Source organism: Caretta caretta, chromosome 22, assembly GCF_965140235.1.
Source record: "Caretta caretta isolate rCarCar2 chromosome 22, rCarCar1.hap1, whole genome shotgun sequence".
Classification (NCBI taxonomy): Eukaryota; Metazoa; Chordata; order Testudines; family Cheloniidae; genus Caretta; species Caretta caretta.
The window spans coordinates 1804618-1948796 of record NC_134227.1 but is presented as its reverse complement, the minus strand read 5'-3'; positions in this window follow the sequence as shown (position 1 = coordinate 1948796).

Genomic DNA, 144179 nt, shown 5'->3' with positions numbered 1-144179 from the left:
AGTTTGCGAAAATTAATCAAAATGAGAACGTCATTCGTAATCATGTATCCTGAATTCTTCCTCATGGAACCATCCACCAAAAAGCAAGTCTATTCTCTCTTCGGCATTTGGCCGAGATTTATCGTGAAAATTGCTAAAAAAGAGAACGTTATAACTGATCAATGCTAATAATCAATGACAAATGGAATCATCCTCCAAAAGCCTGTCAGATTGGCTCCCTGTGATGAGGTAGATATCAGTTGACGATTTGGTAGAAATTACTAAAAAGGAGGCAGTTCTTTCTGATCAAAGATAGCAATTAATTACACATGGAATCATCCTCCGGACTATAGTCATAATTAGCTCCTGGAGATTTGGACTAAAATCGGTTCGTGAAAATGACTAGGCATGAGACAAGTCATTCCTCATCCGTCTTCTGATAAATTTCCCACGGAATCATCCAGCAGAAAAGCAAAGGCATTCCTCCTTGGTGCGTTGGAACAGATCGGTTCGTCCAAATCACTCAAGGTAGAAAATCATTCTTTACAAATCCCTAGTGGTAAAGACTCCAGCAATCCAGCTTCTCTCCTGGTGAGTTCGTAGCGATTGGTTCAAGAAAATTACTCTGAAGGAGACTTACATTATTGACAAGTACTAGTGCTAAAGCTCTCCTGGAATGATTAACCAAAATGCTTTTCGATACGATGACACAGAAGGGCACAGAACACGACACCCAAAAATAACACACGACAAAGACACACACACACCGCGACACGGAAAGCATCACCCACAAAACATCACACACACGACCCACAACATCTCACAAACACACACTCACTCAACACAAGACGACCCACAACATGTCGAGCGCTGTGGAGCGAGGGCTCCGGCTCGGCTTTCGCAGCGGCTCTGGCGAGGAATGGTGCCGGAGCTCTCACCGGAGGGGAAGACGGCAGGAGGGGGCCTGAGCCGCTTGGGCCTCTTTCCAAGGAGGCGGAACCAGGCCTCCGCTCTCTGCCCTCTGCAGACCTGGCTGCCAGGTCAGTGCTTCCAGTTCCTCGTCCGCACTCGCTGTCGTCCTCCTCAGCGGCCGTGGGCGTCCTCGCTGGGGACGGGGCTCGTAGGGATGAAGGTGGGGAGGGGCCAGAGTCTCTTGAGCAGAGTGACTCTGTGGGGTGCCGTTAGAAAAGGAGATTTTGGTTGGGATGCTCCAGGTGGAATGGGAGGAGAGTGGAGGGCGGATCCCCGCCGTGTGGGAGAGGCAAAGAGAGGAGCCTCCGAGACGTTGCCGACTGAGAATGGTAACTTACTTGTTTTTTTCCCCCTTGGGCTGGGTTTAGTAGCAAGGAAAAAGAAGTCAAGCCTCAGAGTCTACTGCCCTCATGCGACGGAATGTGAGTGAGAGCAGCGAGCCTGTGACCGTTGGGGATACCAGGCAAGAGCCCTCCATCTGGGAGCCGAGCTCTCGCCAGTCTCGGTGAGAGAAGTATCTGGTTTGGTGAGGACTCTGCTCACGCCCCACCTGAGCCCGGGTCGGGAAGCCCCGTCCATTAGGGTTCGGTTTGTAAGAAAAAGTTCCTGATCTGCTGTGGTTACGAGGGAGAAAAGGTCCCATTTTCAGCGCCTGCTCATTTCTCTGGTCAGGAACAGTGTCTTCTCCACAACTGAAGCTCGGATCCAAGAGGATGACTCCAGGTGGTGAGTTCCTCGCCTTGCTCTCATGTTTCTCTGTTTTCTCTCCTGTGTTCGCCAACTCGCTCTTTCTCTTCTCTGCTCTTCTCTCCTGGTGCCGTGTCCCTTCACAGGACACGGGTAGGTGTGCATTCCCACAAGGGAGGTCTCGGGAGCCATGGAAAAGTCGGAGCGGACGAAAATCACGCAGGGCAGTAGAAAGGCTGCTGAAAGTACCTGAAGTGACAAAGAAAATGAGAAGGGGAAGTCCAGCCTAAAACAGGAGTGTAGTCTGTAAAGAGAAACAAGGGGAAGTCTAAGCTACAGAAACTCTTCAAGTTGCTGAAAGACATGTAGGATGGGAAATTACTTCTTGAATCCAGTCTCTTGAAGATCTTAGGCTCAGTATGCGTGTGTATTTGTAGTAGCTTAGCAATCTGCCTTTTTCTGTTTGCTATCCCTTCTAATCACTGAAAATCTACCGATCTAGTTTTTGTTTAGTTTTATTATTATTATTATTATTATTATTATTATTATTATTATTATGAAAGTCAGTTTGTGCAACTGCTGCTCCGTGAGGAAATGATTTGTGTGTTAGTCCAAAGGGCTGCCCGGTGTCACTGTTGGTCCAGGAGGGAAATGATTTGAGCACTACCTGAATTGGCCACGCAGTGTCACCATTGCTCCGTGAGGGAAAGGCTTTCTGCATTACTCCAAGTGGCCACCCAGTGTCACAGTTGGTCCAGGAGGGAAATGCTTCGTGCATGACCTGAATTGGCCACACACATCACTGTTGCTCCGGGGTGGGAGGTGGGGGGGGGAGGCGGGGGATTGATTGTGTGTTACTGCTGAGTGGCCACGTCGTGTCACTCTGCCTCCAGCAGGGGAATGCTTTGTGCATTACCCTGTGTGGCCACCCAAGACAACACACACAGCACGACACCGACGCACACACACAAAACACGTCACACATACAGATGGGTAGTGCAAATTGATAAAAATGAGACATTCATTCCTAATCAGATGTAGCCGTTGATGTCTCATGCACTCTTCCTCGAAAAGCCATACGTAATCTCGCGTGATCATTTGGTAGAGATCTGTTCAAGAAAATTACTCCTAATGAGACATACCTTACTGACAAGTACTAGTCATCAATTTCTCCTGGAATGATTCACCAAAACGCTTTTCGATTCCCTGCCGGTGATTTGGAAGAAATCGTTTCTTGAAATAACTAATATAGAGAAATTCATCTTTGACCTGTGCGATAGATAAATTTGAGAGGGAATCTTCCTGAAAGCCCCGAGGGTTCACTTCTCGTCAGACGGTACAGAGCAGTTTGCGAAAATTAATCAAAATGAGAACGTCATTCGTAATCATGTATCCGGAATTCTTCCTCATGGAACCATCCACCAAAAAGCAAGTCTATTCTCTCTTCGGCATTTGGCCGAGATTTATCGTGAAAATTGCTAAAAAAGAGAACGTTATAACTGATCAATGCTAATAATCAATGACAAATGGAATCATCCTCCAAAAGCCTGCCAGATTGGCTCCCTGTGATGAGGTAGATATCAGTTGACGATTTGGTAGAAATTACTAAAAAGGAGGCAGTTCTTTCTGATCAAAGATAGCAATTAATTACACATGGAATCATCCTCCGGACTATAGTCATAATTAGCTCCTGGAGATTTGGACTAAAATCGGTTCGTGAAAATGACTAGGCATGAGACAAGTCATTCCTCATCCGTCTTCTGATAAATTTCCCACGGAATCATCCAGCAGAAAAGCAAAGGCATTCCTCCTTGGTGCGTTGGAACAGATCGGTTCGTCCAAATCACTCAAGGTAGAAAATCATTCTTTACAAATCCCTAGTGGTAAAGACTCCAGCAATCCAGCTTCTCTCCTGGTGAGTTCGTAGCGATTGGTTCAAGAAAATTACTCTGAAGGAGACTTACATTATTGACAAGTACTAGTGCTAAAGCTCTCCTCGAATGATTAACCAAAATGCTTTTCGATACGATGACACAGAAGGGCACAGAACACGACACCCAAAAATAACACACGACAAAGACACACACACACCGCGACACGGAAAGCATCACCCACAAAACATCACACACACGACCCACAACATCTCACAAACACACACTCACTCAACACAAGACGACCCACAACATGTCGAGCGCTGTGGAGCGAGGGCTCCGGCTCGGCTTTCGCAGCGGCTCTGGCGAGGAATGGTGCCGGAGCTCTCACCGGAGGGGAAGACGGCAGGAGGGGGCCTGAGCCGCTTGGGCCTCTTTCCAAGGAGGCGGAACCAGGCCTCCGCTCTCTGCCCTCTGCAGACCTGGCTGCCAGGTCAGTGCTTCCAGTTCCTCGTCCGCACTCGCTGTCGTCCTCCTCAGCGGCCGTGGGCGTCCTCGCTGGGGACGGGGCTCGTAGGGATGAAGGTGGGGAGGGGCCAGAGTCTCTTGAGCAGAGTGACTCTGTGGGGTGCCGTTAGAAAAGGAGATTTTGGTTGGGATGCTCCAGGTGGAATGGGAGGAGAGTGGAGGGCGGATCCCCGCCGTGTGGGAGAGGCAAAGAGAGGAGCCTCCGAGACGTTGCCGACTGAGAATGGTAACTTACTTGTTTTTTTTCCCCTTGGGCTGGGTTTAGTAGCAAGGAAAAAGAAGTCAAGCCTCAGAGTCTACTGCCCTCATGCGACGGAATGTGAGTGAGAGCAGCGAGCCTGTGACCGTTGGGGATACCAGGCAAGAGCCCTCCATCTGGGAGCCGAGCTCTCGCCAGTCTCGGTGAGAGAAGTATCTGGTTTGGTGAGGACTCTGCTCACGCCCCACCTGAGCCCGGGTCGGGAAGCCCCGTCCATTAGGGTTCGGTTTGTAAGAAAAAGTTCCTGATCTGCTGTGGTTACGAGGGAGAAAAGGTCCCATTTTCAGCGCCTGCTCATTTCTCTGGTCAGGAACAGTGTCTTCTCCACAACTGAAGCTCGGATCCAAGAGGATGACTCCAGGTGGTGAGTTCCTCGCCTTGCTCTCATGTTTCTCTGTTTTCTCTCCTGTGTTCACCAACTCGCTCTTTCTCTTCTCTGCTCTTCTCTCCTCGTGCCGTGTCCCTTCACAGGACACGGGTAGGTGTGCATTCCCACAAGGGAGGTCTCGGGAGCCATGGAAAAGTCGGAGCGGACGAAAATCACGCAGGGCAGTAGAAAGTCTGCTGAAAGTACCTGAAGTGACAAAGAAAATGAGAAGGGGAAGTCCAGCCTAAAACAGGAGTGTAGTCTGTAAAGAGAAACAAGGGGAAGTCTAAGCTACAGAAACTCTTCAAGTTGCCGAAAGACATGTAGGATGGGAAATTACTTCTTGAATCCAGTCTCTTGAAGATCTTAGGCTCAGTATGCGTGTGTATTTGTAGTAGCTTAGCAATCTGCCTTTTTCTGTTTGCTATCCCTTCTAATCACTGAAAATCTACCGATCTAGTTTTTGTTTAGTTTTATTATTATTAATATTATGAAAGTCAGTTTGTGCAACTGCTGCTCCGTGAGGAAATGATTTGTGTGTTAGTCCAAAGGGCTGCCCGGTGTCACTGTTGGTCCAGGAGGGAAATGATTTGAGCACTACCTGAATTGGCCACGCAGTGTCACCATTGCTCCGTGAGGGAAAGGCTTTCTGCATTACTCCAAGTGGCCACCCAGTGTCACAGTTGGTCCAGGAGGGAAATGCTTCGTGCATGACCTGAATTGGCCACACACATCACTGTTGCTCCGGGGTGGGAGGTGGGGGGGGGAGGCGGGGGATTGATTGTGTGTTACTGCTGAGTGGCCACATCGTGTCACTCTTCCTCCAGGAAGGGAATGCTTTGTGCATTACCCTGTGTGGCCACCCAAGACAACACACACAGCACGACACCGACGCACACACACAAAACACGTCACACATACAGATGGGTAGTGCAAATTGATAAAAATGAGACATTCATTCCTAATCAGATGTAGCCGTTGATGTCTCATGCACTCTTCCTCGAAAAGCCATACGTAATCTCGCGTGATCATTTGGTAGAGATCTGTTCAAGAAAATTACTCCTAATGAGACATACCTTACTGACAAGTACTAGTCATCAATTTCTCCTGGAATGATTCACCAAAATGCTTTTCGATTCCCTGCCGGTGATTTGGAAGAAATCGTTTCTTGAAATATACTAATATAGAGAAATTCATCTTTGACCTGTGCGATAGATAAATTTGAGAGGGAATCTTCCTGAAAGCCCCGAGGGTTCACTTCTCGTCAGACGGTACAGAGCAGTTTGCGAAAATTAATCAAAATGAGAACGTCATTCGTAATCATGTATCCTGAATTCTTCCTCATGGAACCATCCACCAAAAAGCAAGTCTATTCTCTCTTCGGCATTTGGCCGAGATTTATCGTGAAAATTGCTAAAAAAGAGAACGTTATAACTGATCAATGCTAATAATCAATGACAAATGGAATCATCCTCCAAAAGCCTGTCAGATTGGCTCCCTGTGATGAGGTAGATATCAGTTGACGATTTGGTAGAAATTACTAAAAAGGAGGCAGTTCTTTCTGATCAAAGATAGCAATTAATTACACATGGAATCATCCTCCGGACTATAGTCATAATTAGCTCCTGGAGATTTGGACTAAAATCGGTTCGTGAAAATGACTAGGCATGAGACAAGTCATTCCTCATCCGTCTTCTGATAAATTTCCCACGGAATCATCCAGCAGAAAAGCAAAGGCATTCCTCCTTGGTGCGTTGGAACAGATCGGTTCGTCCAAATCACTCAAGGTAGAAAATCATTCTTTACAAGTCCCTAGTGGTAAAGACTCCAGCAATCCAGCTTCTCTCCTGGTGAGTTCGTAGCGATTGGTTCAAGAAAATTACTCTGAAGGAGACTTACATTATTGACAAGTACTAGTGCTAAAGCTCTCCTCGAATGATTAACCAAAATGCTTTTCGATACGATGACACAGAAGGGCACAGAACAGGACACCCAAAAATAACACACGACAAAGACACACACACACCGCGACACGGAAAGCATCACCCACAAAACATCACACACACGACCCACAACATCTCACAAACACACACTCACTCAACACAAGACGACCCACAACATGTCGAGCGCTGTGGAGCGAGGGCTCCGGCTCGGCTTTCGCAGCGGCTCTGGCGAGGAATGGTGCCGGAGCTCTCGCTGGAGGGGAAGACGGCAGGAGGGGGCCTGAGCCGCTTGGGCCTCTTTCCAAGGAGGCGGAACCAGGCCTCCGCTCTCTGCCCTCTGCAGACCTGGCTGCCAGGTCAGTGCTTCCAGTTCCTCGTCCGCACTCGCTGTCGTCCTCCTCAGCGGCCGTGGGCGTCCTCGCTGGGGACGGGGCTCGTAGGGATGAAGGTGGGGAGGGGCCAGAGTCTCTTGAGCAGAGTGACTCTGTGGGGTGCCGTTAGAAAAGGAGATTTTGGTTGGGATGCTCCAGGTGGAATGGGAGGAGAGTGGAGGGCGGATCCCCGCCGTGTGGGAGAGGCAAAGAGAGGAGCCTCCGAGACGTTGCCGACTGAGAATGGTAACTTACTTGTTTTTTTCCCCTTGGGCTGGGTTTAGTAGCAAGGAAAAAGAAGTCAAGCCTCAGAGTCTACTGCCCTCATGCGACGGAATGTGAGTGAGAGCAGCGAGCCTGTGACCGTTGGGGATACCAGGCAAGAGCCCTCCATCTGGGAGCCGAGCTCTCGCCAGTCTCGGTGAGAGAAGTATCTGGTTTGGTGAGGACTCTGCTCACGCCCCACCTGAGCCCGGGTCGGGAAGCCCCGTCCATTAGGGTTCGGTTTGTAAGAAAAGGTTCCTGATCTGCTGTGGTTACGAGGGAGAAAAGGTCCCATTTTCAGCGGCTGCTCGTTTCTCTGGTCAGGAACAGTGTCTTCTCCACAACTGAAGCTCGGATCCAAGAGGATGACTCCAGGTGGTGAGTTCCTCGCCTTGCTCTCATGTTTCTCTGTTTTCTCTCCTGTGTTCGCCAACTCGCTCTTTCTCTTCTCTGCTCTTCTCTCCTCGTGCCGTGTCCCTTCACAGGACACGGGTAGGTGTGCATTCCCACAAGGGAGGTCTCGGGAGCCATGGAAAAGTCGGAGCGGACGAAAATCACGCAGGGCAGTAGAAAGGCTGCTGAAAGTACCTGAAGTGACAAAGAAAATGAGAAGGGGAAGTCCAGCCTAAAACAGGAGTGTAGTCTGTAAAGAGAAACAAGGGGAAGTCTAAGCTACAGAAACTCTTCAAGTTGCCGAAAGACATGTAGGATGGGAAATTACTTCTTGAATCCAGTCTCTTGAAGATCTTAGGCTCAGTATGCGTGTGTATTTGTAGTAGCTTAGCAATCTGCCTTTTTCTGTTTGCTATCCCTTCTAATCACTGAAAATCTACCGATCTAGTTTTTGTTTAGTTTTATTATTATTATTATTATTATTATTATTATTATTATTATTATTATTATTATGAAAGTCAGTTTGTGCAACTGCTGCTCCGTGAGGAAATGATTTGTGTGTTAGTCCAAAGGGCTGCCCGGTGTCACTGTTGGTCCAGGAGGGAAATGATTTGAGCACTACCTGAATTGGCCACGCAGTGTCACCATTGCTCCGTGAGGGAAAGGCTTTCTGCATTACTCCAAGTGGCCACCCAGTGTCACAGTTGGTCCAGGAGGGAAATGCTTCGTGCATGACCTGAATTGGCCACACACATCACTGTTGCTCCGGGGTGGGAGGTGGGGGGGGGAGGCGGGGGATTGATTGTGTGTTACTGCTGAGTGGCCACGTCGTGTCACTCTTCCTCCAGGAGGGGAATGCTTTGTTCATTACCCTGTGTGGCCACCCAAGACAACACACACAGCACGACACCGACGCACACACACAAAACACGTCACACATACAGATGGGTAGTGCAAATTGATAAAAATGAGACATTCATTCCTAATCAGATGTAGCCGTTGATGTCTCATGCACTCTTCCTCGAAAAGCCATACGTAATCTCGCGTGATCATTTGGTAGAGATCTGTTCAAGAAAATTACTCCTAATGAGACATACCTTACTGACAAGTACTAGTCATCAATTTCTCCTGGAATGATTCACCAAAATGCTTTTCGATTCCCTGCCGGTGATTTGGAAGAAATCGTTTCTTGAAATATACTAATATAGAGAAATTCATCTTTGACCTGTGCGATAGATAAATTTGAGAGGGAATCTTCCTGAAAGCCCCGAGGGTTCACTTCTCGTCAGACGGTACAGAGCAGTTTGCGAAAATTAATCAAAATGAGAACGTCATTCGTAATCATGTATCCTGAATTCTTTCTCATGGAACCATCCACCAAAAAGCAAGTCTATTCTCTCTTCGGCATTTGGCCGAGATTCATCGTGAAAATTGCTAAAAAAGAGAACGTTATAACTGATCAATGCTAATAATCAATGACAAATGGAATCATCCTCCAAAAGCCTGTCAGATTGGCTCCCTGTGATGAGGTAGATATCAGTTGACGATTTGGTAGAAATTACTAAAAAGGAGGCAGTTCCCTCTGATCAAAGATAGCAATTAATTACACATGGAATCATTCTCCGGACTATAGTCATAATTAGCTCCTGGAGATTTGGACTAAAATCGGTTCGTGAAAATGACTAGGCATGAGACAAGTCATTCCTCATCCGTCTTCTGATAAATTTCCCACGGAATCATCCAGCAGAAAAGCAAAGGCATTCCTCCTTGGTGCGTTGGAACAGATCGGTTCGTCCAAATCACTCAAGGTAGAAAATCATTCTTTACAAGTCCCTAGTGGTAAAGACTCCAGCAATCCAGCTTCTCTCCTGGTGAGTTCGTAGCGATTGGTTCAAGAAAATTACTCTGAAGGAGACTTACATTATTGACAAGTACTAGTGCTAAAGCTCTCCTCGAATGATTAACCAAAATGCTTTTCGATACGATGACACAGAAGGGCACAGAACACGACACCCAAAAATAACACACGACAAAGACACACACACACCGCGACACGGAAAGCATCACCCACAAAACATCACACACACGACCCACAACATCTCACAAACACACACTCACTCAACACAAGACGACCCACAACATGTCAAGCGCTGTGGAGCGAGGGCTCCGGCTCGGCTTTCGCAGCGGCTCTGGCGAGGAATGGTGCCGGAGCTCTCGCCGGAGGGGAAGACGGCAGGAGGGGGCCTGAGCCGCTTGGGCCTCTTTCCAAGAAGGCGGAACCAGGCCTCCGCTCTCTGCCCTCTGCAGACCTGGCTGCCAGGTCAGTGCTTCCAGTTCCTCGTCCGCACTCGCTGTCGTCCTCCTCAGCGGCCGTGGGCGTCCTCGCTGGGGACGGGGCTCGTAGGGATGAAGGTGGGGAGGGGCCAGAGTCTCTTGAGCAGAGTGACTCTGTGGGGTGCCGTTAGAAAAGGAGATTTTGGTTGGGATGCTCCAGGTGGAATGGGAGGAGAGTGGAGGGCGGATCCCCGCCGTGTGGGAGAGGCAAAGAGAGGAGCCTCCGAGACGTTGCCGACTGAGAATGGTAACTTACTTGTTTTTTTCCCCTTGGGCTGGGTTTAGTAGCAAGGAAAAAGAAGTCAAGCCTCAGAGTCTACTGCCCTCATGCGACGGAATGTGAGTGAGAGCAGCGAGCCTGTGCCCGTTGGGGATACCAGGCAAGAGCCCTCCATCTGGGAGCCGAGCTCTCGCCAGTCTCAGTGAGAGAAGTATCTGGTTTGGTGAGGACTCTGCTCACGCCCCACCTGAGCCCGGGTCGGGAAGCCCCGTCCATTAGGGTTCGGTTTGTAAGAAAAGGTTCCTGATCTGCTGTGGTTACGAGGGAGAAAAGGTCCCATTTTCAGCGCCTGCTCGTTTCTCTGGTCAGGAACAGTGTCTTCTCCACAACTGAAGCTCGGATCCAAGAGGATGACTCCAGGTGGTGAGTTCCTCGCCTTGCTCTCATGTTTCTCTGTTTTCTCTCCTGTGTTCGCCAACTCGCTCTTTCTCTTCTCTGCTCTTCTCTCCTGGTGCCGTGTCCCTTCACAGGACACGGGTAGGTGTGCATTCCCACAAGGGAGGTCTCGGGAGCCATGGAAAAGTCGGAGCGGACGAAAATCACGCAGGGCAGTAGAAAGGCTGCTGAAAGTACCTGAAGTGACAAAGAAAATGAGAAGGGGAAGTCCAGCCTAAAACAGGAGTGTAGTCTGTAAAGAGAAACAAGGGGAAGTCTAAGCTACAGAAACTCTTCAAGTTGCCGAAAGACATGTAGGATGGGAAATTACTTCTTGAATCCAGTCTCTTGAAGATCTTAGGCTCAGTATGCGTGTGTATTTGTAGTAGCTTAGCAATCTGCCTTTTTCTGTTTGCTATCCCTTCTAATCACTGAAAATCTACCGATCTAGTTTTTGTTTAGTTTTATTATTATTATTATTATTATTATTATTATTATTATTATTATGAAAGTCAGTTTGTGCAACTGGTGCTCCGTGAGGAAATGATTTGTGTGTTAGTCCAAAGGGCTGCCCGGTGTCACTGTTGGTCCAGGAGGGAAATGATTTGAGCACTACCTGAATTGGCCACGCAGTGTCACCATTGCTCCGTGAGGGAAAGGCTTTCTGCATTACTCCAAGTGGCCACCCAGTGTCACAGTTGGTCCAGGAGGGAAATGCTTCGTGCATGACCTGAATTGGCCACACACATCACTGTTGCTCCGGGGTGGGAGGTGGGGGGGGGAGGCGGGGGATTGATTGTGTGTTACTGCTGAGTGGCCACGTCGTGTCACTCTTCCTCCAGGAGGGGAATGCTTTGTTCATTACCCTGTGTGGCCACCCAAGACAACACACACAGCACGACACCGACGCACACACACAAAACACGTCACACATACAGATGGGTAGTGCAAATTGATAAAAATGAGACATTCATTCCTAATCAGATGTAGCCGTTGATGTCTCATGCACTCTTCCTCGAAAAGCCATACGTAATCTCGCGTGATCATTTGGTAGAGATCTGTTCAAGAAAATTACTCCTAATGAGACATACCTTACTGACAAGTACTAGTCATCAATTTCTCCTGGAATGATTCACCAAAATGCTTTTCGATTCCCTGCCGGTGATTTGGAAGAAATCGTTTCTTGAAATATACTAATATAGAGAAATTCATCTTTGACCTGTGCGATAGATAAATTTGAGAGGGAATCTTCCTGAAAGCCCCGAGGGTTCACTTCTCGTCAGACGGTACAGAGCAGTTTGCGAAAATTAATCAAAATGAGAACGTCATTCGTAATCATGTATCCTGAATTCTTTCTCATGGAACCATCCACCAAAAAGCAAGTCTATTCTCTCTTCGGCATTTGGCCGAGATTCATCGTGAAAATTGCTAAAAAAGAGAACGTTATAACTGATCAATGCTAATAATCAATGACAAATGGAATCATCCTCCAAAAGCCTGTCAGATTGGCTCCCTGTGATGAGGTAGATATCAGTTGACGATTTGGTAGAAATTACTAAAAAGGAGGCAGTTCTTTCTGATCAAAGATAGCAATTAATTACACATGGAATCATTCTCCGGACTATAGTCATAATTAGCTCCTGGAGATTTGGACTAAAATCGGTTCGTGAAAATGACTAGGCATGAGACAAGTCATTCCTCATCCGTCTTCTGATAAATTTCCCACGGAATCATCCAGCAGAAAAGCAAAGGCATTCCTCCTTGGTGCGTTGGAACAGATCGGTTCGTCCAAATCACTCAAGGTAGAAAATCATTCTTTACAAGTCCCTAGTGGTAAAGACTCCAGCAATCCAGCTTCTCTCCTGGTGAGTTCGTAGCGATTGGTTCAAGAAAATTACTCTGAAGGAGACTTACATTATTGACAAGTACTAGTGCTAAAGCTCTCCTGGAATGATTAACCAAAATGCTTTTCGATACGATGACACAGAAGGGCACAGAACACGACACCCAAAAATAACACACGACAAAGACACACACACACCGCGACACGGAAAGCATCACCCACAAAACATCACACACACGACCCACAACATCTCACAAACACACACTCACTCAACACAAGACGACCCACAACATGTCGAGCGCTGTGGAGCGAGGGCTCCGGCTCGGCTTTCGCAGCGGCTCTGGCGAGGAATGGTGCCGGAGCTCTCGCCGGAGGGGAAGACGGCAGGAGGGGGCCTGAGCCGCTTGGGCCTCTTTCCAAGGAGACGGAACCAGGCCTCCGCTCTCTGCCCTCTGCAGACCTGGCTGCCAGGTCAGTGCTTCCAGTTCCTCGTCCGCACTCGCTGTCGTCCTCCTCAGCGGCCGTGGGCGTCCTCGCTGGGGACGGGGCTCGTAGGGATGAAGGTGGGGAGGGGCCAGAGTCTCTTGAGCAGAGTGACTCTGTGGGGTGCCGTTAGAAAAGGAGATTTTGGTTGGGATGCTCCAGGTGGAATGGGAGGAGAGTGGAGGGCGGATCCCCGCCGTGTGGGAGAGGCAAAGAGAGGAGCCTCCGAGACGTTGCCGACTGAGAATGGTAACTTACTTGTTTTTTTCCCCTTGGGCTGGGTTTAGTAGCAAGGGAAAAGAAGTCAAGCCTCAGAGTCTACTGCCCTCATGCGACGGAATGTGAGTGAGAGCAGCGAGCCTGTGACCGTTGGGGATACCAGGCAAGAGCCCTCCATCTGGGAGCCGAGCTCTCGCCAGTCTCAGTGAGAGAAGTATCTGGTTTGGTGAGGACTCTGCTCACGCCCCACCTGAGCCCGGGTCGGGAAGCCCCGTCCATTAGGGTTCGGTTTGTAAGAAAAGGTTCCTGATCTGCTGTGGTTACGAGGGAGAAAAGGTCCCATTTTCAGCGCCTGCTCGTTTCTCTGGTCAGGAACAGTGTCTTCTCCACAACTGAAGCTCGGATCCAAGAGGATGACTCCAGGTGGTGAGTTCCTCGCCTTGCTCTCATGTTTCTCTGTTTTCTCTCCTGTGTTCGCCAACTCGCTCTTTCTCTTCTCTGCTCTTCTCTCCTGGTGCCGTGTCCCTTCACAGGACACGGGTAGGTGTGCATTCCCACAAGGGAGGTCTCGGGAGCCATGGAAAAGTCGGAGCGGACGAAAATCACGCAGGGCAGTAGAAAGGCTGCTGAAAGTACCTGAAGTGACAAAGAAAATGAGAAGGGGAAGTCCAGCCTAAAACAGGAGTGTAGTCTGTAAAGAGAAACAAGGGGAAGTCTAAACTACAGAAACTCTTCAAGTTGCCGAAAGACATGTAGGATGGGAAATTACTTCTTGAATCCAGTCTCTTGAAGATCTTAGGCTCAGTATGCGTGTGTATTTGTAGTAGCTTAGCAATCTGCCTTTTTCTGTTTGCTATCCCTTCTAATCACTGAAAATCTACCGATCTAGTTTTTGTTTAGTTTTATTATTATTATTATTATTATTATTATTATTATTATTATTATTATTATTATTATTATTATGAAAGTCAGTTTGTGCAACTGGTGCTCCATGAGGAAATGATTTGTGTGTTAGTCCAAAGGGCTGCCCGGTGTCACTGTTGGTCCAGGAGGGAAATGATTTGAGCACTACCTGAATTGGCCACGCAGTGTCACCATTGCTCCGTGAGGGAAAGGCTTTCTGCATTACTCCAAGTGGCCACCCAGTGTCACAGTTGGTCCAGGAGGGAAATGCTTCGTGCATGACCTGAATTGGCCACACACATCACTGTTGCTCCGGGGTGGGAGGTGGGGGGGGGAGGCGGGGGATTGATTGTGTGTTACTGCTGAGTGGCCACGTCGTGTCACTCTTCCTCCAGGAGGGGAATGCTTTGTTCATTACCCTGTGTGGCCACCCAAGACAACACACACAGCACGACACCGACGCACACACACAAAACACGTCACACATACAGATGGGTAGTGCAAATTGATAAAAATGAGACATTCATTCCTAATCAGATGTAGCCGTTGATGTCTCATGCACTCTTCCTCGAAAAGCCATACGTAATCTCGCGTGATCATTTGGTAGAGATCTGTTCAAGAAAATTACTCCTAATGAGACATACCTTACTGACAAGTACTAGTCATCAATTTCTCCTGGAATGATTCACCAAAATGCTTTTCGATTCCCTGCCGGTGATTTGGAAGAAATCGTTTCTTGAAATATACTAATATAGAGAAATTCATCTTTGACCTGTGCGATAGATAAATTTGAGAGGGAATCTTCCTGAAAGCCCCGAGGGTTCACTTCTCGTCAGACGGTACAGAGCAGTTTGCGAAAATTAATCAAAATGAGAACGTCATTCGTAATCATGTATCCTGAATTCTTTCTCATGGAACCATCCACCAAAAAGCAAGTCTATTCTCTCTTCGGCATTTGGCCGAGATTTATCGTGAAAATTGCTAAAAAAGAGAACGTTATAACTGATCAATGCTAATAATCAATGACAAATGGAATCATCCTCCAAAAGCCTGTCAGATTGGCTCCCTGTGATGAGGTAGATATCAGTTGACGATTTGGTAGAAATTACTAAAAAGGAGGCAGTTCTTTCTGATCAAAGATAGCAATTAATTACACATGGAATCATCCTCCGGACTATAGTCATAATTAGCTCCTGGAGATTTGGACTAAAATCGGTTCGTGAAATGACTAGGCATGAGACAAGTCATTCCTCATCCGTCTTCTGATAAATTTCCCACGGAATCATCCAGCAGAAAAGCAAAGGCATTCCTCCTTGGTGCGTTGGAACAGATCGGTTCGTCCAAATCACTCAAGGTAGAAAATCATTCTTTACAAATCCCTAGTGGTAAAGACTCCAGCAATCCAGCTTCTCTCCTGGTGAGTTCGTAGCGATTGGTTCAAGAAAATTACTCTGAAGGAGACTTACATTATTGACAAGTACTAGTGCTAAAGCTCTCCTGGAATGATTAACCAAAATGCTTTTCGATACGATGACACAGAAGGGCACAGAACACGACACCCAAAAATAACACACGACAAAGACACACACACACCGCGACACGGAAAGCATCACCCACAAAACATCACACACACGACCCACAACATCTCACAAACACACACTCACTCAACACAAGACGACCCACAACATGTCGAGCGCTGTGGAGCGAGGGCTCCGGCTCGGCTTTCGCAGCGGCTCTGGCGAGGAATGGTGCCGGAGCTCTCGCCGGAGGGGAAGACGGCAGGAGGGGGCCTGAGCCGCTTGGGCCTCTTTCCAAGGAGGCGGAACCAGGCCTCCGCTCTCTGCCCTCTGCAGACCTGGCTGCCAGGTCAGTGCTTCCAGTTCCTCGTCCGCACTCGCTGTCGTCGTCCTCCTCAGCGGCCGCGGGCGTCCTCGCTGGGGACGGGGCTCGTAGGGATGAAGGTGGGGAGGGGCCAGAGTCTCTTGAGCAGAGTGACTCTGTGGGGTGCCGTTAGAAAAGGAGATTTTGGTTGGGATGCTCCAGGTGGAATGGGAGGAGAGTGGAGGGCGGATCCCCGCCGTGTGGGAGAGGCAAAGAGAGGAGCCTCCGAGACGTTGCCGACTGAGAATGGCAACTTACTTGTTTTTTTCCCCTTGGGCTGGGTTTAGTAGCAAGGAAAAAGAAGTCAAGCCTCAGAGTCTACTGCCCTCATGCGACGGAATGTGAGTGAGAGCAGCGAGCCTGTGACCGTTGGGGATACCAGGCAAGAGCCCTCCATCTGGGAGCCGAGCTCTCGCCAGTCTCGGTGAGAGAAGTATCTGGTTTGGTGAGGACTCTGCTCACGCCCCACCTGAGCCCGGGTCGGGAAGCCCCGTCCATTAGGGTTCGGTTTGTAAGAAAAGGTTCCTGATCTGCTGTGGTTACGAGGGAGAAAAGGTCCCATTTTCAGCGGCTGCTCGTTTCTCTGGTCAGGAACAGTGTCTTCTCCACAACTGAAGCTCGGATCCAAGAGGATGACTCCAGGTGGTGAGTTCCTCGCCTTGCTCTCATGTTTCTCTGTTTTCTCTCCTGTGTTCGCCAACTCGCTCTTTCTCTTCTCTGCTCTTCTCTCCTCGTGCCGTGTCCCTTCACAGGACACGGGTAGGTGTGCATTCCCACAAGGGAGGTCTCGGGAGCCATGGAAAAGTCGGAGCGGACGAAAATCACGCAGGGCAGTAGAAAGGCTGCTGAAAGTACCTGAAGTGACAAAGAAAATGAGAAGGGGAAGTCCAGCCTAAAACAGGAGTGTAGTCTGTAAAGAGAAACAAGGGGAAGTCTAAGCTACAGAAACTCTTCAAGTTGCCGAAAGACATGTAGGATGGGAAATTACTTCTTGAATCCAGTCTCTTGAAGATCTTAGGCTCAGTATGCGTGTGTATTTGTAGTAGCTTAGCAATCTGCCTTTTTCTGTTTGCTATCCCTTCTAATCACTGAAAATCTACCGATCTAGTTTTTGTTTAGTTTTATTATTATTATTATTATTATTATTATTATTATTATGAAAGTCAGTTTGTGCAACTGCTGCTCCGTGAGGAAATGATTTGTGTGTTAGTCCAAAGGGCTGCCCGGTGTCACTGTTGGTCCAGGAGGGAAATGATTTGAGCACTACCTGAATTGGCCACGCAGTGTCACCATTGCTCCGTGAGGGAAAGGCTTTCTGCATTACTCCAAGTGGCCACCCAGTGTCACAGTTGGTCCAGGAGGGAAATGCTTCGTGCATGACCTGAATTGGCCACACACATCACTGTTGCTCCGGGGTGGGAGGTGGGGGGGGGAGGCGGGGGATTGATTGTGTGTTACTGCTGAGTGGCCACGTCGTGTCACTCTTCCTCCAGGAGGGGAATGCTTTGTGCATTACCCTGTGTGGCCACCCAAGACAACACACACAGCACGACACCGACGCACACACACAAAACACGTCACACATACAGATGGGTAGTGCAAATTGATAAAAATGAGACATTCATTCCTAATCAGATGTAGCCGTTGATGTCTCATGCACTCTTCCTCGAAAAGCCATACGTAATCTCGCGTGATCATTTGGTAGAGATCTGTTCAAGAAAATTACTCCTAATGAGACATACCTTACTGACAAGTACTAGTCATCAATTTCTCCTGGAATGATTCACCAAAACGCTTTTCGATTCCCTGCCGGTGATTTGGAAGAAATCGTTTCTTGAAATATACTATTATAGAGAAATTCATCTTTGACCTGTGCGATAGATAAATTTGAGAGGGAATCTTCCTGAAAGCCCCGAGGGTTCACTTCTCGTCAGACGGTACAGAGCAGTTTGCGAAAATTAATCAAAATGAGAACGTCATTCGTAATCATGTATCCTGAATTCTTCCTCATGGAACCATCCACCAAAAAGCAAGTCTATTCTCTCTTCGGCATTTGGCCAAGATTCATCGTGAAAATTGCTAAAAAAGAGAACGTTATCACTGATCAATGCTAATAATCAATGACAAATGGAATCATCCTCCAAAAGCCTGTCAGATTGGCTCCCTGTGATGAGGTAGATATCAGTTGACGATTTGGTAGAAATTACTAAAAAGGAGGCAGTTCTTTCTGATCAAAGATAGCAATTAATTACACATGGAATCATCCTCCGGACTATAGTCATAATCAGCTCCTGGAGATTTGGACTAAAATCGGTTCGTGAAAATGACTAGGCATGAGACAAGTCATTCCTCATCCGTCTTCTGATAAATTTCCCACGGAATCATCCAGCAGAAAAGCAAAGGCATTCCTCCTTGGTGCGTTGGAACAGATCGGTTCGTCCAAATCACTCAAGGTAGAAAATCATTCTTTACAAATCCCTAGTGGTAAAGACTCCAGCAATCCAGCTTCTCTCCTGGTGAGTTCGTAGCGATTGGTTCAAGAAAATTACTCTGAAGGAGACTTACATTATTGACAAGTACTAGTGCTAAAGCTCTCCTCGAATGATTAACCAAAATGCTTTTCGATACGATGACACAGAAGGGCACAGAACACGACACCCAAAAATAACACACGACAAAGACACACACACACCGCGACACGGAAAGCATCACCCACAAAACATCACACACACGACCCACAACATCTCACAAACACACACTCACTCAACACAAGACGACCCACAACATGTCGAGCGCTGTGGAGCGAGGGCTCCGGCTCGGCTTTCGCAGCGGCTCTGGCGAGGAATGGTGCCGGAGCTCTCGCCGGAGGGGAAGACGGCAGGAGGGGGCCTGAGCCGCTTGGGCCTCTTTCCAAGGAGGCGGAACCAGGCCTCCGCTCTCTGCCCTCTGCAGACCTGGCTGCCAGGTCAGTGCTTCCAGTTCCTCGTCCGCACTCGCTGTCGTCGTCCTCCTCAGCGGCCGCGGGCGTCCTCGCTGGGGACGGGGCTCGTAGGGATGAAGGTGGGGAGGGGCCAGAGTCTCTTGAGCAGAGTGACTCTGTGGGGTGCCGTTAGAAAAGGAGATTTTGGTTGGGATGCTCCAGGTGGAATGGGAGGAGAGTGGAGGGCGGATCCCCGCCGTGTGGGAGAGGCAAAGAGAGGAGCCTCCGAGACGTTGCCGACTGAGAATGGTAACTTACTTGTTTTTTTCCCCTTGGGCTGGGTTTAGTAGCAAGGGAAAAGAAGTCAAGCCTCAGAGTCTACTGCCCTCATGCGACGGAATGTGAGTGAGAGCAGCGAGCCTGTGACCGTTGGGGATACCAGGCAAGAGCCCTCCATCTGGGAGCCGAGCTCTCGCCAGTCTCAGTGAGAGAAGTATCTGGTTTGGTGAGGACTCTGCTCACGCCCCACCTGAGCCCGGGTCGGGAAGCCCCGTCCATTAGGGTTCGGTTTGTAAGAAAAGGTTCCTGATCTGCTGTGGTTACGAGGGAGAAAAGGTCCCATTTTCAGCGCCTGCTCGTTTCTCTGGTCAGGAACAGTGTCTTCTCCACAACTGAAGCTCGGATCCAAGAGGATGACTCCAGGTGGTGAGTTCCTCGCCTTGCTCTCATGTTTCTCTGTTTTCTCTCCTGTGTTCGCCAACTCGCTCTTTCTCTTCTCTGCTCTTCTCTCCTGGTGCCGTGTCCCTTCACAGGACACGGGTAGGTGTGCATTCCCACAAGGGAGGTCTCGGGAGCCATGGAAAAGTCGGAGCGGACGAAAATCACGCAGGGCAGTAGAAAGGCTGCTGAAAGTACCTGAAGTGACAAAGAAAATGAGAAGGGGAAGTCCAGCCTAAAACAGGAGTGTAGTCTGTAAAGAGAAACAAGGGGAAGTCTAAACTACAGAAACTCTTCAAGTTGCCGAAAGACATGTAGGATGGGAAATTACTTCTTGAATCCAGTCTCTTGAAGATCTTAGGCTCAGTATGCGTGTGTATTTGTAGTAGCTTAGCAATCTGCCTTTTTCTGTTTGCTATCCCTTCTAATCACTGAAAATCTACCGATCTAGTTTTTGTTTAGTTTTATTATTATTATTATTATTATTATTATTATTATTATTATTATTATTATTATTATTATGAAAGTCAGTTTGTGCAACTGGTGCTCCATGAGGAAATGATTTGTGTGTTAGTCCAAAGGGCTGCCCGGTGTCACTGTTGGTCCAGGAGGGAAATGATTTGAGCACTACCTGAATTGGCCACGCAGTGTCACCATTGCTCCGTGAGGGAAAGGCTTTCTGCATTACTCCAAGTGGCCACCCAGTGTCACAGTTGGTCCAGGAGGGAAATGCTTCGTGCATGACCTGAATTGGCCACACACATCACTGTTGCTCCGGGGTGGGAGGTGGGGGGGGGAGGCGGGGGATTGATTGTGTGTTACTGCTGAGTGGCCACGTCGTGTCACTCTTCCTCCAGGAGGGGAATGCTTTGTTCATTACCCTGTGTGGCCACCCAAGACAACACACACAGCACGACACCGACGCACACACACAAAACACGTCACACATACAGATGGGTAGTGCAAATTGATAAAAATGAGACATTCATTCCTAATCAGATGTAGCCGTTGATGTCTCATGCACTCTTCCTCGAAAAGCCATACGTAATCTCGCGTGATCATTTGGTAGAGATCTGTTCAAGAAAATTACTCCTAATGAGACATACCTTACTGACAAGTACTAGTCATCAATTTCTCCTGGAATGATTCACCAAAATGCTTTTCGATTCCCTGCCGGTGATTTGGAAGAAATCGTTTCTTGAAATATACTAATATAGAGAAATTCATCTTTGACCTGTGCGATAGATAAATTTGAGAGGGAATCTTCCTGAAAGCCCCGAGGGTTCACTTCTCGTCAGACGGTACAGAGCAGTTTGCGAAAATTAATCAAAATGAGAACGTCATTCGTAATCATGTATCCTGAATTCTTTCTCATGGAACCATCCACCAAAAAGCAAGTCTATTCTCTCTTCGGCATTTGGCCGAGATTTATCGTGAAAATTGCTAAAAAAGAGAACGTTATAACTGATCAATGCTAATAATCAATGACAAATGGAATCATCCTCCAAAAGCCTGTCAGATTGGCTCCCTGTGATGAGGTAGATATCAGTTGACGATTTGGTAGAAATTACTAAAAAGGAGGCAGTTCTTTCTGATCAAAGATAGCAATTAATTACACATGGAATCATCCTCCGGACTATAGTCATAATTAGCTCCTGGAGATTTGGACTAAAATCGGTTCGTGAAATGACTAGGCATGAGACAAGTCATTCCTCATCCGTCTTCTGATAAATTTCCCACGGAATCATCCAGCAGAAAAGCAAAGGCATTCCTCCTTGGTGCGTTGGAACAGATCGGTTCGTCCAAATCACTCAAGGTAGAAAATCATTCTTTACAAATCCCTAGTGGTAAAGACTCCAGCAATCCAGCTTCTCTCCTGGTGAGTTCGTAGCGATTGGTTCAAGAAAATTACTCTGAAGGAGACTTACATTATTGACAAGTACTAGTGCTAAAGCTCTCCTGGAATGATTAACCAAAATGCTTTTCGATACGATGACACAGAAGGGCACAGAACACGACACCCAAAAATAACACACGACAAAGACACACACACACCGCGACACGGAAAGCATCACCCACAAAACATCACACACACGACCCACAACATCTCACAAACACACACTCACTCAACACAAGACGACCCACAACATGTCGAGCGCTGTGGAGCGAGGGCTCCGGCTCGGCTTTCGCAGCGGCTCTGGCGAGGAATGGTGCCGGAGCTCTCGCCGGAGGGGAAGACGGCAGGAGGGGGCCTGAGCCGCTTGGGCCTCTTTCCAAGGAGGCGGAACCAGGCCTCCGCTCTCTGCCCTCTGCAGACCTGGCTGCCAGGTCAGTGCTTCCAGTTCCTCGTCCGCACTCGCTGTCGTCGTCCTCCTCAGCGGCCGCGGGCGTCCTCGCTGGGGACGGGGCTCGTAGGGATGAAGGTGGGGAGGGGCCAGAGTCTCTTGAGCAGAGTGACTCTGTGGGGTGCCGTTAGAAAAGGAGATTTTGGTTGGGATGCTCCAGGTGGAATGGGAGGAGAGTGGAGGGCGGATCCCCGCCGTGTGGGAGAGGCAAAGAGAGGAGCCTCCGAGACGTTGCCGACTGAGAATGGCAACTTACTTGTTTTTTTCCCCTTGGGCTGGGTTTAGTAGCAAGGAAAAAGAAGTCAAGCCTCAGAGTCTACTGCCCTCATGCGACGGAATGTGAGTGAGAGCAGCGAGCCTGTGACCGTTGGGGATACCAGGCAAGAGCCCTCCATCTGGGAGCCGAGCTCTCGCCAGTCTCGGTGAGAGAAGTATCTGGTTTGGTGAGGACTCTGCTCACGCCCCACCTGAGCCCGGGTCGGGAAGCCCCGTCCATTAGGGTTCGGTTTGTAAGAAAAGGTTCCTGATCTGCTGTGGTTACGAGGGAGAAAAGGTCCCATTTTCAGCGGCTGCTCGTTTCTCTGGTCAGGAACAGTGTCTTCTCCACAACTGAAGCTCGGATCCAAGAGGATGACTCCAGGTGGTGAGTTCCTCGCCTTGCTCTCATGTTTCTCTGTTTTCTCTCCTGTGTTCGCCAACTCGCTCTTTCTCTTCTCTGCTCTTCTCTCCTCGTGCCGTGTCCCTTCACAGGACACGGGTAGGTGTGCATTCCCACAAGGGAGGTCTCGGGAGCCATGGAAAAGTCGGAGCGGACGAAAATCACGCAGGGCAGTAGAAAGGCTGCTGAAAGTACCTGAAGTGACAAAGAAAATGAGAAGGGGAAGTCCAGCCTAAAACAGGAGTGTAGTCTGTAAAGAGAAACAAGGGGAAGTCTAAGCTACAGAAACTCTTCAAGTTGCCGAAAGACATGTAGGATGGGAAATTACTTCTTGAATCCAGTCTCTTGAAGATCTTAGGCTCAGTATGCGTGTGTATTTGTAGTAGCTTAGCAATCTGCCTTTTTCTGTTTGCTATCCCTTCTAATCACTGAAAATCTACCGATCTAGTTTTTGTTTAGTTTTATTATTATTATTATTATTATTATTATTATTATTATGAAAGTCAGTTTGTGCAACTGCTGCTCCGTGAGGAAATGATTTGTGTGTTAGTCCAAAGGGCTGCCCGGTGTCACTGTTGGTCCAGGAGGGAAATGATTTGAGCACTACCTGAATTGGCCACGCAGTGTCACCATTGCTCCGTGAGGGAAAGGCTTTCTGCATTACTCCAAGTGGCCACCCAGTGTCACAGTTGGTCCAGGAGGGAAATGCTTCGTGCATGACCTGAATTGGCCACACACATCACTGTTGCTCCGGGGTGGGAGGTGGGGGGGGGAGGCGGGGGATTGATTGTGTGTTACTGCTGAGTGGCCACGTCGTGTCACTCTTCCTCCAGGAGGGGAATGCTTTGTGCATTACCCTGTGTGGCCACCCAAGACAACACACACAGCACGACACCGACGCACACACACAAAACACGTCACACATACAGATGGGTAGTGCAAATTGATAAAAATGAGACATTCATTCCTAATCAGATGTAGCCGTTGATGTCTCATGCACTCTTCCTCGAAAAGCCATACGTAATCTCGCGTGATCATTTGGTAGAGATCTGTTCAAGAAAATTACTCCTAATGAGACATACCTTACTGACAAGTACTAGTCATCAATTTCTCCTGGAATGATTCACCAAAACGCTTTTCGATTCCCTGCCGGTGATTTGGAAGAAATCGTTTCTTGAAATATACTATTATAGAGAAATTCATCTTTGACCTGTGCGATAGATAAATTTGAGAGGGAATCTTCCTGAAAGCCCCGAGGGTTCACTTCTCGTCAGACGGTACAGAGCAGTTTGCGAAAATTAATCAAAATGAGAACGTCATTCGTAATCATGTATCCTGAATTCTTCCTCATGGAACCATCCACCAAAAAGCAAGTCTATTCTCTCTTCGGCATTTGGCCAAGATTCATCGTGAAAATTGCTAAAAAAGAGAACGTTATCACTGATCAATGCTAATAATCAATGACAAATGGAATCATCCTCCAAAAGCCTGTCAGATTGGCTCCCTGTGATGAGGTAGATATCAGTTGACGATTTGGTAGAAATTACTAAAAAGGAGGCAGTTCTTTCTGATCAAAGATAGCAATTAATTACACATGGAATCATCCTCCGGACTATAGTCATAATCAGCTCCTGGAGATTTGGACTAAAATCGGTTCGTGAAAATGACTAGGCATGAGACAAGTCATTCCTCATCCGTCTTCTGATAAATTTCCCACGGAATCATCCAGCAGAAAAGCAAAGGCATTCCTCCTTGGTGCGTTGGAACAGATCGGTTCGTCCAAATCACTCAAGGTAGAAAATCATTCTTTACAAATCCCTAGTGGTAAAGACTCCAGCAATCCAGCTTCTCTCCTGGTGAGTTCGTAGCGATTGGTTCAAGAAAATTACTCTGAAGGAGACTTACATTATTGACAAGTACTAGTGCTAAAGCTCTCCTCGAATGATTAACCAAAATGCTTTTCGATACGATGACACAGAAGGGCACAGAACACGACACCCAAAAATAACACACGACAAAGACACACACACACCGCGACACGGAAAGCATCACCCACAAAACATCACACACACGACCCACAACATCTCACAAACACACACTCACTCAACACAAGACGACCCACAACATGTCGAGCGCTGTGGAGCGAGGGCTCCGGCTCGGCTTTCGCAGCGGCTCTGGCGAGGAATGGTGCCGGAGCTCTCGCCGGAGGGGAAGACGGCAGGAGGGGGCCTGAGCCGCTTGGGCCTCTTTCCAAGGAGGCGGAACCAGGCCTCCGCTCTCTGCCCTCTGCAGACCTGGCTGCCAGGTCAGTGCTTCCAGTTCCTCGTCCGCACTCGCTGTCGTCCTCCTCAGCGGCCGTGGGCGTCCTCGCTGGGGACGGGGCTCGTAGGGATGAAGGTGGGGAGGGGCCAGAGTCTCTTGAGCAGAGTGACTCTGTGGGGTGCCGTTAGAAAAGGAGATTTTGGTTGGGATGCTCCAGGTGGAATGGGAGGAGAGTGGAGGGCGGATCCCCGCCGTGTGGGAGAGGCAAAGAGAGGAGCCTCCGAGACGTTGCTGACTGAGAATGGTAACTTACTTGTTTTTTTCCCCTTGGGCTGGGTTTAGTAGCAAGGAAAAAGAAGTCAAGCCTCAGAGTCTACTGCCCTCATGCGACGGAATGTGAGTGAGAGCAGCGAGCCTGTGACCGTTGGGGATACCAGGCAAGAGCCCTCCATCTGGGAGCCGAGCTCTCGCCAGTCTCGGTGAGAGAAGTATCTGGTTTGGTGAGGACTCTGCTCACGCCCCACCTGAGCCCGGGTCGGGAAGCCCCGTCCATTAGGGTTCGGTTTGTAAGAAAAGGTTCCTGATCTGCTGTGGTTACGAGGGAGAAAAGGTCCCATTTTTCAGCGCCTGCTCGTTTCTCTGGTCAGGAACAGTGTCTTCTCCACAACTGAAGCTCGGATCCAAGAGGATGACTCCAGGTGGTGAGTTCCTCGCCTTGCTCTCATGTTTCTCTGTTTTCTCTCCTGTGTTCGCCAACTCGCTCTTTCTCTTCTCTGCTCTTCTCTCCTCGTGCCGTGTCCCTTCACAGGACACGGGTAGGTGTGCATTCCCACAAGGGAGGTCTCGGGAGCCATGGAAAAGTCGGAGCAGACGAAAATCACGCAGGGCAGTAGAAAGGCTGCTGAAAGTACCTGAAGTGACAAAGAAAATGAGAAGGGGAAGTCCAGCCTAAAACAGGAGTGTAGTCTGTAAAGAGAAACAAGGGGAAGTCTAAGCTACAGAAACTCTTCAAGTTGCCGAAAGACATGTAGGATGGGAAATTACTTCTTGAATCCAGTCTCTTGAAGATCTTAGGCTCAGTATGCGTGTGTATTTGTTGTAGCTTAGCAATCTGCCTTTTTCTGTTTGCTATCCCTTCTAATCACTGAAAATCTACCGATCTAGTTTTTGTTTAGTTTTATTATTATTATTATTATTATTATTATTATTATTATTATTATTATTATTATTATGAAAGTCAGTTTGTGCAACTGCTGCTCCGTGAGGAAATGATTTGTGTGTTAGTCCAAAGGGCTGCCCGGTGTCACTGTTGGTCCAGGAGGGAAATGATTTGAGCACTACCTGAATTGGCCACGCAGTGTCACCATTGCTCCGTGAGGGAAAGGCTTTCTGCATTACTCCAAGTGGCCACCCAGTGTCACAGTTGGTCCAGGAGGGAAATGCTTCGTGCATGACCTGAATTGGCCACACACATCACTGTTGCTCCGGGGTGGGAGGTGGGGGGGGGAGGCGGGGGATTGATTGTGTGTTACTGCTGAGTGGCCACGTCGTGTCACTCTTCCTCCAGGAGGGGAATGCTTTGTGCATTACCCTGTGTGGCCACCCAAGACAACACACACAGCACGACACCGACGCACACACACAAAACACGTCACACATACAGATGGGTAGTGCAAATTGATAAAAATGAGACATTCATTCCTAATCAGATGTAGCCGTTGATGTCTCATGCACTCTTCCTCGAAAAGCCATACGTAATCTCGCGTGATCATTTGGTAGAGATCTGTTCAAGAAAATTACTCCTAATGAGACATACCTTACTGACAAGTACTAGTCATCAATTTCTCCTGGAATGATTCACCAAAACGCTTTTCGATTCCCTGCCGGTGATTTGGAAGAAATCGTTTCTTGAAATATACTATTATAGAGAAATTCATCTTTGACCTGTGCGATAGATAAATTTGAGAGGGAATCTTCCTGAAAGCCCCGAGGGTTCACTTCTCGTCAGACGGTACAGAGCAGTTTGCGAAAATTAATCAAAATGAGAACGTCATTCGTAATCATGTATCCTGAATTCTTCCTCATGGAACCATCCACCAAAAAGCAAGTCTATTCTCTCTTCGGCATTTGGCCAAGATTCATCGTGAAAATTGCTAAAAAAGAGAACGTTATAACTGATCAATGCTAATAATCAATGACAAATGGAATCATCCTCCAAAAGCCTGTCAGATTGGCTCCCTGTGATGAGGTAGATATCAGTTGACGATTTGGTAGAAATTACTAAAAAGGAGGCAGTTCTTTCTGATCAAAGATAGCAATTAATTACACATGGAATCATCCTCCGGACTATAGTCATAATTAGCTCCTGGAGATTTGGACTAAAATCGGTTCGTGAAAATGACTAGGCATGAGACAAGTCATTCCTCATCCGTCTTCTGATAAATTTCCCACGGAATCATCCAGCAGAAAAGCAAAGGCATTCCTCCTTGGTGCGTTGGAACAGATCGGTTCGTCCAAATCACTCAAGGTAGAAAATCATTCTTTACAAATCCCTAGTGGTAAAGACTCCAGCAATCCAGCTTCTCTCCTGGTGAGTTCGTAGCGATTGGTTCAAGAAAATTACTCTGAAGGAGACTTACATTATTGACAAGTACTAGTGCTAAAGCTCTCCTCGAATGATTAACCAAAATGCTTTTCGATACGATGACACAGAAGGGCACAGAACACGACACCCAAAAATAACACACAACAAAGACACACACACACCGCGACACGGAAAGCATCACCCACAAAACATCACACACACGACCCACAACATCTCACAAACACACACTCACTCAACACAAGACGACCCACAACATGTCGAGCGCTGTGGAGCGAGGGCTCCGGCTCGGCTTTCGCAGCGGCTCTGGCGAGGAATGGTGCCGGAGCTCTCGCCGGAGGGGAAGACGGCAGGAGGGGGCCTGAGCCGCTTGGGCCTCTTTCCAAGGAGGCGGAACCAGGCCTCCGCTCTCTGCCCTCTGCAGACCTGGCTGCCAGGTCAGTGCTTCCAGTTCCTCGTCCGCACTCGCTGTCGTCCTCCTCAGCGGCCTTGGGCGTCCTCGCTGGGGACGGGGCTCGTAGGGATGAAGGTGGGGAGGGGCCAGAGTCTCTTGAGCAGAGTGACTCTGTGGGGTGCCGTTAGAAAAGGAGATTTTGGTTGGGATGCTCCAGGTGGAATGGGAGGAGAGTGGAGGGCGGATCCCCGCCGTGTGGGAGAGGCAAAGAGAGGAGCCTCCGAGACGTTGCTGACTGAGAATGGTAACTTACTTGTTTTTTTCCCCTTGGGCTGGGTTTAGTAGCAAGGAAAAAGAAGTCAAGCCTCAGAGTCTACTGCCCTCATGCGACGGAATGTGAGTGAGAGCAGCGAGCCTGTGACCGTTGGGGATACCAGGCAAGAGCCCTCCATCTGGGAGCCGAGCTCTCGCCAGTCTCGGTGAGAGAAGTATCTGGTTTGGTGAGGACTCTGCTCACGCCCCACCTGAGCCCGGGTCGGGAAGCCCCGTCCATTAGGGTTCGGTTTGTAAGAAAAGGTTCCTGATCTGCTGTGGTTACGAGGGAGAAAAGGTCCCATTTTTCAGCGCCTGCTCGTTTCTCTGGTCAGGAACAGTGTCTTCTCCACAACTGAAGCTCGGATCCAAGAGGATGACTCCAGGTGGTGAGTTCCTCGCCTTGCTCTCATGTTTCTCTGTTTTCTCTCCTGTGTTCGCCAACTCGCTCTTTCTCTTCTCTGCTCTTCTCTCCTCGTGCCGTGTCCCTTCACAGGACACGGGTAGGTGTGCATTCCCACAAGGGAGGTCTCGGGAGCCATGGAAAAGTCGGAGCAGACGAAAATCACGCAGGGCAGTAGAAAGGCTGCTGAAAGTACCTGAAGTGACAAAGAAAATGAGAAGGGGAAGTCCAGCCTAAAACAGGAGTGTAGTCTGTAAAGAGAAACAAGGGGAAGTCTAAGCTACAGAAACTCTTCAAGTTGCCGAAAGACATGTAGGATGGGAAATTACTTCTTGAATCCAGTCTCTTGAAGATCTTAGGCTCAGTATGCGTGTGTATTTGTTGTAGCTTAGCAATCTGCCTTTTTCTGTTTGCTATCCCTTCTAATCACTGAAAATCTACCGATCTAGTTTTTGTTTAGTTTTATTATTATTATTATTATTATTATTATTATTATTATTATGAAAGTCAGTTTGTGCAACTGCTGCTCCGTGAGGAAATGATTTGTGTGTTAGTCCAAAGGGCTGCCCGGTGTCACTGTTGGTCCAGGAGGGAAATGATTTGAGCACTACCTGAATTGGCCACGCAGTGTCACCATTGCTCCGTGAGGGAAAGGCTTTCTGCATTACTCCAAGTGGCCACCCAGTGTCACAGTTGGTCCAGGAGGGAAATGCTTCGTGCATGACCTGAATTGGCCACACACATCACTGTTGCTCCGGGGTGGGAGGTGGGGGGGGGAGGCGGGGGATTGATTGTGTGTTACTGCTGAGTGGCCACGTCGTGTCACTCTTCCTCCAGGAGGGGAATGCTTTGTGCATTACCCTGTGTGGCCACCCAAGACAACACACACAGCACGACACCGACGCACACACACAAAACACGTCACACATACAGATGGGTAGTGCAAATTGATAAAAATGAGACATTCATTCCTAATCAGATGTAGCCGTTGATGTCTCATGCACTCTTCCTCGAAAAGCCATACGTAATCTCGCGTGATCATTTGGTAGAGATCTGTTCAAGAAAATTACTCCTAATGAGACATACCTTACTGACAAGTACTAGTCATCAATTTCTCCTGGAATGATTCACCAAAACGCTTTTCGATTCCCTGCCGGTGATTTGGAAGAAATCGTTTCTTGAAATATACTATTATAGAGAAATTCATCTTTGACCTGTGCGATAGATAAATTTGAGAGGGAATCTTCCTGAAAGCCCCGAGGGTTCACTTCTCGTCAGACGGTACAGAGCAGTTTGCGAAAATTAATCAAAATGAGAACGTCATTCGTAATCATGTATCCTGAATTCTTCCTCATGGAACCATCCACCAAAAAGCAAGTCTATTCTCTCTTCGGCATTTGGCCAAGATTCATCGTGAAAATTGCTAAAAAAGAGAACGTTATAACTGATCAATGCTAATAATCAATGACAAATGGAATCATCCTCCAAAAGCCTGTCAGATTGGCTCCCTGTGATGAGGTAGATATCAGTTGACGATTTGGTAGAAATTACTAAAAAGGAGGCAGTTCTTTCTGATCAAAGATAGCAATTAATTACACATGGAATCATCCTCCGGACTATAGTCATAATTAGCTCCTGGAGATTTGGACTAAAATCGGTTCGTGAAAATGACTAGGCATGAGACAAGTCATTCCTCATCCGTCTTCTGATAAATTTCCCACGGAATCATCCAGCAGAAAAGCAAAGGCATTCCTCCTTGGTGCGTTGGAACAGATCGGTTCGTCCAAATCACTCAAGGTAGAAAATCATTCTTTACAAATCCCTAGTGGTAAAGACTCCAGCAATCCAGCTTCTCTCCTGGTGAGTTCGTAGCGATTGGTTCAAGAAAATTACTCTGAAGGAGACTTACATTATTGACAAGTACTAGTGCTAAAGCTCTCCTCGAATGATTAACCAAAATGCTTTTCGATACGATGACACAGAAGGGCACAGAACACGACACCCAAAAATAACACACGACAAAGACACACACACACCGCGACACGGAAAGCATCACCCACAAAACATCACACACACGACCCACAACATCTCACAAACACACACTCACTCAACACAAGACGACCCACAACATGTCGAGCGCTGTGGAGCGAGGGCTCCGGCTCGGCTTTCGCAGCGGCTCTGGCGAGGAATGGTGCCGGAGCTCTCGCCGGAGGGGAAGACGGCAGGAGGGGGCCTGAGCCGCTTGGGCCTCTTTCCAAGGAGGCGGAACCAGGCCTCCGCTCTCTGCCCTCTGCAGACCTGGCTGCCAGGTCAGTGCTTCCAGTTCCTCGTCCGCACTCGCTGTCGTCCTCCTCAGCGGCCTTGGGCGTCCTCGCTGGGGACGGGGCTCGTAGGGATGAAGGTGGGGAGGGGCCAGAGTCTCTTGAGCAGAGTGACTCTGTGGGGTGCCGTTAGAAAAGGAGATTTTGGTTGGGATGCTCCAGGTGGAATGGGAGGAGAGTGGAGGGCGGATCCCCGCCGTGTGGGAGAGGCAAAGAGAGGAGCCTCCGAGACGTTGCTGACTGAGAATGGTAACTTACTTGTTTTTTTCCCCTTGGGCTGGGTTTAGTAGCAAGGAAAAAGAAGTCAAGCCTCAGAGTCTACTGCCCTCATGCGACGGAATGTGAGTGAGAGCAGCGAGCCTGTGACCGTTGGGGATACCAGGCAAGAGCCCTCCATCTGGGAGCCGAGCTCTCGCCAGTCTCGGTGAGAGAAGTATCTGGTTTGGTGAGGACTCTGCTCACGCCCCACCTGAGCCCGGGTCGGGAAGCCCCGTCCATTAGGGTTCGGTTTGTAAGAAAAGGTTCCTGATCTGCTGTGGTTACGAGGGAGAAAAGGTCCCATTTTTCAGCGCCTGCTCGTTTCTCTGGTCAGGAACAGTGTCTTCTCCACAACTGAAGCTCGGATCCAAGAGGATGACTCCAGGTGGTGAGTTCCTCGCCTTGCTCTCATGTTTCTCTGTTTTCTCTCCTGTGTTCGCCAACTCGCTCTTTCTCTTCTCTGCTCTTCTCTTCTCGTGCCGTGTCCCTTCACAGGACACGGGTAGGTGTGCATTCCCACAAGGGAGGTCTCGGGAGCCATGGAAAAGTCGGAGCAGACGAAAATCACGCAGGGCAGTAGAAAGGCTGCTGAAAGTACCTGAAGTGACAAAGAAAATGAGAAGGGGAAGTCCAGCCTAAAACAGGAGTGTAGTCTGTAAAGAGAAACAAGGGGAAGTCTAAGCTACAGAAACTCTTCAAGTTGCCGAAAGACATGTAGGATGGGAAATTACTTCTTGAATCCAGTCTCTTGAAGATCTTAGGCTCAGTATGCGTGTGTATTTGTTGTAGCTTAGCAATCTGCCTTTTTCTGTTTGCTATCCCTTCTAATCACTGAAAATCTACCGATCTAGTTTTTGTTTAGTTTTATTATTATTATTATTATTATTATTATTATTATTATTATTATGAAAGTCAGTTTGTGCAACTGGTGCTCCGTGAGGAAATGATTTGTGTGTTAGTCCAAAGGGCTGCCCGGTGTCACTGTTGGTCCAGGAGGGAAATGATTTGAGCACTACCTGAATTGGCCACGCAGTGTCACCATTGCTCCGTGAGGGAAAGGCTTTCTGCATTACTCCAAGTGGCCACCCAGTGTCACAGTTGGTCCAGGAGGGAAATGCTTCGTGCATGACCTGAATTGGCCACACACATCACTGTTGCTCCGGGGTGGGAGGTGGGGGGGGGGAGGCGGGGGATTGATTGTGTGTTACTGCTGAGTGGCCACGTCGTGTCACTCTTCCTCCAGGAGGGGAATGCTTTGTGCATTACCCTGTGTGGCCACCCAAGACAACACACACAGCACGACACCGACGCACACACACAAAACACGTCACACATACAGATGGGTAGTGCAAATTGATAAAAATGAGACATTCATTCCTAATCAGATGTAGCCGTTGATGTCTCATGCACTCTTCCTCGAAAAGCCATACGTAATCTCGCGTGATCATTTGGTAGAGATCTGTTCAAGAAAATTACTCCTAATGAGACATACCTTACTGACAAGTACTAGTCATCAATTTCTCCTGGAATGATTCACCAAAACGCTTTTCGATTCCCTGCCGGTGATTTGGAAGAAATCGTTTCTTGAAATATACTAAAATAGAGAAATTCATCTTTGACCTGTGCGATAGATAAATTTGAGAGGGAATCTTCCTGAAAGCCCCGAGGGTTCACTTCTCATCAGACGGTACAGAGCAGTTTGCGAAAATTAATCAAAATGAGAACGTCATTCGTAATCATGTATCCTGAATTCTTCCTCATGGAACCATCCACCAAAAAGCAAGTCTATTCTCTCTTCGGCATTTGGCCGAGATTTATCGTGAAAATTGCTAAAAAAGAGAACGTTATAACTGATCAATGCTAATAATCAATGACAAATGGAATCATCCTCCAAAAGCCTGTCAGATTGGCTCCCTGTGATGAGGTAGATATCAGTTGACGATTTGGTAGAAATTACTAAAAAGGAGGCAGTTCTTTCTGATCAAAGATAGCAATTAATTACACATGGAATCATCCTCCGGACTATAGTCATAATTAGCTCCTGGAGATTTGGACTAAAATCGGTTCGTGAAAATGACTAGGCATGAGACAAGTCATTCCTCATCCGTCTTCTGATAAATTTCCCACGGAATCATCCAGCAGAAAAGCAAAGGCATTCCTCCTTGGTGCGTTGGAACAGATCGGTTCGTCCAAATCACTCAAGGTAGAAAATCATTCTTTACAAATCCCTAGTGGTAAAGACTCCAGCAATCCAGCTTCTCTCCTGGTGAGTTCGTAGCGATTGGTTCAAGAAAATTACTCTGAAGGAGACTTACATTATTGACAAGTACTAGTGCTAAAGCTCTCCTCGAATGATTAACCAAAATGCTTTTCGATACGATGACACAGAAGGGCACAGAAAATGACACCCAAAAATAACACACGACAAAGACACACACACACCGCGACACGGAAAGCATCACCCACAAAACATCACACACACGACCCACAACATCTCACAAACACACACTGACTCAACACAAGACGACCCACAACATGTCGAGCGCTGTGGAGCGAGGGCTCCGGCTCGGCTTTCGCAGCGGCTCTGGCGAGGAATGGTGCCGCAGCTCTCGCCGGAGGGGAAGACGGCAGGAGGGGGCCTGAGCCGCTTGGGCCTCTTTCCAAGGAGGCGGAACCAGGCCTCCGCTCTCTGCCCTCTGCAGACCTGGCTGCCAGGTCAGTGCTTCCAGTTCCTCGTCCGCACTCGCTGTCGTCCTCCTCAGCGGCCGTGGGTGTCCTCGCTGGGGACGGGGCTCGTAGGGATGAAGGTGGGGAGGGGCCAGAGTCTCTTGAGAAGAGTGACTCTGTGGGGTGCCGTTAGAAAAGGAGATTTTGGTTGGGATGCTCCAGGTGGAATGGGAGGAGAGTGGAGGGCGGATCCCCGCCGTGTGGGAGAGGCAAAGAGAGGAGCCTCCGAGACGTTGCCGACTGAGAATGGTAACTTACTTGTTTTTTTCCCCTTGGGCTGGGTTTAGTAGCAAGGAAAAAGAAGTCAAGCCTCAGAGTCTACTGCCCTCATGCGATGGAATGTGAGTGAGAGCAGCGAGCCTGTGCCCGTTGGGGATACCAGGCAAGAGCCCTCCATCTGGGAGCCGAGCTCTCGCCAGTCTCGGTGAGAGAAGTATCTGGTTTGGTGAGGACTCTGCTCACGCCCCACCTGAGCCCGGGTCGGGAAGCCCCGTCCATTAGGGTTCGGTTTGTAAGAAAAGGTTCCTGATCTGCTGTGGTTACGAGGGAGAAAAGGTCCCATTTTCAGCGCCTGCTCGTTTCTCTGGTCAGGAACAGTGTCTTCTCCACAACTGAAGCTCGGATCCAAGAGGATGACTCCAGGTGGTGAGTTCCTCGCCTTGCTCTCATGTTTCTCTGTTTTCTCTCCTGTGTTCGCCAACTCGCTCTTTCTCTTCTCTGCTCTTCTCTCCTCGTGCCGTGTCCCTTCACAGGACACGGATAGGTGTGCATTCCCACAAGGGAGGTCTCGGGAGCCATGGAAAAGTCGGAGCGGACGAAAATCACGCAGGGCAGTAGATAGGCTGCTGAAAGTACCTGAAGTGACAAAGAAAATGAGAAGGGGAAGTCCAGCCTAAAACAGGAGTGTAGTCTGTAAAGAGAAACAAGGGGAAGTCTAAGCTACAGAAACTCTTCAAGTTGCCGAAAGACATGTAGGATGGGAGATTACTTCTTGAATCCAGTCTCTTGAAGATTTTAGGCTCAGTATGCGTGTGTATTTGTAGTAGCTTAGCAATCTGCCTTCTTCTGTTTGCTATCCCTTCTAATCACTGAAAATCTACCGATCTAGTTTTTGTTTAGTTTTATTATTATTATTATTATTATTATTATTATTATTATGAAAGTCAGTTTGTGCAACTGGTGCTCCGTGAGGAAATGATTTGTGTGTTAGTCCAAAGGGCTGCCCGGTGTCACTGTTGGTCCAGGAGGGAAATGATTTGAGCACTACCTGAATTGGCCACGCAGTGTCACCATTGCTCCGTGAGGGAAAGGCTTTCTGCATTACTCCAAGTGGCCACCCAGTGTCACAGTTGGTCCAGGAGGGAAATGCTTCGTGCATGACCTGAATTGGCCACACACATCACTGTTGCTCCGGGGTGGGAGGTGGGGGTGGGAGGCGGGGGATTGATTGTGTGTTACTGCTGAGTGGCCACGTCGTGTCACTCTTCCTCCAGGAGGGGAATGCTTTGTGCATTACCCTGTGTGGCCACCCAAGACAACACACACAGCACGACACCGACGCACACACACAAAACACGTCACACATACAGATGGGTAGTGCAAATTGATAAAAATGAGACATTCATTCCTAATCAGATGTAGCCGTTGATGTCTCATGCACTCTTCCTCGAAAAGCCATACGTAATCTCGCGTGATCATTTGGTAGAGATCTGTTCAAGAAAATTACTCCTAATGAGACATACCTTACTGAGAAGTACTAGTCATTAATTTCTCCTCTAATGATTCACCAAAACGCTTTTCGATTCCCTGCCGGTGATTTGGAAGAAATCGTTTCTTGAAATGTACTAAAATAGAGAAATACATCTTTGACCTGTGCGATAGATAAATTTGAGAGGGAATCTTCCTGAAAGCCCCGAGGGTTCACTTCTCGTCAGACGGTACAGAGCAGTTTGCGAAAATTAATCAAAATGAGAACGTCATTCGTAATCATGTATCCTGAATTCTTCCTCATGGAACCATCCACCAAAAAGCAAGTCTATTCTCTCTTCGGCATTTGGCCGAGATTTATCGTGAAAATTGCTAAAAAAGAGAACGTTATAACTGATCAATGCTAATAATCAATGACAAATGGAATCATCCTCCAAAAGCCTGTCAGATTGGCTCCCTGTGATGAGGTAGATATCAGTTGACGATTTGGTAGAAATTACTAAAAAGGAGGCAGTTCTTTCTGATCAAAGATAGCAATTAATTACACATGGAATCATCCTCCGGACTATAGTCATAATTAGCTCCTGGAGATTTGGACTAAAATCGGTTCGTGAAAATGACTAGGCATGAGACAAGTCATTCCTCATCCGTCTTCTGATAAATTTCCCACGGAATCATCCAGCAGAAAAGCAAAGGCATTCCTCCTTGGTGCGTTGGAACAGATCGGTTCGTCCAAATCACTCAAGGTAGAAAATCATTCTTTACAAATCCCTAGTGGTAAAGACTCCAGCAATCCAGCTTCTCTCCTGGTGAGTTCGTAGCGATTGGTTCAAGAAAATTACTCTGAAGGAGACTTACATTATTGACAAGTACTAGTGCTAAAGCTCTCCTGGAATGATTAACCAAAATGCTTTTCGATACGATGACACAGAAGGGCACAGAACACGACACCCAAAAATAACACACGACAAAGACACACACACACCGCGACACGGAAAGCATCACCCACAAAACATCACACACACGACCCACAACATCTCACAAACACACACTCACTCAACACAAGACGACCCACAACATGTCGAGCGCTGTGGAGCGAGGGCTCCGGCTCGGCTTTCGCAGCGGCTCTGGCGAGGAATGGTGCCGGAGCTCTCGCCGGAGGGGAAGACGGCAGGAGGGGGCCTGAGCCGCTTGGGCCTCTTTCCAAGGAGGCGGAACCAGGCCTCCGCTCTCTGCCCTCTGCAGACCTGGCTGCCAGGTCAGTGCTTCCAGTTCCTCGTCCGCACTCGCTGTCGTCCTCCTCAGCGGCCGTGGGTGTCCTCGCTGGGGATGGGGCTCGTAGGGATGAAGGTGGGGAGGGGCCAGAGTCTCTTGAGCAGAGTGACTCTGTGGGGTGCCGTTAGAAAAGGAGATTTTGGTTGGGATGCTCCAGATGGAATGGGAGGAGAGTGGAGGGCGGATTCCCGCCGTGTGGGAGAGGCAAAGAGAGGAGCCTCCGAGACGTTGCCGACTGAGAATGGTAACTTACTTGTTTTTTTCCCCTTGGGCTGGGTTTAGTAGCAAGGAAAAAGAAGTCAAGCCTCAGAGTCTACTGCCCTCATGCGATGGAATGTGAGTGAGAGCAGCGAGCCTGTGCCCGTTGGGGATACCAGGCAAGAGCCCTCCATCTGGGAGCCGAGCTCTCGCCAGTCTCGGTGAGAGAAGTATCTGGTTTGGTGAGGACTCTGCTCACGCCCCACCTGAGCCCGGGTCGGGAAGCCCCGTCCATTAGGGTTCGGTTTGTAAGAAAAGGTTCCTGATCTGCTGTGGTTACGAGGGAGAAAAGGTCCCATTTTCAGCGCCTGCTCGTTTCTCTGGTCAGGAACAGTGTCTTCTCCACAACTGAAGCTCGGATCCAAGAGGATGACTCCAGGTGGTGAGTTCCTCGCCTTGCTCTCATGTTTCTCTGTTTTCTCTCCTGTGTTCGCCAACTCGCTCTTTCTCTTCTCTGCTCTTCTCTCCTGGTGCCGTGTCCCTTCACAGGACACGGGTAGGTGTGCATTCCCACAAGGGAGGTCTCGGGAGCCATGGAAAAGTCGGAGCGGACGAAAATCTCGCAGGGCAGTAGAAAGGCTGCTGAAAGTACCTGAAGTGACAAAGAAAATGAGAAGGGGAAGTCCAGCCTAAAACAGGAGTGTAGTCTGTAAAGAGAAACAAGGGGAAGTCTAAGCTACAGAAACTCTTCAAGTTGCCGAAAGACATGTAGGATGGGAAATTACTTCTTGAATCCAGTCTCTTGAAGATTTTAGGCTCAGTATGCGTGTGTATTTGTAGTAGCTTAGCAATCTGCCTTCTTCTGTTTGCTATCCCTTCTAATCACTGAAAATCTACCGATCTAGTTTTTGTTTAGTTTTATTATTATTATTATTATTATTATTATTATGAAAGTCAGTTTGTGCAACTGGTGCTCCGTGAGGAAATGATTTGTGTGTTAGTCCAAAGGGCTGCCCGGTGTCACTGTTGGTCCAGGAGGGAAATGATTTGAGCACTACCTGAATTGGCCACGCAGTGTCACCATTGCTCCGTGAGGGAAAGGCTTTCTGCATTACTCCAAGTGGCCACCCAGTGTCACAGTTGGTCCAGGAGGGAAATGCTTCGTGCATGACCTGAATTGGCCACACACATCACTGTTGCTCCGGGGTGGGAGGTGGGGGGGGGAGGCGGGGGATTGATTGTGTGTTACTGCTGAGTGGCCACGTCGTGTCACTCTTCCTCCAGGAGGGGAATGCTTTGTGCATTACCCTGTGTGGCCACCCAAGACAACACACACAGCACGACACCGACGCACACACACAAAACACGTCACACATACAGATGGGTAGTGCAAATTGATAAAAATGAGACATTCATTCCTAATCAGATGTAGCCGTTGATGTCTCATGCACTCTTCCTCGAAAAGCCATACGTAATCTCGCGTGATCATTTGGTAGAGATCTGTTCAAGAAAATTACTCCTAATGAGACATACCTTACTGACAAGTACTAGTCATCAATTTCTCCTGGAATGATTCACCAAAACGCTTTTCGATTCCCTGCCGGTGATTTGGAAGAAATCGTTTCTTGAAATATACTATTATAGAGAAATTCATCTTTGACCTGTGCGATAGATAAATTTGAGAGGGAATCTTCCTGAAAGCCCCGAGGGTTCACTTCTCGTCAGACGGTACAGAGCAGTTTGCGAAAATTAATCAAAATGAGAACGTCATTCGTAATCATGTATCCTGAATTCTTCCTCATGGAACCATCCACCAAAAAGCAAGTCTATTCTCTCTTCGGCATTTGGCCGAGATTTATCGTGAAAATTGCTAAAAAAGAGAACGTTATAACTGATCAATGCTAATAATCAATGACAAATGGAATCATCCTCCAAAAGCCTGTCAGATTGGCTCCCTGTGATGAGGTAGATATCAGTTGACGATTTGGTAGAAATTACTAAAAAGGAGGCAGTTCTTTCTGATCAAAGATAGCAATTAATTACACATGGAATCATCCTCCGGACTATAGTCATAATTAGCTCCTGGAGATTTGGACTAAAATCGGTTCGTGAAAATGACTAGGCATGAGACAAGTCATTCCTCATCCGTCTTCTGATAAATTTCCCACGGAATCATCCAGCAGAAAAGCAAAGGCATTCCTCCTTGGTGCGTTGGAACAGATCGGTTCGTCCAAATCACTCAAGGTAGAAAATCATTCTTTACAAATCCCTAGTGGTAAAGACTCCAGCAATCCAGCTTCTCTCCTGGTGAGTTCGTAGCGATTGGTTCAAGAAAATTACTCTGAAGGAGACTTACATTATTGACAAGTACTAGTGCTAAAGCTCTCCTCGAATGATTAACCAAAATGCTTTTCGATACGATGACACAGAAGGGCACAGAACACGACACCCAAAAATAACACACGACAAAGACACACACACACCGCGACACGGAAAGCATCACCCACAAAACATCACACACACGACCCACAACATCTCACAAACACACACTCACTCAACACAAGACGACCCACAACATGTCGAGCGCTGTGGAGCGAGGGCTCCGGCTCGGCTTTCGCAGCGGCTCTGGCGAGGAATGGTGCCGGAGCTCTCGCCGGAGGGGAAGACGGCAGGAGGGGGCCTGAGCCGCTTGGGCCTCTTTCCAAGGAGGCGGAACCAGGCCTCCGCTCTCTGCCCTCTGCAGACCTGGCTGCCAGGTCAGTGCTTCCAGTTCCTCGTCCGCACTCGCTGTCGTCCTCCTCAGCGGCCGTGGGCGTCCTCGCTGGGGACGGGGCTCGTAGGGATGAAGGTGGGGAGGGGCCAGAGTCTCTTGAGCAGAGTGACTCTGTGGGGTGCCGTTAGAAAAGGAGATTTTGGTTGGGATGCTCCAGGTGGAATGGGAGGAGAGTGGAGGGCGGATCCCCACCGTGTGGGAGAGGCAAAGAGAGGAGCCTCCGAGACGTTGCCGACTGAGAATGGTAACTTACTTGTTTTTTTCCCCTTGGGCTGGGTTTAGTAGCAAGGAAAAAGAAGTCAAGCCTCAGAGTCTACTGCCCTCATGCGATGGAATGTGAGTGAGAGCAGCGAGCCTGTGCCCGTTGGGGATACCAGGCAAGAGCCCTCCATCTGGGAGCCGAGCTCTCGCCAGTCTCGGTGAGAGAAGTATCTGGTTTGGTGAGGACTCTGCTCACGCCCCACCTGAGCCCGGGTCGGGAAGCCCCGTCCATTAGGGTTCGGTTTGTAAGAAAAGGTTCCTGATCTGCTGTGGTTACGAGGGAGAAAAGGTCCCATTTTCAGCGCCTGCTCGTTTCTCTGGTCAGGAACAGTGTCTTCTCCACAACTGAAGCTCGGATCCAAGAGGATGACTCCAGGTGGTGAGTTCCTCGCCTTGCTCTCATGTTTCTCTGTTTTCTCTCCTGTGTTCGCCAACTCACTCTTTCTCTTCTCTGCTCTTCTCTCCTCGTGCCGTGTCCCTTCACAGGACACGGGTAGGTGTGCATTCCCACAAGGGAGGTCTCGGGAGCCATGGAAAAGTCGGAGCGGACGAAAATCACGCAGGGCAGTAGAAAGGCTGCTGAAAGTACCTGAAGTGACAAAGAAAATGAGAAGGGGAAGTCCAGCCTAAAACAGGAGTGTAGTCTGTAAAGAGAAACAAGGGGAAGTCTAAGCTACAGAAACTCTTCAAGTTGCCGAAAGACATGTAGGATGGGAAATTACTTCTTGAATCCAGTCTCTTGAAGATCTTAGGCTCAGTATGCGTGTGTATTTGTAGTAGCTTAGCAATCTGCCTTTTTCTGTTTGCTATCCCTTCTAATCACTGAAAATCTACCGATCTAGTTTTTGTTTAGTTTTATTATTATTATTATTATTATTATTATTATTATGAAAGTCAGTTTGTGCAACTGCTGCTCCGTGAGGAAATGATTTGTGTGTTAGTCCAAAGGTCTGCCCGGTGTCACTGTTGGTCCAGGAGGGAAATGATTTGAGCACTACCTGAATTGGCCACGCAGTGTCACCATTGCTCCGTGAGGGAAAGGCTTTCTGCATTACTCCAAGTGGCCACCCAGTGTCACAGTTGGTCCAGGAGGGAAATGCTTCGTGCATGACCTGAATTGGCCACACACATCACTGTTGCTCCGGGGTGGGAGGTGGGGGGGGGGAGGCGGGGGATTGATTGTGTGTTACTGCTGAGTGGCCACGTCGTGTCACTCTTCCTCCAGGAGGGGAATGCTTTGTGCATTACCCTGTGTGGCCACCCAAGACAACACACACAGCACGACACCGACGCACACACACAAAACACGTCACACATACAGATGGGTAGTGCAAATTGATAAAAATGAGACATTCATTCCTAATCAGATGTAGCCGTTGATGTCTCATGCACTCTTCCTCGAAAAGCCATACGTAATCTCGCGTGATCATTTGGTAGAGATCTGTTCAAGAAAATTACTCCTAATGAGACATACCTTACTGACAAGTACTAGTCATCAATTTCTCCTGGAATGATTCACCAAAACGCTTTTCGATTCCCTGCCGGTGATTTGGAAGAAATCGTTTCTTGAAATATACTAATATAGAGAAATTCATCTTTGACCTGTGCGATAGATAAATTTGAGAGGGAATCTTCCTGAAAGCCCCGAGGGTTCACTTCTCGTCAGACGGTACAGAGCAGTTTGCGAAAATTAATCAAAATGAGAACGTCATTCGTAATCATGTATCCTGAATTCTTCCTCATGGAACCATCCACCAAAAAGCAAGTCTATTCTCTCTTCGGCATTTGGCCGAGATTTATCGTGAAAATTGCTAAAAAAGAGAACGTTATAACTGATCAATGCTAATAATCAATGACAAATGGAATCATCCTCCAAAAGCCTGTCAGATTGCCTCCCTGTGATGAGGTAGATATCAGTTGACGATTTGGTAGAAATTACTAAAAAGGAGGCAGTTCTTTCTGATCAAAGATAGCAATTAATTACACATGGAATCATCCTCCGGACTATAGTCATAATTAGCTCCTGGAGATTTGGACTAAAATCGGTTCGTGAAAATGACTAGGCATGAGACAAGTCATTCCTCATCCGTCTTCTGATAAATTTCCCACGGAATCATCCAGCAGAAAAGCAAAGGCATTCCTCCTTGGTGCGTTGGAACAGATCGGTTCGTCCAAATCACTCAAGGTAGAAAATCATTCTTTACAAATCCCTAGTGGTAAAGACTCCAGCAATCCAGCTTCTCTCCTGGTGAGTTCGTAGCGATTGGTTCAAGAAAATTACTCTGAAGGAGACTTACATTATTGACAAGTACTAGTGCTAAAGCTCTCCTCGAATGATTAACCAAAATGCTTTTCGATACGATGACACAGAAGGGCACAGAACACGACACCCAAAAATAACACACGACAAAGACACACACACACCGCGACACGGAAAGCATCACCCACAAAACATCACACACACGACCCACAACATCTCACAAACACACACTCACTCAACACAAGACGACCCACAACATGTCGAGCGCTGTGGAGCGAGGGCTCCGGCTCGGCTTTCGCAGCGGCTCTGGCGAGGAATGGTGCCGGAGCTCTCGCCGGAGGGGAAGACGGCAGGAGGGGGCCTGAGCCGCTTGGGCCTCTTGCCAAGGAGGCGGAACCAGGCCTCCGCTCTCTGCCCTCTGCAGACCTGGCTGCCAGGTCAGTGCTTCCAGTTCCTCGTCCGCACTCGCTGTCGTCCTCCTCAGCGGCCGTGGGCGTCCTCGCTGGGGACGGGGCTCGTAGGGATGAAGGTGGGGAGGGGCCAGAGTCTCTTGAGCAGAGTGACTCTGTGGGGTGCCGTTAGAAAAGGAGATTTTGGTTGGGATGCTCCAGGTGGAATGGGAGGAGAGTGGAGGGCGGATCCCCGCCGTGTGGGAGAGGCAAAGAGAGGAGCCTCCGAGACGTTGCTGACTGAGAATGGTAACTTACTTGTTTTTTTCCCCTTGGGCTGGGTTTAGTAGCAAGGAAAAAGAAGTCAAGCCTCAGAGTCTACTGCCCTCATGCGACGGAATGTGAGTGAGAGCAGCGAGCCTGTGACCGTTGGGGATACCAGGCAAGAGCCCTCCATCTGGGAGCCGAGCTCTCGCCAGTCTCGGTGAGAGAAGTATCTGGTTTGGTGAGGACTCTGCTCACGCCCCACCTGAGCCCGGGTCGGGAAGCCCCGTCCATTAGGGTTCGGTTTGTAAGAAAAGGTTCCTTATCTGCTGTGGTTACGAGGGAGAAAAGGTCCCATTTTCAGCGCCTGCTCGTTTCTCTGGTCAGGAACAGTGTCTTCTCCACAACTGAAGCTCGGATCCAAGAGGATGACTCCAGGTGGTGAGTTCCTCGCCTTGCTCTCATGTTTCTCTGTTTTCTCTCCTGTGTTCGCCAACTCGCTCTTCCTCTTCTCTGCTCTTCTCTCCTCGTGCCGTGTCCCTTCACAGGACACGGGTAGGTGTGCATTCCCACAAGGGAGGTCTCGGGAGCCATGGAAAAGTCGGAGCGGACGAAAATCACGCAGGGCAGTAGAAAGGCTGCTGAAAGTACCTGAAGTGACAAAGAAAATGAGAAGGGGAAGTCCAGCCTAAAACAGGAGTGTAGTCTGTAAAGAGAAACAAGGGGAAGTCTAAGCTACAGAAACTCTTCAAGTTGCCGAAAGACATGTAGGATGGGAAATTACTTCTTGAATCCAGTCTCTTGAAGATCTTAGGCTCAGTATGCGTGTGTATTTGTAGTAGCTTAGCAATCTGCCTTTTTCTGTTTGCTATCCCTTCTAATCACTGAAAATCTACCGATCTAGTTTTTGTTTAGTTTTATTATTATTATTATTATTATTATTATTATTATTATGAAAGTCAGTTTGTGCAACTGCTGCTCCGTGAGGAAATGATTTGTGTGTTAGTCCAAAGGTCTGCCCGGTGTCACTGTTGGTCCAGGAGGGAAATGATTTGAGCACTACCTGAATTGGCCACGCAGTGTCACCATTGCTCCGTGAGGGAAAGGCTTTCTGCATTACTCCAAGTGGCCACCCAGTGTCACAGTTGGTCCAGGAGGGAAATGCTTCGTGCATGACCTGAATTGGCCACACACATCACTGTTGCTCCGGGGTGGGAGGTGGGGGGGGGAGGCGGGGGATTGATTGTGTGTTACTGCTGAGTGGCCACGTCGTGTCACTCTTCCTCCAGGAGGGGAATGCTTTGTGCATTACCCTGTGTGGCCACCCAAGACAACACACACAGCACGACACCGACGCACACACACAAAACACGTCACACATACAGATGGGTAGTGCAAATTGATAAAAATGAGACATTCATTCCTAATCAGATGTAGCCGTTGATGTCTCATGCACTCTTCCTCGAAAAGCCATACGTAATCTCGCGTGATCATTTGGTAGAGATCTGTTCAAGAAAATTACTCCTAATGAGACATACCTTACTGACAAGTACTAGTCATCAATTTCTCCTGGAATGATTCACCAAAACGCTTTTCGATTCCCTGCCGGTGATTTGGAAGAAATCGTTTCTTGAAATATACTAATATAGAGAAATTCATCTTTGACCTGTGCGATAGATAAATTTGAGAGGGAATCTTCCTGAAAGCCCCGAGGGTTCACTTCTCGTCAGACGGTACAGAGCAGTTTGCGAAAATTAATCAAAATGAGAACGTCATTCGTAATCATGTATCCTGAATTCTTCCTCATGGAACCATCCACCAAAAAGCAAGTCTATTCTCTCTTCGGCATTTGGCCGAGATTTATCGTGAAAATTGCTAAAAAAGAGAACGTTATAACTGATCAATGCTAATAATCAATGACAAATGGAATCATCCTCCAAAAGCCTGTCAGATTGGCTCCCTGTGATGAGGTAGATATCAGTTGACGATTTGGTAGAAATTACTAAAAAGGAGGCAGTTCTTTCTGATCAAAGATAGCAATTAATTACACATGGAATCATCCTCCGGACTATAGTCATAATTAGCTCCTGGAGATTTGGACTAAAATCGGTTCGTGAAAATGACTAGGCATGAGACAAGTCATTCCTCATCCGTCTTCTGATAAATTTCCCACGGAATCATCCAGCAGAAAAGCAAAGGCATTCCTCCTTGGTGCGTTGGAACAGATCGGTTCGTCCAAATCACTCAAGGTAGAAAATCATTCTTTACAAATCCCTAGTGGTAAAGACTCCAGCAATCCAGCTTCTCTCCTGGTGAGTTCGTAGCGATTGGTTCAAGAAAATTACTCTGAAGGAGACTTACATTATTGACAAGTACTAGTGCTAAAGCTCTCCTCGAATGATTAACCAAAATGCTTTTCGATACGATGACACAGAAGGGCACAGAACACGACACCCAAAAATAACACACGACAAAGACACACACACACCGCGACACGGAAAGCATCACCCACAAAACATCACACACACGACCCACAACATCTCACAAACACACACTCACTCAACACAAGACGACCCACAACATGTCGAGCGCTGTGGAGCGAGGGCTCCGGCTCGGCTTTCGCAGCGGCTCTGGCGAGGAATGGTGCCGGAGCTCTCACCGGAGGGGAAGACGGCAGGAGGGGGCCTGAGCCGCTTGGGCCTCTTTCCAAGGAGGCGGAACCAGGCCTCCGCTCTCTGCCCTCTGCAGACCTGGCTGCCAGGTCAGTGCTTCCAGTTCCTCGTCCGCACTCGCTGTCGTCCTCCTCAGCGGCCGTGGGCGTCCTCGCTGGGGACGGGGCTCGTAGGGATGAAGGTGGGGAGGGGCCAGAGTCTCTTGAGCAGAGTGACTCTGTGGGGTGCCGTTAGAAAAGGAGATTTTGGTTGGGATGCTCCAGGTGGAATGGGAGGAGAGTGGAGGGCGGATCCCCGCCGTGTGGGAGAGGCAAAGAGAGGAGCCTCCGAGACGTTGCCGACTGAGAATGGTAACTTACTTGTTTTTTTTCCCCTTGGGCTGGGTTTAGTAGCAAGGAAAAAGAAGTCAAGCCTCAGAGTCTACTGCCCTCATGCGACGGAATGTGAGTGAGAGCAGCGAGCCTGTGACCGTTGGGGATACCAGGCAAGAGCCCTCCATCTGGGAGCCGAGCTCTCGCCAGTCTCGGTGAGAGAAGTATCTGGTTTGGTGAGGACTCTGCTCACGCCCCACCTGAGCCCGGGTCGGGAAGCCCCGTCCATTAGGGTTCGGTTTGTAAGAAAAGGTTCCTGATCTGCTGTGGTTACGAGGGAGAAAAGGTCCCATTTTCAGCGGCTGCTCGTTTCTCTGGTCAGGAACAGTGTCTTCTCCACAACTGAAGCTCGGATCCAAGAGGATGACTCCAGGTGGTGAGTTCCTCGCCTTGCTCTCATGTTTCTCTGTTTTCTTTCCTGTGTTCACCAACTCGCTCTTTCTCTTCTCTGCTCTTCTCTCCTCGTGCCGTGTCCCTTCACAGGACACGGGTAGGTGTGCATTCCCACAAGGGAGGTCTCGGGAGCCATGGAAAAGTCGGAGCGGACGAAAATCACGCAGGGCAGTAGAAAGGCTGCTGAAAGTACCTGAAGTGACAAAGAAAATGAGAAGGGGAAGTCCAGCCTAAAACAGGAGTGTAGTCTGTAAAGAGAAACAAGGGGAAGTCTAAGCTACAGAAACTCTTCAAGTTGCCGAAAGACATGTAGGATGGGAAATTACTTCTTGAATCCAGTCTCTTGAAGATCTTAGGCTCAGTATGCGTGTGTATTTGTAGTAGCTTAGCAATCTGCCTTTTTCTGTTTGCTATCCCTTCTAATCACTGAAAATCTACCGATCTAGTTTTTGTTTAGTTTTATTATTATTATTATTATTATTATTATTATTATGAAAGTCAGTTTGTGCAACTGCTGCTCCGTGAGGAAATGATTTGTGTGTTAGTCCAAAGGGCTGCCCGGTGTCACTGTTGGTCCAGGAGGGAAATGATTTGAGCACTACCTGAATTGGCCACGCAGTGTCACCATTGCTCCGTGAGGGAAAGGCTTTCTGCATTACTCCAAGTGGCCACCCAGTGTCACAGTTGGTCCAGGAGGGAAATGCTTCGTGCATGACCTGAATTGGCCACACACATCACTGTTGCTCCGGGGTGGGAGGTGGGGGGGGGAGGCGGGGGATTGATTGTGTGTTACTGCTGAGTGGCCACGTCGTGTCACTCTTCCTCCAGGAGGGGAATGCTTTGTGCATTACCCTGTGTGGCCACCCAAGACAACACACACAGCACGACACCGACGCACACACACAAAACACGTCACACATACAGATGGGTAGTGCAAATTGATAAAAATGAGACATTCATTCCTAATCAGATGTAGCCGTTGATGTCTCATGCACTCTTCCTCGAAAAGCCATACGTAATCTCGCGTGATCATTTGGTAGAGATCTGTTCAAGAAAATTACTCCTAATGAGACATACCTTACTGACAAGTACTAGTCATCAATTTCTCCTGGAATGATTCACCAAAACGCTTTTCGATTCCCTGCCGGTGATTTGGAAGAAATCGTTTCTTGAAATATACTAATATAGAGAAATTCATCTTTGACCTGTGCGATAGATAAATTTGAGAGGGAATCTTCCTGAAAGCCCCGAGGGTTCACTTCTCGTCAGACGGTACAGAGCAGTTTGCGAAAATTAATCAAAATGAGAACGTCATTCGTAATCATGTATCCTGAATTCTTCCTCATGGAACCATCCACCAAAAAGCAAGTCTATTCTCTCTTCGGCATTTGGCCGAGATTTATCGTGAAAATTGCTAAAAAAGAGAACGTTATAACTGATCAATGCTAATAATCAATGACAAATGGAATCATCCTCCAAAAGCCTGTCAGATTGGCTCCCTGTGATGAGGTAGATATCAGTTGACGATTTGGTAGAAATTACTAAAAAGGAGGCAGTTCTTTCTGATCAAAGATAGCAATTAATTACACATGGAATCATCCTCCGGACTATAGTCATAATTAGCTCCTGGAGATTTGGACTAAAATCGGTTCGTGAAAATGACTAGGCATGAGACAAGTCATTCCTCATCCGTCTTCTGATAAATTTCCCACGGAATCATCCAGCAGAAAAGCAAAGGCATTCCTCCTTGGTGCGTTGGAACAGATCGGTTCGTCCAAATCACTCAAGGTAGAAAATCATTCTTTACAAATCCCTAGTGGTAAAGACTCCAGCAATCCAGCTTCTCTCCTGGTGAGTTCGTAGCGATTGGTTCAAGAAAATTACTCTGAAGGAGACTTACATTATTGACAAGTACTAGTGCTAAAGCTCTCCTCGAATGATTAACCAAAATGCTTTTCGATACGATGACACAGAAGGGCACAGAACACGACACCCAAAAATAACACATGACAAAGACACACACACACCGCGACACGGAAAGCATCACCCACAAAACATCACACACACGACCCACAACATCTCACAAACACACACTCACTCAACACAAGACGACCCACAACATGTCGAGCGCTGTGGAGCGAGGGCTCCGGCTCGGCTTTCGCAGCGGCTCTGGCGAGGAATGGTGCCGGAGCTCTCGCCGGAGGGGAAGACGGCAGGAGGGGGCCTGAGCCGCTTGGGCCTCTTTCCAAGGAGGCGGAACCAGGCCTCCGCTCTCTGCCCTCTGCAGACCTGGCTGCCAGGTCAGTGCTTCCAGTTCCTCGTCCGCACTCGCTGTCGTCGTCCTCCTCAGCGGCCGTGGGCGTCCTCGCTGGGGACGGGGCTCGTAGGGATGAAGGTGGGGAGGGGCCAGAGTCTCTTGAGCAGAGTGACTCTGTGGGGTGCCGTTAGAAAAGGAGATTTTGGTTGGGATGCTCCAGGTGGAATGGGAGGAGAGTGGAGGGCGGATCCCCGCCGTGTGGGAGAGGCAAAGAGAGGAGCCTCCGAGACGTTGCCGACTGAGAATGGTAACTTACTTGTTTTTTTTCCCCTTGGGCTGGGTTTAGTAGCAAGGAAAAAGAAGTCAAGCCTCAGAGTCTACTGCCCTCATGCGACGGAATGTGAGTGAGAGCAGCGAGCCTGTGACCGTTGGGGATACCAGGCAAGAGCCCTCCATCTGGGAGCCGAGCTCTCGCCAGTCTCGGTGAGAGAAGTATCTGGTTTGGTGAGGACTCTGCTCACGCCCCACCTGAGCCCGGGTCGGGAAGCCCCGTCCATTAGGGTTCGGTTTGTAAGAAAAGGTTCCTGATCTGCTGTGGTTACGAGGGAGAAAAGGTCCCATTTTCAGCGCCTGCTCGTTTCTCTGGTCAGGAACAGTGTCTTCTCCACAACTGAAGCTCGGATCCAAGAGGATGACTCCAGGTGGTGAGTTCCTCGCCTTGCTCTCATGTTTCTCTGTTTTCTCTCCTGTGTTCACCAACTCGCTCTTTCTCTTCTCTGCTCTTCTCTCCTGGTGCCGTGTCCCTTCACAGGACACGGGTAGGTGTGCATTCCCACAAGGGAGGTCTCGGGAGCCATGGAAAAGTCGGAGCGGACGAAAATCACGCAGGGCAGTAGAAAGGCTGCTGAAAGTACCTGAAGTGACAAAGAAAATGAGAAGGGGAAGTCCAGCCTAAAACAGGAGTGTAGTCTGTAAAGAGAAACAAGGGGAAGTCTAAGCTACAGAAACTCTTCAAGTTGCCGAAAGACATGTAGGATGGGAAATTACTTCTTGAATCCAGTCTCTTGAAGATCTTAGGCTCAGTATGCGTGTGTATTTGTAGTAGCTTAGCAATCTGCCTTTTTCTGTTTGCTATCCCTTCTAATCACTGAAAATCTACCGATCTAGTTTTTGTTTAGTTTTATTATTATTATTATTATTATTATTATTATTATTATTATTGTGAAAGTCAGTTTGTGCAACTGCTGCTCCGTGAGGAAATGATTTGTGTGTTAGTCCAAAGGGCTGCCCGGTGTCACTGTTGGTCCAGGAGGGAAATGATTTGAGCACTACCTGAATTGGCCACGCAGTGTCACCATTGCTCCGTGAGGGAAAGGCTTTCTGCATTACTCCAAGTGGCCACCCAGTGTCACAGTTGGTCCAGGAGGGAAATGCTTCGTGCATGACCTGAATTGGCCACACACATCACTGTTGCTCCGGGGTGGGAGGTGGCGGGGGGGAGGCGGGGGATTGATTGTGTGTTACTGCTGAGTGGCCACGTCGTGTCACTCTTCCTCCAGGAGGGGAATGCTTTGTGCATTACCCTGTGTGGCCACCCAAGACAACACACACAGCACGACACCGACGCACACACACAAAACACGTCACACATACAGATGGGTAGTGCAAATTGATAAAAATGAGACATTCATTCCTAATCAGATGTAGCCGTTGATGTCTCATGCACTCTTCCTCGAAAAGCCATACGTAATCTCGCGTGATCATTTGGTAGAGATCTGTTCAAGAAAATTACTCCTAATGAGACATACCTTACTGACAAGTACTAGTCATCAATTTCTCCTGGAATGATTCACCAAAACGCTTTTCGATTCCCTGCCGGTGATTTGGAAGAAATCGTTTCTTGAAATATACTAATATAGAGAAATTCATCTTTGACCTGTGCGATAGATAAATTTGAGAGGGAATCTTCCTGAAAGCCCCGAGGGTTCACTTCTCGTCAGACGGTACAGAGCAGTTTGCGAAAATTAATCAAAATGAGAACGTCATTCGTAATCATGTATCCTGAATTCTTCCTCATGGAACCATCCACCAAAAAGCAAGTCTATTCTCTCTTCGGCATTTGGCCGAGATTTATCGTGAAAATTGCTAAAAAAGAGAACGTTATAACTGATCAATGCTAATAATCAATGACAAATGGAATCATCCTCCAAAAGCCTGTCAGATTGGCTCCCTGTGATGAGGTAGATATCAGTTGACGATTTGGTAGAAATTACTAAAAAGGAGGCAGTTCTTTCTGATCAAAGATAGCAATTAATTACACATGGAATCATCCTCTGGACTATAGTCATAATTAGCTCCTGGAGATTTGGACTAAAATCGGTTCGTGAAAATGACTAGGCATGAGACATGTCATTCCTCATCGGTCTTCTGATAAATTTCCCACGGAATCATCCAGCAGAAAAGCAAAGGCATTCCTCCTTGGTGCGTTGGAACAGATCGGTTCGTCCAAATCACTCAAGGTAGAAAATCATTCTTTACAAATCCCTAGTGGTAAAGACTCCAGCAATCCAGCTTCTCTCCTGGTGAGTTCGTAGCGATTGGTTCAAGAAAATTACTCTGAAGGAGACTTACATTATTGACAAGTACTAGTGCTAAAGCTCTCCTCGAATGATTAACCAAAATGCTTTTCGATACGATGACACAGAAGGGCACAGAACACGACACCCAAAAATAACACACGACAAAGACACACACACACACCGCGACACGGAAAGCATCACCCACAATACATCACACACACGACCCACAACATCTCACAAACACACACTCACTCAACACAAGACGACCCACAACATGTCGAGCGCTGTGGAGCGAGGGCTCCGGCTCGGCTTTCGCAGCGGCTCTGGCGAGGAATGGTGCCGGAGCTCTCGCCGGAGGGGAAGACGGCAGGAGGGGGCCTGAGCCGCTTGGGCCTCTTTCCAAGGAGGCGGAACCAGGCCTCCGCTCTCTGCCCTCTGCAGACCTGGCTGCCAGGTCAGTGCTTCCAGTTCCTCGTCCGCACTCGCTGTCGTCCTCCTCAGCGGCCATGGGCGTCCTCGCTGGGGACGGGGCTCGTAGGGATGAAGGTGGGGAGGGGCCAGAGTCTCTTGAGCAGAGTGACTCTGTGGGGTGCCGTTAGAAAAGGAGATTTTGGTTGGGATGCTCCAGGTGGAATGGGAGGAGAGTGGAGGGCGGATCCCCGCCGTGTGGGAGAGGCAAAGAGAGGAGCCTCCGAGATGTTGCCGACTGAGAATGGTAACTTACTTGTTTTTTTCCCCTTGGGCTGGGTTTAGTAGCAAGGGAAAAGAAGTCAAGCCTCAGAGTCTACTGCCCTCATGCGACGGAATGTGAGTGAGAGCAGCGAGCCTGTGACCGTTGGGGATACCAGGCAAGAGCCCTCCATCTGGGAGCCGAGCTCTCACCAGTCTCGGTGAGAGAAGTATCTGGTTTGGTGAGGACTCTGCTCACGCCCCACCTGAGCCCGGGTCGGGAAGCCCCGTCCATTAGGGTTCGGTTTGTAAGAAAAGGTTCCTGATCTGCTGTGGTTACGAGGGAGAAAAGGTCCCATTTTCAGCGCCTGCTCGTTTCTCTGGTCAGGAACAGTGTCTTCTCCACAACTGAAGCTCGGATCCAAGAGGATGACTCCAGGTGGTGAGTTCCTCGCCTTGCTCTCATGTTTCTCTGTTTTCTCTCCTGTGTTCGCCAACTCGCTCTTCCTCTTCTCTGCTCTTCTCTCCTCGTGCCGTGTCCCTTCACAGGACACGGGTAGGTGTGCATTCCCACAAGGGAGGTCTCGGGAGCCATGGAAAAGTCGGAGCGGACGAAAATCACGCAGGGCAGTAGAAAGGCTGCTGAAAGTACCTGAAGTGACAAAGAAAATGAGAAGGGGAAGTCCAGCCTAAAACAGGAGTGTAGTCTGTAAAGAGAAACAAGGGGAAGTCTAAGCTACAGAAACTCTTCAAGTTGCCGAAAGACATGTAGGATGGGAAATTACTTCTTGAATCCAGTCTCTTGAAGATCTTAGGCTCAGTATGCGTGTGTATTTGTAGTAGCTTAGCAATCTGCCTTTTTCTGTTTGCTATCCCTTCTAATCACTGAAAATCTACCGATCTAGTTTTTGTTTAGTTTTATTATTATTATTATTATTATTATTATTATTATTATTATTATGAAAGTCAGTTTGTGCAACTGCTGCTCCGTGAGGAAATGATTTGTGTGTTAGTCCAAAGGTCTGCCCGGTGTCACTGTTGGTCCAGGAGGGAAATGATTTGAGCACTACCTGAATTGGCCACGCAGTGTCACCATTGCTCCGTGAGGGAAAGGCTTTCTGCATTACTCCAAGTGGCCACCCAGTGTCACAGTTGGTCCAGGAGGGAAATGCTTCGTGCATGACCTGAATTGGCCACACACATCACTGTTGCTCCGGGGTGGGAGGTGGGGGGGGGAGGCGGGGGATTGATTGTGTGTTACTGCTGAGTGGCCACGTCGTGTCACTCTTCCTCCAGGAGGGGAATGCTTTGTGCATTACCCTGTGTGGCCACCCAAGACAACACACACAGCACGACACCGACGCACACACACAAAACACGTCACACATACAGATGGGTAGTGCAAATTGATAAAAATGAGACATTCATTCCTAATCAGATGTAGCCGTTGATGTCTCATGCACTCTTCCTCGAAAAGCCATACGTAATCTCGCGTGATCATTTGGTAGAGATCTGTTCAAGAAAATTACTCCTAATGAGACATACCTTACTGACAAGTACTAGTCATCAATTTCTCCTGGAATGATTCACCAAAACGCTTTTCGATTCCCTGCCGGTGATTTGGAAGAAATCGTTTCTTGAAATATACTAATATAGAGAAATTCATCTTTGACCTGTGCGATAGATAAATTTGAGAGGGAATCTTCCTGAAAGCCCCGAGGGTTCACTTCTCGTCAGACGGTACAGAGCAGTTTGCGAAAATTAATCAAAATGAGAACGTCATTCGTAATCATGTATCCTGAATTCTTCCTCATGGAACCATCCACCAAAAAGCAAGTCTATTCTCTCTTCGGCATTTGGCCGAGATTTATCGTGAAAATTGCTAAAAAAGAGAACGTTATAACTGATCAATGCTAATAATCAATGACAAATGGAATCATCCTCCAAAAGCCTGTCAGATTGGCTCCCTGTGATGAGGTAGATATCAGTTGACGATTTGGTAGAAATTACTAAAAAGGAGGCAGTTCTTTCTGATCAAAGATAGCAATTAATTACACATGGAATCATCCTCTGGACTATAGTCATAATTAGCTCCTGGAGATTTGGACTAAAATCGGTTCGTGAAAATGACAAGGCATGAGACATGTCATTCCTCATCGGTCTTCTGATAAATTTCCCACGGAATCATCCAGCAGAAAAGCAAAGGCATTCCTCCTTGGTGCGTTGGAACAGATCGGTTCGTCCAAATCACTCAAGGTAGAAAATCATTCTTTACAAATCCCTAGTGGTAAAGACTCCAGCAATCCAGCTTCTCTCCTGGTGAGTTCGTAGCGATTGGTTCAAGAAAATTACTCTGAAGGAGACTTACATTATTGACAAGTACTGGTGCTAAAGCTCTCCTCGAATGATTAACCAAAATGCTTTTCGATACGATGACACAGAAGGGCACAGAACACGACACCCAAAAATAACACACGACAAAGACACACACACACACCGCGACACGGAAAGCATCACCCACAATACATCACACACACGACCCACAACATCTCACAAACACACACTCACTCAACACAAGACGACCCACAACATGTCGAGCGCTGTGGAGCGAGGGCTCCGGCTCGGCTTTCGCAGCGGCTCTGGCGAGGAATGGTGCCGGAGCTCTCGCCGGAGGGGAAGACGGCAGGAGGGGGCCTGAGCCGCTTGGGCCTCTTTCCAAGGAGGCGGAACCAGGCCTCCGCTCTCTGCCCTCTGCAGACCTGGCTGCCAGGTCAGTGCTTCCAGTTCCTCGTCCGCACTCGCTGTCGTCCTCCTCAGCGGCCATGGGCGTCCTCGCTGGGGACGGGGCTCGTAGGGATGAAGGTGGGGAGGGGCCAGAGTCTCTTGAGCAGAGTGACTCTGTGGGGTGCCGTTAGAAAAGGAGATTTTGGTTGGGATGCTCCAGGTGGAATGGGAGGAGAGTGGAGGGCGGATCCCCGCCGTGTGGGAGAGGCAAAGAGAGGAGCCTCCGAGATGTTGCCGACTGAGAATGGTAACTTACTTGTTTTTTTCCCCTTGGGCTGGGTTTAGTAGCAAGGGAAAAGAAGTCAAGCCTCAGAGTCTACTGCCCTCATGCGACGGAATGTGAGTGAGAGCAGCGAGCCTGTGACCGTTGGGGATACCAGGCAAGAGCCCTCCATCTGGGAGCCGAGCTCTCGCCAGTCTCGGTGAGAGAAGTATCTGGTTTGGTGAGGACTCTGCTCACGCCCCACCTGAGCCCGGTTCGGGAAGCCCCGTCCATTAGGGTTCGGTTTGTAAGAAAAGGTTCCTGATCTGCTGTGGTTACGAGGGAGAAAAGGTCCCATTTTCAGCGCCTGCTCGTTTCTCTGGTCAGGAACAGTGTCTTCTCCACAACTGAAGCTCGGATCCAAGAGGATGACTCCAGGTGGTGAGTTCCTCGCCTTGCTCTCATGTTTCTCTGTTTTCTCTCCTGTGTTCGCCAACTCGCTCTTCCTCTTCTCTGCTCTTCTCTCCTCGTGCCGTGTCCCTTCACAGGACACGGGTAGGTGTGCATTCCCACAAGGGAGGTCTCGGGAGCCATGGAAAAGTCGGAGCGGACGAAAATCACGCAGGGCAGTAGAAAGGCTGCTGAAAGTACCTGAAGTGACAAAGAAAATGAGAAGGGGAAGTCCAGCCTAAAACAGGAGTGTAGTCTGTAAAGAGAAACAAGGGGAAGTCTAAGCTACAGAAACTCTTCAAGTTGCCGAAAGACATGTAGGATGGGAAATTACTTCTTGAATCCAGTCTCTTGAAGATCTTAGGCTCAGTATGCGTGTGTATTTGTAGTAGCTTAGCAATCTGCCTTTTTCTGTTTGCTATCCCTTCTAATCACTGAAAATCTACCGATCTAGTTTTTGTTTAGTTTTATTATTATTATTATTATTATTATTATTATTATGAAAGTCAGTTTGTGCAACTGCTGCTCCGTGAGGAAATGATTTGTGTGTTAGTCCAAAGGTCTGCCCGGTGTCACTGTTGGTCCAGGAGGGAAATGATTTGAGCACTACCTGAATTGGCCACGCAGTGTCACCATTGCTCCGTGAGGGAAAGGCTTTCTGCATTACTCCAAGTGGCCACCCAGTGTCACAGTTGGTCCAGGAGGGAAATGCTTCGTGCATGACCTGAATTGGCCACACACATCACTGTTGCTCCGGGGTGGGAGGTGGGGGGGGGAGGCGGGGGATTGATTGTGTGTTACTGCTGAGTGGCCACGTCGTGTCACTCTTCCTCCAGGAGGGGAATGCTTTGTGCATTACCCTGTGTGGCCACCCAAGACAACACACACAGCATGACACCGACGCACACACACAAAACACGTCACACATACAGATGGGTAGTGCAAATTGATAAAAATGAGACATTCATTCCTAATCAGATGTAGCCGTTGATGTCTCATGCACTCTTCCTCGAAAAGCCATACGTAATCTCGCGTGATCATTTGGTAGAGATCTGTTCAAGAAAATTACTCCTAATGAGACATACCTTACTGACAAGTACTAGTCATCAATTTCTCCTGGAATGATTCACCAAAACGCTTTTCGATTCCCTGCCGGTGATTTGGAAGAAATCGTTTCTTGAAATATTCTAAAATAGAGAAATTCATCTTTGACCTGTGCGATAGATAAATTTGAGAGGGAATCTTCCTGAAAGCCCCGAGGGTTCACTTCTCGTCAGACGGTACAGAGCAGTTTGCGAAAATTAATCAAAATGAGAACGTCATTCGTAATCATGTATCCTGAATTCTTCCTCATGGAACCATCCACCAAAAAGCAAGTCTATTCTCTCTTCGGCATTTGGCCGAGATTTATCGTGAAAATTGCTAAAAAAGAGAACGTTATAACTGATCAATGCTAATAATCAATGACAAATGGAATCATCCTCCAAAAGCCTGTCAGATTGGCTCCCTGTGATGAGGTAGATATCAGTTGACGATTTGGTAGAAATTACTAAAAAGGAGGCAGTTCTTTCTGATCAAAGATAGCAATTAATTACACATGGAATCATCCTCCGGACTATAGTCATAATTAGCTCCTGGAGATTTGGACTAAAATCGGTTCGTGAAAATGACTAGGCATGAGACATGTCATTCCTCATCCGTCTTCTGATAAATTTCCCACGGAATCATCCAGCAGAAAAGCAAAGGCATTCCTCCTTGGTGCGTTGGAACAGATCGGTTCGTCCAAATCACTCAAGGTAGAAAATCATTCTTTACAAATCCCTAGTGGTAAAGACTCCAGCAATCCAGCTTCTCTCCTGGTGAGTTCGTAGCGATTGGTTCAAGAAAATTACTCTGAAGGAGACTTACATTATTGACAAGTACTAGTGCTAAAGCTCTCCTCGAATGATTAACCAAAATGCTTTTCGATACGATGACACAGAAGGGCACAGAACACGACACCCAAAAATAACACACGACAAAGACACACACACACCGCGACACGGAAAGCATCACCCACAAAACATCACACACACGACCCACAACATCTCACAAACACACACTCACTCAACACAAGACGACCCACAACATGTCGAGCGCTGTGGAGCGAGGGCTCCGGCTCGGCTTTCGCAGCGGCTCTGGCGAGGAATGGTGCCGGAGCTCTCGCCGGAGGGGAAGACGGCAGGAGGGGGCCTGAGCCGCTTGGGCCTCTTTCCAAGGAGGCGGAACCAGGCCTCCGCTCTCTGCCCTCTGCAGACCTGGCTGCCAGGTCAGTGCTTCCAGTTCCTCGTCCGCACTCGCTGTCGTCGTCCTCCTCAGCGGCCGTGGGCGTCCTCGCTGGGGACGGGGCTCGTAGGGATGAAGGTGGGGAGGGGCCAGAGTCTCTTGAGCAGAGTGACTCTGTGGGGTGCCGTTAGAAAAGGAGATTTTGGTTGGGATGCTCCAGGTGGAATGGGAGGAGAGTGGAGGGCGGATCCCCGCCGTGTGGGAGAGGCAAAGAGAGGAGCCTCCGAGACGTTGCCGACTGAGAATGGTAACTTACTTGTTTTTTTTCCCCTTGGGCTGGGTTTAGTAGCAAGGGAAAAGAAGTCAAGCCTCAGAGTCTACTGCCCTCATGCGACGGAATGTGAGTGAGAGCAGCGAGCCTGTGACCGTTGGGGATACCAGGCAAGAGCCCTCCATCTGGGAGCCGAGCTCTCGCCAGTCTCGGTGAGAGAAGTATCTGGTTTGGTGAGGACTCTGCTCACGCCCCACCTGAGCCCGGGTCGGGAAGCCCCGTCCATTAGGGTTCGGTTTGTAAGAAAAGGTTCCTGATCTGCTGTGGTTACGAGGGAGAAAAGGTCCCATTTTCAGCGCCTGCTCGTTTCTCTGGTCAGGAACAGTGTCTTCTCCACAACTGAAGCTCGGATCCAAGAGGATGACTCCAGGTGGTGAGTTCCTCGCCTTGCTCTCATGTTTCTCTGTTTTCTCTCCTGTGTTCGCCAACTCGCTCTTCCTCTTCTCTGCTCTTCTCTCCTCGTGCCGTGTCCCTTCACAGGACACGGGTAGGTGTGCATTCCCACAAGGGAGGTCTCGGGAGCCATGGAAAAGTCGGAGCGGACGAAAATCACGCAGGGCAGTAGAAAGGCTGCTGAAAGTACCTGAAGTGACAAAGAAAATGAGAAGGGGAAGTCCAGCCTAAAACAGGAGTGTAGTCTGTAAAGAGAAACAAGGGGAAGTCTAAGCTACAGAAACTCTTCAAGTTGCCGAAAGACATGTAGGATGGGAAATTACTTCTTGAATCCAGTCTCTTGAAGATCTTAGGCTCAGTATGCGTGTGTATTTGTAGTAGCTTAGCAATCTGCCTTTTTCTGTTTGCTATCCCTTCTAATCACTGAAAATCTACCGATCTAGTTTTTGTTTAGTTTTATTATTATTATTATTATTATTATTATTATTATGAAAGTCAGTTTGTGCAACTGCTGCTCCGTGAGGAAATGATTTGTGTGTTAGTCCAAAGGGCTGCCCGGTGTCACTGTTGGTCCAGGAGGGAAATGATTTGAGCACTACCTGAATTGGCCACGCAGTGTCACCATTGCTCCGTGAGGGAAAGGCTTTCTGCATTACTCCAAGTGGCCACCCAGTGTCACAGTTGGTCCAGGAGGGAAATGCTTCGTGCATGACCTGAATTGGCCACACACATCACTGTTGCTCCGGGGTGGGAGGTGGGGGGGGGGAGGCGGGGGATTGATTGTGTGTTACTGCTGAGTGGCCACGTCGTGTCACTCTTCCTGCAGGAGGGGAATGCTTTGTGCATTACCCTGTGTGGCCACCCAAGACAACACACACAGCACGACACCGACGCACACACACAAAACACGTCACACATACAGATGGGTAGTGCAAATTGATAAAAATGAGACATTCATTCCTAATCAGATGTAGCCGTTGATGTCTCATGCACTCTTCCTCGAAAAGCCATACGTAATCTCGCGTGATCATTTGGTAGAGATCTGTTCAAGAAAATTACTCCTAATGAGACATACCTTACTGACAAGTACTAGTCATCAATTTCTCCTGGAATGATTCACCAAAACGCTTTTCGATTCCCTGCCGGTGATTTGGAAGAAATCGTTTCTTGAAATATACTAATATAGAGAAATTCATCTTTGACCTGTGCGATAGATAAATTTGAGAGGGAATCTTCCTGAAAGCCCCGAGGGTTCACTTCTCGTCAGACGGTACAGAGCAGTTTGCGAAAATTAATCAAAATGAGAACGTCATTCGTAATCATGTATCCTGAATTCTTCCTCATGGAACCATCCACCAAAAAGCAAGTCTATTCTCTCTTCGGCATTTGGCCGAGATTTATCGTGAAAATTGCTAAAAAAGAGAACGTTATAACTGATCAATGCTAATAATCAATGACAAATGGAATCATCCTCCAAAAGCCTGTCAGATTGGCTCCCTGTGATGAGGTAGATATCAGTTGACGATTTGGTAGAAATTACTAAAAAGGAGGCAGTTCTTTCTGATCAAAGATAGCAATTAATTACACATGGAATCATCCTCCGGACTATAGTCATAATTAGCTCCTGGAGATTTGGACTAAAATCGGTTCGTGAAAATGACTAGGCATGAGACATGTCATTCCTCATCCGTCTTCTGATAAATTTCCCACGGAATCATCCAGCAGAAAAGCAAAGGCATTCCTCCTTGGTGCGTTGGAACAGATCGGTTCGTCCAAATCACTCAAGGTAGAAAATCATTCTTTACAAATCCCTAGTGGTAAAGACTCCAGCAATCCAGCTTCTCTCCTGGTGAGTTCGTAGCGATTGGTTCAAGAAAATTACTCTGAAGGAGACTTACATTATTGACAAGTACTAGTGCTAAAGCTCTCCTCGAATGATTAACCAAAATGCTTTTCGATACGATGACACAGAAGGGCACAGAACACGACACCCAAAAATAACACACGACAAAGACACACACACACCGCGACACGGAAAGCATCACCCACAAAACATCACACACGACCCACAACATCTCACAAACACACACTCACTCAACACAAGACGACCCACAACATGTCGAGCGCTGTGGAGCGAGGGCTCCGGCTCGGCTTTCGCAGCGGCTCTGGCGAGGAATGGTGCCGGAGCTCTCGCCGGAGGGGAAGACGGCAGGAGGGGGCCTGAGCCGCTTGGGCCTCTTTCCAAGGAGGCGGAACCAGGCCTCCGCTCTCTGCCCTCTGCAGACCTGGCTGCCAGGTCAGTGCTTCCAGTTCCTCGTCCGCACTCGCTGTCGTCCTCCTCAGCGGCCGTGGGCGTCCTCGCTGGGGACGGGGCTCGTAGGGATGAAGGTGGGGAGGGGCCAGAGTCTCTTGAGCAGAGTGACTCTGTGGGGTGCCGTTAGAAAAGGAGATTTTGGTTGGGATGCTCCAGGTGGAATGGGAGGAGAGTGGAGGGCGGATCCCCGCCGTGTGGGAGAGGCAAAGAGAGGAGCCTCCGAGACGTTGCCGACTGAGAATGGTAACTTACTTGTTTTTTTCCCCTTGGGCTGGGTTTAGTAGCAAGGGAAAAGAAGTCAAGCCTCAGAGTCTACTGCCCTCATGCGACGGAATGTGAGTGAGAGCAGCGAGCCTGTGACCGTTGGGGATACCAGGCAAGAGCCCTCCATCTGGGAGCCGAGCTCTCGCCAGTCTCGGTGAGAGAAGTATCTGGTTTGGTGAGGACTCTGCTCACGCCCCACCTGAGCCCGGGTCGGGAAGCCCCGTCCATTAGGGTTCGGTTTGTAAGAAAAGGTTCCTGATCTGCTGTGGTTACGAGGGAGAAAAGGTCCCATTTTCAGCGCCTGCTCGTTTCTCTGGTCAGGAACAGTGTCTTCTCCACAACTGAAGCTCGGATCCAAGAGGATGACTCCAGGTGGTGAGTTCCTCGCCTTGCTCTCATGTTTCTCTGTTTTCTCTCCTGTGTTCGCCAACTCGCTCTTCCTCTTCTCTGCTCTTCTCTCCTCGTGCCGTGTCCCTTCACAGGACACGGGTAGGTGTGCATTCCCACAAGGGAGGTCTCGGGAGCCATGGAAAAGTCGGAGCGGACGAAAATCACGCAGGGCAGTAGAAAGGCTGCTGAAAGTACCTGAAGTGACAAAGAAAATGAGAAGGGGAAGTCCAGCCTAAAACAGGAGTGTAGTCTGTAAAGAGAAACAAGGGGAAGTCTAAGCTACAGAAACTCTTCAAGTTGCCGAAAGACATGTAGGATGGGAAATTACTTCTTGAATCCAGTCTCTTGAAGATCTTAGGCTCAGTATGCGTGTGTATTTGTAGTAGCTTAGCAATCTGCCTTTTTCTGTTTGCTATCCCTTCTAATCACTGAAAATCTACCGATCTAGTTTTTGTTTAGTTTTATTATTATTATTATTATTATTATTATTATTATTATGAAAGTCAGTTTGTGCAACTGCTGCTCCGTGAGGAAATGATTTGTGTGTTAGTCCAAAGGTCTGCCCGGTGTCACTGTTGGTCCAGGAGGGAAATGATTTGAGCACTACCTGAATTGGCCACGCAGTGTCACCATTGCTCCGTGAGGGAAAGGCTTTCTGCATTACTCCAAGTGGCCACCCAGTGTTACAGTTGGTCCAGGAGGGAAATGCTTCGTGCATGACCTGAATTGGCCACACACATCACTGTTGCTCCGGGGTGGGAGGTGGGGGGGGGAGGCGGGGGATTGATTGTGTGTTACTGCTGAGTGGCCACGTCGTGTCACTCTTCCTCCAGGAGGGGAATGCTTTGTGCATTACCCTGTGTGGCCACCCAAGACAACACACACAGCACGACACCGACGCACACACACAAAACACGTCACACATACAGATGGGTAGTGCAAATTGATAAAAATGAGACATTCATTCCTAATCAGATGTAGCCGTTGATGTCTCATGCACTCTTCCTCGAAAAGCCATACGTAATCTCGCGTGATCATTTGGTAGAGATCTGTTCAAGAAAATTACTCCTAATGAGACATACCTTACTGACAAGTACTAGTCATCAATTTCTCCTGGAATGATTCACCAAAACGCTTTTCGATTCCCTGCCGGTGATTTGGAAGAAATCGTTTCTTGAAATATACTAATATAGAGAAATTCATCTTTGACCTGTGCGATAGATAAATTTGAGAGGGAATCTTCCTGAAAGCCCCGAGGGTTCACTTCTCATCAGACGGTACAGAGCAGTTTGCGAAAATTAATCAAAATGAGAACGTCATTCGTAATCATGTATCCTGAATTCTTCCTCATGGAACCATCCACCAAAAAGCAAGTCTATTCTCTCTTCGGCATTTGGCCGAGATTTATCGTGAAAATTGCTAAAAAAGAGAACGTTATAACTGATCAATGCTAATAATCAATGACAAATGGAATCATCCTCCAAAAGCCTGTCAGATTGGCTCCCTGTGATGAGGTAGATATCAGTTGACGATTTGGTAGAAATTACTAAAAAGGAGGCAGTTCTTTCTGATCAAAGATAGCAATTAATTACACATGGAATCATCCTCTGGACTATAGTCATAATTAGCTCCTGGAGATTTGGACTAAAATCGGTTCGTGAAAATGACTAGGCATGAGACATGTCATTCCTCATCCGTCTTCTGATAAATTTCCCACGGAATCATCCAGCAGAAAAGCAAAGGCATTCCTCCTTGGTGCGTTGGAACAGATCGGTTCGTCCAAATCACTCAAGGTAGAAAATCATTCTTTACAAATCCCTAGTGGTAAAGACTCCAGCAATCCAGCTTCTCTCCTGGTGAGTTCGTAGCGATTGGTTCAAGAAAATTACTCTGAAGGAGACTTACATTATTGACAAGTACTAGTGCTAAAGCTCTCCTCGAATGATTAACCAAAATGCTTTTCGATACGATGACACAGAAGGGCACAGAACACGACACCCAAAAATAACACACGACAAAGACACACACACACACCGCGACACGGAAAGCATCACCCACAATACATCACACACACGACCCACAACATCTCACAAACACACACTCACTCAACACAAGACGACCCACAACATGTCGAGCGCTGTGGAGCGAGGGCTCCGGCTCGGCTTTCGCAGCGGCTCTGGCGAGGAATGGTGCCGGAGCTCTCGCCGGAGGGGAAGACGGCAGGAGGGGGCCTGAGCCGCTTGGGCCTCTTTCCAAGGAGGCGGAACCAGGCCTCCGCTCTCTGCCCTCTGCAGACCTGGCTGCCAGGTCAGTGCTTCCAGTTCCTCGTCCGCACTCGCTGTCGTCCTCCTCAGCGGCCATGGGCGTCCTCGCTGGGGACGGGGCTCGTAGGGATGAAGGTGGGGAGGGGCCAGAGTCTCTTGAGCAGAGTGACTCTGTGGGGTGCCGTTAGAAAAGGAGATTTTGGTTGGGATGCTCCAGGTGGAATGGGAGGAGAGTGGAGGGCGGATCCCCGCCGTGTGGGAGAGGCAAAGAGAGGAGCCTCCGAGACGTTGCCGACTGAGAATGGTAACTTACTTGTTTTTTTCCCCTTGGGCTGGGTTTAGTAGCAAGGGAAAAGAAGTCAAGCCTCAGAGTCTACTGCCCTCATGCGACGGAATGTGAGTGAGAGCAGCGAGCCTGTGACCGTTGGGGATACCAGGCAAGAGCCCTCCATCTGGGAGCCGAGCTCTCGCCAGTCTCGGTGAGAGAAGTATCTGGTTTGGTGAGGACTCTGCTCACGCCCCACCTGAGCCCGGGTCGGGAAGCCCCGTCCATTAGGGTTCGGTTTGTAAGAAAAGGTTCCTGATCTGCTGTGGTTACGAGGGAGAAAAGGTCCCATTTTCAGCGCCTGCTCGTTTCTCTGGTCAGGAACAGTGTCTTCTCCACAACTGAAGCTCGGATCCAAGAGGATGACTCCAGGTGGTGAGTTCCTCGCCTTGCTCTCATGTTTCTCTGTTTTCTCTCCTGTGTTCGCCAACTCACTCTTCCTCTTCTCTGCTCTTCTCTCCTCGTGCCGTGTCCCTTCACAGGACACGGGTAGGTGTGCATTCCCACAAGGGAGGTCTCGGGAGCCATGGAAAAGTCGGAGCGGACGAAAATCACGCAGGGCAGTAGAAAGGCTGCTGAAAGTACCTGAAGTGACAAAGAAAATGAGAAGGGGAAGTCCAGCCTAAAACAGGAGTGTAGTCTGTAAAGAGAAACAAGGGGAAGTCTAAGCTACAGAAACTCTTCAAGTTGCCGAAAGACATGTAGGATGGGAAATTACTTCTTGAATCCAGTCTCTTGAAGATCTTAGGCTCAGTATGCGTGTGTATTTGTAGTAGCTTAGCAATCTGCCTTTTTCTGTTTGCTATCCCTTCTAATCACTGAAAATCTACCGATCTAGTTTTTGTTTAGTTTTATTATTATTATTATTATTATTATTATTATTATGAAAGTCAGTTTGTGCAACTGCTGCTCCGTGAGGAAATGATTTGTGTGTTAGTCCAAAGGTCTGCCCGGTGTCACTGTTGGTCCAGGAGGGAAATGATTTGAGCACTACCTGAATTGGCCACGCAGTGTCACCATTGCTCCGTGAGGGAAAGGCTTTCTGCATTACTCCAAGTGGCCACCCAGTGTCACAGTTGGTCCAGGAGGGAAATGCTTCGTGCATGACCTGAATTGGCCACACACATCACTGTTGCTCCGGGGTGGGAGGTGGCGGGGGGAGGCGGGGGATTGATTGTGTGTTACTGCTGAGTGGCCACGTCGTGTCACTCTTCCTCCAGGAGGGGAATGCTTTGTGCATTACCCTGTGTGGCCACCCAAGACAACACACACAGCACGACACCGACGCACACACACAAAACACGTCACACATACAGATGGGTAGTGCAAATTGATAAAAATGAGACATTCATTCCTAATCAGATGTAGCCGTTGATGTCTCATGCACTCTTCCTCGAAAAGCCATACGTAATCTCGCGTGATCATTTGGTAGAGATCTGTTCAAGAAAATTACTCCTAATGAGACATACCTTACTGACAAGTACTAGTCATCAATTTCTCCTGGAATGATTCACCAAAACGCTTTTCGATTCCCTGCCGGTGATTTGGAAGAAATCGTTTCTTGAAATATACTAATATAGAGAAATTCATCTTTGACCTGTGCGATAGATAAATTTGAGAGGGAATCTTCCTGAAAGCCCCGAGGGTTCACTTCTCGTCAGACGGTACAGAGCAGTTTGCGAAAATTAATCAAAATGAGAACGTCATTCGTAATCATGTATCCTGAATTCTTCCTCATGGAACCATCCACCAAAAAGCAAGTCTATTCTCTCTTCGGCATTTGGCCGAGATTTATCGTGAAAATTGCTATAAAAGAGAACGTTATAACTGATCAATGCTAATAATCAATGACAAATGGAATCATCCTCCAAAAGCCTGTCAGATTGGCTCCCTGTGATGAGGTAGATATCAGTTGACGATTTGGTAGAAATTACTAAAAAGGAGGCAGTTCTTTCTGATCAAAGATAGCAATTAATTACACATGGAATCATCCTCCGGACTATAGTCATAATTAGCTCCTGGAGATTTGGACTAAAATCGGTTCGTGAAAATGACTAGGCATGAGACAAGTCATTCCTCATCCGTCTTCTGATAAATTTCCCACGGAATCATCCAGCAGAAAAGCAAAGGCATTCCTCCTTGGTGCGTTGGAACAGATCGGTTCGTCCAAATCACTCAAGGTAGAAAATCATTCTTTACAAATCCCTAGTGGTAAAGACTCCAGCAATCCAGCTTCTCTCCTGGTGAGTTCGTAGCGATTGGTTCAAGAAAATTACTCTGAAGGAGACTGACATTATTGACAAGTACTAGTGCTAAAGCTCTCCTCGAATGATTAACCAAAATGCTTTTCGATACGATGACACAGAAGGGCACAGAACACGACACCCAAAAATAACACACGACAAAGACACACACACACCGCGACACGGAAAGCATCACCCACAAAACATCACACACACGACCCACAACATCTCACAAACACACACTCACTCAACACAAGACGACCCACAACATGTCGAGCGCTGTGGAGCGAGGGCTCCGGCTCGGCTTTCGCAGCGGCTCTGGCGAGGAATGGTGCCGGAGCTCTCGCCGGAGGGGAAGACGGCAGGAGGGGGCCTGAGCCGCTTGGGCCTCTTTCCAAGGAGGCGGAACCAGGCCTCCGCTCTCTGCCCTCTGCAGACCTGGCTGCCAGGTCAGTGTTTCCAGTTCCTCGTCCGCACTCGCTGTCGTCCTCCTCAGCGGCCGTGGGCGTCCTCGCTGGGGACGGGGCTCGTAGGGATGAAGGTGGGGAGGGGCCAGAGTCTCTTGAGCAGAGTGACTCTGTGGGGTGCCGTTAGAAAAGGAGATTTTGGTTGGGATGCTCCAGGTGGAATGGGAGGAGAGTGGAGGGCGGATCCCCGCCGTGTGGGAGAGGCAAAGAGAGGAGCCTCCGAGACGTTGCCGACTGAGAATGGTAACTTACTTGTTTTTTTCCCCTTGGGCTGGGTTTAGTAGCAAGGGAAAAGAAGTCAAGCCTCAGAGTCTACTGCCCTCATGCGACGGAATGTGAGTGAGAGCAGCGAGCCTGTGACCGTTGGGGATACCAGGCAAGAGCCCTCCATCTGGGAGCCGAGCTCTCGCCAGTCTCGGTGAGAGAAGTCTCTGGTTTGGTGAGGACTCTGCTCACGCCCCACCTGAGCCCGGGTCGGGAAGCCCCGTCCATTAGGGTTCGGTTTGTAAGAAAAGGTTCCTGATCTGCTGTGGTTACGAGGGAGAAAAGGTCCCATTTTCAGCGGCTGCTCGTTTCTCTGGTCAGGAACAGTGTCTTCTCCACAACTGAAGCTCGGATCCAAGAGGATGACTCCAGGTGGTGAGTTCCTCGCCTTGCTCTCATGTTTCTCTGTTTTCTCTCCTGTGTTCGCCAACTCGCTCTTCCTCTTCTCTGCTCTTCTCTCCTCGTGCCGTGTCCCTTCACAGGACACGGGTAGGTGTGCATTCCCACAAGGGAGGTCTCGGGAGCCATGGAAAAGTCAGAGCGGACGAAAATCACGCAGGGCAGTAGAAAGGCTGCTGAAAGTACCTGAAGTGACAAAGAAAATGAGAAGGGGAAGTCCAGCCTAAAACAGGAGTGAAGTCTGTAAAGAGAAACAAGGGGAAGTCTAAGCTACAGAAACTCTTCAAGTTGCCGAAAGACATGTAGGATGGGAAATTACTTCTTGAATCCAGTCTCTTGAAGATCTTAGGCTCAGTATGCGTGTGTATTTGTAGTAGCTTAGCAATCTGCCTTTTTCTGTTTGCTATCCCTTCTAATCACTGAAAATCTACCGATCTAGTTTTTGTTTAGTTTTATTATTATTATTATTATTATTATTATTATTATGAAAGTCAGTTTGTGCAACTGCTGCTCCGTGAGGAAATGATTTGTGTGTTAGTCCAAAGGGCTGCCCGGTGTCACTGTTGGTCCAGGAGGGAAATGATTTGAGCACTACCTGAATTGGCCACGCAGTGTCACCATTGCTCCGTGAGGGAAAGGCTTTCTGCATTACTCCAAGTGGCCACCCAGTGTCACAGTTGGTCCAGGAGGGAAATGCTTCGTGCATGACCTGAATTGGCCACACACATCACTGTTGCTCCGGGGTGGGAGGTGGGGGGGGGAGGCGGGGATTGATTGTGTGTTACTGCTGAGTGGCCACGTCGTGTCACTCTTCCTCCAGGAGGGGAATGCTTTGTGCATTACCCTGTGTGGCCACCCAAGACAACACACACAGCACGACACCGACGCACACACACAAAACACGTCACACATACAGATGGGTAGTGCAAATTGATAAAAATGAGACATTCATTCCTAATCAGATGTAGCCGTTGATGTCTCATGCACTCTTCCTCAAAAAGCCATACGTAATCTCGCGTGATCATTTGGTAGAGATCTGTTCAAGAAAATTACTCCTAATGAGACATACCTTACTGACAAGTACTAGTCATCAATTTCTCCTGGAATGATTCACCAAAACGCTTTTCGATTCCCTGCCGGTGATTTGGAAGAAATCGTTTCTTGAAATATACTAATATAGAGAAATTCATCTTTGACCTGTGCGATAGATAAATTTGAGAGGGAATCTTCCTGAAAGCCCCGAGGGTTCACTTCTCGTCAGACGGTACAGAGCAGTTTGCGAAAATTAATCAAAATGAGAACGTCATTCGTAATCATGTATCCTGAATTCTTCCTCATGGAACCATCCACCAAAAAGCAAGTCTATTCTCTCTTCGGCATTTGGCCGAGATTTATCGTGAAAATTGCTAAAAAAGAGAACGTTATAACTGATCAATGCTAATAATCAATGACAAATGGAATCATCCTCCAAAAGCCTGTCAGATTGGCTCCCTGTGATGAGGTAGATATCAGTTGACGATTTGGTAGAAATTACTAAAAAGGAGGCAGTTCTTTCTGATCAAAGATAGCAATTAATTACACATGGAATCATCCTCCGGACTATAGTCATAATTAGCTCCTGGAGATTTGGACTAAAATCGGTTCGTGAAAATGACTAGGCATGAGACATGTCATTCCTCATCCGTCTTCTGATAAATTTCCCACGGAATCATCCAGCAGAAAAGCAAAGGCATTCCTCCTTGGTGCGTTGGAACAGATCGGTTCGTCCAAATCACTCAAGGTAGAAAATCATTCTTTACAAATCCCTAGTGGTAAAGACTCCAGCAATCCAGCTTCTCTCCTGGTGAGTTCGTAGCGATTGGTTCAAGAAAATTACTCTGAAGGAGACTTACATTATTGACAAGTACTAGTGCTAAAGCTCTCCTGGAATGATTAACCAAAATGCTTTTCGATACGATGACACAGAAGGGCACAGAACACGACACCCAAAAATAACACACGACAAAGACACACACACACCGCGACACGGAAAGCATCACCCACAAAACATCACACACACGACCCACAACATCTCACAAACACACACTCACTCAACACAAGACGACCCACAACATGTCGAGCGCTGTGGAGCGAGGGCTCCGGCTCGGCTTTCGCAGCGGCTCTGGCGAGGAATGGTGCCGGAGCTCTCGCCGGAGGGGAAGACGGCAGGAGGGGGCCTGAGCCGCTTGGGCCTCTTTCCAAGGAGGCGGAACCAGGCCTCCGCTCTCTGCCCTCTGCAGACCTGGCTGCCAGGTCAGTGCTTCCAGTTCCTCGTCCGCACTCGCTGTCGTCGTCCTCCTCAGCGGCCGTGGGCGTCCTCGCTGGGGACGGGGCTCGTAGGGATGAAGGTGGGGAGGGGCCAGAGTCTCTTGAGCAGAGTGACTCTGTGGGGTGCCGTTAGAAAAGGAGATTTTGGTTGGGATGCTCCAGGTGGAATGGGAGGAGAGTGGAGGGCGGATCCCCGCCGTGTGGGAGAGGCAAAGAGAGGAGCCTCCGAGACGTTGCCGACTGAGAATGGTAACTTACTTGTTTTTTTTCCCCTTGGGCTGGGTTTAGTAGCAAGGGAAAAGAAGTCAAGCCTCAGAGTCTACTGCCCTCATGCGACGGAATGTGAGTGAGAGCAGCGAGCCTGTGACCGTTGGGGATACCAGGCAAGAGCCCTCCATCTGGGAGCCGAGCTCTCGCCAGTCTCGGTGAGAGAAGTATCTGGTTTGGTGAGGACTCTGCTCACGCCCCACCTGAGCCCGGGTCGGGAAGCCCCGTCCATTAGGGTTCGGTTTGTAAGAAAAGGTTCCTGATCTGCTGTGGTTACGAGGGAGAAAAGGTCCCATTTTCAGCGCCTGCTCGTTTCTCTGGTCAGGAACAGTGTCTTCTCCACAACTGAAGCTCGGATCCAAGAGGATGACTCCAGGTGGTGAGTTCCTCGCCTTGCTCTCATGTTTCTCTGTTTTCTCTCCTGTGTTCGCCAACTCGCTCTTTCTCTTCTCTGCTCTTCTCTCCTCGTGCCGTGTCCCTTCACAGGACACGGGTAGGTGTGCATTCCCACAAGGGAGGTCTCGGGAGCCATGGAAAAGTCGGAGCGGACGAAAATCACGCAGGGCAGTAGAAAGGCTGCTGAAAGTACCTGAAGTGACAAAGAAAATGAGAAGGGGAAGTCCAGCCTAAAACAGGAGTGTAGTCTGTAAAGAGAAACAAGGGGAAGTCTAAGCTACAGAAACTCTTCAAGTTGCCGAAAGACATGTAGGATGGGAAATTACTTCTTGAATCCAGTCTCTTGAAGATCTTAGGCTCAGTATGCGTGTGTATTTGTAGTAGCTTAGCAATCTGCCTTTTTCTGTTTGCTATCCCTTCTAATCACTGAAAATCTACCGATCTAGTTTTTGTTTAGTTTTATTATTATTATTATTATTATTATTATTATTATTATTATTATTATTATTATTATTATTATTATGAAAGTCAGTTTGTGCAACTGCTGCTCCGTGAGGAAATGATTTGTGTGTTAGTCCAAAGGGCTGCCCGGTGTCACTGTTGGTCCAGGAGGGAAATGATTTGAGCACTACCTGAATTGGCCACGCAGTGTCACCATTGCTCCGTGAGGGAAAGGCTTTCTGCATTACTCCAAGTGGCCACCCAGTGTCACAGTTGGTCCAGGAGGGAAATGCTTCGTGCATGACCTGAATTGGCCACACACATCACTGTTGCTCCGGGGTGGGAGGTGGGGGGGGGGAGGCGGGGGATTGATTGTGTGTTACTGCTGAGTGGCCACGTCGTGTCACTCTTCCTGCAGGAGGGGAATGCTTTGTGCATTACCCTGTGTGGCCACCCAAGACAACACACACAGCACGACACCGACGCACACACACAAAACACGTCACACATACAGATGGGTAGTGCAAATTGATAAAAATGAGACATTCATTCCTAATCAGATGTAGCCGTTGATGTCTCATGCACTCTTCCTCGAAAAGCCATACGTAATCTCGCGTGATCATTTGGTAGAGATCTGTTCAAGAAAATTACTCCTAATGAGACATACCTTACTGACAAGTACTAGTCATCAATTTCTCCTGGAATGATTCACCAAAACGCTTTTCGATTCCCTGCCGGTGATTTGGAAGAAATCGTTTCTTGAAATATACTAATATAGAGAAATTCATCTTTGACCTGTGCGATAGATAAATTTGAGAGGGAATCTTCCTGAAAGCCCCGAGGGTTCACTTCTCGTCAGACGGTACAGAGCAGTTTGCGAAAATTAATCAAAATGAGAACGTCATTCGTAATCATGTATCCTGAATTCTTCCTCATGGAACCATCCACCAAAAAGCAAGTCTATTCTCTCTTCGGCATTTGGCCGAGATTTATCGTGAAAATTGCTAAAAAAGAGAACGTTATAACTGATCAATGCTAATAATCAATGACAAATGGAATCATCCTCCAAAAGCCTGTCAGATTGGCTCCCTGTGATGAGGTAGATATCAGTTGACGATTTGGTAGAAATTACTAAAAAGGAGGCAGTTCTTTCTGATCAAAGATAGCAATTAATTACACATGGAATCATCCTCCGGACTATAGTCATAATTAGCTCCTGGAGATTTGGACTAAAATCGGTTCGTGAAAATGACTAGGCATGAGACAAGTCATTCCTCATCCGTCTTCTGATAAATTTCCCACGGAATCATCCAGCAGAAAAGCAAAGGCATTCCTCCTTGGTGCGTTGGAACAGATCGGTTCGTCCAAATCACTCAAGGTAGAAAATCATTCTTTACAAATCCCTAGTGGTAAAGACTCCAGCAATCCAGCTTCTCTCCTGGTGAGTTCGTAGCGATTGGTTCAAGAAAATTACTCTGAAGGAGACTTACATTATTGACAAGTACTAGTGCTAAAGCTCTCCTCGAATGATTAACCAAAATGCTTTTCGATACGATGACACAGAAGGGCACAGAACACGACACCCAAAAATAACACACGACAAAGACACACACACACCGCGACACGGAAAGCATCACCCACAAAACATCACACACATGACCCACAACATCTCACAAACACACACTCACTCAACACAAGACGACCCACAACATGTCGAGCGCTGTGGAGCGAGGGCTCCGGCTCGGCTTTCGCAGCGGCTCTGGCGAGGAATGGTGCCGGAGCTCTCGCCGGAGGGGAAGACGGCAGGAGGGGGCCTGAGCCGCTTGGGCCTCTTTCCAAGGAGGCGGAACCAGGCCTCCGCTCTCTGCCCTCTGCAGACCTGGCTGCCAGGTCAGTGCTTCCAGTTCCTCGTCCGCACTCGCTGTCGTCCTCCTCAGCGGCCGTGGGCGTCCTCGCTGGGGACGGGGCTCGTAGGGATGAAGGTGGGGAGGGGCCAGAGTCTCTTGAGCAGAGTGACTCTGTGGGGTGCCGTTAGAAAAGGAGATTTTGGTTGGGATGCTCCAGGTGGAATGGGAGGAGAGTGGAGGGCGGATCCCCGCCGTGTGGGAGAGGCAAAGAGAGGAGCCTCCGAGACGTTGCCGACTGAGAATGGTAACTTACTTGTTTTTTTCCCCTTGGGCTGGGTTTAGTAGCAAGGGAAAAGAAGTCAAGCCTCAGAGTCTACTGCCCTCATGCGACGGAATGTGAGTGAGAGCAGCGAGCCTGTGACCGTTGGGGATACCAGGCAAGAGCCCTCCATCTGGGAGCTGAGCTCTCGCCAGTCTCGGTGAGAGAAGTATCTGGTTTGGTGAGGACTCTGCTCACGCCCCACCTGAGCCCGGGTCGGGAAGCCCCGTCCATTAGGGTTCGGTTTGTAAGAAAAGGTTCCTTATCTGCTGTGGTTACGAGGGAGAAAAGGTCCCATTTTCAGCGGCTGCTCGTTTCTCTGGTCAGGAACAGTGTCTTCTCCACAACTGAAGCTCGGATCCAAGAGGATGACTCCAGGTGGTGAGTTCCTCGCCTTGCTCTCATGTTTCTCTGTTTTCTCTCCTGTGTTCGCCAACTCGCTCTTCCTCTTCTCTGCTCTTCTCTCCTCGTGCCGTGTCCCTTCACAGGACACGGGTAGGTGTGCATTCCCACAAGGGAGGTCTCGGGAGCCATGGAAAAGTCGGAGCGGACGAAAATCACGCAGGGCAGTAGAAAGGCTGCTGAAAGTACCTGAAGTGACAAAGAAAATGAGAAGGGGAAGTCCAGCCTAAAACAGGAGTGTAGTCTGTAAAGAGAAACAAGGGGAAGTCTAAGCTACAGAAACTCTTCAAGTTGCCGAAAGACATGTAGGATGGGAAATTACTTCTTGAATCCAGTCTCTTGAAGATCTTAGGCTCAGTATGCGTGTGTATTTGTAGTAGCTTAGCAATCTGCCTTTTTCTGTTTGCTATCCCTTCTAATCACTGAAAATCTACCGATCTAGTTTTTGTTTAGTTTTATTATTATTATTATTATTATTATTATTATTATGAAAGTCAGTTTGTGCAACTGCTGCTCCGTGAGGAAATGATTTGTGTGTTAGTCCAAAGGGCTGCCCGGTGTCACTGTTGGTCCAGGAGGGAAATGATTTGAGCACTACCTGAATTGGCCACGCAGTGTCACCATTGCTCCGTGAGGGAAAGGCTTTCTGCATTACTCCAAGTGGCCACCCAGTGTCACAGTTGGTCCAGGAGGGAAATGCTTCGTGCATGACCTGAATTGGCCACACACATCACTGTTGCTCCGGGGTGGGAGGTGGGGGGGGGGAGGCGGGGGATTGATTGTGTGTTACTGCTGAGTGGCCACGTCGTGTCACTCTTCCTGCAGGAGGGGAATGCTTTGTGCATTACCCTGTGTGGCCACCCAAGACAACACACACAGCACGACACCGACGCACACACACAAAACACGTCACACATACAGATGGGTAGTGCAAATTGATAAAAATGAGACATTCATTCCTAATCAGATGTAGCCGTTGATGTCTCATGCACTCTTCCTCGAAAAGCCATACGTAATCTCGCGTGATCATTTGGTAGAGATCTGTTCAAGAAAATTACTCCTAATGAGACATACCTTACTGACAAGTACTAGTCATCAATTTCTCCTGGAATGATTCACCAAAACGCTTTTCGATTCCCTGCCGGTGATTTGGAAGAAATCGTTTCTTGAAATATACTAATATAGAGAAATTCATCTTTGACCTGTGCGATAGATAAATTTGAGAGGGAATCTTCCTGAAAGCCCCGAGGGTTCACTTCTCGTCAGACGGTACAGAGCAGTTTGCGAAAATTAATCAAAATGAGAACGTCATTCGTAATCATGTATCCTGAATTCTTCCTCATGGAACCATCCACCAAAAAGCAAGTCTATTCTCTCTTCGGCATTTGGCCGAGATTTATCGTGAAAATTGCTAAAAAAGAGAACGTTATAACTGATCAATGCTAATAATCAATGACAAATGGAATCATCCTCCAAAAGCCTGTCAGATTGGCTCCCTGTGATGAGGTAGATATCAGTTGACGATTTGGTAGAAATTACTAAAAAGGAGGCAGTTCTTTCTGATCAAAGATAGCAATTAATTACACATGGAATCATCCTCCGGACTATAGTCATAATTAGCTCCTGGAGATTTGGACTAAAATCGGTTCGTGAAAATGACTAGGCATGAGACATGTCATTCCTCATCCGTCTTCTGATAAATTTCCCACGGAATCATCCAGCAGAAAAGCAAAGGCATTCCTCCTTGGTGCGTTGGAACAGATCGGTTCGTCCAAATCACTCAAGGTAGAAAATCATTCTTTACAAATCCCTAGTGGTAAAGACTCCAGCAATCCAGCTTCTCTCCTGGTGAGTTCGTAGCGATTGGTTCAAGAAAATTACTCTGAAGGAGACTTACATTATTGACAAGTACTAGTGCTAAAGCTCTCCTCGAATGATTAACCAAAATGCTTTTCGATACGATGACACAGAAGGGCACAGAACACGACACCCAAAAATAACACACGACAAAGACACACACACACCGCGACACGGAAAGCATCACCCACAAAACATCACACACGACCCACAACATCTCACAAACACACACTCACTCAACACAAGACGACCCACAACATGTCGAGCGCTGTGGAGCGAGGGCTCCGGCTCGGCTTTCGCAGCGGCTCTGGCGAGGAATGGTGCCGGAGCTCTCGCCGGAGGGGAAGACGGCAGGAGGGGGCCTGAGCCGCTTGGGCCTCTTTCCAAGGAGGCGGAACCAGGCCTCCGCTCTCTGCCCTCTGCAGACCTGGCTGCCAGGTCAGTGCTTCCAGTTCCTCGTCCGCACTCGCTGTCGTCCTCCTCAGCGGCCGTGGGCGTCCTCGCTGGGGACGGGGCTCGTAGGGATGAAGGTGGGGAGGGGCCAGAGTCTCTTGAGCAGAGTGACTCTGTGGGGTGCCGTTAGAAAAGGAGATTTTGGTTGGGATGCTCCAGGTGGAATGGGAGGAGAGTGGAGGGCGGATCCCCGCCGTGTGGGAGAGGCAAAGAGAGGAGCCTCCGAGACGTTGCCGACTGAGAATGGTAACTTACTTGTTTTTTTCCCCTTGGGCTGGGTTTAGTAGCAAGGGAAAAGAAGTCAAGCCTCAGAGTCTACTGCCCTCATGCGACGGAATGTGAGTGAGAGCAGCGAGCCTGTGACCGTTGGGGATACCAGGCAAGAGCCCTCCATCTGGGAGCCGAGCTCTCGCCAGTCTCGGTGAGAGAAGTATCTGGTTTGGTGAGGACTCTGCTCACGCCCCACCTGAGCCCGGGTCGGGAAGCCCCGTCCATTAGGGTTCGGTTTGTAAGAAAAGGTTCCTGATCTGCTGTGGTTACGAGGGAGAAAAGGTCCCATTTTCAGCGGCTGCTCGTTTCTCTGGTCAGGAACAGTGTCTTCTCCACAACTGAAGCTCGGATCCAAGAGGATGACTCCAGGTGGTGAGTTCCTCGCCTTGCTCTCATGTTTCTCTGTTTTCTCTCCTGTGTTCGCCAACTCGCTCTTCCTCTTCTCTGCTCTTCTCTCCTCGTGCCGTGTCCCTTCACAGGACACGGGTAGGTGTGCATTCCCACAAGGGAGGTCTCGGGAGCCATGGAAAAGTCGGAGCGGACGAAAATCACGCAGGGCAGTAGAAAGGCTGCTGAAAGTACCTGAAGTGACAAAGAAAATGAGAAGGGGAAGTCCAGCCTAAAACAGGAGTGTAGTCTGTAAAGAGAAACAAGGGGAAGTCTAAGCTACAGAAACTCTTCAAGTTGCCGAAAGACATGTAGGATGGGAAATTACTTCTTGAATCCAGTCTCTTGAAGATCTTAGGCTCAGTATGCGTGTGTATTTGTAGTAGCTTAGCAATCTGCCTTTTTCTGTTTGCTATCCCTTCTAATCACTGAAAATCTACCGATCTAGTTTTTGTTTAGTTTTATTATTATTATTATTATTATTATTATTATTATTATGAAAGTCAGTTTGTGCAACTGCTGCTCCGTGAGGAAATGATTTGTGTGTTAGTCCAAAGGTCTGCCCGGTGTCACTGTTGGTCCAGGAGGGAAATGATTTGAGCACTACCTGAATTGGCCACGCAGTGTCACCATTGCTCCGTGAGGGAAAGGCTTTCTGCATTACTCCAAGTGGCCACCCAGTGTCACAGTTGGTCCAGGAGGGAAATGCTTCGTGCATGACCTGAATTGGCCACACACATCACTGTTGCTCCGGGGTGGGAGGTGGCGGGGGGGAGGCGGGGGATTGATTGTGTGTTACTGCTGAGTGGCCACGTCGTGTCACTCTTCCTGCAGGAGGGGAATGCTTTGTGCATTACCCTGTGTGGCCACCCAAGACAACACACACAGCACGACACCGACGCACACACACAAAACACGTCACACATACAGATGGGTAGTGCAAATTGATAAAAATGAGACATTCATTCCTAATCAGATGTAGCCGTTGATGTCTCATGCACTCTTCCTCGAAAAGCCATACGTAATCTCGCGTGATCATTTGGTAGAGATCTGTTCAAGAAAATTACTCCTAATGAGACATACCTTACTGACAAGTACTAGTCATCAATTTCTCCTGGAATGATTCACCAAAACGCTTTTCGATTCCCTGCCGGTGATTTGGAAGAAATCGTTTCTTGAAATATACTAATATAGAGAAATTCATCTTTGACCTGTGCGATAGATAAATTTGAGAGGGAATCTTCCTGAAAGCCCCGAGGGTTCACTTCTCGTCAGACGGTACAGAGCAGTTTGCGAAAATTAATCAAAATGAGAACGTCATTCGTAATCATGTATCCTGAATTCTTCCTCATGGAACCATCCACCAAAAAGCAAGTCTATTCTCTCTTCGGCATTTGGCCGAGATTTATCGTGAAAATTGCTAAAAAAGAGAACGTTATAACTGATCAATGCTAATAATCAATGACAAATGGAATCATCCTCCAAAAGCCTGTCAGATTGCCTCCCTGTGATGAGGTAGATATCAGTTGACGATTTGGTAGAAATTACTAAAAAGGAGGCAGTTCTTTCTGATCAAAGATAGCAATTAATTACACATGGAATCATCCTCCGGACTATAGTCATAATTAGCTCCTGGAGATTTGGACTAAAATCGGTTCGTGAAAATGACTAGGCATGAGACATGTCATTCCTCATCCGTCTTCTGATAAATTTCCCACGGAATCATCCAGCAGAAAAGCAAAGGCATTCCTCCTTGGTGCGTTGGAACAGATCGGTTCGTCCAAATCACTCAAGGTAGAAAATCATTCTTTACAAATCCCTAGTGGTAAAGACTCCAGCAATCCAGCTTCTCTCCTGGTGAGTTCGTAGCGATTGGTTCAAGAAAATTACTCTGAAGGAGACTTACATTATTGACAAGTACTAGTGCTAAAGCTCTCCTCGAATGATTAACCAAAATGCTTTTCGATACGATGACACAGAAGGGCACAGAACACGACACCCAAAAATAACACACGACAAAGACACACACACACCGCGACACGGAAAGCATCACCCACAAAACATCACACACATGACCCACAACATCTCACAAACACACACTCACTCAACACAAGACGACCCACAACATGTCGAGCGCTGTGGAGCGAGGGCTCCGGCTCGGCTTTCGCAGCGGCTCTGGCGAGGAATGGTGCCGGAGCTCTCGCCGGAGGGGAAGACGGCAGGAGGGGGCCTGAGCCGCTTGGGCCTCTTTCCAAGGAGGCGGAACCAGGCCTCCGCTCTCTGCCCTCTGCAGACCTGGCTGCCAGGTCAGTGCTTCCAGTTCCTCGTCCGCACTCGCTGTCGTCCTCCTCAGCGGCCGTGGGCGTCCTCGCTGGGGACGGGGCTCGTAGGGATGAAGGTGGGGAGGGGCCAGAGTCTCTTGAGCAGAGTGACTCTGTGGGGTGCCGTTAGAAAAGGAGATTTTGGTTGGGATGCTCCAGGTGGAATGGGAGGAGAGTGGAGGGCGGATCCCCGCCGTGTGGGAGAGGCAAAGAGAGGAGCCTCCGAGACGTTGCCGACTGAGAATGGTAACTTACTTGTTTTTTTCCCCTTGGGCTGGGTTTAGTAGCAAGGGAAAAGAAGTCAAGCCTCAGAGTCTACTGCCCTCATGCGACGGAATGTGAGTGAGAGCAGCGAGCCTGTGACCGTTGGGGATACCAGGCAAGAGCCCTCCATCTGGGAGCCGAGCTCTCGCCAGTCTCGGTGAGAGAAGTATCTGGTTTGGTGAGGACTCTGCTCACGCCCCACCTGAGCCCGGGTCGGGAAGCCCCGTCCATTAGGGTTCGGTTTGTAAGAAAAGGTTCCTGATCTGCTGTGGTTACGAGGGAGAAAAGGTCCCATTTTCAGCGCCTGCTCGTTTCTCTGGTCAGGAACAGTGTCTTCTCCACAACTGAAGCTCGGATCCAAGAGGATGACTCCAGGTGGTGAGTTCCTCGCCTTGCTCTCATGTTTCTCTGTTTTCTCTCCTGTGTTCGCCAACTCGCTCTTTCTCTTCTCTGCTCTTCTCTCCTCATGCCGTGTCCCTTCACAGGACACGGGTAGGTGTGCATTCCCACAAGGGAGGTCTCGGGAGCCATGGAAAAGTCGGAGCGGACGAAAATCACGCAGGGCAGTAGAAAGGCTGCTGAAAGTACCTGAAGTGACAAAGAAAATGAGAAGGGGAAGTCCAGCCTAAAACAGGAGTGTAGTCTGTAAAGAGAAACAAGGGGAAGTCTAAGCTACAGAAACTCTTCAAGTTGCCGAAAGACATGTAGGATGGGAAATTACTTCTTGAATCCAGTCTCTTGAAGATCTTAGGCTCAGTATGCGTGTGTATTTGTAGTAGCTTAGCAATCTGCCTTTTTCTGTTTGCTATCCCTTCTAATCACTGAAAATCTACCGATCTAGTTTTTGTTTAGTTTTATTATTATTATTATTATTATTATTATTATGAAAGTCAGTTTGTGCAACTGCTGCTCCGTGAGGAAATGATTTGTGTGTTAGTCCAAAGGGCTGCCCGGTGTCACTGTTGGTCCAGGAGGGAAATGATTTGAGCACTACCTGAATTGGCCACGCAGTGTCACCATTGCTCCGTGAGGGAAAGGCTTTCTGCATTACTCCAAGTGGCCACCCAGTGTCACAGTTGGTCCAGGAGGGAAATGCTTCGTGCATGACCTGAATTGGCCACACACATCACTGTTGCTCCGGGGTGGGAGGTGGGGGGGGGAGGCGGGGGATTGATTGTGTGTTACTGCTGAGTGGCCACGTCGTGTCACTCTTCCTCCAGGAGGGGAATGCTTTGTGCATTACCCTGTGTGGCCACCCAAGACAACACACACAGCACGACACCGACGCACACACACAAAACACGTCACACATACAGATGGGTAGTGCAAATTGATAAAAATGAGACATTCATTCCTAATCAGATGTAGCCGTTGATGTCTCATGCACTCTTCCTCGAAAAGCCATACGTAATCTCGCGTGATCATTTGGTAGAGATCTCTTCAAGACAATTACTCCTAATGAGACATACCTTACTGACAAGTACTAGTCATCAATTTCTCCTGGAATGATTCACCAAAATGCTTTTCGATTCCCTGCCGGTGATTTGGAAGAAATCGTTTCTTGAAATATACTAATATAGAGAAATTCATCTTTGACCTGTGCGATAGATAAATTTGAGAGGGAATCTTCCTGAAAGCCCCGAGGGTTCACTTCTCGTCAGACGGTACAGAGCAGTTTGCGAAAATTAATCAAAATGAGAACGTCATTCGTAATCATGTATCCTGAATTCTTTCTCATGGAACCATCCACCAAAAAGCAAGTCTATTCTCTCTTCGGCATTTGGCCGAGATTTATCGTGAAAATTGCTAAAAAAGAGAACGTTATAACTGATCAATGCTAATAATCAATGACAAATGGAATCATCCTCCAAAAGCCTGTCAGATTGGCTCCCTGTGATGAGGTAGATATCAGTTGACGATTTGGTAGAAATTACTAAAAAGGAGGCAGTTCTTTCTGATCAAAGATAGCAATTAATTACACATGGAATCATCCTCCGGACATAGTCATAATTAGCTCCTGGAGATTTGGACTAAAATCGGTTCGTGAAATGACTAGGCATGAGACAAGTCATTCCTCATCCGTCTTCTGATAAATTTCCCACGGAATCATCCAGCAGAAAAGCAAAGGCATTCCTCCTTGGTGCGTTGGAACAGATCGGTTCGTCCAAATCACTCAAGGTAGAAAATCATTCTTTACAAATCCCTAGTGGTAAAGACTCCAGCAATCCAGCTTCTCTCCTGGTGAGTTCGTAGCGATTGGTTCAAGAAAATTACTCTGAAGGAGACTTACATTATTGACAAGTACTAGTGCTAAAGCTCTCCTGGAATGATTAACCAAAATGCTTTTCGATACGATGACACAGAAGGGCACAGAACACGACACCCAAAAATAACACACGACAAAGACACACACACACCGCGACACGGAAAGCATCACCCACAAAACATCACACACACGACCCACAACATCTCACAAACACACACTCACTCAACACAAGACGACCCACAACATGTCGAGCGCTGTGGAGCGAGGGCTCCGGCTCGGCTTTCGCAGCGGCTCTGGCGAGGAATGGTGCCGGAGCTCTCGCCGGAGGGGAAGACGGCAGGAGGGGGCCTGAGCCGCTTGGGCCTCTTTCCAAGGAGGCGGAACCAGGCCTCCGCTCTCTGCCCTCTGGAGACCTGGCTGCCAGGTCAGTGCTTCCAGTTCCTCGTCCGCACTCGCTGTCGTCGTCCTCCTCAGCGGCCGTGGGCGTCCTCGCTGGGGACGGGGCTCGTAGGGATGAAGGTGGGGAGGGGCCAGAGTCTCTTGAGCAGAGTGACTCTGTGGGGTGCCGTTAGAAAAGGAGATTTTGGTTGGGATGCTCCAGGTGGAATGGGAGGAGAGTGGAGGGCGGATCCCCGCCGTGTGGGAGAGGCAAAGAGAGGAGCCTCCGAGACGTTGCCGACTGAGAATGGTAACTTACTTGTTTTTTTCCCCTTGGGCTGGGTTTAGTAGCAAGGAAAAAGAAGTCAAGCCTCAGAGTCTACTGCCCTCATGCGACGGAATGTGAGTGAGAGCAGCGAGCCTGTGACCGTTGGGGATACCAGGCAAGAGCCCTCCATCTGGGAGCCGAGCTCTCGCCAGTCTCGGTGAGAGAAGTATCTGGTTTGGTGAGGACTCTGCTCACGCCCCACCTGAGCCCGGGTCGGGAAGCCCCGTCCATTAGGGTTCGGTTTGTAAGAAAAGGTTCCTGATCTGCTGTGGTTAGGAGGGAGAAAAGGTCCCATTTTCAGCGGCTGCTCGTTTCTCTGGTCAGGAACAGTGTCTTCTCCACAACTGAAGCTCGGATCCAAGAGGATGACTCCAGGTGGTGAGTTCCTCGCCTTGCTCTCATGTTTCTCTGTTTTCTCTCCTGTGTTCGCCAACTCGCTCTTTCTCTTCTCTGCTCTTCTCTCCTCGTGCCGTGTCCCTTCACAGGACACGGGTAGGTGTGCATTCCCACAAGGGAGGTCTCGGGAGCCATGGAAAAGTCGGAGCGGACGAAAATCACGCAGGGCAGTAGAAAGGCTGCTGAAAGTACCTGAAGTGACAAAGAAAATGAGAAGGGGAAGTCCAGCCTAAAACAGGAGTGTAGTCTGTAAAGAGAAACAAGGGGAAGTCTAAGCTACAGAAACTCTTCAAGTTGCCGAAAGACATGTAGGATGGGAAATTACTTCTTGAATCCAGTCTCTTGAAGATCTTAGGCTCAGTATGCGTGTGTATTTGTAGTAGCTTAGCAATCTGCCTTTTTCTGTTTGCTATCCCTTCTAATCACTGAAAATCTACCGATCTAGTTTTTGTTTAGTTTTATTATTATTATTATTATTATTATTATTATTATGAAAGTCAGTTTGTGCAACTGCTGCTCCGTGAGGAAATGATTTGTGTGTTAGTCCAAAGGGCTGCCCGGTGTCACAGTTGGTCCAGGAGGGAAATGCTTCGTGCATGACCTGAATTGGCCACACACATCACTGTTGCTCCGGGGTGGGAGGTGGGGGGGGGAGGCGGGGGATTGATTGTGTGTTACTGCTGAGTGGCCACGTCGTGTCACTCTTCCTCCAGGAGGGGAATGCTTTGTGCATTACCCTGTGTGGCCACCCAAGACAACACACACAGCACGACACCGACGCACACACACAAAACACGTCACACATACAGATGGGTAGTGCAAATTGATAAAAATGAGACATTCATTCCTAATCAGATGTAGCCGTTGATGTCTCATGCACTCTTCCTCGAAAAGCCATACGTAATCTCGCGTGATCATTTGGTAGAGATCTGTTCAAGAAAATTACTCCTAATGAGACATACCTTACTGACAAGTACTAGTCATCAATTTCTCCTGGAATGATTCACCAAAACTCTTTTCGATTCCCTGCCGGTGATTTGGAAGAAATCGTTTCTTGAAATATACTAATATAGAGAAATTCATCTTTGACCTGTGCGATAGATAAATTTGAGAGGGAATCTTCCTGAAAGCCCCGAGGGTTCACTTCTCGTCAGACGGTACAGAGCAGTTTGCGAAAATTAATCAAAATGAGAACGTCATTCGTAATCATGTATCCTGAATTCTTTCTCATGGAACCATCCACCAAAAAGCAAGTCTATTCTCTCTTCGGCATTTGGCCGAGATTTATCGTGAAAATTGCTAAAAAAGAGAACGTTATAACTGATCAATGCTAATAATCAATGACAAATGGAATCATCCTCCAAAAGCCTGTCAGATTGGCTCCCTGTGATGAGGTAGATATCAGTTGACGATTTGGTAGAAATTACTAAAAAGGAGGCAGTTCTTTCTGATCAAAGATAGCAATTAATTACACATGGAATCATCCTCCGGACTATAGTCATAATTAGCTCCTGGAGATTTGGACTAAAATCGGTTCGTGAAATGACTAGGCATGAGACAAGTCATTCCTCATCCGTCTTCTGATAAATTTCCCACGGAATCATCCAGCAGAAAAGCAAAGGCATTCCTCCTTGGTGCGTTGGAACAGATCGGTTCGTCCAAATCACTCAAGGTAGAAAATCATTCTTTACAAATCCCTAGTGGTAAAGACTCCAGCAATCCAGCTTCTCTCCTGGTGAGTTCGTAGCGATTGGTTCAAGAAAATTACTCTGAAGGAGACTTACATTATTGACAAGTACTAGTGCTAAAGCTCTCCTGGAATGATTAACCAAAATGCTTTTCGATACGATGACACAGAAGGGCACAGAACACGACACCCAAAAATAACACACGACAAAGACACACACACACCGCGACACGGAAAGCATCACCCACAAAACATCACACACACGACCCACAACATCTCACAAACACACACTCACTCAACACAAGACGACCCACAACATGTCGAGCGCTGTGGAGCGAGGGCTCCGGCTCGGCTTTCGCAGCGGCTCTGGCGAGGAATGGTGCCGGAGCTCTCGCCGGAGGGGAAGACGGCAGGAGGGGGCCTGAGCCGCTTGGGCCTCTTTCCAAGGAGGCGGAACCAGGCCTCCGCTCTCTGCCCTCTGGAGACCTGGCTGCCAGGTCAGTGCTTCCAGTTCCTCGTCCGCACTCGCTGTCGTCGTCCTCCTCAGCGGCCGTGGGCGTCCTCGCTGGGGACGGGGCTCGTAGGGATGAAGGTGGGGAGGGGCCAGAGTCTCTTGAGCAGAGTGACTCTGTGGGGTGCCGTTAGAAAAGGAGATTTTGGTTGGGATGCTCCAGGTGGAATGGGAGGAGAGTGGAGGGCGGATCCCCGCCGTGTGGGAGAGGCAAAGAGAGGAGCCTCCGAGACGTTGCCGACTGAGAATGGTAACTTACTTGTTTTTTTCCCCTTGGGCTGGGTTTAGTAGCAAGGAAAAAGAAGTCAAGCCTCAGAGTCTACTGCCCTCATGCGACGGAATGTGAGTGAAAACAGCGAGCCTGTGACCGTTGGGGATACCAGGCAAGAGCCCTCCATCTGGGAGCCGAGCTCTCGCCAGTCTCGGTGAGAGAAGTATCTGGTTTGGTGAGGACTCTGCTCACGCCCCACCTGAGCCCGGGTCGGGAAGCCCCGTCCATTAGGGTTCGGTTTGTAAGAAAAGGCTCCTGATCTGCTGTGGTTAGGAGGGAGAAAAGGTCCCATTTTCAGCGGCTGCTCGTTTCTCTGGTCAGGAACAGTGTCTTCTCCACAACTGAAGCTCGGATCCAAGAGGATGACTCCAGGTGGTGAGTTCCTCGCCTTGCTCTCATGTTTCTCTGTTTTCTCTCCTGTGTTCGCCAACTCGCTCTTTCTCTTCTCTGCTCTTCTCTCCTCGTGCCGTGTCCCTTCACAGGACACGGGTAGGTGTGCATTCCCACAAGGGAGGTCTCGGGAGCCATGGAAAAGTCGGAGCGGACGAAAATCACGCAGGGCAGTAGAAAGGCTGCTGAAAGTACCTGAAGTGACAAAGAAAATGAGAAGGGGAAGTCCAGCCTAAAACAGGAGTGTAGTCTGTAAAGAGAAACAAGGGGAAGTCCAAGCTACAGAAACTCTTCAAGTTGCCGAAAGACATGTAGGATGGGAAATTACTTCTTGAATCCAGTCTCTTGAAGATCTTAGGCTCAGTATGCGTGTGTATTTGTAGTAGCTTAGCAATCTGCCTTTTTCTGTTTGCTATCCCTTCTAATCACTGAAAATCTACCGATCTAGTTTTTGTTTAGTTTTATTATTATTATTATTATTATTATTATTATTATTATTATTATGAAAGTCAGTTTGTGCAACTGCTGCTCCGTGAGGAAATGATTTGTGTGTTAGTCCAAAGGGCTGCCCGGTGTCACTGTTGGTCCAGGAGGGAAATGATTTGAGCACTACCTGAATTGGCCACGCAGTGTCACCATTGCTCCGTGAGGGAAAGGCTTTCTGCATTACTCCAAGTGGCCACCCAGTGTCACAGTTGGTCCAGGAGGGAAATGCTTCGTGCATGACCTGAATTGGCCACACACATCACTGTTGCTCCGGGGTGGGAGGTGGGGGGGGGAGGCGGGGGATTGATTGTGTGTTACTGCTGAGTGGCCACGTCGTGTCACTCTTCCTCCAGGAGGGGAATGCTTTGTGCATTACCCTGTGTGGCCACCCAAGACAACACACACAGCACGACACCGACGCACACACACAAAACACGTCACACATACAGATGGGTAGTGCAAATTGATAAAAATGAGACATTCATTCCTAATCAGATGTAGCCGTTGATGTCTCATGCACTCTTCCTCGAAAAGCCATACGTAATCTCGCGTGATCATTTGGTAGAGATCTGTTCAAGAAAATTACTCCTAATGAGACATACCTTACTGACAAGTACTAGTCATCAATTTCTCCTCGAATGATTCACCAAAACGCTTTTCGATTCCCTGCCGGTGATTTGGAAGAAATCGTTTCTTGAAATGTACTAAAATAGAGAAATTCATCTTTGACCTGTGCGATAGATAAATTTGAGAGGGAATCTTCCTGAAAGCCCCGAGGGTTCACTTCTCGTCAGACGGTACAGAGCAGTTTGCGAAAATTAATCAAAATGAGAACGTCATTCGTAATCATGTATCCTGAATTCTTCCTCATGGAACCATCCACCAAAAAGCAAGTCTATTCTCTCTTCGGCATTTGGCCGAGATTTATCGTGAAAATTGCTAAAAAAGAGAACGTTATAACTGATCAATGCTAATAATCAATGACAAATGGAATCATCCTCCAAAAGCCTGTCAGATTGGCTCCCTGTGATGAGGTAGATATCAGTTGACGATTTGGTAGAAATTACTAAAAAGGAGGCAGTTCTTTCTGATCAAAGATAGCAATTAATTACACATGGAATCATCCTCCGGACTATAGTCATAATTAGCTCCTGGAGATTTGGACTAAAATCAGTTCGTGAAAATGACTAGGCATGAGACAAGTCATTCCTCATCCGTCTTCTGATAAATTTCCCACGGAATCATCCAGCAGAAAAGCAAAGGCATTCCTCCTTGGTGCGTTGGAACAGATCGGTTCGTCCAAATCACTCAAGGTAGAAAATCATTCTTTACAAATCCCTAGTGGTAAAGACTCCAGCAATCCAGCTTCTCTCCTGGTGAGTTCGTAGCGATTGGTTCAAGAAAATTACTCTGAAGGAGACTTACATTATTGACAAGTACTAGTGCTAAAGCTCTCCTGGAATGATTAACCAAAATGCTTTTCGATACGATGACACAGAAGGGCACAGAACACAACACCCAAAAATAACACACGACAAAGACACACTCACACCGCGACACGGAAAGCATCACCCACAAAACATCACACACACGACCCACAACATCTCACAAACACACACTCACTCAACACAAGACGACCCACAACATGTCGAGCGCTGTGGAGCGAGGGCTCCGGCTCGGCTTTCGCAGCGGCTCTGGCGAGGAATGGTGCCGGAGCTCTCGCCGGAGGGGAAGACGGCAGGAGGGGGCCTGAGCCGCTTGGGCCTCTTTCCAAGGAGGCGGAACCAGGCCTCCGCTCTCTGCCCTCTGCAGACCTGGCTGCCAGGTCAGTGCTTCCAGTTCCTCGTCCGCACTCGCTGTCATCGTCCTCCTCAGCGGCCGTGGGCGTCCTCGCTGGGGACGGGGCTCGTAGGGATGAAGGTGGGGAGGGGCCAGAGTCTCTTGAGCAGAGTGACTCTGTGGGGTGCCGTTAGAAAAGGAGATTTTGGTTGGGATGCTCCAGGTGGAATGGGAGGAGAGTGGAGGGCGGATCCCCGCCGTGTGGGAGAGGCAAAGAGAGGAGCCTCCGAGACGTTGCCGACTGAGAATGGTAACTTACTTGTTTTTTTCCCCTTGGGCTGGGTTTAGTAGCAAGGAAAAAGAAGTCAAGCCTCAGAGTCTACTGCCCTCATGCGACGGAATGTGAGTGAGAGCAGCGAGCCTGTGACCGTTGGGGATACCAGGCAAGAGCCCTCCATCTGGGAGCCGAGCTCTCGCCAGTCTCGGTGAGAGAAGTATCTGGTTTGGTGAGGACTCTGCTCACGCCCCACCTGAGCCCGGGTCGGGAAGCCCCGTCCATTAGGGTTCGGTTTGTAAGAAAAGGTTCCTGATCTGCTGTGGTTACGAGGGAGAAAAGGTCCCATTTTCAGCGGCTGCTCGTTTCTCTGGTCAGGAACAGTGTCTTCTCCACAACTGAAGCTCGGATCCAAGAGGATGACTCCAGGTGGTGAGTTCCTCGCCTTGCTCTCATGTTTCTCTGTTTTCTCTCCTGTGTTCGCCAACTCGCTCTTTCTCTTCTCTGCTCTTCTCTCCTCGTGCCGTGTCCCTTCACAGGACACGGGTAGGTGTGCATTCCCACAAGGGAGGTCTCGGAAGCCATGGAAAAGTCGGAGCGGACGAAAATCACGCAGGGCAGTAGAAAGGCTGCTGAAAGTACCTGAAGTGACAAAGAAAATGAGAAGGGGAAGTCCAGCCTAAAACAGGAGTGTAGTCTGTAAAGAGAAACAAGGGGAAGTCTAAGCTACAGAAACTCTTCAAGTTGCCGAAAGACATGTAGGATGGGAAATTACTTCTTGAATCCAGTCTCTTGAAGATCTTAGGCTCAGTATGCATGTGTATTTGTAGTAGCTTAGCAATCTGCCTTTTTCTGTTTGCTATCCCTTCTAATCACTGAAAATCTACCGATCTAGTTTTTGTTTAGTTTTATTATTATTATTATTATGAAAGTCAGTTTGTGCAACTGCTGCTCCGTGAGGAAATGATTTGTGTGTTAGTCCAAAGGGCTGCCCGGTGTCACTGTTGGTCCAGGAGGGAAATGATTTGAGCACTACCTGAATTGGCCACGCAGTGTCACCATTGCTCCGTGAGGGAAAGGCTTTCTGCATTACTCCAAGTGGCCACCCAGTGTCACAGTTGGTCCAGGAGGGAAATGCTTCGTGCATGACCTGAATTGGCCACACACATCACTGTTGCTCCGGGGTGGGAGGTGGGGGGGGCAGGCGGGGGATTGATTGTGTGTTACTGCTGAGTGGCCACGTCGTGTCACTCTTCCTCCAGGAGGGGAATGCTTTGTGCATTACCCTGTGTGGCCACCCAAGACAACACACACAGCACGACACCGACGCACACACACAAAACACGTCACACATACAGATGGGTAGTGCAAATTGATAAAAATGAGACATTCATTCCTAATCAGATGTAGCCGTTGATGTCTCATGCACTCTTCCTCGAAAAGCCAGACGTAATCTCACGTGATCATTTGGTAGAGATCTGTTCAAGAAAATTACTCCTAATGAGACATACCTTACTGACAAGTACTAGTCATCAATTTCTCCTCGAATGATTCACCAAAACGCTTTTCGATTCCCTGCCGGTGATTTGGGAGAAATCGTTTCTTGAAATATACTAATATAGAGAAATTCATCTTTGACCTGTGCGATAGATAAATTTGAGAGGGAATCTTCCTGAAAGCCCCGAGGGTTCACTTCTCATCAGACGGTACAGAGCAGTTTGCGAAAATTAATCAAAATGAGAACGTCATTCGTAATCATGTATCCTGAATTCTTCCTCATGGAACCATCCACCAAAAAGCAAGTCTATTCTCTCTTCGGCATTTGGCCGAGATTTATCGTGAAAATTGCTAAAAAAGAGAACCTTATAACTGATCAATGCTAATAATCAATGACAAATGGAATCATCCTCCAAAAGCCTGTCAGATTGGCTCCCTGTGATGAGGTAGATATCAGTTGACGATTTGGTAGAAATTACTAAAAAGGAGGCAGTTCTTTCTGATCAAAGATAGCAATTAATTACACATGGAATCATCCTCCGGACTATAGTCATAATTAGCTCCTGGAGATTTGGACTAAAATCGGTTCGTGAAAATGACTAGGCATGAGACAAGTCATTCCTCATCCGTCTTCTGATAAATTTCCCACGGAATCATCCAGCAGAAAAGCAAAGGCATTCCTCCTTGGTGCGTTGGAACAGATCGGTTCGTCCAAATCACTCAAGGTAGAAAATCATTCTTTACAAATCCCTAGTGGTAAAGACTCCAGCAATCCAGCTTCTCTCCTGGTGAGTTCGTAGCGATTGGTTCAAGAAAATTACTCTGAAGGAGACTTACATTATTGACAAGTACTAGTGCTAAAGCTCTCCTGGAATGATTAACCAAAATGCTTTTCGATACGATGACACAGAAGGGCACAGAACACGACACCCAAAAATAACACACGACAAAGACACTCACACACCGCGACACGGAAAGCATCACCCACAAAACATCACACACACGACCCACAACATCTCACAAACACACACTCACTCAACACAAGACGACCCACAACATGTCGAGCGCTGTGGAGCGAGGGCTCCGGCTCGGCTTTCGCAGCGGCTCTGGCGAGGAATGGTGCCGGAGCTCTCGCCGGAGGGGAAGACGGCAGGAGGGGGCCTGAGCCGCTTGGGCCTCTTTCCAAGGAGGCGGAACCAGGCCTCCGCTCTCTGCCCTCTGCAGACCTGGCTGCCAGGTCAGTGCTTCCAGTTCCTCGTCCGCACTCGCTGTCGTCCTCCTCAGCGGCCGTGGGCGTCCTCGCTGGGGACGGGGCTCGTAGGGATGAAGGTGGGGAGGGGCCAGAGTCTCTTGAGCAGAGTGACTCTGTGGGGTGCCGTTAGAAAAGGAGATTTTGGTTGGGATGCTCCAGGTGGAATGGGAGGAGAGTGGAGGGCGGATCCCCGCCGTGTGGGAGAGGCAAAGAGAGGAGCCTCCGAGACGTTGCCGACTGAGAATGGTAACTTACTTGTTTTTTTCCCCTTGGGCTGGGTTTAGTAGCAAGGAAAAAGAAGTCAAGCCTCAGAGTCTACTGCCCTCATGCGACGGAATGTGAGTGAGAGCAGCGAGCCTGTGACCGTTGGGGATACCAGGCAAGAGCCCTCCATCTGGGAGCCGAGCTCTCGCCAGTCTCGGTGAGAGAAGTATCTGGTTTGGTGAGGACTCTGCTCACGCCCCACCTGAGCCCGGGTCGGGAAGCCCCGTCCATTAGGGTTCGGTTTGTAAGAAAAGGTTCCTGATCTGCTGTGGTTACGAGGGAGAAAAGGTCCCATTTTCAGCGGCTGCTCGTTTCTCTGGTCAGGAACAGTGTCTTTTGTGATCATTTGGTAGAGATCTGTTCAAGAAAATTACTCCTAATGAGACATACCTTACTGACAAGTACTAGTCATCAATTTCTCCTGGAATGATTCACCAAAATGCTTTTCGATTCCCTGCCGGTGATTTGGAAGAAATCGTTTCTTGAAATATACTAATATAGAGAAATTCATCTTTGACCTGTGCGATAGATAAATTTGAGAGGGAATCTTCCTGAAAGCCCCGAGGGTTCACTTCTCGTCAGACGGTACAGAGCAGTTTGCGAAAATTAATCAAAATGAGAACGTCATTCGTAATCATGTATCCTGAATTCTTTCTCATGGAACCATCCACCAAAAAGCAAGTCTATTCTCTCTTCGGCATTTGGCCGAGATTTATCGTGAAAATTGCTAAAAGAGAACGTTATAACTGATCAATGCTAATAATCAATGACAAATGGAATCATCCTCCAAAAGCCTGTCAGATTGGCTCCCTGTGATGAGGTAGATATCAGTTGACGATTTGGTAGAAATTACTAAAAAGGAGGCAGTTCTTTCTGATCAAAGATAGCAATTAATTACACATGGAATCATCCTCCGGACTATAGTCATAATTAGCTCCTGGAGATTTGGACTAAAATCGGTTCGTGAAAATGACTAGGCATGAGACAAGTCATTCCTCATCTGTCTTCTGATAAATTTCCCACGGAATCATCCAGCAGAAAAGCAAAGGCATTCCACCTTGGTGCGTTGGAACAGATCGGTTCGTCCAAATCACTCAAGGTAGAAAATCATTCTTTACAAATCCCTAGTGGTAAAGACTCCAGCAATCCAGCTTCTCTCCTGGTGAGTTCGTAGCGATTGGTTCAAGAAAATTACTCTGAAGGAGACTTACATTATTGACAAGTACTAGTGCTAAAGCTCTCCTCGAATGATTAACCAAAATGCTTTTCGATACGATGACACAGAAGGGCACAGAACATGACACCCAAAAATAACACACGACAAAGACACACACACACCGCGACACGGAAAGCATCACCCACAAAACATCACACACACGACCCACAACATCTCACAAACACACACTCACTCAACACAAGCCGACCCACAACATGTCGAGCGCTGTGGAGCGAGGGCTCCGGCTCGGCTTTTGCAGCGGCTCTGGCGAGGAATGGTGCCGGAGCTCTCGCCGGAGGGGAACACGGAAGGAGGGGGCCTGAGCCGCTTGGGCATCTTTCCAAGGAGGCGGAACCAGGCCTCCGCTCTCTGCCCTCTGCAGACCTGGCTGCCAGGTCAGTGCTTCCAGTTCCTCGTCCGCACTCGCTGTCGTCCTCCTCAGCGGCCGTGGGCGTCCTCGCTGGGGACGGGGCTCGTAGGGATGAAGGTGGGGAGGGGCCAGAGTCTCTTGAGCAGAGTGACTCTGTGGGGTGCCGTTAGAAAAGGAGATTTTGGTTGGGATGCTCCAGGTGGAATGGGAGGAGAGTGGAGGGCGGATCCCCGTCGTGTGGGAGAGGCAAAGAGAGGAGCCTCCGAGACGTTGCCGACTGAGAATGGTAACTTACTTGTTTTTTTCCCCTTGGGCTGGGTTTAATAGCAAGGAAAAAGAAGTCAAGCCTCAGAGTCTACTGCCCTCATGCGACGGAATGTGAGTGAGAGCAGCGAGCCTGTGACCGTTGGGGATACCAGGCAGGAGCCCTCCATCTGGGAGCCGAGCTCTCGCCAGTCTCGGTGAGAGAAGTATCTGGTTTGGTGAGGACTCTGCTCACGCCCCACCTGAGCCCGGGTCGGGAAGCCCCGTCCATTAGGGTTCGGTTTGTAAGAAAAGGTTCCTGATCTGCTGTGGTTACGAGGGAGAAAAGGTCCCATTTTCAGCGGCTGCTCGTTTCTCTGGTCAGGAACAGTGTCTTCTCCACAACTGAAGCTCGGATCCAAGAGGATGACTCCAGGTGGTGAGTTCCTCGCCTTGCTCTCATGTTTCTCTGTTTTCTCTCCTGTGTTCGCCAACTCGCTCTTTCTCTTCTCTGCTCTTCTCTCCTCGTGCCGTGTCCCTTCACAGGACACGGGTAGGTGTGCATTCCCACAAGGGAGGTCTCGGGAGCCATGGAAAAGTCGGAGCGGACGAAAATCACGCAGGGCAGTAGAAAGGCTGCTGAAAGTACCTGAAGTGACAAAGAAAATGAGAAGGGGAAGTCCAGCCTAAAACAGGAGTGTAGTCTGTAAAGAGAAACAAGGGGAAGTCTAAGCTACAGAAACTCTTCAAGTTGCCGAAAGACATGTAGGATGGGAAATTACTTCTTGAATCCAGTCTCTTGAAGATCTTAGGCTCAGTATGCGTGTGTATTTGAAGTAGCTTAGCAATCTGCCTTTTTCTGTTTGCTATCCCTTCTAATCACTGAAAATCTACCGATCTAGTTTTTGTTTAGTTTTATTATTATTATTATTATTATTATTATTATTATGAAAGTCAGTTTGTGCAACTGCTGCTCCGTGAGGAAATGATTTGTGTGTTAGTCCAAAGGTCTGCCCGGTGTCACTGTTGGTCCAGGAGGGAAATGATTTGAGCACTACCTGAATTGGCCACGCAGTGTCACCATTGCTCCGTGAGGGAAAGGCTTTCTGCATTACTCCAAGTGGCCACCCAGTGTCACAGTTGGTCCAGGAGGGAAATGCTTCGTGCATGACCTGAATTGGCCACACACATCACTGTTGCTCCGGGGTGGGAGGTGGGGGGGGGGAGGCGGGGGATTGATTGTGTGTTACTGCTGAGTGGCCACGTCGTGTCACTCTTCCTCCAGGAGGGGAATGCTTTGTGCATTACCCTGTGTGGCCACCCAAGACAACACACACAGCACGACACCGACGCACACACACAAAACACGTCACACATACAGATGGGTAGTGGAAATTGATAAAAATGAGACATTCATTCCTAATCAGATGTAGCCGTTGATGTCTCATGCACTCTTCCTCGAAAAGCCATACGTAATCTCGCGTGATCATTTGGTAGAGATCTGTTCAAGAAAATTACTCCTAATGAGACATACCTTACTGACAAGTACTAGTCATCAATTTCTCCTCGAATGATTCACCAAAACGCTTTTCGATTCCCTGCCGGTGATTTGGAAGAAATCGTTTCTTGAAATGTACTAAAATAGAGAAATTCATCTTTGACCTGTGCGATAGATAAATTTGAGAGGGAATCTTCCTGAAAGCCCCGAGGGTTCACTTCTCGTCAGATGGTACAGAGCAGTTTGCGAAAATTAATCAAAATGAGAACGTCATTCGTAATCATGTATCCTGAATTCTTCCTCATGGAACCATCCACCAAAAAGCAAGTCTATTCTCTCTTCGGCATTTGGCCGAGATTCATCGTGAAAATTGCTAAAAAAGAGAACGTTATAACTGATCAATGCTAATAATCAATGACAAATGGAATCATCCTCCAAAAGCCTGTCAGATTGGCTCCCTGTGATGAGGTAGATATCAGTTGACGATTTGGTAGAAATTACTAAAAAGGAGGCAGTTCTTTCTGATCAAAGATAGCAATTAATTACACATGGAATCATCCTCCGGACTATAGTCATAATTAGCTCCTGGAGATTTGGACTAAAATCGGTTCGTGAAAATGACTAGGCATGAGACAAGTCATTCCTCATCCGTCTTCTGATAAATTTCCCACGGAATCATCCAGCAGAAAAGCAAAGGCATTCCTCCTTGGTGCGTTGGAACAGATCGGTTCGTCCAAATCACTCAAGGTAGAAAATCATTCTTTACAAATCCCTAGTGGTAAAGACTCCAGCAATCCAGCTTCTCTCCTGGTGAGTTCGTAGCGATTGGTTCAAGAAAATTACTCTGAAGGAGACTTACATTATTGACAAGTACTAGTGCTAAAGCTCTCCTGGAATGATTAACCAAAATGCTTTTCGATACGATGACACAGAAGGGCACAGAACACGACACCCAAAAATAACACACGACAAAGACACACACACACCGCGACACGGAAAGCATCACCCACAAACCATCACACACACGACCCACAACATCTCACAAACACACACTCACTCAACACAAGACGACCCACAACATGTCGAGCGCTGTGGAGCGAGGGCTCCGGCTCGGCTTTCGCAGCGGCTCTGGCGAGGAATGGTGCCGGAGCTCTCGCCGGAGGGGAAGACGGCAGGAGGGGGCCTGAGCCGCTTGGGCCTCTTTCCAAGGAGGCGGAACCAGGCCTCCGCTCTCTGCCCTCTGCAGACCTGGCTGCCAGGTCAGTGCTTCCAGTTCCTCGTCCGCACTCGCTGTCGTCGTCCTCCTCAGCGGCCGTGGGCGTCCTCGCTGGGGACGGGGCTCGTAGGGATGAAGGTGGGGAGGGGCCAGAGTCTCTTGAGCAGAGTGACTCTGTGGGGTGCCGTTAGAAAAGGAGATTTTGGTTGGGATGCTCCAGGTGGAATGGGAGGAGAGTGGAGGGCGGATCCCCGCCGTGTGGGAGAGGCAAAGAGAGGAGCCTCCGAGACGTTGCCGACTGAGAATGGTAACTTACTTGTTTTTTTCCCCTTGGGCTGGGTTTAGTAGCAAGGGAAAAGAAGTCAAGCCTCAGAGTCTACTGCCCTCATGCGACGGAATGTGAGTGAGAGCAGCGAGCCTGTGACCGTTGGGGATACCAGGCAAGAGCCCTCCATCTGGGAGCCGAGCTCTCGCCAGTCTCGGTGAGAGAAGTATCTGGTTTGGTGAGGACTCTGCTCACGCCCCACCTGAGCCCGGGTCGGGAAGCCCCGTCCATTAGGGTTCGGTTTGTAAGAAAAGGTTCCTGATCTGCTGTGGTTACGAGGGAGAAAAGGTCCCATTTTCAGCGGCTGCTCGTTTCTCTGGTCAGGAACAGTGTCTTCTCCACAACTGAAGCTCGGATCCAAGAGGATGACTCCAGGTGGTGAGTTCCTCGCCTTGCTCTCATGTTTCTCTGTTTTCTCTCCTGTGTTCGCCAACTCGCTCTTTCTCTTCTCTGCTCTTCTCTCCTCGTGCCGTGTCCCTTCACAGGACACGGGTAGGTGTGCATTCCCACAAGGGAGGTCTCGGGAGCCATGGAAAAGTCGGAGCGGACGAAAATCACGCAGGGCAGTAGAAAGGCTGCTGAAAGTACCTGAAGTGAGAAAGAAAATGAGAAGGGGAAGTCCAGCCTAAAACAGGAGTGTAGTCTGTAAAGAGAAACAAGGGGAAGTCTAAGCTACAGAAACTCTTCAAGTTGCCGAAAGACATGTAGGATGGGAAATTACTTCTTGAATCCAGTCTCTTGAAGATTTTAGGCTCAGTATGCGTGTGTATTTGTAGTAGCTTAGCAATCTGCCTTTTTCTGTTTGCTATCCCTTCTAATCACTGAAAATCTACCGATCTAGTTTTTGTTTAGTTTTATTATTATTATTATTATTATTATTATGAAAGTCAGTTTGTGCAACTGCTGCTCCGTGAGGAAATGATTTGTGTGTTAGTCCAAAGGTCTGCCCGGTGTCACTGTTGGTCCAGGAGGGAAATGATTTGAGCACTACCTGAATTGGCCACGCAGTGTCACCATTGCTCCGTGAGGGAAAGGCTTTCTGCATTACTCCAAGTGGCCACCCAGTGTCACAGTTGGTCCAGGAGGGAAATGCTTCGTGCATGACCTGAATTGGCCACACACATCACTGTTGCTCCGGGGTGGGAGGTGGGGGGGGGAGGCGGGGGATTGATTGTGTGTTACTGCTGAGTGGCCACGTCGTGTCACTCTTCCTCCAGGAGGGGAATGCTTTGTGCATTACCCTGTGTGGCCACCCAAGACAACACACACAGCACGACACCGACGCACACACACAAAACACGTCACACATACAGATGGGTAGTGCAAATTGATAAAAATGAGACATTCATTCCTAATCAGATGTAGCCGTTGATGTCTCATGCACTCTTCCTCGAAAAGCCATACGTAATCTCGCGTGATCATTTGGTAGAGATCTGTTCAAGAAAATTACTCCTAATGAGACATACCTTACTGACAAGTACTAGTCATCAATTTCTCCTGGAATGATTCACCAAAACGCTTTTCGATTCCCTGCCGGTGATTTGGAAGAAATCGTTTCTTGAAATGTACTAAAATAGAGAAATTCATCTTTGACCTGTGCGATAGATAAATTTGAGAGGGAATCTTCCTGAAAGCCCCGAGGGTTCACTTCTCGTCAGACGGTACAGAGCAGTTTGCGAAAATTAATCAAAATGAGAACGTCATTCGTAATCATGTATCCTGAATTCTTCCTCATGGAACCATCCACCAAAAAGCAAGTCTATTCTCTCTTCGGCATTTGGCCGAGATTTATCGTGAAAATTGCTAAAAAAGAGAACGTTATAACTGATCAATGCTAATAATCAATGACAAATGGAATCATCCTCCAAAAGCCTGTCAGATTGGCTCCCTGTGATGAGGTAGATATCAGTTGACGATTTGGTAGAAATTACTAAAAAGGAGGCAGTTCTTTCTGATCAAAGATAGCAATTAATTACACATGGAATCATCCTCCGGACTATAGTCATAATTAGCTCCTGGAGATTTGGACTAAAATCGGTTCGTGAAAATGACTAGGCATGAGACAAGTCATTCCTCATCCGTCTTGTGATAAATTTCCCACGGAATCATCCAGCAGAAAAGCAAAGGCATTCCTCCTTGGTGCGTTGGAACAGATCGGTTCGTCCAAATCACTCAAGGTAGAAAATCATTCTTTACAAATCCCTAGTGGTAAAGACTCCAGCAATCCAGCTTCTCTCCTGGTGAGTTCGTAGCGATTGGTTCAAGAAAATTACTCTGAAGGAGACTTACATTATTGACAAGTACTAGTGCTAAAGCTCTCCTGGAATGATTAACCAAAATGCTTTTCGATACGATGACACAGAAGGGCACAGAACACGACACCCAAAAATAACACACGACAAAGACACTCACACACCGCGACACGGAAAGCATCACCCACAAAACATCACACACACGACCCACAACATCTCACAAACACACACTCACTCAACACAAGACGACCCACAACATGTCGAGCGCTGTGGAGCGAGGGCTCCGGCTCGGCTTTCGCAGCGGCTCTGGCGAGGAATGGTGCCGGAGCTCTCGCCGGAGGGGAAGATGGCAGGAGGGGGCCTGAGCCGCTTGGGCCTCTTTCCAAGGAGGCGGAACCAGGCCTCCGCTCTCTGCCCTCTGCAGACCTGGCTGCCAGGTCAGTGCTTCCAGTTCCTCGTCCGCACTCGCTGTCGTCGTCCTCCTCAGCGGCCGTGGGCGTCCTCGCTGGGGACGGGGCTCGTAGGGATGAAGGTGGGGAGGGGCCAGAGTCTCTTGAGCAGAGTGACTCTGTGGGGTGCCGTTAGAAAAGGAGATTTTGGTTGGGATGCTCCAGGTGGAATGGGAGGAGAGTGGAGGGCGGATCCCCGCCGTGTGGGAGAGGCAAAGAGAGGAGCCTCCGAGACGTTGCCGACTGAGAATGGTAACTTACTTGTTTTTTTCCCCTTGGGCTGGGTTTAGTAGCAAGGAAAAAGAAGTCAAGCCTCAGAGTCTACTGCCCTCATGCGACGGAACGTGAGTGAGAGCAGCGAGCCTGTGACCGTTGGGGATACCAGGCAGGAGCCCTCCATCTGGGAGCCGAGCTCTCGCCAGTCTCGGTGAGAGAAGTATCTGGTTTGGTGAGTACTCTGCTCACGCCCCACCTGAGCCCGGGTCGGGAAGCCCCGTCCATTAGGGTTCGGTTTGTAAGAAAAGGTTCCTGATCTGCTGTGGTTACGAGGGAGAAAAGGTCCCATTTTCAGCGGCTGCTCGTTTCTCTGGTCAGGAACAGTGTCTTCTCCACAACTGAAGCTCGGATCCAAGAGGATGACTCCAGGTGGTGAGTTCCTCGCCTTGCTCTCATGTTTCTCTGTTTTCTCTCCTGTGTTCGCCAACTCGCTCTTTCTCTTCTCTGCTCTTCTCTCCTCGTGCCGTGTCCCTTCACAGGACACGGGTAGGTGTGCATTCCCACAAGGGAGGTCTCGGGAGCCATGGAAAAGTCGGAGCGGACGAAAATCACGCAGGGCAGTAGAAAGGCTGCTGAAAGTACCTGAAGTGACAAAGAAAATGAGAAGGGGAAGTCCAGCCTAAAACAGGAGTGTAGTCTGTAAAGAGAAACAAGGGGAAGTCTAAGCTACAGAAACTCTTCAAGTTGCCGAAAGACATGTAGGATGGGAAATTACTTCTTGAATCCAGTCTCTTGAAGATCTTAGGCTCAGTATGCGTGTGTATTTGTAGTAGCTTAGCAATCTGCCTTTTTCTGTTTGCTATCCCTTCTAATCACTGAAAATCTACCGATCTAGTTTTTGTTTAGTTTTATTATTATTATTATTATGAAAGTCAGTTTGTGCAACTGCTGCTCCGTGAGGAAATGATTTGTGTGTTAGTCCAAAGGTCTGCCCGGTGTCACTGTTGGTCCAGGAGGGAAATGATTTGAGCACTACCTGAATTGGCCACGCAGTGTCACCATTGCTCCGTGAGGGAAAGGCTTTCTGCATTACTCCAAGTGGCCACCCAGTGTCACAGTTGGTCCAGGAGGGAAATGCTTCGTGCATGACCTGAATTGGCCACACACATCACTGTTGCTCCGGGGTGGGAGGTGGGGGGGGGGAGGCGGGGGATTGATTGTGTGTTACTGCTGAGTGGCCACGTCGTGTCACTCTTCCTCCAGGAGGGGAATGCTTTGTGCATTACCCTGTGTGGCCACCCAAGACAACACACACAGCACGACACCGACGCACACACACAAAACACGTCACACATACAGATGGGTAGTGCAAATTGATAAAAATGAGACATTCATTCCTAATCAGATGTAGCCGTTGATGTCTCATGCACTCTTCCTCGAAAAGCCATACGTAATCTCGCGTGATCATTTGGTAGAGATCTGTTCAAGAAAATTACTCCTAATGAGACATACCTTACTGACAAGTACTAGTCATCAATTTCTCCTCGAATGATTCACCAAAACGCTTTTCGATTCCCTGCCGGTGATTTGGAAGAAATCGTTTCTTGAAATGTACTAAAATAGAGAAATTCATCTTTGACCTGTGCGATAGATAAATTTGAGAGGGAATCTTCCTGAAAGCCCCGAGGGTTCACTTCTCGTCAGACGGTACAGAGCAGTTTGCGAAAATTAATCAAAATGAGAACGTCATTCGTAATCATGTATCCTGAATTCTTCCTCATGGAACCATCCACCAAAAAGCAAGTCTATTCTCTCTTCGGCATTTGGCCGAGATTTATCGTGAAAATTGCTAAAAAAGAGAACGTTATAACTGATCAATGCTAATAATCAATGACAAATGGAATCATCCTCCAAAAGCCTGTCAGATTGGCTCCCTGTGATGAGGTAGATATCAGTTGACGATTTGGTAGAAATTACTAAAAAGGAGGCAGTTCTTTCTGATCAAAGATAGCAATTAATTACACATGGAATCATCCTCCGGACTATAGTCATAATTAGCTCCTGGAGATTTGGACTAAAATCGGTTCGTGAAAATGACTAGGCATGAGACAAGTCATTCCTCATCCGTCTTGTGATAAATTTCCCACGGAATCATCCAGCAGAAAAGCAAAGGCATTCCTCCTTGGTGCGTTGGAACAGATCGGTTCGTCCAAATCACTCAAGGTAGAAAATCATTCTTTACAAATCCCTAGTGGTAAAGACTCCAGCAATCCAGCTTCTCTCCTGGTGAGTTCGTAGCGATTGGTTCAAGAAAATTACTCTGAAGGAGACTTACATTATTGACAAGTACTAGTGCTAAAGCTCTCCTGGAATGATTAACCAAAATGCTTTTCGATACGATGACACAGAAGGGCACAGAACACGACACCCAAAAATAACACACGACAAAGACACTCACACACCGCGACACGGAAAGCATCACCCACAAAACATCACACACACGACCCACAACATCTCACAAACACACACTCACTCAACACAAGACGACCCACAACATGTCGAGCGCTGTGGAGCGAGGGCTCCGGCTCGGCTTTCGCAGCGGCTCTGGCGAGGAATGGTGCCGGAGCTCTCGCCGGAGGGGAAGATGGCAGGAGGGGGCCTGAGCCGCTTGGGCCTCTTTCCAAGGAGGCGGAACCAGGCCTCCACTCTCTGCCCTCTGCAGACCTGGCTGCCAGGTCAGTGCTTCCAGTTCCTCGTCCGCACTCGCTGTCGTCGTCCTCCTCAGCGGCCGTGGGCGTCCTCGCTGGGGACGGGGCTCGTAGGGATGAAGGTGGGGAGGGGCCAGAGTCTCTTGAGCAGAGTGACTCTGTGGGGTGCCGTTAGAAAAGGAGATTTTGGTTGGGATGCTCCAGGTGGAATGGGAGGAGAGTGGAGGGCGGATCCCCGCCGTGTGGGAGAGGCAAAGAGAGGAGCCTCCGAGACGTTGCCGACTGAGAATGGTAACTTATTTGTTTTTTTCCCCTTGGGCTGGGTTTAGTAGCAAGGAAAAAGAAGTCAAGCCTCAGAGTCTACTGCCCTCATGCGACGGAATGTGAGTGAGAGCAGCGAGCCTGTGACCGTTGGGGATACCAGGCAAGAGCCCTCCATCTGGGAGCCGAGCTCTCGCCAGTCTCGGTGAGAGAAGTATCTGGTTTGGTGAGGACTCTGCTCACGCCCCACCTGAGCCCGGGTCGGGAAGCCCCGTCCATTAGGGTTCGGTTTGTAAGAAAAGGTTCCTGATCTGCTGTGGTTACGAGGGAGAAAAGGTCCCATTTTCAGCGCCTGCTCGTTTCTCTGGTCAGGAACAGTGTCTTCTCCACAACTGAAGCTCGGATCCAAGAGGATGACTCCAGGTGGTGAGTTCCTCGCCTTGCTCTCATGTTTCTCTGTTTTCTCTCCTGTGTTCGCCAACTCGCTCTTTCTCTTCTCTGCTCTTCTCTCCTCGTGCCGTGTCCCTTCACAGGACACGGGTAGGTGTGCATTCCCACAAGGGAGGTCTCGGGAGCCATGGAAAAGTCGGAGTGGACGAAAATCACGCAGGGCAGTAGAAAGGCTGCTGAAAGTACCTGAAGTGACAAAGAAAATGAGAAGGGGAAGTCCAGCCTAAAACAGGAGTGTAGTCTGTAAAGAGAAACAAGGGGAAGTCTAAGCTACAGAAACTCTTCAAGTTGCCGAAAGACATGTAGGATGGGAAATTACTTCTTGAATCCAGTCTCTTGAAGATCTTAGGCTCAGTATGCGTGTGTATTTGTAGTAGCTTAGCAATCTGCCTTTTTCTGTTTGCTATCCCTTCTAATCACTGAAAATCTACCGATCTAGTTTTTGTTTAGTTTTATTATTATTATTATTATGAAAGTCAGTTTGTGCAACTGCTGCTCCGTGAGGAAATGATTTGTGTGTTAGTCCAAAGGGCTGCCCGGTGTCACTGTTGGTCCAGGAGGGAAATGATTTGAGCACTACCTGAATTGGCCACGCAGTGTCACCATTGCTCCGTGAGGGAAAGGCTTTCTGCATTACTCCAAGTGGCCACCCAGTGTCACAGTTGGTCCAGGAGGGAAATGCTTCGTGCATGACCTGAATTGGCCACACACATCACTGTTGCTCCGGGGTGGGAGGTGGGGGGGAGAGGCGGGGGATTGATTGTGTGTTACTGCTGAGTGGCCACGTCGTGTCACTCTTCCTCCAGGAGGGGAATGCTTTGTGCATTACCCTGTGTGGCCACCCAAGACAACACACACAGCACGACACCGACGCACACACACAAAACACGTCACACATACAGATGGGTAGTGCAAATTGATAAAAATGAGACATTCATTCCTAATCAGATGTAGCCGTTGATGTCTCATGCACTCTTCCTCGAAAAGCCATACGTAATCTCGCGTGATCATTTGGTAGAGATCTGTTCAAGAAAATTACTCCTAATGAGACATACCTTACTGACAAGTACTAGTCATCAATTTCTCCTGGAATGATTCACCAAAACGCTTTTCGATTCCCTGCCGGTGATTTGGAAGAAATCGTTTCTTGAAATATACTAATATAGAGAAATTCATCTTTGACCTGTGCGATAGATAAATTTGAGAGGGAATCTTCCTGAAAGCCCCGAGGGTTCACTTCTCGTCAGACGGTACAGAGCAGTTTGCGAAAATTAATCAAAATGAGAACGTCATTCGTAATCATGTAACCTGAATTCTTCCTCACGGAACCATCCACCAAAAAGGAAGTCTATTCTCTCTTCGGCATTTGGCCGAGATTTATCGTGAAAATTGCTAAAAAAGAGAACGTTATAACTGATCAATGCTAATAATCAATGACAAATGGAATCATCCTCCAAAAGCCTGTCAGATTGGCTCCCTGTGATGAGGTAGATATCAGTTGACGATTTGGTAGAAATTACTAAAAAGGAGGCAGTTCTTTCTGATCAAAGATAGCAATTAATTACACATGGAATCATCCTCCGGACTATAGTCATAATTAGCTCCTGGAGATTTGGACTAAAATCAGTTCGTGAAATGACTAGGCATGAGACAAGTCATTCCTCATCCGTCTTCTGATAAATTTCCCACGGAATCATCCAGCAGAAAAGCAAAGGCATTCCTCCTTGGTGCGTTGGAACAGATCGGTTCGTCCAAATCACTCAAGGTAGAAAATCATTCTTTACAAATCCCTAGTGGTAAAGACTCCAGCAATCCAGCTTCTCTCCTGGTGAGTTCGTAGCGATTGGTTCAAGAAAATTACTCTGAAGGAGACTTACATTATTGACAAGTACTAGTGCTAAAGCTCTCCTGGAATGATTAACCAAAATGCTTTTCGATACGATGACACAGAAGGGCACAGAACACGACACCCAAAAATAACACACGACAAAGACACACACACACCGCGACACGGAAAGCATCACCCACAAAACATCACACACACGACCCACAACATCTCACAAACACACACTCACTCAACACAAGACGACCCACAACATGTCGAGCGCTGTGGAGCGAGGGCTCCGGCTCGGCTTTCGCAGCGGCTCTGGCGAGGAATGGTGCCGGAGCTCTCGCCGGAGGGGAAGACGGCAGGAGGGGGCCTGAGCCGCTTGGGCCTCTTTCCGAGGAGGCGGAACCAGGCCTCCGCTCTCTGCCCTCTGCAGACCTGGCTGCCAGGTCAGTGCTTCCAGTTCCTCGTCCGCACTCGCTGTCGTCCTCCTCAGCGGCCGTGGGCGTCCTCGCTGGGGACTGGGCTCGTAGGGATGAAGGTGGGGAGGGGCCAGAGTCTCTTGAGCAGAGTGACTCTGTGGGGTGCCGTTAGAAAAGGAGATTTTGGTTGGGATGCTCCAGGTGGAATGGGAGGAGAGTGGAGGGCGGATCCCCGCCGTGTGGGAGAGGCAAAGAGAGGAGCCTCCGAGACGTTGCCGACTGAGAATGGTAACTTACTTGTTTTTTTCCCCTTGGGCTGGGTTTAGTAGCAAGGAAAAAGAAGTCAAGCCTCAGAGTCTACTGCCCTCATGCGACGGAATGTGAGTGAGAGCAGCGAGCCTGTGACCGTTGGGGATACCAGGCAAGAGCCCTCCATCTGGGAGCCGAGCTCTCGCCAGTCTCGGTGAGAGAAGTATCTGGTTTGGTGAGGACTCTGCTCACGCCCCACCTGAGCCCGGGTCGGGAAGCCCCGTCCATTAGGGTTCGGTTTGTAAGAAAAGGTTCCTGATCTGCTGTGGTTACGAGGGAGAAAAGGTCCCATTTTCAGCGCCTGCTCGTTTCTCTGGTCAGGAACAGTGTCTTCTCCACAACTGAAGCTCGGATCCAAGAGGATGACTCCAGGTGGTGAGTTCCTCACCTTGCTCTCATGTTTCTCTGTTTTCTCTCCTGTGTTCGCCAACTCGCTCTTTCTCTTCTCTGCTCTTCTCTCCTCGTGCCGTGTCCCTTCACAGGACACGGGTAGGTGTGCATTCCCACAAGGGAGGTCTCGGGAGCCATGGAAAAGTCGGAGCGGACGAAAATCACGCAGGGCAGTAGAAAGGCTGCTGAAAGTACCTGAAGTGACAAAGAAAATGAGAAGGGGAAGTCCAGCCTAAAACAGGAGTGTAGTCTGTAAAGAGAAACAAGGGGAAGTCTAAGCTACAGAAACTCTTCAAGTTGCCGAAAGACATGTAGGATGGGAAATTACTTCTTGAATCCAGTCTCTTGAAGATCTTAGGCTCAGTATACGTGTGTATTTGTAGTAGCTTAGCAATCTGCCTTTTTCTGTTTGCTATCCCTTCTAATCACTGAAAATCTACCGATCTAGTTTTTGTTTAGTTTTATTATTATTATTATTATTATTATTATGAAAGTCAGTTTGTGCAACTGCTGCTCCGTGAGGAAATGATTTGTGTGTTAGTCCAAAGGGCTGCCCGGTGTCACTGTTGGTCCAGGAGGGAAATGATTTGAGCACTACCTGAATTGGCCACGCAGTGTCACCATTGCTCCGTGAGGGAAAGGCTTTCTGCATTACTCCAAGTGGCCACCCAGTGTCACAGTTGGTCCAGGAGGGAAATGCTTCGTGCATGACCTCAATTGGCCACACACATCACTGTTGCTCCGGGGTGGGAGGTGGGGGGGGAGGCGGGGGATTGATTGTGTGTTACTGCTGAGTGGCCACGTCATGTCACTCTTCCTCCAGGAGGGGAATGCTTTGTGCATTACCCTGTGTGGCCACCCAAGACAACACACACAGCACGACACCGACGCACACACACAAAACACGTCACACATACAGATGGGTAGTGCAAATTGATAAAAATGAGACATTCATTCCTAATCAGATGTAGCCGTTGACGTCTCATGCACTCTTCCTCGACAAGCCATACGTAATCTCGCGTGATCATTTGGTAGAGATCTGTTCAAGAAAATTACTCCTAATGAGACATACCTTACTGACAAGTACTAGTCATCAATTTCTCCTGGAATGATTCACCAAAACGCTTTTCGATTCCCTGCCGGTGATTTGGAAGCAATCGTTTCTTGAAATATACTAAAATAGAGAAATTTATATTTGACCTGTGCGATAGATAAATTTGAGAGGGAATCTTCCTGAAAGCCCCGAGGGTTCACTTCTCATCAGACGGTACAGAGCAGTTTGCGAAAATTAATCAAAATGAGAACGTCATTCGTAATCATGTATCCTGAATTCTTCCTCATGGAACCATCCACCAAAAAGCAAGTCTATTCTCTCTTCGGCATTTGGCCGAGATTTATCGTGAAAATTGCTAAAAAAGAGAACGTTATAACTGATCAATGCTAATAATCAATGACAAATGGAATCATCCTCCAAAAGCCTGTCAGATTGGCTCCCTGTGATGAGGTAGATATCAGTTGACGATTTGGTAGAAATTACTAAAAAGGAGGCAGTTCTTTCTGATCAAAGATAGCAATTAATTACACATGGAATCATCCTCCGGACTATAGTCATAATTAGCTCCTGGAGATTTGGACTAAAATCGGTTCGTGAAATGACTAGGCATGAGACAAGTCATTCCTCATCCGTCTTCTGATAAATTTCCCACGGAATCATCCAGCAGAAAAGCAAAGGCATTCCTCCTTGGTGCGTTGGAACAGATCGGTTCGTCCAAATCACTCAAGGTAGAAAATCATTCTTTACAAATCCCTAGTGGTAAAGACTCCAGCAATCCAGCTTCTCTCCTGGTGAGTTCGTAGCGATTGGTTCAAGAAAATTACTCTGAAGGAGACTTACATTATTGACAAGTACTAGTGCTAAAGCTCTCCTCGAATGATTAACCAAAATGCTTTTCGATACGATGACACAGAAGGGCACAGAACAGGACACCCAAAAATAACACACGACAAAGACACACACACACCGTGACACGGAAAGCATCACCCACAAAACATCACACACACGACCCACAACATCTCACAAACACACACTCACTCAACACAAGACGACCCACAACATGTCGAGCGCTGTGGAGCGAGGGCTCCGGCTCGGCTTTCGCAGCGGCTCTGGCGAGGAATGGTGCCGGAGCTCTCGCCGGAGGGGAAGACGGCAGGAGGGGGCCTGAGCCGCTTGGGCCTCTTTCCAAGGAGGCGGAACCAGGCCTCCGCTCTCTGCCCTCTGCAGACCTGGCTGCCAGGTCAGTGCTTCCAGTTCCTCGTCCGCACTCGCTGTCGTCGTCCTCCTCAGCGGCCGTGGGCGTCCTCGCTGGGGACGGGGCTCGTAGGGATGAAGGTGGGGAGGGGCCAGAGTCTCTTGAGCAGAGTGACTCTGTGGGGTGCCGTTAGAAAAGGAGATTTTGGTTGGGATGCTCCAGGTGGAATGGGAGGAGAGTGGAGGGCGGATCCCCGCCGTGTGGGAGAGGCAAAGAGAGGAGCCTCCGAGACGTTGCCGACTGAGAATGGTAACTTACTTGTTTTTTTCCCCTTGGGCTGGGTTTAGTAGCAAGGAAAAAGAAGTCAAGCCTCAGAGTCTACTGCCCTCATGCGACGGAATGTGAGTGAGAGCAGCGAGCCTGTGACCGTTGGGGATACCAGGCAAGAGCCCTCCATCTGGGAGCCGAGCTCTCGCCAGTCTCGGTGAGAGAAGTATCTGGTTTGGTGAGGACTCTGCTCACGCCCCACCTGAGCCCGGGTCGGGAAGCCCCGTCCATTAGGGTTCGGTTTGTAAGAAAAGGTTCCTGATCTGCTGTGGTTACGAGGGAGAAAAGGTCCCATTTTCAGCGGCTGCTCGTTTCTCTGGTCAGGAACAGTGTCTTCTCCACAACTGAAGCTCGGATCCAAGAGGATGACTCCAGGTGGTGAGTTCCTCGCCTTGCTCTCATGTTTCTCTGTTTTCTCTCCTGTGTTCGCCAACTCGCTCTTTCTCTTCTCTGCTCTTCTCTCCTCGTGCCGTGTCCCTTCACAGGACACGGGTAGGTGTGCATTCCCACAAGGGAGGTCTCGGGAGCCATGGAAAAGTCGGAGCGGACGAAAATCACGCAGGGCAGTAGAAAGGCTGCTGAAAGTACCTGAAGTGACAAAGAAAATGAGAAGGGGAAGTCCAGCCTAAAACAGGAGTGTAGTCTGTAAAGAGAAACAAGGGGAAGTCTAAGCTACAGAAACTCTTCAAGTTGCCGAAAGACATGTAGGATGGGAAATTACTTCTTGAATCCAGTCTCTTGAAGATCTTAGGCTCAGTATACGTGTGTATTTGTAGTAGCTTAGCAATCTGCCTTTTTCTGTTTGCTATCCCTTCTAATCACTGAAAATCTACCGATCTAGTTTTTGTTTAGTTTTATTATTATTATTATTATTATTATTATGAAAGTCAGTTTGTGCAACTGCTGCTCCGTGAGGAAATGATTTGTGTGTTAGTCCAAAGGGCTGCCCGGTGTCACTGTTGGTCCAGGAGGGAAATGATTTGAGCACTACCTGAATTGGCCACGCAGTGTCACCATTGCTCCGTGAGGGAAAGGCTTTCTGCATTACTCCAAGTGGCCACCCAGTGTCACAGTTGGTCCAGGAGGGAAATGCTTCGTGCATGACCTGAATTGGCCACACACATCACTGTTGCTCCGGGGTGGGAGGTGGGGGGGGGAGGCGGGGGATTGATTGTGTGTTACTGCTGAGTGGCCACGTCGTGTCACTCTTCCTCCAGGAGGGGAATGCTTTGTGCATTACCCTGTGTGGCCACCCAAGACAACACACACAGCACGACACCGACGCACACACACAAAACACGTCACACATACAGATGGGTAGTGCAAATTGATAAAAATGAGACATTCATTCCTAATCAGATGTAGCCGTTGATGTCTCATGCACTCTTCCTCGAAAAGCCATACGTAATCTCGCGTGATCATTTGGTAGAGATCTCTTCAAGAAAATTACTCCTAATGAGACATACCTTACTGACAAGTACTAGTCATCAATTTCTCTTGGAATGATTCACCAAAACGCTTTTCGATTCCCTGCCGGTGATTTGGAAGAAATCGTTTCTTGAAATATACTAATATAGAGAAATTCATCTTTGACCTGTGCGATAGATAAATTTGAGAGGGAATCTTCCTGAAAGCCCCGAGGGTTCACTTCTCGTCAGACGGTACAGAGCAGTTTGCGAAAATTAATCAAAATGAGAACGTCATTCGTAATCATGTATCCTGAATTCTTCCTCATGGAACCATCCACCAAAAAGCAAGTCTATTCTCTCTTCGGCATTTGGCCGAGATTTATCGTGAAAATTGCTAAAAAAGAGAACGTTATAACTGATCAATGCTAATAATCAATGACAAATGGAATCATCCTCCAAAAGCCTGTCAGATTGGCTCCCTGTGATGAGGTAGATATCAGTTGACGATTTGGTAGAAATTACTAAAAAGGAGGCAGTTCTTTCTGATCAAAGATAGCAATTAATTACACATGGAATCATCCTCCGGACTATAGTCATAATTAGCTCCTGGAGATTTGGACTAAAATCGGTTCGTGAAAATGACTAGGCATGAGACAAGTCATTCCTCATCCGTCTTCTGATAAATTTCCCACGGAATCATCCAGCAGAAAAGCAAAGGCATTCCTCCTTGGTGCGTTGGAACAGATCGGTTCGTCCAAATCACTCAAGGTAGAAAATCATTCTTTACAAATCCCTAGTGGTAAAGACTCCAGCAATCCAGCTTCTCTCCTGGTGAGTTCGTAGCGATTGGTTCAAGAAAATTACTCTGAAGGAGACTTACATTATTGACAAGTACTAGTGCTAAAGCTCTCCTGGAATGATTAACCAAAATGCTTTTCGATACGATGACACAGAAGGGCACAGAACACGACACCCGAAAATAACACACGACAAAGACACACACACACCGCGACACGGAAAGCATCACCCACAAAACATCACACACACGACCCACAACATCTCACAAACACACACTCACTCAACACAAGACGACCCACAACATGTCGAGCGCTGTGGAGCGAGGGCTCCGGCTCGGCTTTCGCAGCGGCTCTGGCGAGGAATGGTGCCGGAGCTCTCGCCGGAGGGGAAGACGGCAGGAGGGGGCCTGAGCCGCTTGGGCCTCTTTCCAAGGAGGCGGAACCAGGCCTCCGCTCTCTGCCCTCTGCAGACCTGGCTGCCAGGTCAGTGCTTCCAGTTCCTCGTCCGCACTCGCTGTCGTCCTCCTCAGCAGCCGTGGGCGTCCTCGCTGGGGACGGGGCTCGTAGGGATGAAGGTGGGGAGGGGCCAGAGTCTCTTGAGCAGAGTGACTCTGTGGGGTGCCGTTAGAAAAGGAGATTTTGGTTGGGATGCTCCAGGTGGAATGGGAGGAGAGTGGAGGGCGGATCCCCGCCGTGTGGGAGAGGCAAAGAGAGGAGCCTCCGAGACGTTGCCGACTGAGAATGGTAACTTACTTGTTTTTTTTCCCCTTGGGCTGGGTTTAGTAGCAAGGAAAAAGAAGTCAAGCCTCAGAGTCTACTGCCCTCATGCGACGGAATGTGAGTGAGAGCAGCGAGCCTGTGACCGTTGGGGATACCAGGCAAGAGCCCTCCATCTGGGAGCCGAGCTCTCGCCAGTCTCGGTGAGAGAAGTATCTGGTTTGGTGAGGACTCTGCTCACGCCCCACCTGAGCCCGGGTCGGGAAGCCCCGTCCATTAGGGTTCGGTTTGTAAGAAAAGGTTCCTGATCTGCTGTGGTTACGAGGGAGAAAAGGTCCCATTTTCAGCGGCTGCTCATTTCTCTGGTCAGGAACAGTGTCTTCTCCACAACTGAAGCTCGGATCCAAGAGGATGACTCCAGGTGGTGAGTTCCTCGCCTTGCTCTCATGTTTCTCTGTTTTCTCTCCTGTGTTCGCCAACTCGCTCTTTCTCTTCTCTGCTCTTCTCTCCTCATGCCGTGTCCCTTCACAGGACACGGGTAGGTGTGCATTCCCACAAGGGAGGTCTCGGGAGCCATGGAAAAGTCGGAGCGGACGAAAATCACGCAGGGCAGTAGAAAGGCTGCTGAAAGTACCTGAAGTGACAAAGAAAATGAGAAGGGGAAGTCCAGCCTAAAACAGGAGTGTAGTCTGTAAAGAGAAACAAGGGGAAGTCTAAGCTACAGAAACTCTTCAAGTTGCCGAAAGACATGTAGGATGGGAAATTACTTCTTGAATCCAGTCTCTTGAAGATCTTAGGCTCAGTATGCGTGTGTATTTGTAGTAGCTTAGCAATCTGCCTTTTTCTGTTTGCTATCCCTTCTAATCACTGAAAATCTACCGATCTAGTTTTTGTTTAGTTTTATTATTATTATTATTATTATTATTATTATTATGAAAGTCAGTTTGTGCAACTGCTGCTCCGTGAGGAAATGATTTGTGTGTTAGTCCAAAGGGCTGCCCGGTGTCACTGTTGGTCCAGGAGGGAAATGATTTGAGCACTACCTGAATTGGCCACGCAGTGTCACCATTGCTCCGTGAGGGAAAGGCTTTCTGCATTACTCCAAGTGGCCACCCAGTGTCACAGTTGGTCCAGGAGGGAAATGCTTCGTGCATGACCTGAATTGGCCACACACATCACTGTTGCTCCGGGGTGGGAGGTGGGGGGGGGAGGCGGGGGATTGATTGTGTGTTACTGCTGAGTGGCCACGTCGTGTCACTCTTCCTCCAGGAGGGGAATGCTTTGTGCATTACCCTGTGTGGCCACCCAAGACAACACACACAGCACGACACCGACGCACACACACAAAACACGTCACACATACAGATGGGTAGTGCAAATTGATAAAAATGAGACATTCATTCCTAATCAGATGTAGCCGTTGATGTCTCATGCACTCTTCCTCGAAAAGCCATACGTAATCTCGCGTGATCATTTGGTAGAGATCTGTTCAAGACAATTACTCCTAATGAGACATACCTTACTGACAAGTACTAGTCATCAATTTCTCCTGGAATGATTCACCAAAACGCTTTTCGATTCCCTGCCGGTGATTTGGAAGAAATCGTTTCTTGAAATATACTAATATAGAGAAATTCATCTTTGACCTGTGCGATAGATAAATTTGAGAGGGAATCTTCCTGAAAGCCCCGAGGGTTCACTTCTCGTCAGACGGTACAGAGCAGTTTGCGAAAATTAATCAAAATGAGAACGTCATTCGTAATCATGTATCCTGAATTCTTTCTCATGGAACCATCCACCAAAAAGCAAGTCTATTCTCTCTTCGGCATTTGGCCGAGATTTATCGTGAAAATTGCTAAAAAAGAGAACTTTATAACTGATCAATGCTAATAATCAATGACAAATGGAATCATCCTCCAAAAGCCTGTCAGATTGGCTCCCTGTGATGAGGTAGATATCAGTTGACGATTTGGTAGAAATTACTAAAAAGGAGGCAGTTCTTTCTGATCAAAGATAGCAATTAATTACACATGGAATCATCCTCCGGACTATAGTCATAATTAGCTCCTGGAGATTTGGACTAAAATCGGTTCGTGAAATGACTAGGCATGAGACAAGTCATTCCTCATCCGTCTTCTGATAAATTTCCCACGGAATCATCCAGCAGAAAAGCAAAGGCATTCCTCCTTGGTGCGTTGGAACAGATCGGTTCGTCCAAATCACTCAAGGTAGAAAATCATTCTTTACAAATCCCTAGTGGTAAAGACTCCAGCAATCCAGCTTCTCTCCTGGTGAGTTCGTAGCGATTGGTTCAAGAAAATTACTCTGAAGGAGACTTACATTATTGACAAGTACTAGTGCTAAAGCTCTCCTCGAATGATTAACCAAAATGCTTTTCGATACGATGACACAGAAGGGCACAGAACACGACACCCAAAAATAACACACGACAAAGACACACACACACCGCGACACGGAAAGCATCACCCACAAAACATCACACACACGACCCACAACATCTCACAAACACACACTCACTCAACACAAGACGACCCACAACATGTCGAGCGCTGTGGAGCGAGGGCTCCGGCTCGGCTTTCGCAGCGGCTCTGGCGAGGAATGGTGCCGGAGCTCTCGCCGGAGGGGAAGACGGCAGGAGGGGGCCTGAGCCGCTTGGGCCTCTTTCCAAGGAGGCGGAACCAGGCCTCCGCTCTCTGCCCTCTGCAGACCTGGCTGCCAGGTCAGTGCTTCCAGTTCCTCGTCCGCACTCGCTGTCGTCGTCCTCCTCAGCGGCCGTGGGCGTCCTCGCTGGGGACGGGGCTCGTAGGGATGAAGGTGGGGAGGGGCCAGAGTCTCTTGAGCAGAGTGACTCTGTGGGGTGCCGTTAGAAAAGGAGATTTTGGTTGGGATGCTCCAGGTGGAATGGGAGGAGAGTGGAGGGCGGATCCCCGCCGTGTGGGAGAGGCAAAGAGAGGAGCCTCCGAGACGTTGCCGACTGAGAATGGTAACTTACTTGTTTTTTTTCCCCTTGGGCTGGGTTTAGTAGCAAGGAAAAAGAAGTCAAGCCTCAGAGTCTACTGCCCTCATGCGACGGAATGTGAGTGAGAGCAGCGAGCCTGTGACCGTTGGGGATACCAGGCAAGAGCCCTCCATCTGGGAGCCGAGCTCTCGCCAGTCTCGGTGAGAGAAGTATCTGGTTTGGTGAGGACTCTGCTCACGCCCCACCTGAGCCCGGGTCGGGAAGCCCCGTCCATTAGGGTTCGGTTTGTAAGAAAAGGTTCCTGATCTGCTGTGGTTACGAGGGAGAAAAGGTCCCATTTTCAGCGGCTGCTCGTTTCTCTGGTCAGGAACAGTGTCTTCTCCACAACTGAAGCTCGGATCCAAGAGGATGACTCCAGGTGGTGAGTTCCTCGCCTTGCTCTCATGTTTCTCTGTTTTCTCTCCTGTGTTCGCCAACTCGCTCTTTCTCTTCTCTGCTCTTCTCTCCTCGTGCCGTGTCCCTTCACAGGACACGGGTAGGTGTGCATTCCCACAAGGGAGGTCTCGGGAGCCATGGAAAAGTCGGAGCGGACGAAAATCACGCAGGGCAGTAGAAAGGCTGCTGAAAGTACCTGAAGTGACAAAGAAAATGAGAAGGGGAAGTCCAGCCTAAAACAGGAGTGTAGTCTGTAAAGAGAAACAAGGGGAAGTCTAAGCTACAGAAACTCTTCAAGTTGCCGAAAGACATGTAGGATGGGAAATTACTTCTTGAATCCAGTCTCTTGAAGATCTTAGGCTCAGTATACGTGTGTATTTGTAGTAGCTTAGCAATCTGCCTTTTTCTGTTTGCTATCCCTTCTAATCACTGAAAATCTACCGATCTAGTTTTTGTTTAGTTTTATTATTATTATTATTATTATTATTATGAAAGTCAGTTTGTGCAACTGCTGCTCCGTGAGGAAATGATTTGTGTGTTAGTCCAAAGGGCTGCCCGGTGTCACTGTTGGTCCAGGAGGGAAATGATTTGAGCACTACCTGAATTGGCCACGCAGTGTCACCATTGCTCCGTGAGGGAAAGGCTTTCTGCATTACTCCAAGTGGCCACCCAGTGTCACAGTTGGTCCAGGAGGGAAATGCTTCGTGCATGACCTGAATTGGCCACACACATCACTGTTGCTCCGGGGTGGGAGGTGGGGGGGGGAGGCGGGGGATTGATTGTGTGTTACTGCTGAGTGGCCACGTCGTGTCACTCTTCCTCCAGGAGGGGAATGCTTTGTGCATTACCCTGTGTGGCCACCCAAGACAACACACACAGCACGACACCGACGCACACACACAAAACACGTCACACATACAGATGGGTAGTGCAAATTGATAAAAATGAGACATTCATTCCTAATCAGATGTAGCCGTTGATGTCTCATGCACTCTTCCTCGAAAAGCCATACGTAATCTCGCGTGATCATTTGGTAGAGATCTCTTCAAGAAAATTACTCCTAATGAGACATACCTTACTGACAAGTACTAGTCATCAATTTCTCCTCGAATGATTCACCAAAACGCTTTTCGATTCCCTGCCGGTGATTTGGAAGAAATCGTTTCTTGAAATATACTAATATAGAGAAATTCATCTTTGACCTGTGCGATAGATAAATTTGAGAGGGAATCTTCCTGAAAGCCCCGAGGGTTCACTTCTCGTCAGACGGTACAGAGCAGTTTGCGAAAATTAATCAAAATGAGAACGTCATTCGTAATCATGTATCCTGAATTCTTCCTCATGGAACCATCCACCAAAAAGCAAGTCTATTCTCTCTTCGGCATTTGGCCGAGATTTATCGTGAAAATTGCTAAAAAAGAGAACGTTATAACTGATCAATGCTAATAATCAATGACAAATGGAATCATCCTCCAAAAGCCTGTCAGATTGGCTCCCTGTGATGAGGTAGATATCAGTTGACGATTTGGTAGAAATTACTAAAAAGGAGGCAGTTCTTTCTGATCAAAGATAGCAATTAATTACACATGGAATCATCCTCCGGACTATAGTCATAATTAGCTCCTGGAGATTTGGACTAAAATCGGTTCGTGAAAATGACTAGGCATGAGACAAGTCATTCCTCATCCGTCTTCTGATAAATTTCCCACGGAATCATCCAGCAGAAAAGCAAAGGCATTCCTCCTTGGTGCGTTGGAACAGATCGGTTCGTCCAAATCACTCAAGGTAGAAAATCATTCTTTACAAATCCCTAGTGGTAAAGACTCCAGCAATCCAGCTTCTCTCCTGGTGAGTTCGTAGCGATTGGTTCAAGAAAATTACTCTGAAGGAGACTTACATTATTGACAAGTACTAGTGCTAAAGCTCTCCTGGAATGATTAACCAAAATGCTTTTCGATACGATGACACAGAAGGGCACAGAACACGACACCCGAAAATAACACACGACAAAGACACACACACACCGCGACACGGAAAGCATCACCCACAAAACATCACACACACGACCCACAACATCTCACAAACACACACTCACTCAACACAAGACGACCCACAACATGTCGAGCGCTGTGGAGCGAGGGCTCCGGCTCGGCTTTCGCAGCGGCTCTGGCGAGGAATGGTGCCGGAGCTCTCGCCGGAGGGGAAGACGGCAGGAGGGGGCCTGAGCCGCTTGGGCCTCTTTCCAAGGAGGCGGAACCAGGCCTCCGCTCTCTGCCCTCTGCAGACCTGGCTGCCAGGTCAGTGCTTCCAGTTCCTCGTCCGCACTCGCTGTCGTCCTCCTCAGCAGCCGTGGGCGTCCTCGCTGGGGACGGGGCTCGTAGGGATGAAGGTGGGGAGGGGCCAGAGTCTCTTGAGCAGAGTGACTCTGTGGGGTGCCGTTAGAAAAGGAGATTTTGGTTGGGATGCTCCAGGTGGAATGGGAGGAGAGTGGAGGGCGGATCCCCGCCGTGTGGGAGAGGCAAAGAGAGGAGCCTCCGAGACGTTGCCGACTGAGAATGGTAACTTACTTGTTTTTTTTCCCCTTGGGCTGGGTTTAGTAGCAAGGAAAAAGAAGTCAAGCCTCAGAGTCTACTGCCCTCATGCGACGGAATGTGAGTGAGAGCAGCGAGCCTGTGACCGTTGGGGATACCAGGCAAGAGCCCTCCATCTGGGAGCCGAGCTCTCGCCAGTCTCGGTGAGAGAAGTATCTGGTTTGGTGAGGACTCTGCTCACGCCCCACCTGAGCCCGGGTCGGGAAGCCCCGTCCATTAGGGTTCGGTTTGTAAGAAAAGGTTCCTGATCTGCTGTGGTTACGAGGGAGAAAAGGTCCCATTTTCAGCGGCTGCTCATTTCTCTGGTCAGGAACAGTGTCTTCTCCACAACTGAAGCTCGGATCCAAGAGGATGACTCCAGGTGGTGAGTTCCTCGCCTTGCTCTCATGTTTCTCTGTTTTCTCTCCTGTGTTCGCCAACTCGCTCTTTCTCTTCTCTGCTCTTCTCTCCTCGTGCCGTGTCCCTTCACAGGACACGGGTAGGTGTGCATTCCCACAAGGGAGGTCTCGGGAGCCATGGAAAAGTCGGAGCGGACGAAAATCACGCAGGGCAGTAGAAAGGCTGCTGAAAGTACCTGAAGTGACAAAGAAAATGAGAAGGGGAAGTCCAGCCTAAAACAGGAGTGTAGTCTGTAAAGAGAAACAAGGGGAAGTCTAAGCTACAGAAACTCTTCAAGTTGCCGAAAGACATGTAGGATGGGAAATTACTTCTTGAATCCAGTCTCTTGAAGACCTTAGGCTCAGTATGCGTGTGTATTTGTAGTAGCTTAGCAATCTGCCTTTTTCTGTTTGCTATCCCTTCTAATCACTGAAAATCTACCGATCTAGTTTTTGTTTAGTTTTATTATTATTATTATTATTATTATTATTATGAAAGTCAGTTTGTGCAACTGCTGCTCCGTGAGGAAATGATTTGTGTGTTAGTCCAAAGGGCTGCCCGGTGTCACTGTTGGTCCAGGAGGGAAATGATTTGAGCACTACCTGAATTGGCCACGCAGTGTCACCATTGCTCCGTGAGGGAAAGGCTTTCTGCATTACTCCAAGTGGCCACCCAGTGTCACAGTTGGTCCAGGAGGGAAATGCTTCGTGCATGACCTGAATTGGCCACACACATCACTGTTGCTCCGGGGTGGGAGGTGGGGGGGGGGAGGCGGGGGATTGATTGTGTGTTACTGCTGAGTGGCCACGTCGTGTCACTCTTCCTCCAGGAGGGGAATGCTTTGTGCATTACCCTGTGTGGCCACCCAAGACAACACACACAGCACGACACCGACGCACACACACAAAACACGTCACACATACAGATGGGTAGTGCAAATTGATAAAAATGAGACATTCATTCCTAATCAGATGTAGCCGTTGATGTCTCATGCACTCTTCCTCGAAAAGCCATACGTAATCTCGCGTGATCATTTGGTAGAGATCTGTTCAAGAAAATTACTCCTAATGAGACATACCTTACTGACAAGTACTAGTCATCAATTTCTCCTGGAATGATTCACCAAAACGCTTTTCGATTCCCTGCCGGTGATTTGGAAGAAATCGTTTCTTGAAATATACTAATATAGAGAAATTCATCTTTGACCTGTGCGATAGATAAATTTGAGAGGGAATCTTCCTGAAAGCCCCGAGGGTTCACTTCTCGTCAGACGGTACAGAGCAGTTTGCGAAAATTAATCAAAATGAGAACGTCATTCGTAATCATGTATCCTGAATTCTTTCTCATGGAACCATCCACCAAAAAGCAAGTCTATTCTCTCTTCGGCATTTGGCCGAGATTTATCGTGAAAATTGCTAAAAAAGAGAACGTTATAACTGATCAATGCTAATAATCAATGACAAATGGAATCATCCTCCAAAAGCCTGTCAGATTGGCTCCCTGTGATGAGGTAGATATCAGTTGACGATTTGGTAGAAATTACTAAAAAGGAGGCAGTTCTTTCTGATCAAAGATAGCAATTAATTACACATGGAATCATCCTCCGGACTATAGTCATAATTAGCTCCTGGAGATTTGGACTAAAATCGGTTCGTGAAAATGACTAGGCATGAGACAAGTCATTCCTCATCCGTCTTCTGATAAATTTCCCACGGAATCATCCAGCAGAAAAGCAAAGGCATTCCTCCTTGGTGCGTTGGAACAGATCGGTTCGTCCAAATCACTCAAGGTAGAAAATCATTCTTTACAAATCCCTAGTGGTAAAGACTCCAGCAATCCAGCTTCTCTCCTGGTGAGTTCGTAGCGATTGGTTCAAGAAAATTACTCTGAAGGAGACTTACATTATTGACAAGTACTAGTGCTAAAGCTCTCCTGGAATGATTAACCAAAATGCTTTTCGATACGATGACACAGAAGGGCACAGAACACGACACCCAAAAATAACACACGACAAAGACACACACACACCGCGACACGGAAAGCATCACCCACAAAACATCACACACACGACCCACAACATCTCACAAACACACACTCACTCAACACAAGACGACCCACAACATGTCGAGCGCTGTGGAGCGAGGGCTCCGGCTCGGCTTTCGCAGCGGCTCTGGCGAGGAATGGTGCCGGAGCTCTCGCCGGAGGGGAAGACGGCAGGAGGGGGCCTGAGCCGCTTGGGCCTCTTTCCAAGGAGGCGGAACCAGGCCTCCGCTCTCTGCCCTCTGCAGACCTGGCTGCCAGGTCAGTGCTTCCAGTTCCTCGTCCGCACTCGCTGTCGTCGTCCTCCTCAGCGGCCGTGGGCGTCCTCGCTGGGGACGGGGCTCATAGGGATGAAGGTGGGGAGGGGCCAGAGTCTCTTGAGCAGAGTGACTCTGTGGGGTGCCGTTAGAAAAGGAGATTTTGGTTGGGATGCTCCAGGTGGAATGGGAGGAGAGTGGAGGGCGGATCCCCGCCGTGTGGGAGAGGCAAAGAGAGGAGCCTCCGAGACGTTGCCGACTGAGAATGGTAACTTACTTGTTTTTTTTCCCCTTGGGCTGGGTTTAGTAGCAAGGAAAAAGAAGTCAAGCCTCAGAGTCTACTGCCCTCATGCGACGGAATGTGAGTGAGAGCAGCGAGCCTGTGACCGTTGGGGATACCAGGCAAGAGCCCTCCATCTGGGAGCCGAGCTCTCGCCAGTCTCGGTGAGAGAAGTATCTGGTTTGGTGAGGACTCTGCTCACGCCCCACCTGAGCCCGGGTCGGGAAGCCCCGTCCATTAGGGTTCGGTTTGTAAGAAAAGGTTCCTGATCTGCTGTGGTTACGAGGGAGAAAAGGTCCCATTTTCAGCGGCTGCTCGTTTCTCTGGTCAGGAACAGTGTCTTCTCCACAACTGAAGCTCGGATCCAAGAGGATGACTCCAGGTGGTGAGTTCCTCGCCTTGCTCTCATGTTTCTCTGTTTTCTCTCCTGTGTTCGCCAACTCGCTCTTTCTCTTCTCTGCTCTTCTCTCCTCGTGCCGTGTCCCTTCACAGGACACGGGTAGGTGTGCATTCCCACAAGGGAGGTCTCGGGAGCCATGGAAAAGTCGGAGCGGACGAAAATCACGCAGGGCAGTAGAAAGGCTGCTGAAAGTACCTGAAGTGACAAAGAAAATGAGAAGGGGAAGTCCAGCCTAAAACAGGAGTGTAGTCTGTAAAGAGAAACAAGGGGAAGTCTAAGCTACAGAAACTCTTCAAGTTGCCGAAAGACATGTAGGATGGGAAATTACTTCTTGAATCCAGTCTCTTGAAGATCTTAGGCTCAGTATGCGTGTGTATTTGTAGTAGCTTAGCAATCTGCCTTTTTCTGTTTGCTATCCCTTCTAATCACTGAAAATCTACCGATCTAGTTTTTGTTTAGTTTTATTATTATTATTATTATTAATATTATGAAAGTCAGTTTGTGCAACTGCTGCTCCGTGAGGAAATGATTTGTGTGTTAGTCCAAAGGGCTGCCCGGTGTCACTGTTGGTCCAGGAGGGAAATGATTTGAGCACTACCTGAATTGGCCACGCAGTGTCACCATTGCTCCGTGAGGGAAAGGCTTTCTGCATTACTCCAAGTGGCCACCCAGTGTCACAGTTGGTCCAGGAGGGAAATGCTTCGTGCATGACCTGAATTGGCCACACACATCACTGTTGCTCCGGGGTGGGAGGTGGGGGGGGGGAGGCGGGGGATTGATTGTATGTTACTGCTGAGTGGCCACGTCGTGTCACTCTTCCTCCAGGAGGGGAATGCTTTGTGCATTACCCTGTGTGGCCACCCAAGACAACACACACAGCACGACACCGACGCACACACACAAAACACGTCACACATACAGATGGGTAGTGCAAATTGATAAAAATGAGACATTCATTCCTAATCAGATGTAGCCGTTGATGTCTCATGCACTCTTCCTCGAAAAGCCATACGTAATCTCGCGTGATCATTTGGTAGAGATCTGTTCAAGAAAATTACTCCTAATGAGACATACCTTACTGACAAGTACTAGTCATCAATTTCTCCTGGAATGATTCACCAAAATGCTTTTCGATTCCCTGCCGGTGATTTGGAAGAAATCGTTTCTTGAAATGTACTAAAATAGAGAAATTCATCTTTGACCTGTGCGATAGATAAATTTGAGAGGGAATCTTCCTGAAAGCCCCGAGGGTTCACTTCTCGTCAGACGGTACAGAGCAGTTTGCGAAAATTAATCAAAATGAGAACGTCATTCGTAATCATGTATCCTGAATTCTTCCTCATGGAACCATCCACCAAAAAGCAAGTCTATTCTCTCTTCGGCATTTGGCCGAGATTCATCGTGAAAATTGCTAAAAAAGAGAACGTTATAACTGATCAATGCTAATAATCAATGACAAATGGAATCATCCTCCAAAAGCCTGTCAGATTGGCTCCCTGTGATGAGGTAGATATCAGTTGACGATTTGGTAGAAATTACTAAAAAGGAGGCAGTTCTTTCTGATCAAAGATAGCAATTAATTACACATGGAATCATCCTCCGGACTATAGTCATAATTAGCTCCTGGAGATTTGGACTAAAATCGGTTCGTGAAATGACTAGGCATGAGACAAGTCATTCCTCATCCGTCTTCTGATAAATTTCCCACGGAATCATCCAGCAGAAAAGCAAAGGCATTCCTCCTTGGTGCGTTGGAACAGATCGGTTCGTCCAAATCACTCAAGGTAGAAAATCATTCTTTACAAATCCCTAGTGGTAAAGACTCCAGCAATCCAGCTTCTCTCCTGGTGAGTTCGTAGCGATTGGTTCAAGAAAATTACTCTGAAGGAGACTTACATTATTGACAAGTACTAGTGCTAAAGCTCTCCTGGAATGATTAACCAAAATGCTTTTCGATACGATGACACAGAAGGGCACAGAACACGACACCCAAAAATAACACACGACAAAGACACACACACACCGCGACACGGAAAGCATCACCCACAAAACATCACACACACGACCCACAACATCTCACAAACACACACTCACTCAACACAAGACGACCCACAACATGTCGAGCGCTGTGGAGCGAGGGCTCCGGCTCGGCTTTCGCAGCGGCTCTGGCGAGGAATGGTGCCGGAGCTCTCGCCGGAGGGGAAGACGGCAGGAGGGGGCCTGAGCCGCTTGGGCCTCTTTCCAAGGAGGCGGAACCAGGCCTCCGCTCTCTGCCCTCTGCAGACCTGGCTGCCAGGTCAGTGCTTCCAGTTCCTCGTCCGCACTCGCTGTCGTCCTCCTCAGCGGCCGTGGGCGTCCTCGCTGGGGACGGGGCTCGTAGGGATGAAGGTGGGGAGGGGCCAGAGTCTCTTGAGCAGAGTGACTCTGTGGGGTGCCGTTAGAAAAGGAGATTTTGGTTGGGATGCTCCAGGTGGAATGGGAGGAGAGTGGAGGGCGGATCCCCGCCGTGTGGGAGAGGCAAAGAGAGGAGCCTCCGAGACGTTGCCGACTGAGAATGGTAACTTACTTGTTTTTTTCCCCTTGGGCTGGGTTTAGTAGCAAGGAAAAAGAAGTCAAGCCTCAGAGTCTACTGCCCTCATGCGACGGAATGTGAGTGAGAGCAGCGAGCCTGTGACCGTTGGGGATACCAGGCAAGAGCCCTCCATCTGGGAGCCGAGCTCTCGCCAGTCTCGGTGAGAGAAGTATCTGGTTTGGTGAGGACTCTGCTCACGCCCCACCTGAGCCCGGGTCGGGAAGCCCCGTCCATTAGGGTTCGGTTTGTAAGAAAAGGTTCCTGATCTGCTGTGGTTACGAGGGAGAAAAGGTCCCATTTTCAGCGGCTGCTCGTTTCTCTGGTCAGGAACAGTGTCTTCTCCACAACTGAAGCTCGGATCCAAGAGGATGACTCCAGGTGGTGAGTTCCTCGCCTTGCTCTCATGTTTCTCTGTTTTCTCTCCTGTGTTCGCCAACTCGCTCTTTCTCTTCTCTGCTCTTCTCTCCTCGTGCCGTGTCCCTTCACAGGACACGGGTAGGTGTGCATTCCCACAAGGGAGGTCTCGGGAGCCATGGAAAAGTCGGAGCGGACGAAAATCACGCAGGGCAGTAGAAAGGCTGCTGAAAGTACCTGAAGTGACAAAGAAAATGAGAAGGGGAAGTCCAGCCTAAAACAGGAGTGTAGTCTGTAAAGAGAAACAAGGGGAAGTCTAAGCTACAGAAACTCTTCAAGTTGCCGAAAGACATGTAGGATGGGAAATTACTTCTTGAATCCAGTCTCTTGAAGATCTTAGGCTCAGTATGCGTGTGTATTTGTAGTAGCTTAGCAATCTGCCTTTTTCTGTTTGCTATCCCTTCTAATCACTGAAAATCTACCGATCTAGTTTTTGTTTAGTTTTATTATTATTATTATTATTAATATTATGAAAGTCAGTTTGTGCAACTGCTGCTCCGTGAGGAAATGATTTGTGTGTTAGTCCAAAGGGCTGCCCGGTGTCACTGTTGGTCCAGGAGGGAAATGATTTGAGCACTACCTGAATTGGCCACGCAGTGTCACCATTGCTCCGTGAGGGAAAGGCTTTCTGCATTACTCCAAGTGGCCACCCAGTGTCACAGTTGGTCCAGGAGGGAAATGCTTCGTGCATGACCTGAATTGGCCACACACATCACTGTTGCTCCGGGGTGGGAGGTGGGGGGGGGGAGGCGGGGGATTGATTGTATGTTACTGCTGAGTGGCCACGTCGTGTCACTCTTCCTCCAGGAGGGGAATGCTTTGTGCATTACCCTGTGTGGCCACCCAAGACAACACACACAGCACGACACCGACGCACACACACAAAACACGTCACACATACAGATGGGTAGTGCAAATTGATAAAAATGAGACATTCATTCCTAATCAGATGTAGCCGTTGATGTCTCATGCACTCTTCCTCGAAAAGCCATACGTAATCTCGCGTGATCATTTGGTAGAGATCTGTTCAAGAAAATTACTCCTAATGAGACATACCTTACTGACAAGTACTAGTCATCAATTTCTCCTGGAATGATTCACCAAAACGCTTTTCGATTCCCTGCCGGTGATTTGGAAGAAATCGTTTCTTGAAATGTACTAAAATAGAGAAATTCATCTTTGACCTGTGCGATAGATAAATTTGAGAGGGAATCTTCCTGAAAGCCCCGAGGGTTCACTTCTCGTCAGACGGTACAGAGCAGTTTGCGAAAATTAATCAAAATGAGAACGTCATTCGTAATCATGTATCCTGAATTCTTCCTCATGGAACCATCCACCAAAAAGCAAGTCTATTCTCTCTTCGGCATTTGGCCGAGATTCATCGTGAAAATTGCTAAAAAAGAGAACGTTATAACTGATCAATGCTAATAATCAATGACAAATGGAATCATCCTCCAAAAGCCTGTCAGATTGGCTCCCTGTGATGAGGTAGATATCAGTTGACGATTTGGTAGAAATTACTAAAAAGGAGGCAGTTCTTTCTGATCAAAGATAGCAATTAATTACACATGGAATCATCCTCCGGACTATAGTCATAATTAGCTCCTGGAGATTTGGACTAAAATCGGTTCGTGAAATGACTAGGCATGAGACAAGTCATTCCTCATCCGTCTTCTGATAAATTTCCCACGGAATCATCCAGCAGAAAAGCAAAGGCATTCCTCCTTGGTGCGTTGGAACAGATCGGTTCGTCCAAATCACTCAAGGTAGAAAATCATTCTTTACAAATCCCTAGTGGTAAAGACTCCAGCAATCCAGCTTCTCTCCTGGTGAGTTCGTAGCGATTGGTTCAAGAAAATTACTCTGAAGGAGACTTACATTATTGACAAGTACTAGTGCTAAAGCTCTCCTCGAATGATTAACCAAAATGCTTTTCGATACGATGACACAGAAGGGCACAGAACACGACACCCAAAAATAACACACGACAAAGACACACACACACCGCGACACGGAAAGCATCACCCACAAAACATCACACACACGACCCACAACATCTCACAAACACACACTCACTCAACACAAGACGACCCACAACATGTCGAGCGCTGTGGAGCGAGGGCTCCGGCTCGGCTTTCGCAGCGGCTCTGGCGAGGAATGGTGCCGGAGCTCTCGCCGGAGGGGAAGACGGCAGGAGGGGGCCTGAGCCGCTTGGGCCTCTTTCCAAGGAGGCGGAACCAGGCCTCCGCTCTCTGCCCTCTGCAGACCTGGCTGCCAGGTCAGTGCTTCCAGTTCCTCGTCCGCACTCGCTGTCGTCCTCCTCAGCGGCCGTGGGCGTCCTCGCTGGGGACGGGGCTCGTAGGGATGAAGGTGGGGAGGGGCCAGAGTCTCTTGAGCAGAGTGACTCTGTGGGGTGCCGTTAGAAAAGGAGATTTTGGTTGGGATGCTCCAGGTGGAATGGGAGGAGAGTGGAGGGCGAATCCCCGCCGTGTGGGAGAGGCAAAGAGAGGAGCCTCCGAGACGACGCCGACTGAGAATGGTAACTTACTTGTTTTTTTTCCCCTTGGGCTGGGTTTAGTAGCAAGGAAAAAGAAGTCAAGCCTCAGAGTCTACTGCCCTCATGCGACGGAATGTGAGTGAGAGCAGCGAGCCTGTGACCGTTGGGGATACCAGGCAAGAGCCCTCCATCTGGGAGCCGAGCTCTCGCCAGTCTCGGTGAGAGAAGTATCTGGTTTGGTGAGGACTCTGCTCACGCCCCACCTGAGCCCGGGTCGGGAAGCCCCGTCCATTAGGGTTCGGTTTGTAAGAAAAGGTTCCTGATCTGCTGTGGTTACGAGGGAGAAAAGGTCCCATTTTCAGCGGCTGCTCGTTTCTCTGGTCAGGAACAGTGTCTTCTCCACAACTGAAGCTCGGATCCAAGAGGATGACTCCAGGTGGTGAGTTCCTCGCCTTGCTCTCATGTTTCTCTGTTTTCTCTCCTGTGTTCGCCAACTCGCTCTTTCTCTTCTCTGCTCTTCTCTCCTCGTGCCGTGTCCCTTCACAGGACACGGGTAGGTGTGCATTCCCACAAGGGAGGTCTCGGGAGCCATGGAAAAGTCGGAGCGGACGAAAATCACGCAGGGCAGTAGAAAGGCTGCTGAAAGTACCTGAAGTGACAAAGAAAATGAGAAGGGGAAGTCCAGCCTAAAACAGGAGTGTAGTCTGTAAAGAGAAACAAGGGGAAGTCTAAGCTACAGAAACTCTTCAAGTTGCCGAAAGACATGTAGGATGGGAAATTACTTCTTGAATCCAGTCTCTTGAAGATCTTAGGCTCAGTATGCGTGTGTATTTGTAGTAGCTTAGCAATCTGCCTTTTTCTGTTTGCTATCCCTTCTAATCACTGAAAATCTACCGATCTAGTTTTTGTTTAGTTTTATTATTATTATTATTATTATTATTAATATTATTATTATGAAAGTCAGTTTGTGCAACTGCTGCTCCGTGAGGAAATGATTTGTGTGTTAGTCCAAAGGGCTGCCCGGTGTCACTGTTGGTCCAGGAGGGAAATGATTTGAGCACTACCTGAATTGGCCACGCAGTGTCACCATTGCTCCGTGAGGGAAAGGCTTTCTGCATTACTCCAAGTGGCCACCCAGTGTCACAGTTGGTCCAGGAGGGAAATGCTTCGTGCATGACCTGAATTGGCCACACACATCACTGTTGCTCCGGGGTGGGAGGTGGGGGGGGAGGCGGGGGATTGATTGTATGTTACTGCTGAGTGGCCACGTCGTGTCACTCTTCCTCCAGCAGAGGAATGCTTTGTGCATTACCCTGTGTGGCCACCCAAGACAACACACACAGCACGACACCGACGCACACACACAAAACACGTCACACATACAGATGGGTAGTGCAAATTGATAAAAATGAGACATTCATTCCTAATCAGATGTAGCCGTTGATGTCTCATGCACTCTTCCTCGAAAAGCCATACGTAATCTCGCGTGATCATTTGGTAGAGATCTGTTCAAGAAAATTACTCCTAATGAGACATACCTTACTGACAAGTACTAGTCATCAATTTCTCCTGGAATGATTCACCAAAACGCTTTTCGATTCCCTGCCGGTGATTTGGAAGAAATCGTTTCTTGAAATATACTAATATAGAGAAATTCATCTTTGACCTGTGCGATAGATAAATTTGAGAGGGAATCTTCCTGAAAGCCCCGAGGGTTCACTTCTCGTCAGACGGTACAGAGCAGTTTGCGAAAATTAATCAAAATGAGAACGTCATTCGTAATCATGTATCCTGAATTCTTCCTCATGGAACCATCCACCAAAAAGCAAGTCTATTCTCTCTTCGGCATTTGGCCGAGATTTATCGTGAAAATTGCTAAAAAAGAGAACGTTATAACTGATCAATGCTAATAATCAATGACAAATGGAATCATCCTCCAAAAGCCTGTCAGATTGGCTCCCTGTGATGAGGTAGATATCAGTTGACGATTTGGTAGAAATTACTAAAAAGGAGGCAGTTCTTTCTGATCAAAGATAGCAATTAATTACACATGGAATCATTCTCCGGACTATAGTCATAATTAGCTCCTGGAGATTTGGACTAAAATCGGTTCGTGAAAATGACTAGGCATGAGACAAGTCATTCCTCATCCGTCTTCTGATAAATTTCCCACGGAATCATCCAGCAGAAAAGCAAAGGCATTCCTCCTTGGTGCGTTGGAACAGATCGGTTCGTCCAAATCACTCAAGGTAGAAAATCATTCTTTACAAGTCCCTAGTGGTAAAGACTCCAGCAATCCAGCTTCTCTCCTGGTGAGTTCGTAGCGATTGGTTCAAGAAAATTACTCTGAAGGAGACTTACATTATTGACAAGTACTAGTGCTAAAGCTCTCCTCGAATGATTAACCAAAATGCTTTTCGATACGATGACACAGAAGGGCACAGAACACGACACCCAAAAATAACACACGACAAAGACACACACACACCGCGACACGGAAAGCATCACCCACAAAACATCACACACACGACCCACAACATCTCACAAACACACACTCACTCAACACAAGACGACCCACAACATGTCGAGCGCTGTGGAGCGAGGGCTCCGGCTCGGCTTTCGCAGCGGCTCTGGCGAGGAATGGTGCCGGAGCTCTCGCCGGAGGGGAAGACGGCAGGAGGGGGCCTGAGCCGCTTGGGCCTCTTTCCAAGGAGGCGGAACCAGGCCTCCGCTCTCTGCCCTCTGCAGACCTGGCTGCCAGGTCAGTGCTTCCAGTTCCTCGTCCGCACTCGCTGTCGTCCTCCTCAGCGGCCGTGGGCGTCCTCGCTGGGGACAGGGCTCGTAGGGATGAAGGTGGGGAGGGGCCAGAGTCTCTTGAGCAGAGTGACTCTGTGGGGTGCCGTTAGAAAAGGAGATTTTGGTTGGGATGCTCCAGGTGGAATGGGAGGAGAGTGGAGGGCGGATCCCCGCCGTGTGGGAGAGGCAAAGAGAGGAGCCTCCGAGACGTTGCCGACTGAGAATGGTAACTTACTTGTTTTTTTCCCCTTGGGCTGGGTTTAGTAGCAAGGGAAAAGAAGTCAAGCCTCAGAGTCTACTGCCCTCATGCGACGGAATGTGAGTGAGAGCAGCGAGCCTGTGACCGTTGGGGATACCAGGCAAGAGCCCTCCATCTGGGAGCCGAGCTCTCGCCAGTCTCGGTGAGAGAAGTATCTGGTTTGGTGAGGACTCTGCTCACGCCCCACCTGAGCCCGGGTCGGGAAGCCCCGTCCATTAGGGTTCGGTTTGTAAGAAAAGGTTCCTGATCTGCTGTGGTTACGAGGGAGAAAAGGTCCCATTTTCAGCGGCTGCTCGTTTCTCTGGTCAGGAACAGTGTCTTCTCCACAACTGAAGCTCGGATCCAAGAGGATGACTCCAGGTGGTGAGTTCCTCGCCTTGCTCTCATGTTTCTCTGTTTTCTCTCCTGTGTTCGCCAACTCGCTCTTTCTCTTCTCTGCTCTTCTCTCCTCGTGCCGTGTCCCTTCACAGGACACGGGTAGGTGTGCATTCCCACAAGGGAGGTCTCGGGAGCCATGGAAAAGTCGGAGCGGACGAAAATCACGCAGGGCAGTAGAAAGGCTGCTGAAAGTACCTGAAGTGACAAAGAAAATGAGAAGGGGAAGTCCAGCCTAAAACAGGAGTGTAGTCTGTAAAGAGAAACAAGGGGAAGTCTAAGCTACAGAAACTCTTCAAGTTGCCGAAAGACATGTAGGATGGGAAATTACTTCTTGAATCCAGTCTCTTGAAGATCTTAGGCTCAGTATGCGTGTGTATTTGTAGTAGCTTAGCAATCTGCCTTTTTCTGTTTGCTATCCCTTCTAATCACTGAAAATCTACCGATCTAGTTTTTGTTTAGTTTTATTATTATTATTATTATTATTATTATTATTATTATGAAAGTCAGTTTGTGCAACTGCTGCTCCGTGAGGAAATGATTTGTGTGTTAGTCCAAAGGGCTGCCCGGTGTCACTGTTGGTCCAGGAGGGAAATGATTTGAGCACTACCTGAATTGGCCACGCAGTGTCACCATTGCTCCGTGAGGGAAAGGCTTTCTGCATTACTCCAAGTGGCCACCCAGTGTCACAGTTGGTCCAGGAGGGAAATGCTTCGTGCATGACCTGAATTGGCCACACACATCACTGTTGCTCCGGGGTGGGAGGTGGGGGGGGGAGGCGGGGGATTGATTGTATGTTACTGCTGAGTGGCCACGTCGTGTCACTCTTCCTCCAGCAGAGGAATGCTTTGTGCATTACCCTGTGTGGCCACCCAAGACAACACACACAGCACGACACCGACGCACACACACAAAACACGTCACACATACAGATGGGTAGTGCAAATTGATAAAAATGAGACATTCATTCCTAATCAGATGTAGCCGTTGATGTCTCATGCACTCTTCCTCGAAAAGCCATACGTAATCTCGCGTGATCATTTGGTAGAGATCTGTTCAAGAAAATTACTCCTAATGAGACATACCTTACTGACAAGTACTAGTCATCAATTTCTCCTGGAATGATTCACCAAAACGCTTTTCGATTCCCTGCCGGTGATTTGGAAGAAATCGTTTCTTGAAATATACTAATATAGAGAAATTCATCTTTGACCTGTGCGATAGATAAATTTGAGAGGGAATCTTCCTGAAAGCCCCGAGGGTTCACTTCTCGTCAGACGGTACAGAGCAGTTTGCGAAAATTAATCAAAATGAGAACGTCATTCGTAATCATGTATCCTGAATTCTTCCTCATGGAACCATCCACCAAAAAGCAAGTCTATTCTCTCTTCGGCATTTGGCCGAGATTCATCGTGAAAATTGCTAAAAAAGAGAACGTTATAACTGATCAATGCTAATAATCAATGACAAATGGAATCATCCTCCAAAAGCCTGTCAGATTGGCTCCCTGTGATGAGGTAGATATCAGTTGACGATTTGGTAGAAATTACTAAAAAGGAGGCAGTTCTTTCTGATCAAAGATAGCAATTAATTACACATGGAATCATTCTCCGGACTATAGTCATAATTAGCTCCTGGAGATTTGGACTAAAATCGGTTCGTGAAAATGACTAGGCATGAGACAAGTCATTCCTCATCCGTCTTCTGATAAATTTCCCACGGAATCATCCAGCAGAAAAGCAAAGGCATTCCTCCTTGGTGCGTTGGAACAGATCGGTTCGTCCAAATCACTCAAGGTAGAAAATCATTCTTTACAAGTCCCTAGTGGTAGAGACTCCAGCAATCCAGCTTCTCTCCTGGTGAGTTCGTAGCGATTGGTTCAAGAAAATTACTCTGAAGGAGACTTACATTATTGACAAGTACTAGTGCTAAAGCTCTCCTCGAATGATTAACCAAAATGCTTTTCGATACGATGACACAGAAGGGCACAGAACACGACACCCAAAAATAACACACGACAAAGACACACACACACCGCGACACGGAAAGCATCACCCACAAAACATCACACACACGACCCACAACATCTCACAAACACACACTCACTCAACACAAGACGACCCACAACATGTCGAGCGCTGTGGAGCGAGGGCTCCGGCTCGGCTTTCGCAGCGGCTCTGGCGAGGAATGGTGCCGGAGCTCTCGCCGGAGGGGAAGACGGCAGGAGGGGGCCTGAGCCGCTTGGGCCTCTTTCCAAGGAGGCGGAACCAGGCCTCCGCTCTCTGCCCTCTGCAGACCTGGCTGCCAGGTCAGTGCTTCCAGTTCCTCGTCCGCACTCGCTGTCGTCCTCCTCAGCGGCCGTGGGCGTCCTCGCTGGGGACGGGGCTCGTAGGGATGAAGGTGGGGAGGGGCCAGAGTCTCTTGAGCAGAGTGACTCTGTGGGGTGCCGTTAGAAAAGGAGATTTTGGTTGGGATGCTCCAGGTGGAATGGGAGGAGAGTGGAGGGCGGATCCCCGCCGTGTGGGAGAGGCAAAGAGAGGAGCCTCTGAGACGTTGCCGACTGAGAATGGTAACTTACTTGTTTTTTTCCCCTTGGGCTGGGTTTAGTAGCAAGGAAAAAGAAGTCAAGCCTCAGAGTCTACTGCCCTCATGCGACGGAATGTGAGTGAGAGCAGCGAGCCTGTGACCGTTGGGGATACCAGGCAAGAGCCCTCCATCTGGGAGCCGAGCTCTCGCCAGTCTCGGTGAGAGAAGTATCTGGTTTGGTGAGGACTCTGCTCACGCCCCACCTGAGCCCGGGTCGGGAAGCCCCGTCCATTAGGGTTCGGTTTGTAAGAAAAGGTTCCTGATCTGCTGTGGTTACGAGGGAGAAAAGGTCCCATTTTCAGCGCCTGCTCGTTTCTCTGGTCAGGAACAGTGTCTTCTCCACAACTGAAGCTCGGATCCAAGAGGATGACTCCAGGTGGTGAGTTCCTCGCCTTGCTCTCATGTTTCTCTGTTTTCTCTCCTGTGTTCGCCAACTCGCTCTTTCTCTTCTCTGCTCTTCTCTCCTCGTGCCGTGTCCCTTCACAGGACACGGGTAGGTGTGCATTCCCACAAGGGAGGTCTCGGGAGCCATGGAAAAGTCGGAGCGGACGAAAATCACGCAGGGCAGTAGAAAGGCTGCTGAAAGTACCTGAAGTGACAAAGAAAATGAGAAGGGGAAGTCCAGCCTAAAACAGGAGTGTAGTCTGTAAAGAGAAACAAGGGGAAGTCTAAGCTACAGAAACTCTTCAAGTTGCCGAAAGACATGTAGGATGGGAAATTACTTCTTGAATCCAGTCTCTTGAAGATCTTAGGCTCAGTATGCGTGTGTATTTGTAGTAGCTTAGCAATCTGCCTTTTTCTGTTTGCTATCCCTTCTAATCACTGAAAATCTACCGATCTAGTTTTTGTTTAGTTTTATTATTATTATTATTATTATTATTATTATTATTATTATTATTATGAAAGTCAGTTTGTGCAACTGCTGCTCCGTGAGGAAATGATTTGTGTGTTAGTCCAAAGGGCTGCCCGGTGTCACTGTTGGTCCAGGAGGGAAATGATTTGAGCACTACCTGAATTGGCCACGCAGTGTCACCATTGCTCCGTGAGGGAAAGGCTTTCTGCATTACTCCAAGTGGCCACCCAGTGTCACAGTTGGTCCAGGAGGGAAATGCTTCGTGCATGACCTGAATTGGCCACACACATCACTGTTGCTCCGGGGTGGGAGGTGGGGGGGGGAGGCGGGGGATTGATTGTGTGTTACTGCTGAGTGGCCACGTCGTGTCACTCTTCCTCCAGGAGGGGAATGCTTTGTGCATTACCCTGTGTGGCCACCCAAGACAACACACACAGCACGACACCGACGCACACACACAAAACACGTCACACATACAGATGGGTAGTGCAAATTGATAAAAATGAGACATTCATTCCTAATCAGATGTAGCCGTTGATGTCTCATGCACTCTTCCTCGAAAAGCCATACGTAATCTTGCGTGATCATTTGGTAGAGATCTGTTCAAGAAAATTACTCCTAATGAGACATACCTTACTGACAAGTACTAGTCATCAATTTCTCCTCGAATGATTCACCAAAACGCTTTTCGATTCCCTGCCGGTGATTTGGAAGAAATCGTTTCTTGAAATGTACTAAAATAGAGAAATTCATCTTTGACCTGTGCGATAGATAAATTTGAGAGGGAATCTTCCTGAAAGCCCCGAGGGTTCACTTCTCGTCAGACGGTACAGAGCAGTTTGCGAAAATTAATCAAAATGAGAACGTCATTCGTAATCATGTATCCTGAATTCTTCCTCATGGAACCATCCACCAAAAAGCAAGTCTATTCTCTCTTCGGCATTTGGCCGAGATTTATCGTGAAAATTGCTAAAAAAGAGAACGTTATAACTGATCAATGCTAATAATCAATGACAAATGGAATCATCCTCCAAAAGCCTGTCAGATTGGCTCCCTGTGATGAGGTAGATATCAGTTGACGATTTGGTAGAAATTACTAAAAAGGAGGCAGTTCTTTCTGATCAAAGATAGCAATTAATTACACATGGAATCATCCTCCGGACTATAGTCATAATTAGCTCCTGGAGATTTGGACTAAAATCGGTTCGTGAAAATGACTAGGCATGAGACAAGTCATTCCTCATCCGTCTTCTGATAAATTTCCCACGGAATCATCCAGCAGAAAAGCAAAGGCATTCCTCCTTGGTGCGTTGGAACAGATCGGTTCGTCCAAATCACTCAAGGTAGAAAATCATTCTTTACAAATCCCTAGTGGTAAAGACTCCAGCAATCCAGCTTCTCTCCTGGTGAGTTCGTAGCGATTGGTTCAAGAAAATTACTCTGAAGGAGACTTACATTATTGACAAGTACTAGTGCTAAAGCTCTCCTCGAATGATTAACCAAAATGCTTTTCGATACGATGACACAGAAGGGCACAGAACACGACACCCAAAAATAACACACGACAAAGACACACACACACCGCGACACGGAAAGCATCACCCACAAAACATCACACACACGACCCACAACATCTCACAAACACACACTCACTCAACACAAGACGACCCACAACATGTCGAGCGCTGTGGAGCGAGGGCTCCGGCTCGGCTTTCGCAGCGGCTCTGGCGAGGAATGGTGCCGGAGCTCTCGCCGGAGGGGAAGACGGCAGGAGGGGGCCTGAGCCGCTTGGGCCTCTTTCCAAGGAGGCGGAACCAGGCCTCCGCTCTCTGCCCTCTGCAGACCTGGCTGCCAGGTCAGTGCTTCCAGTTCCTCGTCCGCACTCGCTGTCGTCCTCCTCAGCGGCCGTGGGCGTCCTCGCTGGGGACGGGGCTCGTAGGGATGAAGGTGGGGAGGGGCCAGAGTCTCTTGAGCAGAGTGACTCTGTGGGGTGCCGTTAGAAAAGGAGATTTTGGTTGGGATGCTCCAGGTGGAATGGGAGGAGAGTGGAGGGCGGATCCCCGCCGTGTGGGAGAGGCAAAGAGAGGAGCCTCCGAGACGTTGCCGACTGAGAATGGTAACTTACTTGTTTTTTTCCCCTTGGGCTGGGTTTAGTAGCAAGGAAAAAGAAGTCAAGCCTCAGAGTCTACTGCCCTCATGCGACGGAATGTGAGTGAGAGCAGCGAGCCTGTGACCGTTGGGGATACCAGGCAAGAGCCCTCCATCTGGGAGCCGAGCTCTCGCCAGTCTCGGTGAGAGAAGTATCTGGTTTGGTGAGGACTCTGCTCACGCCCCACCTGAGCCCGGGTCGGGAAGCCCCGTCCATTAGGGTTCGGTTTGTAAGAAAAGGTTCCTGATCTGCTGTGGTTACGAGGGAGAAAAGGTCCCATTTTCAGCGGCTGCTCGTTTCTCTGGTCAGGAACAGTGTCTTCTCCACAACTGAAGCTCGGATCCAAGAGGATGACTCCAGGTGGTGAGTTCCTCGCCTTGCTCTCATGTTTCTCTGTTTTCTCTCCTGTGTTCGCCAACTCGCTCTTTCTCTTCTCTGCTCTTCTCTCCTCGTGCCGTGTCCCTTCACAGGACACGGGTAGGTGTGCATTCCCACAAGGGAGGTCTCGGGAGCCATGGAAAAGTCGGAGCGGACGAAAATCACGCAGGGCAGTAGAAAGGCTGCTGAAAGTACCTGAAGTGACAAAGAAAATGAGAAGGGGAAGTCCAGCCTAAAACAGGAGTGTAGTCTGTAAAGAGAAACAAGGGGAAGTCTAAGCTACAGAAACTCTTCAAGTTGCCGAAAGACATGTAGGATGGGAAATTACTTCTTGAATCCAGTCTCTTGAAGATCTTAGGCTCAGTATGCGTGTGTATTTGTAGTAGCTTAGCAATCTGCCTTTTTCTGTTTGCTATCCCTTCTAATCACTGAAAATCTACCGATCTAGTTTTTGTTTAGTTTTATTATTATTATTATTATTATTATTATGAAAGTCAGTTTGTGCAACTGCTGCTCCGTGAGGAAATGATTTGTGTGTTAGTCCAAAGGGCTGCCCGGTGTCACTGTTGGTCCAGGAGGGAAATGATTTGAGCACTACCTGAATTGGCCACGCAGTGTCACCATTGCTCCGTGAGGGAAAGGCTTTCTGCATTACTCCAAGTGGCCACCCAGTGTCACAGTTGGTCCAGGAGGGAAATGCTTCGTGCATGACCTGAATTGGCCACACACATCACTGTTGCTCCGGGGTGGGAGGTGGGGGGGGGGAGGCGGGGGATTGATTGTATGTTACTGCTGAGTGGCCACGTCGTGTCACTCTTCCTCCAGCAGGGGAATGCTTTGTGCATTACCCTGTGTGGCCACCCAAGACAACACACACAGCACGACACCGACGCACACACACAAAACACGTCACACATACAGATGGGTAGTGCAAATTGATAAAAATGAGACATTCATTCCTAATCAGATGTAGCCGTTGATGTCTCATGCACTCTTCCTCGAAAAGCCATACGTAATCTCGCGTGATCATTTGGTAGAGATCTGTTCAAGAAAATTACTCCTAATGAGACATACCTTACTGACAAGTACTAGTCATCAATTTCTCCTGGAATGATTCACCAAAACGCTTTTCGATTCCCTGCCGGTGATTTGGAAGAAATCGTTTCTTGAAATATACTAATATAGAGAAATTCATCTTTGACCTGTGCGATAGATAAATTTGAGAGGGAATCTTCCTGAAAGCCCCGAGGGTTCACTTCTCGTCAGACGGTACAGAGCAGTTTGCGAAAATTAATCAAAATGAGAACGTCATTCGTAATCATGTATCCTGAATTCTTCCTCATGGAACCATCCACCAAAAAGCAAGTCTATTCTCTCTTCGGCATTTGGCCGAGATTCATCGTGAAAATTGCTAAAAAAGAGAACGTTAGAACTGATCAATGCTAATAATCAATGACAAATGGAATCATCCTCCAAAAGCCTGTCAGATTGGCTCCCTGTGATGAGGTAGATATCAGTTGACGATTTGGTAGAAATTACTAAAAAGGAGGCAGTTCTTTCTGATCAAAGATAGCAATTAATTACACATGGAATCATTCTCCGGACTATAGTCATAATTAGCTCCTGGAGATTTGGACTAAAATCGGTTCGTGAAAATGACTAGGCATGAGACAAGTCATTCCTCATCCGTCTTCTGATAAATTTCCCACGGAATCATCCAGCAGAAAAGCAAAGGCATTCCTCCTTGGTGCGTTGGAACAGATCGGTTCGTCCAAATCACTCAAGGTAGAAAATCATTCTTTACAAGTCCCTAGTGGTAAAGACACCAGCAATCCAGCTTCTCTCCTGGTGAGTTCGTAGCGATTGGTTCAAGAAAATTACTCTGAAGGAGACTTACATTATTGACAAGTACTAGTGCTAAAGCTCTCCTCGAATGATTAACCAAAATGCTTTTCGATACGATGACACAGAAGGGCACAGAACACGACACCCAAAAATAACACACAACAAAGACACACACACACCGCGACACGGAAAGCATCACCCACAAAACATCACACACACGACCCACAACATCTCACAAACACACACTCACTCAACACAAGACGACCCACAACATGTCGAGCGCTGTGGAGCGAGGGCTCCGGCTCGGCTTTCGCAGCGGCTCTGGCGAGGAATGGTGCCGGAGCTCTCGCCGGAGGGGAAGACGGCAGGAGGGGGCCTGAGCCGCTTGGGCCTCTTTCCAAGGAGGCGGAACCAGGCCTCCGCTCTCTGCCCTCTGCAGACCTGGCTGCCAGGTCAGTGCTTCTAGTTCCTCGTCCGCACTTGCTGTCGTCCTCCTCAGCGGCCGTGGGCGTCCTCGCTGGGGACAGGGCTCGTAGGGATGAAGGTGGGGAGGGGCCAGAGTCTCTTGAGCAGAGTGACTCTGTGGGGTGCCGTTAGAAAAGGAGATTTTGGTTGGGATGCTCCAGGTGGAATGGGAGGAGAGTGGAGGGCGGATCCCCGCCGTGTCGGAGAGGCAAAGAGAGGAGCCTCCGAGACGTTGCCGACTGAGAATGGTAACTTACTTGTTTTTTTCCCCTTGGGCTGGGTTTAGTAGCAAGGAAAAAGAAGTCAAGCCTCAGAGTCTACTGCCCTCATGCGACGGAATGTGAGTGAGAGCAGCGAGCCTGTGACCGTTGGGGATACCAGGCAAGAGCCCTCCATCTGGGAGCCGAGCTCTCGCCAGTCTCGGTGAGAGAAGTATCTGGTTTGGTGAGGACTCTGCTCACGCCCCACCTGAGCCCGGGTCGGGAAGCCCCGTCCATTAGGGTTCGGTTTGTAAGAAAAGGTTCCTGATCTGCTGTGGTTACGAGGGAGAAAAGGTCCCATTTTCAGCGCCTGCTCGTTTCTCTGGTCAGGAACAGTGTCTTCTCCACAACTGAAGCTCGGATCCAAGAGGATGACTCCAGGTGGTGAGTTCCTCGCCTTGCTCTCATGTTTCTCTGTTTTCTCTCCTGTGTTCGCCAACTCGCTCTTTCTCTTCTCTGCTCTTCTCTCCTCGTGCCGTGTCCCTTCACAGGACACGGGTAGGTGTGCATTCCCACAAGGGAGGTCTCGGGAGCCATGGAAAAGTCGGAGCGGACGAAAATCACGCAGGGCAGTAGAAAGGCTGCTGAAAGTACCTGAAGTGACAAAGAAAATGAGAAGGGGAAGTCCAGCCTAAAACAGGAGTGTAGTCTGTAAAGAGAAACAAGGGGAAGTCTAAGCTACAGAAACTCTTCAAGTTGCCGAAAGACATGTAGGATGGGAAATTACTTCTTGAATCCAGTCTCTTGAAGATCTTAGGCTCAGTATGCGTGTGTATTTGTAGTAGCTTAGCAATCTGCCTTTTTCTGTTTGCTATCCCTTCTAATCACTGAAAATCTACCGATCTAGTTTTTGTTTAGTTTTATTATTATTATTATTATTATTATTATTATTATTATTATTATTATTATTATGAAAGTCAGTTTGTGCAACTGCTGCTCCGTGAGGAAATGATTTGTGTGTTAGTCCAAAGGGCTGCCCGGTGTCACTGTTGGTCCAGGAGGGAAATGATTTGAGCACTACCTGAATTGGCCACGCAGTGTCACCATTGCTCCGTGAGGGAAAGGCTTTCTGCATTACTCCAAGTGGCCACCCAGTGTCACAGTTGGTCCAGGAGGGAAATGCTTCGTGCATGACCTGAATTGGCCACACACATCACTGTTGCTCCGGGGTGGGAGGTGGGGGGGGGAGGCGGGGGATTGATTGTGTGTTACTGCTGAGTGGCCACGTCGTGTCACTCTTCCTCCAGGAGGGGAATGCTTTGTGCATTACCCTGTGTGGCCACCCAAGACAACACACACAGCACGACACCGACGCACACACACAAAACACGTCACACATACAGATGGGTAGTGCAAATTGATAAAAATGAGACATTCATTCCTAATCAGATGTAGCCGTTGATGTCTCATGCACTCTTCCTCGAAAAGCCATACGTAATCTTGCGTGATCATTTGGTAGAGATCTGTTCAAGAAAATTACTCCTAATGAGACATACCTTACTGACAAGTACTAGTCATCAATTTCTCCTCGAATGATTCACCAAAACGCTTTTCGATTCCCTGCCGGTGATTTGGAAGAAATCGTTTCTTGAAATGTACTAAAATAGAGAAATTCATCTTTGACCTGTGCGATAGATAAATTTGAGAGGGAATCTTCCTGAAAGCCCCGAGGGTTCACTTCTCGTCAGACGGTACAGAGCAGTTTGCGAAAATTAATCAAAATGAGAACGTCATTCGTAATCATGTATCCTGAATTCTTCCTCATGGAACCATCCACCAAAAAGCAAGTCTATTCTCTCTTCGGCATTTGGCCGAGATTTATCGTGAAAATTGCTAAAAAAGAGAACGTTATAACTGATCAATGCTAATAATCAATGACAAATGGAATCATCCTCCAAAAGCCTGTCAGATTGGCTCCCTGTGATGAGGTAGATATCAGTTGACGATTTGGTAGAAATTACTAAAAAGGAGGCAGTTCTTTCTGATCAAAGATAGCAATTAATTACACATGGAATCATTCTCCGGACTATAGTCATAATTAGCTCCTGGAGATTTGGACTAAAATCGGTTCGTGAAAATGACTAGGCATGAGACAAGTCATTCCTCATCCGTCTTCTGATAAATTTCCCACGGAATCATCCAGCAGAAAAGCAAAGGCATTCCTCCTTGGTGCGTTGGAACAGATCGGTTCGTCCAAATCACTCAAGGTAGAAAATCATTCTTTACAAGTCCCTAGTGGTAAAGACACCAGCAATCCAGCTTCTCTCCTGGTGAGTTCGTAGCGATTGGTTCAAGAAAATTACTCTGAAGGAGACTTACATTATTGACAAGTACTAGTGCTAAAGCTCTCCTCGAATGATTAACCAAAATGCTTTTCGATACGATGACACAGAAGGGCACAGAACACGACACCCAAAAATAACACACAACAAAGACACACACACACCGCGACACGGAAAGCATCACCCACAAAACATCACACACACGACCCACAACATCTCACAAACACACACTCACTCAACACAAGACGACCCACAACATGTCGAGCGCTGTGGAGCGAGGGCTCCGGCTCGGCTTTCGCAGCGGCTCTGGCGAGGAATGGTGCCGGAGCTCTCGCCGGAGGGGAAGACGGCAGGAGGGGGCCTGAGCCGCTTGGGCCTCTTTCCAAGGAGGCGGAACCAGGCCTCCGCTCTCTGCCCTCTGCAGACCTGGCTGCCAGGTCAGTGCTTCCATTTCCTCGTCCGCACTCGCTGTCGTCCTCCTCAGCGGCCGTGGGCGTCCTCGCTGGGGACAGGGCTCGTAGGGATGAAGGTGGGGAGGGGCCAGAGTCTCTTGAGCAGAGTGACTCTGTGGGGTGCCGTTAGAAAAGGAGATTTTGGTTGGGATGCTCCAGGTGGAATGGGAGGAGAGTGGAGGGCGGATCCCCGCCGTGTGGGAGAGGCAAAGAGAGGAGCCTCCGAGACGTTGCCGACTGAGAATGGTAACTTACTTGTTTTTTTCCCCTTGGGCTGGGTTTAGTAGCAAGGAAAAAGAAGTCAAGCCTCAGAGTCTACTGCCCTCATGCGACGGAATGTGAGTGAGAGCAGCGAGCCTGTGACCGTTGGGGATACCAGGCAAGAGCCCTCCATCTGGGAGCCGAGCTCTCGCCAGTCTCGGTGAGAGAAGTATCTGGTTTGGTGAGGACTCTGCTCACGCCCCACCTGAGCCCGGGTCGGGAAGCCCCGTCCATTAGGGTTCGGTTTGTAAGAAAAGGTTCCTGATCTGCTGTGGTTACGAGGGAGAAAAGGTCCCATTTTCAGCGGCTGCTCGTTTCTCTGGTCAGGAACAGTGTCTTCTCCACAACTGAAGCTCGGATCCAAGAGGATGACTCCAGGTGGTGAGTTCCTCGCCTTGCTCTCATGTTTCTCTGTTTTCTCTCCTGTGTTCGCCAACTCGCTCTTTCTCTTCTCTGCTCTTCTCTCCTCGTGCCGTGTCCCTTCACAGGACACGGGTAGGTGTGCATTCCCACAAGGGAGGTCTCGGGAGCCATGGAAAAGTCGGAGCGGACGAAAATCACGCAGGGCAGTAGAAAGGCTGCTGAAAGTACCTGAAGTGACAAAGAAAATGAGAAGGGGAAGTCCAGCCTAAAACAGGAGTGTAGTCTGTAAAGAGAAACAAGGGGAAGTCTAAGCTACAGAAACTCTTCAAGTTGCCGAAAGACATGTAGGATGGGAAATTACTTCTTGAATCCAGTCTCTTGAAGATCTTAGGCTCAGTATGCGTGTGTATTTGTAGTAGCTTAGCAATCTGCCTTTTTCTGTTTGCTATCCCTTCTAATCACTGAAAATCTACCGATCTAGTTTTTGTTTAGTTTTATTATTATTATTATTATTATTATTATTATTATTATTATTATTATTATGAAAGTCAGTTTGTGCAACTGCTGCTCCGTGAGGAAATGATTTGTGTGTTAGTCCAAAGGGCTGCCCGGTGTCACTGTTGGTCCAGGAGGGAAATGATTTGAGCACTACCTGAATTGGCCACGCAGTGTCACCATTGCTCCGTGAGGGAAAGGCTTTCTGCATTACTCCAAGTGGCCACCCAGTGTCACAGTTGGTCCAGGAGGGAAATGCTTCGTGCATGACCTGAATTGGCCAAACACATCACTGTTGCTCCGGGGTGGGAGGTGGGGGGGGGAGGCGGGGGATTGATTGTGTGTTACTGCTGAGTGGCCACGTCGTGTCACTCTTCCTCCAGGAGGGGAATGCTTTGTGCATTACCCTGTGTGGCCACCCAAGACAACACACACAGCACGACACCGACGCACACACACAAAACACGTCACACATACAGATGGGTAGTGCAAATTGATAAAAATGAGACATTCATTCCTAATCAGATGTAGCCGTTGATGTCTCATGCACTCTTCCTCGAAAAGCCATACGTAATCTCGCGTGATCATTTGGTAGAGATCTGTTCAAGAAAATTACTCCTAATGAGACATACCTTACTGACAAGTACTAGTCATCAATTTCTCCTGGAATGATTCACCAAAACGCTTTTCGATTCCCTGCCGGTGATTTGGAAGAAATCGTTTCTTGAAATGTACTAAAATAGAGAAATTCATCTTTGACCTGTGCGATAGATAAATTTGAGAGGGAATCTTCCTGAAAGCCCCGAGGGTTCACTTCTCGTCAGACGGTACAGAGCAGTTTGCGAAAATTAATCAAAATGAGAACGTCATTCGTAATCATGTATCCTGAATTCTTCCTCATGGAACCATCCACCAAAAAGCAAGTCTATTCTCTCTTCGGCATTTGGCCGAGATTTATCGTGAAAATTGCTAAAAAAGAGAACGTTATAACTGATCAATGCTAATAATCAATGACAAATGGAATCATCCTCCAAAAGCCTGTCAGATTGGCTCCCTGTGATGAGGTAGATATCAGTTGACGATTTGGTAGAAATTACTAAAAAGGAGGCAGTTCTTTCTGATCAAAGATAGCAATTAATTACACATGGAATCATCCTCCGGACTATAGTCATAATTAGCTCCTGGAGATTTGGACTAAAATCGGTTCGTGAAAATGACTAGGCATGAGACAAGTCATTCCTCATCCGTCTTCTGATAAATTTCCCACGGAATCATCCAGCAGAAAAGCAAAGGCATTCCTCCTTGGTGCGTTGGAACAGATCGGTTCGTCCAAATCACTCAAGGTAGAAAATCATTCTTTACAAATCCCTAGTGGTAAAGACTCCAGCAATCCAGCTTCTCTCCTGGTGAGTTCGTAGCGATTGGTTCAAGAAAATTACTCTGAAGGAGACTTACATTATTGACAAGTACTAGTGCTAAAGCTCTCCTGGAATGATTAACCAAAATGCTTTTCGATACGATGACACAGAAGGGCACAGAACACGACACCCAAAAATAACACACGACAAAGACACACACACACCGCGACACGGAAAGCATCACCCACAAAACATCACACACACGACCCACAACATCTCACAAACACACACTCACTCAACACAAGACGACCCACAACATGTCGAGCGCTGTGGAGCGAGGGCTCCGACTCGGCTTTCGCAGCGGCTCTGGCGAGGAATGGTGCCGGAGCTCTCGCCGGAGGGGAAGACGGCAGGAGGGGGCCTGAGCCGCTTGGGCCTCTTTCCAAGGAGGCGGAACCAGGCCTCCGCTCTCTGCCCTCTGCAGACCTGGCTGCCAGGTCAGTGCTTCCAGTTCCTCGTCCGCACTCGCTGTCGTCCTCCTCAGCGGCCGTGGGCGTCCTCGCTGGGGACGGGGCTCGTAGGGATGAAGGTGGGGAGGGGCCAGAGTCTCTTGAGCAGAGTGACTCTGTGGGGTGCCGTTAGAAAAGGAGATTTTGGTTGGGATGCTCCAGGTGGAATGGGAGGAGAGTGGAGGGCGGATCCCCGCCGTGTGGGAGAGGCAAAGAGAGGAGCCTCCGAGACGTTGCCGACTGAGAATGGTAACTTACTTGTTTTTTTCCCCTTGGGCTGGGTTTAGTAGCAAGGAAAAAGAAGTCAAGCCTCAGAGTCTACTGCCCTCATGCGACGGAATGTGAGTGAGAGCAGCGAGCCTGTGACCGTTGGGGATACCAGGCAAGAGCCCTCCATCTGGGAGCCGAGCTCTCGCCAGTCTCGGTGAGAGAAGTATCTGGTTTGGTGAGGACTCTGCTCACGCCCCACCTGAGCCCGGGTCGGGAAGCCCCGTCCATTAGGGTTCGGTTTGTAAGAAAAGGTTCCTGATCTGCTGTGGTTACGAGGGAGAAAAGGTCCCATTTTCAGCGCCTGCTCGTTTCTCTGGTCAGGAACAGTGTCTTCTCCACAACTGAAGCTCGGATCCAAGAGGATGACTCCAGGTGGTGAGTTCCTCGCCTTGCTCTCATGTTTCTCTGTTTTCTCTCCTGTGTTCGCCAACTCGCTCTTTCTCTTCTCTGCTCTTCTCTCCTCGTGCCGTGTCCCTTCACAGGACACGGGTAGGTGTGCATTCCCACAAGGGAGGTCTCGGGAGCCATGGAAAAGTCGGAGCGGACGAAAATCACGCAGGGCAGTAGAAAGGCTGCTGAAAGTACCTGAAGTGACAAAGAAAATGAGAAGGGGAAGTCCAGCCTAAAACAGGAGTGTAGTCTGTAAAGAGAAACAAGGGGAAGTCTAAGCTACAGAAACTCTTCAAGTTGCCGAAAGACATGTAGGATGGGAAATTACTTCTTGAATCCAGTCTCTTGAAGATCTTAGGCTCAGTATGCGTGTGTATTTGTAGTAGCTTAGCAATCTGCCTTTTTCTGTTTGCTATCCCTTCTAATCACTGAAAATCTACCGATCTAGTTTTTGTTTAGTTTTATTATTATTATTATTATTATTATTATTATGAAAGTCAGTTTGTGCAACTGCTGCTCCGTGAGGAAATGATTTGTGTGTTAGTCCAAAGGGCTGCCCGGTGTCACTGTTGGTCCAGGAGGGAAATGATTTGAGCACTACCTGAATTGGCCACGCAGTGTCACCATTGCTCCGTGAGGGAAAGGCTTTCTGCATTACTCCAAGTGGCCACCCAGTGTCACAGTTGGTCCAGGAGGGAAATGCTTCGTGCATGACCTGAATTGGCCACACACA